Source organism: Musa acuminata, chromosome BXJ1-7 (genome assembly GCF_036884655.1).
Source record: "Musa acuminata AAA Group cultivar baxijiao chromosome BXJ1-7, Cavendish_Baxijiao_AAA, whole genome shotgun sequence".
NCBI lineage: Eukaryota > Viridiplantae > Streptophyta > Magnoliopsida > Zingiberales > Musaceae > Musa > Musa acuminata.
In genome coordinates, this window is record NC_088333.1 from 704880 (window position 1) to 843258 (window position 138379).

Genomic DNA, 138379 nt, shown 5'->3' on the forward strand with positions numbered 1-138379 from the left:
GCCTTCAATAGAACATTTGTGTGATGGTCAAGATGATCATTATATAGCTTCAACCCAAAATATTTACACCATAAATGCACCAAAACAAGTTGGTAACGGATCCATCCAACAGGGATGTTACTAGGAACCCTATAATTTTTACAAAAAGACAGAGAAGCAGAACTATGAAGCTTCAGCATACTTACTGGAACCCTTACCATATGAAGCCGACAATATAACTGAAATAGTCATCAAACAATGTGAGTAAATGATATGTTCTCTGTGTTGATGCTCAATTTCATGGGCATTGGTGGGCTGGTAGCTAAAATGTTTTTGCTAAAAAAGTAAGATGTTGGTCGTTTTGAAGCAAAAAACAAGCTGCAGATATGTTGCTATTATTTTGTCAAAGAAATATGCACATCCACTTGAAATGATGACCAAAAGGAAACCAGTTTTGCTGTCTTCATCCATAAATCCGCAAGTCTATTTGCAGGTCCATTCAAAAAAACAGAAACATATACTTACTAATAAGAAGCACAAGTGTGTTTTTAAAAATACTCTTCCATTAACATTTGGATCTCATCTGGACAACACGGTGTTGGGAATGTATGGCATTAAACAAAAATTGCATCAAAGCAGATGTAGAGCAATTTAAGGAAGCAAAACTAGTAAGAAACACCAGTCTACTAAGGTATATCTTTTACATTCCAACAAAAAAAAACCCTTTTGCCTTCACACACAAACATTATTCTGCAGCTTCATCTTCTATGTTCTTTACATCAATTTGGACATCAGGTAAGGTCGATAAATCGATACGTGCATCCCTTTCTTCATCAATGACCATTCTATGCGAAGAACCAGCTGAGTCTCCCTCAACTGCATCTCCATTTTCATTGACAGCAAGAGAAACAGTTGAGAGTTCCTCCAAGTTATCTTGCCCAATGTTTGTGTTGGACTTCTTAGGTTGTTCCTCCACCACACTTTTCAAGTTGGAGTTATCCTCTTCTGGACTTCCCAATCCAGTTGTTATATTTTGATCATCATTTGAGCTTCTTATAAGAGTTCCATTCTCGAGTAACAGAGTGTGAGTTTTTCCTTCAGCTGCATTGTCAGCAACGTCTATTGGTGAATCAGTTTGAAGCTTCACTTGATGGTAAGATGCACTTTCTATCGTAGAGTTGGCCTGCAGCCTTGTTTGATTGTCAGCAGAAGAAAGCTCTTGCACAATTCTTTCAGCAGCAGCAGCAGCACTATTTATGGTGAGGCTATTATTCTGAATGGTATCATTGCTTATGGCAACTACAAGAGCAACACTCATATTATTATGGTCGTTGAGACCATCATCCTTTCTGTTAGTAGTATGTATTGTCTCTACTTCTATTTCATCATTCTTCAGTTGCTCCTCGTCCACACTGTCATTTTTATCTTCTGTTCCAGTCACTTGGTTTTCTCGATGCACAGCACTGGAAGCATCATCTCTTTTATTACTTTCTTCATGAGCCTCCTGGGAAGAACCTTCCTCATGCTCTCGGCCATCCAGGAACTCTGCTTCATCAACTTGGTCTTCCTTGTTTTCTTCATTCATGGAATCTTCCCCATCCTCAGTTTCCTCATCTCCTCTCTCTTGATCATCCTGCTCATCGACTTGCTCATTATCTTCCTCATCGATCCCATCATCTCCAACCCCTTTTGCTTCTTCATCCTCCACTCGTTGAGCATCCCGATCTTCATCCTCTTCAATTTCATCATTTTCTTCTTCCTTGTTATGGATCTTATCCCCAGAGATCATCATCTTGTCGCGAGGGAGGTCCTTCCTACCAAGGTCTATAAAACCCGGCTGGCTGTCCTCTACATTGTTCAAAATCCTCGGATTCTGTTCATCCAGTGCCTTTTTCTTGTCATAAGAATGCTTAAGCTGATAAAGCAACCAGAAGCAGACAGCAGCCAAGAGGCAAATCTGAAGAACATTTGTCAATCTTAACCCTTTGTTCCTCTGGTTCCTACTAGATGCCTGCCTCATCATGATGACTATCTCCAAAGACAGCTCCTTGAAATCGTACAGGTTGTCCAATTTCAGGATTGCCCAAACCACAAAGAGATATATATACTATAGTACCTGAGGACACCCCACTGTATCAAGAAAATAAAAATCAACTAGGTCAATATTTCTGCAGCGTCTCGAGCTGATTAATATAGATGAGCATAAAAAATCGACGTCTCCGTGAACATGATGCGGGTAATTTTGGAAAACCCCTAACAAGAGCAAGAAAAATTACTCCTTTATTTCGCTTACAAAAGGAATACCCTAATCACTCAGAGAATGACCTGTGGTTCACTTCAAAAGGCAAATTAAAGGGAAAATAAACCAAGATTCCAGGAGACAAAAGAACAACAGAAGGGAAAATAAGTAGAAGCCCATCCCTCTTTCACGAGCATCCACCACCTCAAAATCCAATCCCAAACATAGTTTCATACATTAAGAAGAGGAGGGGGGAAAGGCTTCTTTTCCGTCTGCAAAAACAAATTTGCTCTCCCAAAATTCCAAGAAGAAGCTACCAAGAATGATGTGCGAACAAAGAGGAACAAATCAACAGAGGAAGCATCTCGATCAAGGCTGCAGTAAAATCTGAGAAGCAGATGAGATTGGAAGCTACCTTACCTGGAGGGGGATGCTCCTTTTCCCTTACTGTGGTTGCTTCGCGGATGCAGGGAGCGAGAGAGGCATGGTGAAGGGCGGAGGAGGGAGGAAGGAGGGCAGTCTTCTATCAGCACACACGGAGACAGAGAGAGGGAGAGAAGACATCGTCGGACTAAAACTATTCCGCGTTCAAACACATTGCCATCGAATCAGACCCGATCGCTACTTATAAAGAAGAGTGGGGGTCCACATGGGACCCTGTTTCAGCTTCCGGTTATAATATAGGAAGTTTCTAGATTTTGTATATGGAAAAGAAAATCTGATGCATATTATTTTAATACAAAATACAAATTAATAAATCTGATATGAGAGTAAAAAAAAAATCATGTATAAAGATCAAAATTTAAAAATAATAAATTTTATTTTAAGAATATATAAAAAAAAAAAAAATTAAATTATGTCTCATTATCAATTAATATTGATTAAAAATTATAAGAATTTTGCGTCCGGACTCGCTGTTGGCTTTAGACCAGATCATGCGTAGGTGACATTGCCACTCACAACATGAGTTGGGTGAATTGGCACTTGAAGAAATATAAATGGATGATGAGGTGATCCAAGTGGATTGGGTTAAAAGTGGAGACCATCAGCCAAACATTTTGTCAAGCTCTGTTACCAAAGCAGAGAGAGACTCTATTATATGGATTGCGTACCCCTAATTCCACAGCATAAAGCATTGCACCACTTCAGCACAGGCAAGAGAAGAAGAAAAAGAAAACACACAAGACTCGTCTCACCACTTCACTACTCTGTCATCACCATCACACAAGTTTGCTTTAGTTTCTGCAAGAAAAGGATCATCCCACCCAATGTATACAACTAGTGTATGAAATCATAGTTACCCACATCGCATCATAAACCAGAGAAAACATTAGAGGTAAGACTTCATCATCAACATCAAGAGACAGCAAGCAAACAAAGGAGCTCAAATGCAGGAGCACTTCAGTTTTATACTCGTTTGATCTTGCTTTTCCACAGCATTCACGCAAAGGGACATCACAACAGGTAACACAAGATCGTAGCGCAGGCTGCAGGTTACTCTCTCTCTCACTCTCACTCTCACTCTCTCTCTCTCTCTCTCTCTCTCTCTCTCTCTCTGATGTACTACTAGACTTCTAGCATTAAAAAAACACATCTAGAAGACTCAATAAATGTAAGCAGAGCCGCACCAGAAGATGAGAAACAAAACACAAGTGCTTGGGAAACACTTCCCGCTTGTACAAAGAGAGGAAGAAATAAGGAGATGATGGCTATGTTGGGGACCTGTCAACGCGACGAGTCTGGCGCGCTCAGCTCCTTCCGGAGATTGTGGGAGAAGAGGCGGCAGGCGTCCATGCTCAGGTCGACGGCGGCACCGAGCGCCACGAAGGCGGCGGCGTCCTCGCTGCATCCCACGTGCTGCACGCCTACCTCCACCGTCGGGCGTCCGCTCCGCCTCTCGCCGGAAACCGTCGAGGACATCACGAACCCGCGGTAGCTCGAGCAGGGCCACAGCGCGTAGCCCAAGTCGCCGCCAACCCTGGGGCTGCACCCCGGCGAGACCGACCGGCTGACGGGGGTGCCGGATACTTCGATTAGGTCGATGGTAAACTGGCCGCCCTTGGCTGCGCTGAGGGTGGACTCGGCGATGGTGACGCCGGCACCCATGGCGGCGTCGGGGAGGAGTTCGAAACGGTAACCGAGGCCATCACCGGAGCCGGCGCCGCCGCGCTCGCGCCAGGCCTCGAGGCGCCCCCACGGCTTCCATGTGCCTTCCCCGGGCCGGAGCACCAGCCATGCACCGGGATTGGAGCGGCTCACCCGGTCGGTACCAGAGGAGGGGACGAAGGGGGTCACCATGGAGGCAAGGGCCACCGGCGATCCGGAGAGATCATGGACCGTCACCGACCACCCCTTCCGCTCTTTCACCGGCCGCTCCCGCTCCGATCCGAACGATGTAAGCCAACTCCTCGAGTTCCCTGGCTCCGAAAGCACCGATCTGCAACAGACAAAAAAAAAGCTCAATTTTTTGTTCTCCGATCATATGGAATACGTTCCATCAATCGAACGAATACCCATCTTTCTCCTAAAATTACAAAGATTTGGTTCAAAATCATCAAGGATAGGAAGAATATAACAGATCAAATGCTACTTATCCTCCAAATGGTAATGCACCAAGAATAGAACTAAATTCCAGCGCTGACGAAGAAACACTGGGAAAAAGTCAAGGGGGTAAGAATAGAAGGGGGCTGAGGACAAACCTAGTGCTCAATTTGCCGTCGCCGGCAATGCGGCAGCTGAACTTGCAAGTGAATACTGGCTGTCTCATATTGCCCTGCACCTGGAACACCTGAGGGCTGCACTCCGGTTCACCGTCGAACTCGAACACGAACCGAGGATCCTGCTCTGCCTTCACCGTCAGATACAAGTGCGCCTCCGAGGACGATGGCGAGGAAGAGGTGCCTTTCGCAAGCCTGAATTTATTCTTGCCAAGGGAGACCCATCCGCTATGGAACGCCACAGGCTTGCCCGCTCCGCTCTCCGCCAAGGCCCCCTTCAGGTCCAGCGGCATCGAGACCTTACCCAGGAGCCGCCCAGAGATCACCCCACATGTGCGGCCCCTCCTGCCGGTGTAAACGGAAACCTTAAGCCTGGCGCAGCCGCCATGGGAGGCGAAGAAGGACGGCTTGCCCGCGATCCGGGCAAGGTCGTCCTTGGAAAGGTGGAACCGGGCGGCGACGGAGGCATCCGAGGTGGGGTTGGCGTGGGGTTCGTCGTGGGGGACGAGGGGGACGGCGAGGGTCTGGCTGGGAAACTTGTCGAGGCGGATCTTGGCGAAGCAAGGGGCGGCGGAAGGGTGGACGCCGGCCCCGGCGGGCGGCGCTGCCACAGCTACCTTCAACGCCAGGTTACCGACGACGACCCGAACGAACGGGCACGGATCCATCTGACACTAATCCAACCCGATCTTGATCCTCCTCTCGGTAATGTCGTCGTGTATGGGAGTGGAAAGACGAGGTTAAAGAGGAGGGGGAGAGGAGGGGTGGCGGTGATGAGGGGGGATGGACTCGGAAGCAGGAAAGCTTAAAAGGCAAGGTGTGAGAGAAAGAACAGACGACAGGCTGGCGAAATGGTTTCCATGGCAGATAGTACGGTACTGGGCAACAAAAAGAACTGATTTTTATCATAAAAATAGGATAATTGAAAAGAAAAAAATTATTATTATTATTATTAATGTTAATACCTTTTTCAGAAAAAGAAAAAAAAATTACCTTCTCACTTGTTAAAAGAGTTATTATTATTATTATTATTTTTTGGCGATAGATGGTGCGATGGACACTTGGGTGGAGAATAACTAGATTTTTTTATTTAAAAAAAAAAAAAAAAAATTGGAGGACAGCTGTGGACAGGTTGTCCTCGGAACTGAGACAATTTGGAATCCGAAGTCGACGCCGTCGTGGCCTCCCCCCTCACGCCGCTTGTGTACTAATTGGAGTAGTAGTTCTCATCCCCGCCACCTTGATTTAGACCTTAACAACAGCTTTAACAACGACACGTCTCTCACCCTCAGCGACCCGCGCCCGGGCTCCGATCTGCTGTCTCAGCTCGGTCAGGGTTCCCCAGGAGCCAGCACAAGTGTCGTGGGCCCCCACATGAATTCGAATCCTGCTGAGAGTGGACCCGCCTTGCAGATTGGATCTGCGAGCGAGTCGGATCGGGTCATCGGCGCGGGTCGAGGAGGCTCCGATTGGGTTAGTCGTGCGGTGTAGAACGTAGCGGATTCGGGTGGCGGGGCCAAATGGAGCCTACCCGATTCGATCCGCGTGGGAACAAGGCACGATGGGACCCACGGGTGGCCGGGCACATGCGCATTCGATGCGGATGCGGATGCGCTTTTTCGCGTACGGCCCCGTACATCGACAACAAATGACGCTGAGCACGAATCATAAAGCGTCGCAAGTCCATGATTGAACTCCGTTGATCGGTATAGTCGATAACTCCTCCTCCTTTATAACTACCGATTACTGTCTTCTTTAATGTAAATAGTAACAGTGCCATACTTATACAAACAGTCGAGCTTATTACTACTATTTATGGTATTTCAGTATAATAATCTAAACTGTTTCCATATAATAATAATATGTCGGTATACGTACACACATTCTCAGTTACAAACCAAGTGGGTTTATTATTATTATTATCTTTTTGCTTTCTTTTTTCGGTGGTGGTCAGTCCATAATGAGTCGGTCAATATTTTTGGACAAAAAACTTTCATTAAATCTCAAATTTTTCTTAAATTAAATCAATTCGTATCGATGAACTGATTTGCGTCAACACAAAGACGAGTAGAAGAAGGGTAGATGAACAATGATGAAAGAATAATATATGAGAATATGTAATAATAATAATAATAATAATAATAATAATAATAATAATAAAAGATAAAGGATGACGATAAAAGAAGAAAGAACACGAGAAGATCAAATCCAGTTTACTGTTTCAATTTGATAAAAAAAATCTAAAAGATTGATGTATTTGAAAATCAATTAGTGGAGATTTTTCTAGATACATTGCCCAAATATTTTCTTAATACTTTTATGCAAAAAAAAAAAAATTATTTTTTAGATAAAAAATTTATGAAAATATTTTATTAATAATTTATAAGGGTAGGTATTAGGGTACGCTAATCTTCTCAGACCATTATCTTTAAGCAACAAGCGTAATGAAACAAAATAGATCAACTCATGCATTTCATTTTGTTGTTATAATTGAGCCTGATTGGTAGGTGCCGTCAATCGGGCAGGAAATGGATCGATTTGGGCCTCTTTTGATTCAATATAATAAATGATCCATAAGGGATTAGTACCTTATAAAATTTTGATTTCTTTTTGTGGGGGTTGATTCGATGATCATTTTTGAGGTTTCAGTATTAATTCATACTCTGGATGTTGAATCGGAGCTAATCGATGTCCATCAACTAGTGAAAATGAGTTCGAGTTAGATATTCTATAAGATTGCGTTAGAGGCTTACTCAACAAAACCTGCTTAAGTTAATTTAGATACAGAGAATTCATCCGAGTGTCTAATATGTATAAACACAAATATGTTCATAGAGAATATACTCGGAGTATTTTATATTATAGTTTTGGATCGTCATACTCGAGGTCATGATTAAATGTCCCAAATATAACTACTTACTTCGTCTAACTATAAATGAGATCATGGGATTATGCGTTAAATCTGAGAATCATAAAGTAATTAAGTTATCAATGATTTATCTACGAGGGGTTGGCAATCCTTCGAGTGGCATCAACCCCATATCAATTGGCTTTCCGACACCAAATTAACTCTAATTTCTTAATCAATTAAATACATCTAATTAATAAATTAAGTCAACCAATTGCACATAGTTCGAGGTTATTACCATTTTACCAACCAACTTAGTCTAAATTAACCAAAGTTAACTGTTGATGAATTGATACGTCTTGATCGATGAGCCGCTTGGTCCACGGATCGATGTTGGAAGTTCACGATCGAGAAAGAGGAAGTGCCAAAACCGACTATATTAGGATGTCGGGATGCTGATGTCATCTAGGGGAAGGCATCTCTCGGTCAGGACCGAGCTAACACCGTCTTCTGGAGGTGGTCAAGCTCCTGCATAGAAGACCCTCATCGGGGGGTTTCCAACTTTGGCCCCTGGAAGATTAAGTTAGTAGTTGCCTTTTTTTTGCTCCCATGGCTAGATACTGATCAGGGGCTTTTATACTACCGCACGAGGATCGGTTGTACGTCGATTTAACACAAAGATCGATCCCCGAGTGGCGAGACGGTACCTTCGTACGATCGTCGTTTGGAACGGCGCTATACAATGCCGTCCTGAGCTTTTCGGGACTGGACTTGCCGAGGGGTGCTTTTGGTACGGACCTCGACTTGACATGGGAAAGTACTCCCTCGTGCTAATTTGGTAGGAGTGTGATGCGACACGGGTTATGATATCGTTGGAGTCCGAAATATGTTTTATCATTAACAAAAATTTATTTTCTTGATATGGATCTCATCAACAATCGTTTGAGACACGTGGGAGATCAAACGACTAGCCTTGCATTATATATATATATATATATATATATATATATATATATGTATATATATATATATATATATGTATATATATATATATATATATGTATATATATATATATATGTATATATATATATATATATATATATATTATTGTATGTGATGATTCCTTATAACATGGTAATAAATTAATATGGATATTAAAATTATTTTTGACCCTAAAGAGATTATTATGTAGATGAATGGACATTTGGAGGTACCATTTAACTTGTTTTGTCCATGTGTTCAACGAGATTATTATGCAATTTGCTCAATGGATAAATGGATAATTTATCAATCAGTATATTTTATTTTATGATATCGAGTGAAGTCCAATTGTTTTCTTTGAAAAAAAAAAGAAAAAAGAAAGTTGAGATGTCTCTCTACTACAGGCATTTATTAATTTGGCAGGAAGAAAGTCAATGGGAACAGTGTGAGTCACCAAAGTAGTCTGACAGTGAGACAAGGAAGAGGACACTTCACATGGCCTGTGTCCTGTTGCCATTGACAGCACCTCCGTTGTGGCATGTGCATGGGGTTGGATCAAACCGGGGATCTCGAGGGGTCGCAGTCGCAGCTCATCATCATCATCATTGCGGTGCCTGGCCAAAGCTGTAGACTCGGAGTAAAAGTTTGTTTCTCATTTACATTCAACTATAAATCGAGTATCAGAGCCAATCCATATGGACGGTGAAGTCAAGACAGTATAAACCTCATACCGGCATCAATGGAATCCATTGCCGCGGAGTTGAAACACTGGTTCATCAGGGTGTGATCATTAACCTGCATTGTTTTGACAACAGGTGTGGGTGACACTTGCATGCGTGGAGGTCGTCGGTCAACCCTGGGGCAGAAACGATGGCCTCTCCAGCCGGTGCACGGCTCCACAGATCGTGTCTCACTTGTGGACACGAGAGAAGAGATGATGAAGTGGTGGTGGGCTTTCTTTTCTGATGATGAACACAGGCTGACAGGAACTTGCTACCGCTCCATGAGTCAGTAACGCAAAGCTGCTGTCTGCTGTGACTATGGAGAAATCAAATCTACCCACTGATTACTGCTCTCATGGGAGGCAGCAGCTGCTGCCTCCTGCACATCATCATGGTCAAAATAAAGAGTTTTATTTACTGTCCGGTAGATGCAGGAAGAATCCAATGTCCACAAGTATCTGAGTTGTGATTGCTGCCAAACTATGGACACTTACTATAATATAATTCTATAGCGATGACAAGGCTCAACAGAGGTCAATTCACTTTTGCAGGCAACTCTCCTGTCCGAAACCTTCTGAAATCAAACTTTTATTTCTTTTCAACAAAAACAAGCTGCATATCCCAATTATTTGGGTTGGCATGTAATGGATCTTCCCTGCCAAATTTGTAGGACACAGAAATTAAGTTACAATTATGAGAGATTGTTTGGTTTCTATGTCTCAGTGAATCTCCATCATCCATTTCGGGTCAGCTATAAGAGGGCAGCACCTAATCCTTGAGATTGAGCTCAGAACAGAGGAGGAGGATCCCAATCCAAACCTGGAAAACATGACCAAGCATTTTGGCATCAACCAGACAGCCAGTACAAGGGTTTCGCTGTCCTTGTTTCAGCCTGTCAAATCAGATAGCAACAGGCGAGCCGATGATGGTATCTTTGGTTCCACTGGATTGCTTTTATGGCCCTGCAGAGAAGAGGACTCGAGCACATTTAATTCAAAATTTCATGTCCGGGGAATCTCTTCTCTCTCCAGTAACTGAACTTTTAAATCAAGGGAGTTGAGAGGCACTGCACTCTCTCCTTTGCTGACTACCTCATTCAAGTTTCACTGGTGGAGTTCAGACAGTGAGCGGCAAGCAGGAAAGTAACACGACAAGATTGGATCATATAGAAGGCAAAATAACTCACCAATTCAGCTGTACATGCATTGCAACAACCTAAATAACCTTTCTTATAGCTACAGATCAAGCAATTGAAAGCCAAGGAAACGAGACTCGTGAAGCAAACCTCAAACTTCTGGTGCATTACATGCTAAGGAGATCTGATGGGAGTGAATCTGAAGCTGGTTGCTGTTGCTGCTCTCTAGTTTCGTGGATGATACATCGCGGCGCCGACACATCACCTCTGGGAGTGGGAGTGTCTCCTCCCTGCTTTGGTGGTGGTTTTGGGAGCTCCGTTAGGATTTGAACAACTTCCCTCATCGTAGGCCGCTCGACGCTCTGCTCCTCCACGCAGAGCATTGCGACACAAAACACATGCATCACCTCGTGGAGGGGAACCGTCGGAAGCCTCGGGTCCAAGATCTTGGTCACCTCTCCCTTCTTCAAGCCTGTCACCTCTCTAACCCATTGAACAATGTCAACCCCATCGCCAAATTCACCAACGGGCTTCCTCCCCGTTACCAGTTCCAGAAGCACCACTCCGAAGCTGTAAACATCGCTCTTCTCATCCACCTTAAGGGTGTAAGCATACTCTGTGTGCCAAAGTGTGACATAAAGAATAATTACCATTTCTTCAATCAAATAGAGGACGAGAAACCAATAACGTAGATGTAGGAGACTGCAAATTGAGCTGAAATATCTCATTGTCAGCAACTCATTTCTCGGATGCCAACTCCGTTCTACTAAGACAACGGAGGCCAAGTAGCACAATAGAAGGAACTACGACAGGAAAAGGTGGTAGAAAAGAGAATTCATAGCAAGTTATTCCTTATGTTTAATATCTAAGCGGTTCCGTGAACTCTGTAGAAGTAGTCTTATGAGGCAGAGAGTTTGAAGCATGACAAAGCTTTAACCAGAAAACTACTGTAGGAAAGATTGGAAAGCCACAAACAAGTTCATCTGTTGTCAATTATATATCTCAATAAATTTTACCAGGAAAAGAAATCTTAGCTGGATAAAAAAAAATATAAAAGCAATCTATTGATCATTAGATCAGAGAAAGGAAGATCACCTGGAGCTATGTAACCATAAGAACCGGCAATAGCAGACATGCATTCGGAGGTGCCCGAGTCCTGCAAGAACCTGGCCAGTCCAAAATCAGCCACATGAGCTTCAAAGTTGGAATCCAAGAGAATATTGTTGGACTTGACATCCCGGTGGAGGATCAATGGCGAGCAATCATGATGGAGGTAGCAGAGACCCTTGGCTGCCTCCACCGCAATCTTATACCTTGTGTCCCAATGCAAATGCCCACCCTTCTTCCCATGGAGAACCTCCCCAAGGCTCCCATTAGGCATGTACTCATAGACCAGGAAATTGGTCTCGTGGTTCGAGCAAAAGCCCAGCAGCCTTACAATGTTCCGGTGGCGGATCCTCCCCAGAGTCTGTATCTCCGCATTGAACCCGTGGTCGTGCGACAATCCTCCTCGACTCATCACAGGGAGCCTCTTCACCGCAACCTGTTCACCATTTGGCATGACACCCTTGTAAACTATCCCAGCCCCTCCTTTGCCTATGATGTTTTCCTCCTTCAAACAGTTCAACACATCATCGCAAGTGAATTCAAGCCGCTGGAACGCGGTGAGCTTCCACGCACGAGCCTCGCTCGCTTTCTTCAAAGACCGGGCCTTGAAGAGGGCGGCGATGGCAAAAGCAGCAGAACAGAGAAGAAGGCCAATGACAAGCAGAAGCTTGGAGGAGGCTGAGAGGGAGCCTTTGGCGCCAGCCGAATGTCCTGCATTGGAGATGCCAGGTCGGCATAGCCCGAGATAAGCGCCACAGAGGTCCGGGTTGCCGACGAAGGAAGTGGCGTTGAAGTAGCTAAACTGGCCGGTGCCTGGGACGACGCCGGAGAGGTTGTTGTAAGAGAAGTCCACCTGCGTCAGGCTCTGCATTGTGGAGATGGCCGCCGGGATTTGGCCCTCGAGATGATTCCTCGACAGATTGAGGTAATTCAAGATGCGCATCGCCGCAATCTCTTCGGGAATGTCGCCAGACAGTTCGTTCCTGCTAAGATCGACAAAAGTCAGCAGCTTGCACTTGCTGATCTCGGGAGTGATTGGGCCGGCAAACCGGTTGCCACTGAAGTCCAGCTTCGAGAGCTGCTGCAACCTCCCGACCTCCGGTGGGATACCGCCGGTGAACGAGTTCTGGTTCAGCAGCAGCTTCTGAAGGCCGAAAAAGTTGGCGATGGACGGCGGCAGAGGGCCGGTGAGCCGGTTGTTGGACAGACAAATCTGCCCAAGATTTGGAGATATTGGGGAACGCCCAGTATCCGGGAAGCCGCCGGTGAGGAGATTGTCCTGGAGCTCAACCTGAGACAGATTGGGCAAGCTAAAGAGGCCTCTCGGAATGCTTCCGTTGAGGTAGTTCTCCGCCATTCTGATGCGGCTCAAGGATTTGCAGCGGCCAAGGGACTCCGGTATCGGGCCGAAGAGGAAGTTCCCCAGCGCGATCAAAGTTTGGAGCTTGTTGCCGTAGCAGAGATCCGGGGGGAGCGATCCGGTGAGCTTGTTCGACGAAAGGTCTAGGGACTGAAGGCGGCCGTTCTTGCCGAGCCGGCGAGGGACACTCCCGGTGAAGTTGTTCTCCCATAGCTGGAGCACCTCGAGCTCGGGGAGATCGCCGACGAACTCCGGGATGGCGCCGAAGAGCTTGTTGCGGAAGAGGTTGAGAAGGGTGAGGTTTCCGAGGTCAGCAAAGCTCGGCGGGATCTCTCCGGTGAGGGCATTGTTAGAGAGGTCCATCGACTTGAGGCTCCTGAGGCGGCCGAGCTCCAGCGGGATCTCGCCGACGAGGCCGTTCACCTGGAGGAAGAGGGAGTCGAGGATCCGGAGGTTTCCGATCTCGGGCGGGATGCGGCCGGAGAGGCCGCAGTTGGCGACGTCCAGGCGCAGCAGGGTGGACAGGTTGCCGATCTCCGGCGGAAGACCGCCCTCGTAGCTGTTGTAGTAGCCGATGTACAACTCACGGAGCGAGGAGAGGTTGCCGATCTCCGGCGGGATCGGTCCGCCGAGCTCGTTGCCGGAGACGGCGAGGTACTCGAGGAACTGCCAGCGGCCGTACTCCGAGGGGATGGAGCCGGAGAAGAAGTTGCCACCGAGGTGAAGGTGGCGGAGCTGGTGAAGCGCCGCCACCTCGCGGGGGAGGGGCCCGGTGAGATTGTTGTTGTAGAGGTCGAGGACACGGAGATCAGCGAGGCCGGCGAGGGCGGGGGGGAAGGAGCCATCGAAGAGGTTGTTGGAGAGGTTGAGGTGGCGGAGGACGGTGAGGAGGGCCAGAGCCGGGGGGATGGGGCCGGAGAGGGAGTTTTCGGCGGCCGAGAGGCGGAGGAGGGAGCGGAGGCTGCCGAAGGCGGGGGAGAGGGGACCGGAGAGGTTGCGCCCGGAGAGGTCGAGCTCCACGACGGCGGCGCGGTCGCAGGTGACGCCGGGCCAGGCGCAGTGGTCGGTGGCGGGGTCCCAGGCGGTGAGGGCGGCGCCGGGGTCGGAGAGTTGGGACTTGATGGAGAGTAGGGCATGGTGCTCCTCGGCGTAGACGGCGCTGGCGGCCGCCCCCGCCGCGGATGGGCGGAAGAGGAAGACGAAGAGGAGGTGGGAGAGCAGTAATAGCATCACTGTGTGGTCGTGAAACTACTACAGCTCACTCTCTGAGTGGCGCGTGAACTAATTTGGCTCTTCTTCCTCCTCTCACACTCGAACACTCACTGTGTCTTCGAGAGAGAGAGAAGAGACGATGCGGTCGTACACCACCAACCTTCACATTTACACACACACATGCGTTGAGTTTGAAATATCAAAATCGACGCATAGTACTGTCGATGCCAGCCGATTTCATTTATGAAACGTCTATTTTTCTAAAAGAAAAGTCCAAATTTTTAACTATTTATATTAAAAAAAATCAGCCAGACAGAATTTTAAATCCTCGATCTTTAATAAATAAATTTATTATATCATTAATATTTTCAGATAAAAAAATTATGAAATAAAAATTCAAATCCTAAGCTTTAACAAGTAAATTTATCAAATTAGATCTTGAATCATCGATCTTCCTCAAATGACTATATATATATATATATATATATAGTATATTATATTTTTATAAAAATATTTTTTAATTTTTCTCAAAAGGTATCCTCATTTTTATTTTTATCAAATAATGTCTTTCAATTTAACAAATACCCCAACATTCCCTAAAAAAAATATTCCATGTCACATTGTTCTCATCATCTCATTACTTTTGCTATTCATCGTGCCTTGCCCATCATCTAAATTGACGAGGGAGGAGAAAAAAAAAATATGAAAGAGTATACGATAAGGAGGAAGGAGGACGGTGGATTTAGAGGAATACTATAATACCACAAAGGTAAATCTATCGATCACGAAGAAATACGAGACGGTGAATAGTATGGTCATGGAGATAGCGGTACCATGATATTATAGATGTGAAACTTTCATGGAGTCATTGATCTCTTGCTCTCATAGATGGGTGGCACATAGTCATGAAAGGAGTTGAAGAGGTGGAGAGCATAGAGACAAATTCCAAGCATCGAGATAAAGTTGAATGGTAGAGACCAAGGAACTTTGCAAAACTGATGTCGATGAGCTTCTCATTAAGATAGTGAAAAATGAGAAACTTTAGGTTGATGCAGGAGTGCTTAACCAAGGAACATTGTAAGAAATATGTGGTGCTATTCCTTTTCTACTTATAGGAGTTGTGACGAAAATGATATAGAAGATTGTATAATCCCATATGTGACCAAAACTATCAAATAGTTGCTCAAGGTTGAGGTGAAATTTTGCTTTCTTCAAGTAAAACTTCTTGTATTCTAGAAGTTTAATGGCAAAAATGAGCTGAATTGTAGTATCTAATTCAATGCAATGAGTACAAACACTTCGAGTACTTCATAAATATGAGCAAAGAGTAAGCAAAGACTAATAATCAACTTGATGTATGAAGTAAAACCCTCGAGGAGGCGGGCGAAGTCAAGTAACATTTGCTTTCTCAACCCTTAAGAGAATGAATGAAATTGAGCATTCCTCGGTTCTCTTATTTATCCAATGGAGAAGTTTTAAACATGTTCAAAAACTTTTCGAAGAAACTTAGTAGAAAATAATAGTTGTTACATCCTTACAAATGGTTATTGATTCTACCGAGAGTAGATTATCTATTTTATTTTCTAACTTAATATCAATCAAAAGTAGAAGTAATACAAACCTACTTGAAGTAGACAATTAAGTAAAAGAGAAATCGATTAGCAAATTTTTCATAAAAAAGATCTCAAAACTTCAAAGTCTATGAGATGATGCATATTAAACTCTAATGGGTATCCACTCAGTTCAAGCAGCGCAAGACATTTGAGAGATTGACATACAACGATGGTCTTTTTCTTCGTAAGGGATTTGTAAAAACCAACAAAGATCAACACAACTTGATCGACCCCACACTAGATTCAAAGTTATTGGTGAGTTAAAGTAGCATTGGTGAATCAAAGTTTGACTATTCAACTATTACGACGGAGAGCAATTGAGAGCTAAGAAGCATATTGCAACTGGAGAGCAATTGAGAGCTAAGAAGCATATTGCAACTGGAGTAGAAGATTAAATATTTAACAAAGGTGAGAAGATATAGCATCCGTAAAGGCTTCGACTAAGATGTTGAAAGAATAAGTGGGGGTGAATGTCATAGATAAATATGTACAAAGAGTATTCGACGTAATGTTTATGTATATTTGTGTCTTTCAGTTTTGCTCATTCCTTGCACAATATGTAGAGAACTTGTAGTATGCTTGGTAATCCTGTTTTGGTTAGATTTTGTGACCGTCATAGTCTTGTAAATATATTATATACGATCATTGCGTAGAGATAAAACTGCCCAAAAATAGGCCATCTTGGCAACCATTTGAGAGATTTTTTAGTGCCACAAAGTAGTGTCGGGTGTCAACCAACATAACATTCATGAGCTACCCAAATGACATATGATTGCATGAGACTTTTGGATAATGTCTAGGGTTGGTTTACTATCTTATTCTACGACAGTATTTATGTGAGCACTTGTGGAGAATTTTTGTTGTGGTAGATCACTTTGGACCTTTATTAACGTGATAATTCAGAACTTACAAAGTTTATGTTTGTAATTTACATTATCTATCAAATATTTGCTAAAATATCTACTATCCCGAGTTAAATGATTTCTCTAACCTGTCTTATCTTTTGTAAGTTCTTAAGATATTATAAAAGGTTTCAGAGAAACTGACCTTTTCCGAACGAATATACAAGGGTATTGCACTGAGTTAAACAAAACTAAAAAAGTTCATGACACCTTCGTAAAATATAAACCAGATGGGGTTTATATTTTAAGTAAACTGGGATAAAAATCTCTAATAATAAAACCCAATTATTAGAGATTTTTTTTGTTTTTGAGTAAACTGGGATAAAATTATTATCTCTTACTATAAAAAATTGCACAACTAAAACTGATCAAATTTATGATTAGAGACGAGATGTCTGAAGAAGAAGAAGAAAGCTGACAGAAAGGAATAGAAAATGTGATCCGCAAACATACAAATTCCTACAGGTTTGGATTCCATCAAATCAGGCACCAAACACTACCATTTGCCATACACAACCAGTAGAGACAGCAAAGTTCTCGTGGAAGAATCTTACAAAAGTCATCTTTTGCTAAATGGGAGAAAGGATGAGGGATGGCCTAAAGCTCTTCATGTTATATATATATATATATATATATATACAAAGCCACCCATGGATAGGGATAGTGTAAAGGGAGAGCATCATTACAAACTGCTGAGATACAATATTGTCTATATAATAAGCCCATTAGTTTCTTCACGCATGAACAAGCTAGCTCAAAGCAGATCCCAGCTTCCTCACAAGATCCTTCACCGTCATTGAGAATTCCTCTTCTATCTGTGCAAGAAGAACAGAAAATTGCATTCATTCTCTTTCACATTGAGGTCAGCGATATTAGATCGAACATGAGTTCACAAGCTCATATACATGAGAAAACCAGGAAAGTAAGGTCTTACCTGTGCTATCACTGTTACGTTGATAGAGGAGCCAAGAAATGGCATGACATTGGTATTGATTATGGTGAGATTGATGCTCTCGATCTCGGATAGGATCTTCACGATAACCCCTTTGCGGTTCTCGCAGTGAATTCTCATCAGCACCGTCTTCCCGGAAACCTTGGCTTCGATCTCAGGAAAAGGCTTCTGTGATGGTTGTGCATCAAAGTTCTCATCGGAGGAGGAACCATCATCATCAGCATCAGCATCAGCAGCAGAGGGCTGGGACTTCTTGACGAGGACCACGGATTCCACAGTCCTCTTCACGTTCTGGTCTTCCAGGGTCTTCACCCTTGCCTCCAGTTCTTTCACGTATCGCACTGCATCTCCAAGAACAGAAGCCTTGTCCGCCTAGCAAATTGATATATATATGCATACAAATCGAGGCAAGTTATATGCAATTTCTCATCCATAATTCCCATCCATCTCTCTCTCTCTCTCTCTCTCTCTCTCTCTCTCTCTATCTATCTATCTATCACCGTGTAACATAATCATACGTTTGTCATCCTATTATTTCATGTAATCTCGCATCAGAAAACAGAACGAAAACATATATTTCTCCAAGTCTTCTCAGGATTCTGAGAGTGTTCAGAAACCATATATTTGTGTCCAGTCTTTGATTGGTCTGTTTCCTACCAATGTTAATACCGCTAAAACCGTGGAAAATATTCATGAGATAAAAAAGTGATGGACAGAGAGAATAGTCTAATATTACTAAAGATTAATGTTTGACTTATAATCAAGTTTTTGAATTGAATTGACTCCAAGTCGTCAATATCTGATTTCTAACAAGCCGTAAGGAAGAGAGACATGTCTCCCATACCAAGCAACCGAAGCTACCTTTTTAAGCCCAGGGATTATCGCCGAAAGTGCAATGAACTTCTGGTTGAGCTTCTCCCGCCGGTTTCTCTCGGCGATGATGTGCTCTTGAGCTTGAGCGTTGACAGTCGTCGCTCCCCGGTGAAGAACAGCTTCATGCTTGCCACCAGAAGCCGGAACCCTCATCTCTTCCTTTGGCTTCGTAGATACCCCGGGAACATGTAGAAGAGGTGCTGGGAATGAGGCATCGGGATCCATGTCTTCGTTGGCCAGGAAATTCCAGCTGATGATCCCTCGAGTAGTCAGTCTTGATCCCGCAACGAGGCCTGCCGGAACCGGACGAGAGGTTTGGCTCTCGGAAGAGAGGGACTGCCGGAAGCCTCTCCCGGGCGCCGGTGCAACCGGTGGTGTGTCTTCATGGGTTGATGTTATTTCCCACCGGTGGAGAAGGTTAGACTCATCGATTCCCTGCAGATTAGGCATGGATAGAAAACTACCACAAAGATGTTTCTCTCGAAGAACAAGGTCTGTGGAAGAGTCTGACATCTTTTGTTTCCGAGATTAAACCCTAAAAGCTCATGTAGTTCCAAGCAGCTTTGATGCATGGCGTACACTTACACTTTGTGCAAACCAGTCGTTCCAGGGTGCCTCCATGTCCTTCTATGATCCACTTCCCTGAACAAAGAGATCCTGGCATAAACCACTAAGAAATATTGTGGAATCCAGTTCACGGAATAACATGTTGTCTCGATCGAACATGAAGCAGTGGAAATCCCGACATAAACCACCAAGAAACATCGTGGAATCCAGTTCATGGAATAACATGTTGTCCTGATCGAACATGAAGCAGTGGAATTCAAGGACCAAGGAGACTCGGAACAGAACAGCCTGTTTATATTATTTATTACACCCAAACAGGAAAGGAAAAGGAAAAGAGATTTGGATCAAATAGCTCAGAAGACGAGCTTCTGAGCACACACAGGAGAGCTCTTGATTCGTATCAAAACTTCCAGCATGCTTCTTAGCGAGGACGAGTTCATACTTCGTTCCATATATACAAGAAAATTAAAGAATATCACAAGGCACTCAGCTTTCATGCATGCACTTCCTATTTAGACAAGTACTCGCTGAAGATATCAAAGAACACTTACCTAGCTAAAAACATCAAGGAAGAAGAAGAAGACTCATGTTCGGCATCAACTTCTTCTCTCCTAGTTGAAAGCAGAACTGCTCTATCATCCCTCGAGTTCCCGGAGAGTCGTCTCCTTTGTGTGAACTCTCCCTGGTCCTCTTGATTTCATGTTTTCCCACATGTTATATTGGGACAAGTCTTCTACAAGCTTGATCAAGGAAAATAATGCCTACAATTACAAAACTATATGACATAATCTAACAGAAAAGATTTGTTTTGATAAGAAAGAGAGCCACAACAAAAGGCATTCAGAAAATGTGGTCAAACAAAAGGAAAAGCATATGAGAATATCTTCACAATATCATAGTCGAGGAGATCTTTTAGTATCTTATTCATGTCTATAATAATCATGTCTGGTGGTAGTGAGAGAGACCGAATAGAAGTGATTGCAGCAGTGGGCCCAAGCAGCACCCCTCAATTATATGTGGACATATGAACAGATGAAATGGCTTCTGTGAATTGTTTTTGAGCAGATTGATGTGAGATCTAGAAAGAGTATCTTGCGGTGTCTTAGTGATTACCCGTTTCCCACTTTCTCGGAGTACTGAACATTCTTATCCACCTTCATGAAATTACAACAGCATGCGAGAGAAACTGGCAGCCAAACACAGTCATGAATCCATTTCAAGTGATGAAACGAGTACACAGGGTATATAAAATCAGAAGAAGAAGAAGAAGAAGAAGAAGACGATGATGGAAGCTACAAGACATTTCAAAGGCCAGTGTTGCATCAGTTGATATAACTCCTTTATCTGAGATTTCATTATCAGTGATTTCATTAAAAGAATCATACTTACTGATTAAGACAGATCACCAGTGTAATCCGTGGCAGATCTCTTATTTAATCCACATCGCACACAAACCTTTGAAAACTAATCCATAGCTTAGTAACTCATTTTATGCTTCTTACGTGCCTTCCACCAACAAGGACAGATTGCATTGATATTTAAAACTAAGAATTCATATGGTCATCGGATCATTATAGATTACTTGTCACGGTATCAGAGAAGATTGCCCGCAGGCCATTAGCAGAGGGATCCATGGACCAATGAAAGTGGGAGTAGCTAGAGAAGGAGAAAGACACTTAGCTACGATACCAGCCAACATAAGATCCTGTCAATATCTTTCTATGGATGATGATTAACAGAGCGGCAACAGTGCCAAGAAAACTAATGAACAATCATCAGCAGTAGGCTAATCCACATCTAACCTGTTAGGGTCATTTATTGTCTATAATTTGAATCTGTGTTTTTTGTTTTGTCTTTTTTCTCTCTAATTTTTTGGAGCTTAAAATTTGAAGAAAAATCGGAGTAACTTTGTACCTCTATTCTTGTCCTCAAGCTATAGGAATCCCTATGATTCAGATAAACACAAAAAGGAACTCTTTAAATTTAATTCTTTAGCTAGCATGTGTTAATTAGTGAAAGAGGAAGAAAATGAATGTTGATAATAATATCTGATCATGACCCACATTCAACTCCTATTGCCTCTACGATTGAGGTTATGAGAGCTTGAGCAACTCGAGAATATTTTTCGATTCGTCATCGTGGTCAACATCATCATACTCGATCTCGTATCTTCTTACGATGGTTGGCAATTATCATCAACTCAGAGGTTTTATTTTTCTTTCCTAATTCCTAAGTCAACATGTACTCGATTTCTTTTTTCTCCCACCTTTTTTTTTTTTTCTTCTCTCCCGAGCACATAATATAATTATATGATATATATCAACATTTAAATATCTTTTAAATATGCCAATATTCAACGAAAGCGCCTGTAGCTCAGTGGATAGAGCGTCTGTTTCCTAAGCAGAAAGTCGTAGGTTCGACCCCTACCTGGCGCGGTTTTTACAGTTGTTTATATGAGCTCTTTTTCGAATTGCTTAATATAATCCTTTACTATTGAATTGAATGCTTCAGTAGCAGTCAGCTTTCAGCAAAACGACAGTAGAAGAAACGATAGAGCAATTGCAATAGATCAAATCTGTTCAGCTCTCCAAACTTATTGATTGGATCTTTGGACCAGCAGTTCTTAGATCAATTGAAGAAGAAAATACTACTTTCTATTAATATTTTTTTTTGCATGCATTGCGTTGTTGTGGGCATATACTCAACCACCATCCACTTTATGAACTCGATCTTATCATCACACACATGCCTGCTCTGTTGGTGGGACATTTAATGTGGGTTGGGACCATCCGAACGATCAGTAGATCGATCATCTACGGTTGCAGTAGGCGAAAAAGATGCAATTGTTCTTTTCTTTCTGCCTCTGTCAAATTTTGAAGTCTTATGTTACATACGTAATTTCATGCAGGATTGGTCTATAACATTACAAGAATAAGAATGTGAGGATGGTTGACCATCATCATCCACTCTATCTATTGTGTCGTTGACTTGTCGGGGAACAAGGACAGGCAACGGACTCTCTCACCAACTGCATGATCTCAGTAAACCGCATACACACACATATCTCAGAATCATGTTGCACGAGTTTTGATCACACAAACACAACTGTGACTACGAGATGAGTGAGAGCAGGAGAAGCATCAGAGGCACAGAGATTATTCCAAGGAGATTAAAGGATATCAGTAGATGACTGAGAGACGAAGAGAAGAGTGGATGGGTTCAACTACTCTTGCGAGGCTGTTGGCTTTTTCTCCTTGTTCTGCTCTTTGGTTTCTCTTCTTCTTGTTGTTGTTGGATTGCTTCCACTGCCTCGACTTGTTCGTTCTCAGCAGCAGCAGCAGCAGCAGCAGCGGCAGACTTTTGTTCCTCCTCTTCATTCCTTTCCACCGCCACCTCCACCACTTTGCGTGGCCGGCCTCTCTTCCTCTTCGCCTGCTGTGCAGCCACAGCCTGTTCCGATAACGCGTCAGTGCTGGTCGGCGAAGACGATCTCCTCTTCATCTTGGTTGTCGTCTTCTTCTCCATCTGCGTGTGCTGATCAAAGTTCAGATGATTCCCCAACCCGACGAGATTAAGCAAAAACAATGTATCTATGTCAGCATCTGCAATTTCCTATCCCCGTCGATCATATATGCCTGTCATGAAAACACAATATATGTATGTCAACATCTGCAATTTCCTATCCCTGTCGATCATATATGCCGGTCAAGAAAACACTAACCACAAAAGAAATCTCCTCCCAACAGTCAAAAAAAGGTTCATAGAACAGCTCACATCTTAAGAGTCTCTTTCCAAACAAAGTGGGTGGGAGAGAAGATGGACGAAGAGCGCTGCAGTAGGAGTCCGCGATGATAGCATAGCAGAGCAACCTAACCCAGAGAAGGGGCACTTGCGGCTCTCTCTCTCTCTCTCTCTGTTACAGTGGTGGATGGATATATGAGAAACAAATCAGCCATGGGGATCCCTGTTAGGTGCAACCCTCATTACTCTCAGTGCTCGGCCACTGGGGACGCTTCACGTCAGCATCAACATGGATCATGTCATCACAAATTCATCCGCAAAGTTGGCTTGCCGGAGGGGTGGGGAATAGTTAGTTCATAAATGCCTGCATGGAGAGTGAATCTTTTCAACGTAATAATACCTACCGCTCGTGTACAGCATAATCCTGAATTATTAAGAGAGAAACTCCGGGGGGGGGGGGGGGGGTTTAAACTTTAAACGATAGCAGACTACCATAACTGATATGTTTCTACCACTTTACTAACATTAAGGGCAGTTATGCGACTCATACAAAGATGGGATAGAAAATTACATAATGAAAGCAACGACTAGGAGATGAGTTCAGTTGAGAAAATTAAAATAAAAAATAAAAATAAAAAGAAATGCTGATCACAGATCATAAGTTATCAGCATCTCTCTCTGACATAAATTACATGGACATTATTTCAGTTTTTTCACTGACAGATAAACGAGTTCTTCTCATAGAATGCTGATGTTCCATTATTTTAACCTTAAAAACATCTCCAGTCAGATAATGCTCCAAAAACAACCCAGGCAAGAAAGCAGGCATTAGTAAACCCGTGCTTTCGGTGGGAATGACTCCACTTCATCATCCAAAGTGTTCATATGGACAGGCCTATAGGTTAGCTCGACTTTCCCATTCTCCCAATACCTGCGGCAAAAGCAAATAAACTTCACATTATGAAGACTCGATCAATTACAAATACAACTATAAATATTGGTCGCCCGTGTTTTGTCGGTAAGAAGTGGAGCATCTGATGGAGGGAACAGAAACAAATTCAACCATGCAGAGAATTATACTAGCTCTGAATCAGATAATAAGAGCATAGATTTAATCATGAATGTGGATAGCTAGCTCTATGAGAACTTCTATCAAGGTTGTCTGTTAAAGATATCTATCTCCTCGAGCTTCTAATCCAATTTATGCTCGAGGTTATGAGCATGTCAAGTATCACATGCTCAGATGTTCATATGCTCATGCTCCTGAAGACTTTGAAACAACCCAATTCTCAATGTCTTCAGTTTTAACCAAAATCAAGTTCCATTTGGTAGATGTTATTAAGGAACACTGTTCGAAAATGTTTTCGAGGCTTGGACCCTTGTAGTTCATATCCACGTATCATCACATACAAAAATTCAAGAAAATATGTACAATCTCAAAATTTATAAAAAAATTTCTCTTTTCTAATGAGTAATTTTCTAACCAGCAATATTTTTTGCAAATCCAACTGATACATCCGAAAGCCAAAACTAAGAAAGTTTTGGTACTAAACCTAACAGTTTAAGTATTTTATAAAATTGTATCTAAAGCTCCACCATCAATGGTAATTCATACATATCCATTTTCTAACGCTAACATACAACAGAATGACCCTGGTTTTCTTCACAATCTTTAATGTCCATAGTCCCTACCACTGATGTCCTTTCTACCAAAGAAACTAATAAACAGAAACTGGGATTTTGTATTACATCTACTTGAACACTTGCTACACGCAGAAACATGCAATGGAACTACATTAATATGATTGAGATTTTCTTTCCAGATGTTGAAATTGTTAGATGGTATTCTAGATAAAAAGAGTTTTTAATATACTAACCCTAGTGTGTGTTTCAGCCACTTCTCATCATCTCTTTTCTGCAACAAAAAAGAGGTGATGTTATACTAAGAAATCAGCACAAAAAGGAAATAACATATTCAGCAGAAAGTGAATCTGACCGTAAAGTCTTCGCGAGCATGAGCTCCTCGACTTTCCTTTCTTGCCTCAGCTGAGTGCATTGTTATACATGCATTTATTAAAAGATTTTCTAGCTCAACAGTCTCTATTAAGTCCGAGTTCCTGCAAGCATAATGAGAAATCAGATGACTGAAATAGATATAAAGTAGATGTCATCATCGAGGCCATTAAGTAAAGGGCACAACCATATCAGACTCCGATCATGGATTTTGACATCATGAAAGCTCTCCCATGCTTTGTCTATCAACTGACAACCTAAAATAAATTCATGCAACAGAACAGTAAGAGCTATATAAAATCCACCAGATCACGTTTTCTACAAATTGACACTAATGAGTTGTAGCCAGAAAGAACCTTCTTCTAGTGTTTCTTGTGTTCGAAACACGGCAGCATTATTTTGCATCACCCGTTGCATGTTTAGACGAATTTTTGAAGTTGGCAGTGAACCATTTGAGTTCCTTAACTTATCCAGCCAAGCAATGGTCTTTTCTCCAGCATCTTTCTCAAGTGGTTTCTGCTTCTCCCCTGTAAATTAAATAAAGATGCTTGGTTATTTACGATAGACCTTTCGTAAGTTTTAGCTTCCACAGAGATAAAGTAAAAGCATACCTGGCTTGCAGATTTCCGCGACTCTGTTTGCACAGGCTCTGCCAAAAACAACAATATCAAGAAGTGAGTTTGCGCCAAGCCTATTTGCTCCATGGACAGATGCACAAGCTGCCTCTCCAGCAGCCATCAAACCAGGAACCACTGCATCTGGATCATCACCCTTTATATGAACTACCTGAGGAACCAATCATAGGTGCAAAAAAGCAGAATCAGCAACAGATATCAAAAACAGCAAGTGATACTCTAAAAATCAGTTCTACGACTACTACCACTTGAGTTTACCTCGCCATGGTAGTTTGTCGGTATTCCACCCATATTATAGTGCACGGTAGGCAGAACAGGGATGGGTTCCTTAGTGACATCAACACCAGCAAAAATAGCAGCAGTCTCAGATATCCCAGGAAGTCTTTCCTTGAGAACATCCGGAGGCAAATGATTCAGATGAAGATAAATGTGATCCTTAAGTGGCCCTACGATATTCAAAAGAACCAGATATCAACGATAAGCACTTAATTGCACTCATAAAATCAGCATGAACTAGCAAGTGATCCTTCGGCTCATACCTACACCACGACCTTCTCTTATTTCCATTGTCATAGATCTAGAAACCACATCGCGTGATGCAAGATCCTTTGCCGTAGGAGCATATCGTTCCATGAAACGTTCACCTTCACTGTTCCTAAGAATACCACCCTCGCCCCGAGATCCTAAAAGTTAGTTTTTGAAACAAAAGGATAAGTGAACAAAACCATGCATAAAAAATATCAATATGTACAGAGGCTAAAACTTCAAAGACTTTGATATCGGTTAAGACTATGTAGTAAAAGAACACAACCAACATTGGAAACTATTTTATCAGTTAGAGCACTTGAAAACAAGCGATAACCACAACAAACCTTCAGTGATCAGGCATCCAGCACCATATATGCCTGTAGGGTGAAATTGAACGAACTCAAGGTCCTGCAGGAAGGATAACCAACTAAGCACAAAAAGAATAGGAAATGCCTGGAAATTAAAACCTCTTGATAGGGCAAAATTCATTATATAAACCTCGAGAGGTAACCCAGCTCGTGCGACCATAGCATTGCCATCTCCAGTACATGTATGAGCTGAGGTTGCAGAGAAGTAAGCTCTACCATAGCCCTGAGTCAAACAAATTCAATTGTAGACAACTGATCGAAGAAATGACATTTTGAATTCCCTATAAACTATCAATACCCCAGTAGCTAAAATTGTGTTGGCTGCATGGAAACGATGAAGGGTCCCATCCTCCATATTCAGTGCAATCACACCTTGGCAAGTCCCTGAGTGTTGCCAAAAGACAGATATTAGCACATAGATGGACGGCATAAACATACATACGAACATAAACCTCAATATATATGTCCATCAAGCAGAAAGGAATAGATAGAAAATATCATGGAAGAAAGTTGCAACGACTGCAAGAAGCTGGTGAACCAAATGCGAGAATAAATGCATGATATAGTCAAAACAGAATTCCACTGTTTCTCTAACAAGGCTACCACATGATTAGTATGTCACAATTTCATTGTTTACAGATAAACAAGTCCACCACAAGTATAGTTTGTAGGCTAAGACATTATCAAGCAACCAAATCATTTTTACACAGAATAAGATGTTATCCTGCATAATTAAATACAAGGAACAACAAACAAAGAAGTGATGCAGTAAAGGAACCAAGTATCTGGATCAAACCATACAGCAAAATAATCATAATTTGAAACTTAAGGATTACACAGTCAATGCTCCTATATCCTCAAAACACTTTGAACCTTATCGTCAAGAAAGTAATTTTAATCATTGACCCATCATCATAATTTTATGGACTACAGGGCACAAGAAAGCATCAAATCGAGTTGCACAAGAAAGTTGCAACTGATATCTTCATTCATGGACCGTGATTTTACCAGAATTAGAAACTTTTTAAGTGAGATCATTTTTTTAGGCATTGAATACTTCACTCTGTCAATCCTTTTAAATTTCAAAAATATCCAGTTTGTTAAATTTTCATAAAACCAGTAGAACTTTTTTTGAGGTTGTCCTCAAACTTGCACGGAAAGCTCTAGTTTTAATGACCATGAAATAATCTTAAATATTCAAGAATCAAAACATTGTGAGTCACAAAATTTCATGGAATTCCATACATAAATTTTGTTAAACATAAAGAAAGATTTGATGGTTCATTTTTAAAACTTAAAAATCTCATCCCTGCTCCCTTCTCTTTTACTGTAAATATGTATTTAAACTAGACACAGCAATAAAATACAAAATAAATATGTAGGAAGAACCTTTCACCAGAGTACACACCTAAAATGAAACCTGAACCCACACTCCTAAGCAGGGATTGCTGTGCCGCCCGAAACAGTATGGTTTTGGTGGTACATACCGATCCAAGCATGGACTGATACACGGACCACCCCGTTTCGGGCGGTCTGCATTAAAACAATAAAAAAAAATCAAAAAGTGGTGGGCCTCTGTCTATTTCAGCGTAAAAAAAAACATATTAGGGCTCTTCTCGCATATGAAGCCACAGCACTGCCTCTTCGCTGATGCAATGCTGCAGCGGTGCTGCCTCTTCACAGCTTCACCGCTGCAGCGACGCTATCTCTTCGCTGATTCACCACTGCGATGCTACAGCGGCATTGCCTTTTCATCACTTTGCCACTGCGATGCGGCAGCAGCACTAACTCGTTGCCGCTTCACCACTGCGATGCTGCAGCGACGCTGCCTCATCACTGCTTCGCCATTGCGATGCTGTAGTGGCACCGCCTCTTCGTTGCTGTGATGCTACTGCTTCCTTTCAACGCTGTAGCTGCTTCCCAGGTATCACTGCATTTCTTCTCCTCCTCATTCTCTTTTTTCTTTTTCTTCCTTCTTTCTTTCTCCTTCCTCCTCTATTCCTCCACTAAACCTTCCTCTTCAACCTTTTTTTCTTCCTCGTCATAACATCGGTACACATCGACGTACCATGTGTTGGTACATCGGTATGGAGCGGCACGTGCCATGCCGTCAACTGGGCGACACACCGGCTCGGACCAGTAAGTCAAACCTTGCTACTAGGTTTTTTCCTTCATATTTTTTTATTTTTCCAAGAAGGATTTGAAGATATGAAACTTGTTTCTATCAAAAAGTAAGACTTCAACTAAGATCCACATAGCCAATTGGAAAGGCAATTTTAGATCTATCAGTGAACAATATGTGAAGTGCATATATGAAATTGATAGTTCCTCGTTAAATACAGGAATCTACCAATTATAAACAGCCAGTGCCAATCTAAGTTCTTGGATAAAGGGAAGAGAATGAGATATCTAGATATTGACAGTAGCTAGAGTTTAAAAAAGTGAAATTATCAAGATCAATGAACTCTAAGAAAAGTTCATTATTGATTAAGTGAAACACATTAGGATTGATGACATGTGATGCTGCTTACCTTTGCTATCCATGAGAAGATCCAAAGCAAAGTATTCAACAAAAAACTGAGTATTATGCTTCATCGCTTGCCCATAAAGTGTGTGCAGCAAGGCATGGCCAGTTCGATCAGCAGCACAAGCACAACGATATGCCTGGCCACCTAAAGATGTGAACCAATGTGAGAGGAACATTTAAACACTTCAAAGCTGGAGAAACCCCAATGACCAGAAAAATAATCAAAAGGCAAAGCATCTACCTTTTCCAAAATCCAAACTTTGACCTCCAAAAGCCCGTTGATATATTTTGCCATCTTCAGTCCTGGAAAAAGGTAATCCGTAGTTTTCCAGTTCAATGACTGCTTTTGGTGCTTCTCTGCACATATACTGAATGGAATCCTGATCACCTGATATAATTCAACGAGGGTTGCATGTCAGTAACACAGATGGAAGCAATAAGAGTACAGAAACTCAGTCAACCGAAAGACAGCATCTTTAGAATCTGTCAAAAAATAGAAAATCTTGCATTTATGCAGAAGAATCCTAGAGAATGAAGCATTTAGCATTATTTGTTCTTGAGAAACACAGTCAAAAACAAGCAATCTATGATTCCCCTAGCAACAAAGAGCTGATGTTCTACGTTTAACTTTGCCACCGCAAAATCAAGTGTTCAGGAAGATCAACTTCAAATAGTTGTATGAAGATATAAGTACAAAGTAAACAGAACAAAAATTATTTGCAAATTAGTTACCTAGCCAGTCACTTCCTTTAACAGTATCATACATGTGCCACCTCCAGTCATCTTCGCTCATATTACCAAGAGCAGCATTTATACCACCCTGCATGTAGTGTCCCATCACACTTCAGCAAAAAAATATTCAAACAGACAGCAATTAAAAGATAATTAACGACCTTTAAAAAGTCTGGACATCCAATCCTATGAGAGGCACAGAACAACCCACAGGGATTTGAAAAAGATAATTGGCTATTTAAACAAATAATCTTGCATTCTCATCCAGAATTTGTTCTGTATAATGATATAGGAAGTAAATGAGTTTTACTAAACAACAGTCAAGATAATGGCTCCTAGAAGTTCCTTAATTTGTAAAAAATCAACAAAATAAATTAAAAATGATCTTTCACATTAATAAGAAAAAGGATTGACTTCCATCTGAGGGTGCTTATCTTATTAGATTATCTAAGAATGTCAGGTGAAGTAGTAGGGGTTGCATTGCAATGCGTTATTGTGGGAATTCCAGGGATATGGAAGTTATCACTTATCACCACTACCAGAAATGCCCAAAAGGCTTCACAGCCACAGAGTTGTTACTTTAATTCATTAATTGTACATTTCAAGAAACCTCATGTGATTATAAGTATTATTCACCAAGAAGCTCATTTCTAACTAATCTTGCTATTCTTATTGTTCTAAAAGAAAAGACCTTTCCAAAATTCTTTGCAGTTAGTCATCTCAGTGGTGCTTAAATGTCATAATTCTAGCTTTAAACTTCTCCAAGCAGATTAGTCATCATACAGTTTTTATGGTAGGTCTTACTCTGGACCTGACTTCAACATATTTTGTGCTTTTATTTTTGTTTCCTTCTACATAATTTGTGCTCTTCTTTTTTTCTCCGTGTCCTTTTCCATCTTTTCAGAGCATCATATTTGATCTGCCTCCAAGAACATGAAGACCTACCAAACCAATTATCTTGCAGTTTGCAGAAAGCTATTTAACAAGGATTTTCATATTCAATGCAAATAGGTATCAATATCTTTACATATATTATCATCTGAGGTTGAACCTAGTGTCATAAATTCTAGTCTGATTTTTAAAAACCAAAAAAAGCCCAAGTTGTCGTACTAGATTTCAGCACCTGTGCAGCAACAGTGTGAGAGCGAGTAGGAAAGAGCTTGGTAATGCAAGCAGTATTAAAGCCATGCTCTGACAGACCAATGGCTGCTCTTAGCCCTGCACCTCCAGCGCCTACAACCACTGCATCATATGTGTGATCAACGATAGTATATGAAGAGCGCCCAACCTTCATCACAAGCAACAAAAGTCAGATACTAAGTTTGCCATTGAAGATGAGATGAGCTGCTGTCATTATAATCAACTGGCTACAAATTACAAAAGATTGCAACAAATGCCAACTAACAGAAATTATTCGACATGCAAGAATTTAATGATGGACAAAAGAGGGAGAATAAAGAAAATCAATGAAAACTATGTACATGGGCAAAATAAACTTGAAAATCCTCTCAGAACCAGAATTGCAATCAAGAACATGCGAATGAGGAAATGTAATTTCATACAGAATCACATAGAACAAATATCAAATTCCATGAAACATAGGACCTAATTGGCAACTCATAAGTGGCAAATAGTGTTCCTTTGAATCATCATTGCGAAGGAAATGTTGAAACGGAAAACCAAATGAAACTATTTAAAAATATATAGTGGAAAAGTGGTAACCCAAAAGCTATAATATAAAACAACTAGATGACAAATGAATGAAGAGGCAAAGCAGAAGACCGGGAAAAAGACACTCGAAAGTTGATAGCGAAATGCAACGATCATCCGACTAAGAACAACTAACCAAACAAAAATGAAGATTTAGCTTGAACGAAACAAACCCTCGTTAAAACAAATCTAAAGAAATTAGAGGGTTTTGAGGTTTTGATCCTCTGACCCGCTGTCGATCAACGTGCAGAGGACGCACGTGATGCGAGTGGTCTGGAAAGCAAGGCGCGTTTCCAAGCTGAGATCGGCACTAAAGAACTAGAACGACATCAAACGGATCGCAGATCAAATGGAATACCGAGTCAGTGGAGAAGGATCTAGGCGCCGTCCACGGCGACTGACGGATCGGCTCGCTCCCGATCGGCAACGCCTTCCTCGAGAAGCGGAAGTTCCGCGGCAAGCAGCGGCGCCACATCGCCTCCAAGCCTCTCGCCGATCTCCTTTATCTCACACAAAGAGGAACCTGGAGGAAGACGGCAGCGAACGGAGCCAAGGCGACACCCACCGTCTCTGGTTCGCTTAAAAAGGCGTGTGGTCTGTCGATTCTACAAGTTTATATTCCCTGCAATGCTTTTTAATTACAAGTTTGCCATTTTAACCCGTCACGGGTGAAAACCAGGGTAAGATTGTTCCCATTAGAAGGTTGCTGCTGCTGCGTATTGATCCCCCCCCAAATCCGATACAAGTCTCGGTCGGTCTCCTCTCTCTTTTATTTATTTATTTATTTATTTATTTATTTTATTTATTTTGATAAAAATTATTATTTTACGATCTAAAAAATTAAAATTTTAGTTACAAAAACAATTTTTTAAAAATATTTAAAGATAAAACTATCAAGCGTCTGATGCACTCTTTTTTTTTGAAGGGGCAACAAAAATATGAGCCCCTTCCCACCCACTCTAATCACAATCGTCTTTTATTCGATTATAATATCAATGAATAATCTCTTGAGATAATATCAATCAAGAAGAAAACGAGACCAACCTAAGAATCTCTTAATATAAATTAATATTAAAAATTATTGCCAAGTATAAAAAATAAAATTATGTGTAATTGTAAATGATGGAGAAAAGATTTGTCAAATACATCACCACAACCAAACACAATGCCTCATAATTAAATTGACAAATTCCACTTCATGCTAGTTGATGCAAATGACTCAGATCAAGTTATCAAACACTAGACGAACTTATGACACATATGTAAATTATAGCTCATAATAATAATAATTATCACTAGTGTTTTGGCCAAGGTGCTTCATGGCACGTCAGTGATGTAACGATACAAAAGTAGGGGCAATTTGCTAAGCTTTGACCTGAAAGGGTTAACGATGGGGAGAGTTAGATTACCGGTCCAAGTGTATCTCCTTTTGCAGCCACTGGCGAGACCGATAGCCACGACGATGGACGTCCCGCTGGCCGCACCAAGCGAGACGCGGCACCACCAACACCAGGCTCCACACCTTGCCCTCACCTGTAGAAGCTTCTTCCACACGACATGCTTCACCAAATGGAAATGTCCTCAACAAAATTCACCTCTGAAGAAAGAATACATCGTTTATTTTCCCATTACATATCTGGATGATTCCCTTAACAGTTTGAATTGCATTGGTACATAACACATCTGATAACTTTGCACATGATGCATGCTAATGGAATTTTGATATGGAACAACAACCTGTTGTCAGTACATCCATGAAAAGGTTACTCTTACACCAAGGTATACTTGCATAAAAAAAACATGAAATAATGATGGAAGACAATATCTGAGAAATAATTGCATGAAGTATTTTCCCACGACAAATTCAGAGATTTTCATGTTGTAAGATTAGCAGAAACTGATAACAAGTGACATACTGAATGGAAGACGCAGAAAGACGACATACCAGTGGCAACCACCGGCAACCGAACCAACCTCAGCTGCTGGATTTTATGCAGCTTCCCCTGCCATGCTTCGACTCACTACCATATCCAGCTTCTTTGTCATGTGAATAACCATGGTCCCTTTCATAGCCAGCTTGATCATAGTCTCTCTCATGCACCTGGTCCCTTTCAGGTTGACTATCATGTTCACGGTCAGTGTCACGACCACGTTCTCTTTCCTTATCTCTGCCATGACCCCGATCACGACCACGTTCTCTCTCCCTTTCTCTGCCACACTCATTTCCCCTCTCTATCCCTTTCTCTGTTTCTATCTCGGTCCCAATGGTGGTACTGTCTGTCATCCCTTCACTCCCATGACCTATCATGGGAACGTTCACGGGGCCTCTCCCATTCTCGCTCTCGATCCCGTCCCCTTTCTCGAGACTTCTCCATGTCCACCCATTGAAAAATGAATAACTGATAGATGCTAGAAACATGATGTAAACTACTGATGTCACCAGAATCCTAAATTTATACTTGTACCTTCACTAGAAAATGGAAAATGAAGAGGTCATCATACCTGTCCACCTGACGATCATCTTCTGCTCTTGACTCCTCTGATCTAGAATGTCCTGATGCACATTGCTGCTGCTCCCTGGGAAGAAGAAAAATTCGTGTACAAAAAGAAAATACTCATAAATATTGATGCTCCAAACACATCAAGGGCAGTGTCATCCACAAAATGAAGATACAAATTAAAATGCAATTATTATGCAAGAAAATCCCAAGTTCCCTGCAACAAGTAGTACAACTACATTAATAGTTACTACTTGCAAGAACGTTTATCTACTAGTCACCAATTTTAAGGCTCTAATGTAGGTACAAAACATAAGCATGTATACACTGGACTTACTATTCACTAACATCTTTCCTCTATCTCCCACAAAGACTACATGTACACAAGTAAGTTCAAACAATTTTAACCACAAATTCCTCTTAGAAAATAGAATCACATAGTACCAATATGATACAAAATGAATTTTGCATCAGAGCAAGTATCAAAACCTGTTGAATATTAAATAAAAAAAGCCTCCTGTGAGGCTCAACTGGTTCAAAACTAGGAAGAATTTTTTACTGGAAATTTTAGCACAGTAAGTAATTGCAAAATGATAATGTTCTGAAACTGCCTTGAAGGCTCAATCAAGTTCACAATAATAATTGACATTTTACTACAGAAGGAAAGCTCATATGAAAAACAACACCACTGTGTATTTATGCTATATTGACAAACAACAAAGAAGGCAGCTGTTATTACATAATCACAACCCGAGCAAACTATTTACAAACTTAGACAAAAATAATCAACTTTGATTTATCTAAAATTTGAAACATAACAATCCAGAATATGGTACTACTTGAACCTAGTCTACAGAGGTACAAGCATATTGAAGGTCAAATTTTCGCTCAATTACCTGCCAGAATGCTTCTGATTAACTTCTTCCCCTCCGGTCCTGGTTGTTCCAAGTCCACCACCCAACCTTTGAGGTCGCCAATTTGGCACTGATCTTCCTTGCTCAACATGAACAAGTACTCTTTTATTGTCTATCTTCCGACCATCAGCTTGCTTATATGCAGCTGCATGATGCAAAAAAAACCCAACTATTGTAACAATTATGAGTACAGGTTGTTTATGAATACTACAAGATAACTTTCAGCCACACTTTTCATGTCTCATGTATGCATGTATTCAATGAAAGCATATCCTCTAGGGTCTTTTGTCTCTTTGTCTGTGATTAACCATACCTGAGAATCACAGAAGAAAAATAAATTTATAGAGTGAAACCGGTGAGCATGAATGGCATGACAAATAGGCACCACAGCTCACTAGCGGTGCTCGCATTCATAGGTGTAAGGCTTCACAATGCGAGATGAATCATCAGCATACAAATTGAGTTGGCACAAAACCGGTGTATGTCCCATTACCGGAAGAATCAAATAGTTTTACCGCCCCCTTACCAGGGAATTTTACGAGTAACTAAAAAAAGACATTATAAATAGATTATACCAGAAAAATTCTAAATATACCAGAAACCTTCTGGATGATGAAAAGATTTTCATTTGGCCTTTAAAACCAGAAAAACATTTCAGTAGCAATAAAATCACAATATAATTGAACTCAAAATATTGAAGATCCTGCTTACTGCAGAGGGAATCTGAGGGGAAATTAGAGGTTTTCACTGCCTTCGTGAAGCAACCATGATTTACTACCCTGATCACCCTTATGTAACCAAGTTGACTGATGGTTGCACTTGCATTGACCACAAACAAACACTGAGAATGAAATTACATGAATTCAGAGATGAGAGAGACAGGACCTCTTCTTACCAGCAGTGTTTCTTCTTATAATAGAAACCACTTGCAAGTAGCTAATAGCTAGGATGTGATCTAAATTTCCATATAATGTCCACTGACCACAACTCAAATGAAGGAATTAAGAAAACCTACATACAACTTTGGAATTTACTTGTGCTACACCCATTTTCTTCATGATGTAACAATCATCTGGCTTCTCAAGTATTGCCACCAACTAAAATGATAAAAAAAACACTTTTATATATATATATATATATATATATATATATATATATATATATATATATATATATATATATATATATATATGAATGATATTCATCTTGCTATATATGGTTAATATACCTGTGATTATCCCCTATTCCTACTTTCTAGTTTATCAAAGATAATCATGGGCTTACAGAGCAAATAAAAGATTTAAAGAAACAGAGAAAATAGAACATTTTTCAGAGGTTGAATTAAAAAAACTGATTTATGGGAGAAACCTTTTCTCATACTTTGTGCTGATCAGAATTATATAACCTTACTTATGTTCAGAGCAATAGCATGTGCCCCCAACAACAAAAACACACTTACCCGCTTGATTGGTCCATAAGTTTCAAATCCCTTTTAATCCAATGTTCAGTGGTCTCATAATTCTGCACAAGCATAATGATAAATGAAGCAGTACATCAATTACAAGGATAAAATAAAGTCGACCAGTGCAGAAAACATGCAAGTCTGGCAACAAAAAGTGTCTTATATGGATGAAAGGTTACATTTGGATCTTTAGATGGATCATCTGAAAGAAAACAAAGATGTTTGACGCTAGGGAGGCTAAAAACTTTTTAGCACATAAGTATTTATAGAACAATTACATTTCTCCAACTCTTCAGCAGCCTTCCTTGCACCCTCCTCAAGCCATAATTTTCGAATCCTAGCTCTTCTTTGTGTCTGTAACCAAATAAGAAACATAATATACCCAAGGAAGTGCCTAGGACATGTATCTCTTGACAAGTGGAACAAGTTGTCTATATACAGTCACAAAAGAGAGAGGTAGTCTGGATAATACAGATCTCAACATATAAGACAATAAAAGGGATTGTAGATCATGGCATTTTGAACAATACTGGATAACATCATAACCAGATATGCAGTTAAATGCACAGGGTTCACTTGTCCCTTCATGACAGGCATTCACAGGAGAAGTAATTTCTCTACAACTACTCATACACACCTCCCACTGTCTACTTGAGCACCAAAATATTATAGCTGCTATACCACTAGGATTAAGAAACTGATGTAAAAGACAGGCAAGCACCATAAAGAATGAGCACTTCCATAAGCTATGTGACAAACTTATAAAAATGAGATTAAAAAAGAAGTCTATCAACCATATGAAGGTTGAAAATTCAATCAACAATGTTCAGCATCTTGAAGCTAAACAACAGTTGAATGCATTTACAAAAACAGCCAGCTATGATTTTGCTCAACTCTGCTTGCAAACTCTGTCTAGCAGGTATACATCAAGATAACATTTCGCAAAGACTGCACTCAGGTTTCAACAATTCAAAGCATATAGCAGGTATTGAAACAGCATACACTGTTTTAGCCAACTTAGATCCTAACATCAGCAAAGATACATATGCATCTTTTAGTCATAGAAAGATTTAAAAAGAAAATAGCATCATTGAGTTCCTACGTATCCTGAGGATGAATTATGACAAATTACATGCATTTGTGCCATTTGTTCAGCTATAATTAGGACAAGATAAATTACATGAATTATTGAAATGGTTCGCATACATCCCCTTAGCAATAGGTTGCTGTAAATCAGCATGATCAAGACGTAAAATACAAAGCCTTGACAAGTTATTAAGCAGAAAACACATCTCACCGGAGTTTCACCCTCAACAACAGGTGGAGCATATTCAGCATCGCCTGGTTCAGCAAACCGACTAACAAATTGCACCATCCCTTGAGAGCACATAAAAATTTAGATTGCAATGAACTCTCTTAATCAAACCTAACATAATAATAACTTGTGAAAGAAACACTACCTGTATAGGGAGGACATTTCCTTTTCTCAGGAGGTGGTCTATACTCCAAAGGAGGCTGGGGCTCAAAAAGCTTCAAAAGATTAGCAGTAAGCCCAGTTGAGTAACTCTGCCCAATCTAGTTTAAGCAAAACCATCACACAAGCGTCATAAACTGAAACATCACACTATCTATGACTATAAGCGAACTATATTCTGTAAAAATAAAGCAGATCAATAGCCATGCTAAGAATCAGATACAAAATTTTTGTTTAAATCACAGGAAAGTTTTGGCATAAAAGACCATGAAACATACAAGCGCACAGATACGAGCAAAGAAAGAACAAAAGCAAATCTTGATAAACGAGCACATATTCCATGCAGCTATTAAAACAGCCATTTTAAGTTACCACAAACAAACTAAGCCGATGAAGCAAAAACCATCATAAAGTATCCAATAGGAACCCCAAACAAGCAAAAGAAAAAAATATTTATCATCACCAGCAAACCGAACAGCAACAAGAAGATCGCAAACAGATAAGTATTCAACGATGAAAACTTCTTCCTATAGAATCCAATAAATGCTAACTTTGTGGAAACTGTGATCAAATGAATGAGATAATAGATTATCGAACCCTAGAAGAGGGGGACCAGATAAAGAGGCCGTGAACCTAAGCCGGACGGTGTCCGAGTTAGGGCAACAATGGATCAAAGAGGTAAATAGAAGGAGCAAAAGAGGCTTATCGAGATTACATGTTTGAGCTGGAGGACATTGGCTCATGATTCTGGGCTTTGGTGCGGGCCTGGACGGCGGCGTTGTTGCGATTGAAGGCATCGTTGTAATCCCCCATCCTCCACGACTCGAAGGGCGGCTAGAACGAGAGGGGATCAATCGCCCCCCACCGGAGGGAGGTGGAAGAAGGCGCGCGAGCGAGCGGCCCGTCCCAAACAGATGAATGAGATCGCAGGGGTTCGGTTTCCCTCCGTGCGATTTTTAATACCGCATTTCCCAGTGATAATATTCCCATTGTTAATCCAAGCCATAAATGCCACGTCGCCGTGGATGGTTGTGTCTCAAGTCGCGACATGATGCACACGCGTTCTAACAGGTGTTTTCCGCGTTGGCTTTCGGATGACGTTAGCATTTGATGAATCAAATGTATCATCACCCAATAAACATTTTTTTATATGATATTTAAAAGATGAGGTTTCGAATAGACGAATGAGATACAAAATCCATTAGCTAAACGAGAACAATTGGATAAAGCACAACATCATCCTCGAATCCTTTTTTCCCTCTACACATTTTTCCCTGTAAATGACAAATAAATGTGCTCGAGTAGTGTACATCATCAACCATTGAAGTCACAGAAGATCTTCTTCGCCGGACATTGTGTCGATCTTAAAGACCAGATACCGGGAAGCATGATGCTCAAGGAGCTGGGCCTCGTGTTGGCCTCCTCAAAAATGCCTTTGTTTTCCGATAGGATTCAAGTCGCCGGAGAATCCTCCGCTGCTGGATGCAGAATGGCAATGCTCGAATTCTGTGATCGGTCCGTCGTACCCATCACTGTATTCAGGGCTTGCGATCATAACCTTTCTGAGACGGTTCATGCTGGAGGTGTACGAGTTCGATTCATAGTCGGAGCCTGAGCTGAAGAGCATGCTCTGCCCGGGCCTCATCCCCTCGTTCAAGTCTTCCAGCGATACGTCGCCTTCCAATGCTCTCACAATCTGATGTTTTCATAAGTTTAAACACACAGGTCATGGATTTGAGGCGAACACAGCAACGGTGAAGTTTGCAGTGATCAAACCTGGCTCATCTTCGGTCGTCTTCTCGCAGAGTGGCGAACGCTGGCAGCGGCACAAGCCACCATGCGTGCCATCTCCATGGGATCGTAGTTGCCATCTAAGCGTGGATCAGCTATCTCATCGTAGTCTCCGTCAGCCAAAGCACGCGACAACACAGGCCTTGCCTGTTGAGATCAAGCCAATGAGTCAGTCGGTTTTGGCAGCTGAAACCATAGCACGCATGGCGGAAGAACACTTACCCAGTCCACCAAGCTATCTTCCATGAATGTGTGTGTATCGACCGGTCGTCGTCCTGTTATCAGCTCCAGAAGCATCACTCCATAGGAAAAGACGTCAGATTTCTCTGTCAGCTTCCCGCTCGATGCGTACTCAGGAGCCAAATACCTGGTCACCAAAGGAGAGGGGGGGGGGGGGGGGGGGGGGGGGGGGGACAACAGACGATGATGTCTTAGAAACAGTGACGATAGAGGCTGGAATTTGCTGTAGTGAGAAGCTGGCAATTCATCAAACATCTTGCTCACCCGAACGTTCCCATAACACGTGTGGAAACATGAGTGTGGTTGTCGGACGACAGTTTGGCCAACCCGAAATCTGCCACCTACATACATGTTTTTACATAAACTAAAGATTTTAGGATACATTGCGCATGTAATATGCAAAAGTTCATCGACTGACATTTGCATTTCTCTCCAATTTTTTGTTTTTTCTTTGCAATCTGAAGCACTTCGTACTGCAACAACAAAACGAACTGTCTTACCATGGCTTCGAATTTTAAATCCAGGAGGATGTTGGCAGACTTGATATCACGGTGAATGATTCGAGGGTGACCTTCGAGGAGATGATTTCAATCAAATAAGCTAGGGATCATAACACAGATTCCTCGAGAAGATGTGCAATTTACTCACAGTCCTCATGCAGGTAAGCGAGTCCTCTGGCTGATCCTAACGCAATTTTGAGTCTGGTCGACCAATCCATCGCCGAGAGTCCTTTTCCTGCAGCAGATGGCAGAAAAGATTGAGATTGGTTCGACAAGCATCTTCGATGCAGCCTGCGGAAACAATGGAGTCAAGTGCTGACCATGGAGGTGGTACTCGAGCGTCTTGTTGGGGACGAACTCGTACACCAGCATCCTCTGTGAACCAGAGATGCAGTATCCGACGAGCGACACGAGGTGGCGATGGTGAACGCGGCTAATGATGTCGACCTCAGCCTGGAACTCCCGCTCTCCCTGTCCGCTCCCCGACTTGAGTTGCTTTACTGCGATCTCCTTCCCATTGGGGAGAACTCCTTTGTGCACGTACCCAAATCCTCCCTGCCCCAACAGGTTAGCATGCGAGAACCCGTTGGTCGCAGTCGCGAGCTCTTCGTAGCAGAAGGTGCTCTTGTTGAAGGCGAGGGCGATGACAGGGGAGGGGGGTGGCAGTGGAGGACCATGAGGCGCTGAGTAGGCTGAGGTTGCGTCTTCGCTGTTCATCATGGGCGGAGGATGGTGAGCATGCCACCCTCCTCCGTGCAAGGGTCCCGGAGGTGGTGGCACCTTCACGTCATGGTCTTCGTTGTGCCACTTTTGGGGCGGTCCACCGCCGTAATAGTCGCTGTCTACAATCACAGACAAGTTGTCGGTTGCACTACTTCTTGGTTAAGTAATCTGCACTTGAGACTCGCAGTTTTGTCGGTAAGATTTAAGCCAAGAGATTGCTTCGTGTACCTTTGTATCCCGAAGGATCGGAATAGTACTGCATAGCGTTGTGGCACTTGTCCTTCTCCTTCTTCTTCTTCTTCGTGGAGCAACAGACGCATGCAATTACCATGAGGACAAAGAATAGCCCTAAGCCTGCCGCCACTCCGATGACAAGCGGCAAGTTCATATCAGAATGGTGAACTTCGCTTGACTTGGAGAATGAGTCTGCCGGTGTTGATCCCCCTGAATCCTGCGTGGAATCAGCATGCACCAACGACTTGGAGTAGGGAGTGACCGGCGACGATGATGTCCGAGAGGGCCGCAGCAGCGAGGTGGGCAGTGGAGATGGCGAGGGAACTGAAGAAGAGCCATCGTCTGACTCCAGCGATGGCGAGGCGTCTTTCGAGGATGAAGGAGGCGAGGGTGGTGATTTATCGGGCGGTGTTGGGCTAGCGGTCGGAGGTGGGGAAGCGTCCGGCGACTTCAATGGAGGAGGAGATACTGACGACGACGAAAACGAAGACGAAGACGAAGAATTGATTGAGGTTGATGAGGAAACACCCGGCGGCCGAGCGGAAGTCATATTCCGGACTCGCCGCCCTCCCTCTCAACTGTTGTTTCGGACAATGCCGTGGTAGTATACTAAGAACCCCTACAAAGAGCTCCATGATCAGAAGCCATCAAACAAACGCCATGAAAACATGAATCTTCAATTCCTACAAATACCTTTTCTGCTATCTTCTCATGACCCAAGGGGAGGGACGAGGATGGTACTCAGAGAAGGGCGAGGGAGGAGATGGTGCGTGAAGGCGCAGCGTCGTCCTTCTCCAAACACCAGCACTCCGATCCTTGGAGTGATATATAGATTTGCTATTTCTATGTGGGCATGCCATCAGAGGAGCCATCAAGCAGGCTGGAATTAAGGGGAGAAAAGGATGGGAGTAACAAGAAACAGAAGAGAAAGAGGAAGGAAGAGAAGACGTTCCGTCGTCCTCCATTCTTAGCCAACCTGCTGCCTATTCTTGGGCTGGCGGTTGACTGCTTCCCGCGCCACCGCTCGATATTACTTGTCCTTGGCACGCGTGCGAAAGCGGCCACAACCGGGTTTCGCACGCAGGGGTTGGTCCTGACGACACAGTGTGGTGTTGCACCTTTGAACTGTGCATGCATACGTCGAAGAGAACTGAGAAGAAGATAGCTTTCTTTCTGTAGATGAAGTCCTTTAAACCTGCTTGTTCTTCATGGAACTCGAAGACTAGAAGATCAAAAGAATGTGTTCTGTACAGGAACAGAATGTAAAACAGATGTCAATTCTCAGCAAAACCAATTCAATACAAGCTATGCTGCTGCGGATGCATGTTGATGAAGGCAAAGACCGTATTTGTTCATATGAAGCCTATCGAGGACAGCAAAGTCAATCAAATATTGGAATTGGATTTCATTAAAAGCTAGATCAGATACTGAACAAATCGACATGATGTGATAGATATCGGACCAGAAAAATCGAATCATTAGGTACTCGTGTGGAACTGTTTGCCTATCGAATCAGGTCTTTTGCGGTTATTATCCAAATCTTGATGATTTAGATAAGAAGGTATCCTGTCAGTATCGATGGGAAACAGACATAGAACATATCCTGTCTTCGTAGCATAGTTTTCCGTATAATATAGCATATATGTGTGTTCCTATTCTCCACGTATATGTACTCTCAATTATACATGTCGAAGACATAAAACGAATACTAGTTATATTCTTAATCGTTGTATCATCACAACAATCAATTCTTAGTTCTGCCAGTCTAATAATAATAATAATAATAATAATAATAACAAATAGGGAAAAGAAATGGAGGAGATGAGAGAGGGGCGAGATAAGGGGAGGGATGTGAGCACAAGACAGCGAGTGCCGCCATTACTCTCGCGGAGTTGGTTTCCGAAACCCTAAGCAACAGCCTGGCTTCTGGTCTTCCACCACAACTTACACCACCCCCTTCTCCTTAATCTTTGCAATTTCGAACTTCAAACCGACCGCTCCATCTCATCCTCGTCAGCTCTATCACCACCGATCTCGGCCCTCCCCTTCCTGTATATATCTCCCCACGACAGAAGCAGCTGCCGAAGAAGAAGAAGAAGAAGAAGAAGAAGAAAGGTCAAAGGCGGATCAAGATGAACAGCAAGAGTACTGTGGAGAACTCCTTGTGCAGATCCGACGATCTCAACGTCGAACTCACCCTCGGAGTCTCTCCGTCACGTCACGTGTCGAACCCTCCCTCCTCCTCCTCTTCTTTGCTGCCGCCGCCGCCGCCTACACTGCAGCAACAGCCGCACCAGTATTCGCAGACTAACTTGCCGCCGCCTTTCCCTCCCGTCTTGCATGTTCCTCGTCGTTACACGGTCATCCCTCCTCCCACCAATCCTGCCGCTGCTGTTGCTTCTTCATCTTCTGCTTCGGCTTCGCCTCGGTCGGGCGGGGGACGCACACGGCGCAACCCCACCCAGGGGCCGAGGAGCGGCAAGAGCGACTCCATCAAACCAATCTTTCCTTGGTCCACCGATCGTCGGGCCACCGTCCACAGCCTGAGTTACTTGCTCTCCCATTACCTCAAGGAGGTATACGGGGATGCGCAGTGCAAGCGGTGCGAGGCGCGGAGGATAATCAGGTACGACCTGGAGTCCAAGTTCCGGGAGGTGGCGTGTCGCATCGCGGCGACGAGGCACCTCATGCACGACCGGGCGCCGGCGGAGTGGATGAACCCGACGTTCCCGGACTGCGACGCCTGCGGGCAGCCCAACTGCATGCGGCCGGTGGTGGACGGGAAGAAACGCAACATCAACTGGCTGTTCATGCTGCTGGGGCAGACGTTGGGATACTGCACGCTGGAACAGCTCAAGTATTTCTGCAAGCATACCAAGAACCACCGCACCGGCGCCAAGGACCGAGTGCTGTACCTGACTTACCTCGGCCTTTGCAAGCAGCTGGATCCGAACGGCCCATTCGATCTCTGACAGCTCGCTCTTCACAGAAGCCTCACGAGGCTGCTTCAGAGCGAGTAGGGAAAAGGTATGAAGAAATAAATGAAGTTGGTGGAATCGTGATCGTATTTTATGTTATGTGGTTTGTGCTTTTCTTGTTCCTCATCTATCTATGTAAATTTTGTTTTACTTTTTGTTTTATTTTCTTTGACGTAGAATGTAATATGTTGTATTTTCTTGTTTGTTTAAGTTATGGTATGATTTATGAATTATGTCTATTTATTTAAGAATATGATTATTTTGGTTTTATTCTGTGTCTTAAATATTAATAATGTTAAATATAATCCGTATAAGATTGTTTATGATAATGATTAAGATCAATTGCTAATAATAATTAAAAATATCATAGTTGCTATGGATAGACATATCAATCAAAATATAATATAAGATATGTTTGTATATATTGGATATAAAATATTTCTATTTTTTCTAATCGTATTAATATATATGAAATAATATTCTATTCAGTAAAATAAATAAATGTGTATATATAATATATATATATATATATATATATATATATATATATATTAATAATAGCGGTAGTGTTCTGTTTGAGGATTGGGCACTGCAATGCACACACAATAAAGGGTGCGGCCTAAGGTCTGTAGATGGAGAGGAAGATGCGACCCCCATTTCTACTCCCCTGGTTTGGGGGGAAGATGATCGTCGAAAGACCAAGTAGAATGGCCTACCTCACTTGAAGAGAAGAGATTGGGTGGATCAAGGGAAGGAACTACAAACCCTCCAATAAATTCAATTTGGTTGAAAGAACAGACCAGAAGGACTCTAAAGTATCTATCAGATGCATATAGTGCTCTGTTGTTGTTGAATTCAAGACATGTTTATGCACACACTACCACTCTTGCTGCATTGGCAGACGGGGCATGCGTCCACGGCCGTGCCGCACGCCGCGCAGAGGCACAAATGCCGGCACGGTAGCAGCAGCACCGACGGTTCGCCGTCGTGGCAGCTCCGGCAAGCTCTCCTCCACTCCCTCCTCACGCCGGCCTCCTCCTCCCCGTCGCCTACGCAGCAGCAGGATTCGGCGTCGTCGGCGGTCGCTGCCTCCTCCTCTGCCCTCGCCTGCGCCGCGAGGAACTGTTCGAGGTTGGCCCTCAGCGCGTTGGCCGTTGCCTCGTTGCTCCGCGCCATGTCGCGCCACATCTGGTTCTCCACGCACAGGCTCTTGATGCGCTCCTCCAATGCCCAGTTCATCTTCCCTAACCTTGCGATCTCTTCTTGGCTCGCCCTAAGCCGCTTCGACATGCCTTCCTCCAGCGCAGCGAGGATCTGCCTCGTGAACCGCTTCCGCCGCTCCGTCAGCTCCGCCCGCGCCCTCTCCGCCTGCCATTTCCAATGCCAAGCCTCAGAAACCGTTAATTCCTTCGATCCAGAGAAGCCACCCAACTACGGAACCCGGAGAATTACGTGTTGCAGGATGAGGCGATCGATGTCGAGCACCTGCTGCTGCAGGTGGGAGGACATGTCATCGCCAAGAAGCGAGACCTGGCGCAACCGCTTCCTTGGCGCTAGCACTGCGGCGGAGGCGACGTTGTTGAAGCCGAGCCCACTGCCGGGGGCGGCAGCAGCACCGGATACCGGCGAGAGGAATCCCATTTGCATGGTGTGCAAGCTTGGTTGATTCCCTGTACAGCACAGTAAGAAGCAGCAATACAGTTCGAGAGCCACGACTGCCACTACAATAAGAGAAGACATGAGCATGCATGCATGGAGAAGAAACAAATGGTGATGAGAAGTTGGAACCTGCTTCTTAGGAGGGGTTGAGAGGAGAAGAGGTGAAGGTTGTGGGCTTCTACTGCCATGAGAAAGGGGTGTTTCATGATGCTGTATATATATGGGGAGAGAGAGAGAGAGAGAGAGAGAGCGAGGGTGCATTGGAAGGGATTTAGTTAAGTCTTGGTTCACAAAGAGAGGAGAAAGAAGAAAGTTAAAAGAAAGCAAGCTAACAAGTAGAGGATCAAGAAAGAAAGAGAGATTTGGTCCTTTGTTTTGTCCCTTAAATTTAGATCAAACTCTCAATTCCACAGCCAAAGAAAGGGGACTCTAAACTTCAAACTTTGGCTGAAATGCTCCATATGATATCATCCTTATAGTGATAATTTCTAATCTACACTAAGATAAAGCAAAGATAGTATAATCCAAAATTATCTCATATATTTACCTTCCAAACATTATTGCTTACCTTTTATCTGATTAATCCCAGAAGAACTTTTTCCTCTAGAATAGAATTAAAAGATGAACTTTAATAAAGGAATGCCAGATTTGGATATATAGCAACAACATAAAAGGAGAATCATGATGCATTGAACAATTCTTTTATGTTCTAGATAAAGAGGTTGCTCATGTATTTGATTTGTGGTCCTCAAATAAAGTGTTTTGAGTATTATAATTTAGCTCAGACTAGATAGCCACAGTTACTGGTGGATATGTTCAGCTACTAAAAAGCAGTGCTCATAGTTATTGATGCACTTTTGTCCATAAACAGTGATATCCTCTCTCTCTCTCTCTCTCTCTCTCTCTTTCTTGCCTCATGACTGCTGCCAGGGATGATGAAGAATGGGGAAAGAGAACGCCCATCAAATGGCATGTGATCTCTCTCCATCAACTCTCCCAAGACTCCATTATTGTTTCCATCACCCCGATCACATCAATCCCCACATTGCTTCAAGTATTAGAGACCTTAAAAAGGTGAAGACCAGAAAAAGTGGGACACATAAATCCTACATATCACTCCTAAAATTGCAAGGACTTGCCTCAACTCTCACTTTTTCTACCCAACTTAAAAGGTGAATCCTCAAGAAAACACAGCTGCCCTACCCTTTGCTCTATCTACCCCTATTCCGTGAGAATCTCTCTGACCACTCTTCTTCTTCTTCGTTCCCTACCTTCCTTTCCTCTTTGTTTTCTGATCTTTCTTTGCTTCTTTGCATGTGGTGGTTGCTCCCCGCGTTAGCTTTGATATATTCAAAGCAAAGGTTGTCCCCATATCCTGAACAAGAGGCACAAGAAAGTTCAGTTCCAAGGCAACTTCCCTGCCGCCACCAGTATACTGTCATTTGGATGTTTGGTCTCCCACTTTTGCTTGGAATGCATGACCTACAGTGACCTTTGGCCACCAAACAAATGGATGCTACAGTCCCATCGAAGGTGCTGTAGGTGTCACATGTGGATCACAGACCAGGTCTGAAGTCTCCATCATGGTGGTACCAATGACTTGGGAACAACATTCATGGAGGGCAAGCAAATCTGGGGTGGATAAGAAAGAAAATTCCAAAGAACCTATCTATGATGTTAGACATCAAAAGTTAGGCAAACCAATAAAAACAAGTTTTTGTATGGTTGCCCAATGAAAAGAGCTACAGAATCTTTGCATAATCCATTCTCCATGGATTCACCTTGTGGCCATTATCATTCAACTTAATATTCAGTAGCACCATGACCCAATGAAGGGTGAAAGTGAAGGATTTGGGAACATGTAGTCTCAGATGTAATAAACTAAACAGTATTTTAATAGCATGGGTGGAGTCAATGGATCCATGCATGCATCAGATTTGTGTCAGGGTGTACAACACTAGCCCTGAAAGGCACATCTTTAATTTGATCTCCTCCTCCACTTGTGAAAAAGGAAACAACCAAGCTTACAAAGAACAGTTTTGCTTGCTCAGCTTAACAAGACAGCTTCTGGGTAGCTTTGGTAGATGCAAGAGAAGGAATTTAAGGTCTCTTTACATTTGATTCAATGTTAATCATTTTAATTATTCTGGCTTCTGTTTTGATATGTCACATTTTTTATACTTCTATTTTTATATATGATATATGATATATGATATATGATATATGATATATATATATATATATATATATATATATATATATATATATATATATATATAGCCTTCAAAAATCATCCTAACCATGTTATTATATTAACAAGTGTATAATTTGAAATGTTTATGAAGCTTGTTTCATGTTTTTTTTCTAACAATTCCTTGAAATCATAACAAATTTGGTGCCATAAAGAGGCTAAAAATATTATGGCAAAAGATGATCCACTCATAATTGAGTGTATACTCTCTATACACAAGATTGCTAAACACATTAGAATAGATGATCAACCTCAATTATAATGGATTATATTTCATAATAAAATTCTAAAAATGTCACATGAATGATTGAATCTTTTTCCTTGAAATCATGACAACTTTGATGCTATAAAGAGGCTAACAATATATGGCAAAGATAATCCACTCATAATTGAGTGTATACTATCTAGTCAACCTCAATTATGATGAGTTGTATTTCGTAAGAAAATTCTAAGAAAGCTACATGAATGATTGTATCATTTCCTTACTTAGATACCTTATTTCAATTATTTCCTTGACTATTGTTAGAATAAATTTCTTGCGGATCATCATTTGAATTGAATCGAATTGATTTGATTTGATTCCTTAAGAGCTTCATGTCGAGAGCTGTTAGAGGGTTTTCATCGAACACGTCGTGTGCATCACCCGCTTCTCCTGCCTTGCGTTGGAATAGATCCTTCCCCACCTCGTGCCCTTCGCGCCCACCCTCGATGAGGAACGCGGTACTTCACGCGCTACGGAACACCTTGGCGTGTGTCTCGTCCCAAGATGGCACACGCCACACCGGAATGCCCAAAGATATCCCGTCGCCGTTCGTTCCTCGTGCTCCCAAGTGGCGTGCCATGTCGCTAACTCGTCATTTCACCTTCTGATATCGAGGAAAAGGTCAACTGGATGGAAGCAGCATAAACTCACCTTGCACTTAGCGATCTCTCGCGGGTGCCACCTCTGTTTCAGCGCTATAATTACGCCTCCATGCTTCGAACTGCGATGACAACGCCAAACAATCACCAACCTTGGAGAACAATGGCTTCCCGTTTCCACAACACCGGCGTCCTCCTCCTTCTCTTCCTCCTCTGCAACGCTGTGGCTGCGGCCAACGAGACGGAATCCTCGGCGCCGTCGGAGTGCGACACCAAGTTCCCCGGGGATTGCCACAACAAGGCGGCGGCCCTGCAGCTGAAGATCATCGCCATCGCTGCCATCCTCGTCGCCAGCATGCTCGGCGTCTGCCTCCCCCTCTTCTCCCGCTCGGTGCCCGCGCTCGGGCCCGACCGCGACCTCTTCGTGGTCGTCAAGGCCTTCGCCTCCGGTGTGATCCTCGCCACCGGGTACATGCATGTCCTGCCGGACTCCTTCGACGACCTCGGCTCGCCTTGCCTGCCCGAAGACCCATGGTCCAAGTTCCCGTTCACCACCTTCGTCGCCATGCTGTCGGCCATCGGCACGCTGATGTTGGACTCCATGATGCTCACCTCTTACAATAAGAGGAGGCCGAAGGTCAGCAGCGCCACGGTCACCGGCCACGGCCATTGCGCCGTGCCGCAGCTCGATGCGGACGGCAAAGATGGGCGAGAAACTGTGGTGCTCCGAAACCGCATTATAGCACAGGTAAGCCTCCTCGATCGTTCAACCGATCATGATGCGACCGCAACAGTATTTGCTTCAATGGTAAACCATGCAGGTGCTGGAAATGGGCATCATAGTTCACTCTGTGGTGATAGGGCTGTCCATGGGAGCCTCTGAGAACGTCTGCACCATCCGGCCTCTGGTGGCTGCCCTTTGTTTCCACCAACTCTTCGAAGGAATGGGCCTCGGTGGCTGCATTCTTCAGGTACGGATAATAAACTCTCTCCTCGTCCAAAAGAATCAGCCATCTGTCTATCTCTTCGTGATAGCCTCAAACACATCCATGAGCTGGGCTGCTGCAGGCGGAGTACGGGATGAAGATGAGAGGCATCCTGGCCTTCTTCTTCGCGGTGACCACCCCGTTCGGAGTCGTCCTCGGCATCGGGCTGTCCAACACCTACAGAGACAACAGCCCGACGGCGCTCATCGTGGTGTGGCTGCTGAACGCCGCCTCCGCGGGGCTGCTCAACTACACGGCCATGGTGGATCTCCTGGCCAACGACTTCATGGGGCCAAAGCTACAAGGCAGCTTCAAGCTTCAACTCTGGGCTTACGTAGCGGTGCTGTTGGGCGCCGGCGGCATGTCTCTCATGGCCAAATGGGCCTGAAGCGTGCATGTCTCCTCACCTCAGCAATCCATGCATGCGTGCTTCTCTCTTTAGGAATATTAAATAGATTACATAAATCTCTATGTATTCTTTTTCTCTCATTTTTCTTCTCTGTAATGTCGTCGTATTAAATTAAAGTAGATTGCTCAATTCTTAGAGAAAAAAGCGCCTGATATGGTATTTTTCCTCACATTTTATCTTTTGTTAGTTTCAATGTGGAAGTATGGAATAAATATACCTTATTCTAATTTATGTTTGTAATATATACATATAGTCACATCTAAGTTTTGGATCCACTAATGCTATTACATAGCAAAAAAACTCACAAAATTTAAGTCCATATAGGTAGGGTGAAGCAAATTATTTTGCTATTATACCTCCAATTTATCCAAGTATATATTTGGATCTTTAAAACAAAATTTTTTGAGACCATAAACACAAATATTTTTTACCGTAAAAGAATAACCAAAATGATGTTATTTGTGTATATATTACAAACATAAATTAGATTATTTATTTTTGAATAAAAAATAAAGAATTAAATCTCTCTTTGAAATTAAAGGAATCTTTTATACACTTTTCCTACATTTATACCAAAATAACATTTTTTTTTCTCCATGCATTCTCATATCAAACTTTGAAACGTTTAGGGTATGTATAGAGTAATAAATCCTTAATGTTCGAGGATTTCTTTTGATAACTGGATTTCTTATCCTCCAAGAAATTTGATTCCTCAAACATTTTTAATGTCATATAGAATTGCTGTTGATGAATTAGAAGTTCAGTGGACCTTCGGAAAGCTCTCGCACGGTCTGTAGGAAATAAATTGGAGATCGAAAGCGAGGCATAAATAGCTGATGTTAGAATATGTGTGATGACATAAAACAATTCAAGTAGAGAAGGCCAAAACACCGGTCCTCCTTTTGGAGCACAGGCAGGCGGTAAACAAAGTAAATGTGGTCCGAAAGGGTTGCTGCGGTCGATCATGACATGCCAATCATGCATACCTTCGATGAAACAGCAGCCCAAGTCAAAGAGTCCCACAACCAACCTCCTCATCCTATTGCTGCTCTCTTCAAAGTCCGTAGAGTGTGACTTGATCGCGCACAAGAAGATCTACGGCACTTGTATTTCCTGGACTGCACTGCAGCTACGAAGCATCAATCTATGTGTTGGATCAGTAGCTGCATCGGTTTCCTTCTTGTATGTATCAGCAAGACTTCATATGAATGAAGTCATCAACAGTGGTGTTGGTCCAGGGCTGCTGATGGCCACCCTGCTACCAGTCATCACGTATCGGTTCTTCTCATCCTTGCAGTTTTCCTCGTGTTGACCAAACATTTGATGCACATTTATTGCTTGTTAATGAGGCATTTATTTCGACCAGAGGAATGAGTTGCAGGTTTCTTCGAGAGTGGAACACTACTTCTTTTTACTGCTCTCCCTCATCGCTTATTCACTCACCATTATAGAGAAACGAGAAGTATGTTTCTCAAAAGAACAGTAGACAAACGATGAAGGCTTCATGTTTCATTTAGTCGGCCATCAGAAAAAGACAGCATGAATAAACAACGTCTTTATATGGTCAGAAAGAGAGGATCGCTTATTCAACCAAGAGACTATTCGTCCTGATCAAACAAAGCACACGATTCCATGCCTATCTGAGTGAGTGCATGGCTGGCTGCCCAATTCAATGAGTCGAAGCTGATTTATGATCGGTTAAAAGAATATTTTTGTCATCCGGCAACAAGTCCATGAGAATCTTTTGCCATCCAGCAAGTCAAAGTCATATTCTACATCGGCTACCATTTCTCCTGAGAAATCAGAAAGATAAGCAGCCACAGCACATGTTCAGATCCATGCTGATGGAACACAAGTTGAATTACAAATTTGCACTATGAATTATTGTTCTTAGGTACATGCTCGATAGCCACATTCAACATTTCCTACTTTGACAGATATCATTTGTGGACATTAATTTATTGGAATTCTTCCCTATTTTCTGGACCAAGTCTGATAGAAGCTGCATGAGACGTCATGAACACAAAAGCAGGTATCAGAATAAAACCATTTCATTAGGTTATAATGTGGATTGTCTGGGGAGTCACTTGCTGTGCCTTTGACTATGGATTACTTGAAGCAAACTCTTCAAACTTTGCTTTCCTTGTTTAATGGAGAAACACAAATAAGATGGCAGAATGAGGTTTGAATATTACGGCATGACTAGGTAGATATGGTTTTGATTTAGTTGGTACGAGTTTCTCTTATGATTGATGTGAGGTATTAGCAATCTCGATCATGTGCAGGTGATAATTCTTCTAATATCCGGACTTAATTTGTGATTCAACTCATGAAATAAACACCAGATGTGAAATCGAGAGAGAGAGAGAGAGAGAGAGAGAGAGAGAGAGAGAGAGAGAGAGAGAGAGAGAGAGATACAATATTCGAGCTCATCACCGAATATGACATAATGAATTTGATTGGATTATTAAAGGGACCCGCTTGTATTAATGCTGCTGATGAAGTGGCATAAAACAATGACACAAACAGTCAAACCAGTTGACTTTTTTAGTTGTTGTTGTGTCTACTGTCTCGTTTGACGGAGTTATTCTTTCGATGCCGACAAATTTAGTGAACTTACCCGAATCCTAATTAATTTTGATCCATCGGAGAGCTCAGTTCGGAAATTAATATTCTGCCGCCGTCGAAACAGCAGAATTCAACCATCTCATACCGTTCCTTCTTGTTCTAATTTCCAAGGCATGTGGAACGCGACTTGGGCTAAATACAATTAAAATACTAGTAGAGCACATGCTCGATCGATCTCATCCCACCAAACGAAACGATGGGCTCTCTTCGTTCTTGCTTATGAGGGTTTGACTGAGTTGGTGTGGAATCTCCTGCATCTAAAACTTTGTTTGCGTTCGAAACGTAGAATCTTTTGCGATGTTAGCGCAAGGGATGACGATAACATTTTTTAAATAAGGAAAATCCAATGATAGGTTGATGAATCGTCTTATTCTCATTCATGCATCAAAAAATTAATCATGTATTTATTCATTTTAATCTAAATCTTTATTTTTTTATTATATCTAATCATAATTATTTGAATTAATTTTATCCCATCATTTTAATTTAAAATAATTGTAACTTGAAATTATCTTAAATATATATATTTTTTCATCAAAGCTTTTATTAAAATGTTAACAAATTGATCTTACGTAAGTCTATTTAAATTCTTTCTTTATCAATCAGTTCATAAATAACTGACGTCAATATGTTTAGTGTCCCCGTGCAAGATAGTTTGCATAAACCCATAAATATATCTATATGCATAATTTTCAAGCGTTCTTTTGTCTCTCCGAGAATAACCTATCTAAAAGGAATTTTTGTGTTATTTTTTAAAAGCCTAAGATTTATATATAGTATCTTAATTCTTAATTTTAGGCAAACCAATTATCATATTCTTCTAATTTAATAGTTCTAGTTTATTATAATTCAGATGACCATATTTTTTATATCATAATTCATCAATAACAATAGTAGTGAATGTAAGAAAAGATAAATCTAAAAAATAATGAAGAAAATATTTTATTTTTTTTGTCATCCTCATAATTCCTAATAATTTTTTAATCATAAATCAAATATTTATATCATAAAAAATATTTTTTTTTCTCATCAATTATCTTATACTAATAAGATTTTACTTTAAACTAAAAATAAATATTATATTATCAATAAATTATTTACTATAATTGGTATTCATAGCAAATGTTCTTTTCCTTTCCACTTGAGTTTTATTGTCATTCCCATTTTGCACCATAAATTTGATTAAAATATCTAGCATTTGAAACAACTTTTGTCTTTTGTTATATGAATACTGCATCCACTATTCAAAGACCAAAATATTCTTCATCAAATGTCATAAAGAAAATTATTTTCTGTATCTTGGTTTTACTAATTTCTTTATGATAATTTATTTGATTTTTGTTTTAATAAATTTTTCAATATGCCCAACTTTTTTATAATAAAACGATTGACGAGTTTCTTTATTACCTACATTAGAGTTCCTTCGACTCTCATTTGATCGACCTTGTCTCCTATCTTGAGCGTCAAATCATCCACAACCTCTACAAATCATCCACAACCTCTACCATGCTGACCGCTCCCTTGAGATTTGATTTTAAATTTTTTTCTTTTAATCATTCTTCTTCTGATCTATATTCATTTAAAGAGCATGTTCTCAAGTTTCATTTAAAAATCTATTTGCTTTTTGTTCATAAACTAAAAGCGATTTCATTAATTTATCAATAGATAATATACTTATATCTTTAGTTTCTTATATCAAATTTTAGAGATAAACTTAATAAAACTTATTTTTACTATTGTTTGATCTTTTAGGTTTTCACCATAAAACCTTATTTATTTTATAATAGAAGAGACTTTTAATAAAAATAAATAATAGATTCAAAATCTTTCATCATAAGAATTTCAAATTCAAAGCATTCAACTTTTTATATTGTTATACTTCTAAATATACTTTTTAATATTTTTTAAGTTTCTATTGATATTGATGTTGATATTGATATGATAGCAGAAAATAGAGACTCATCTATTGTTTGTGATAGCATATAGAGAGTTCTTGTATCATGTTTTTATTTATTTGATCCTTTTGATCTTTAATAATATTATTGAGATCTTACCGATCATACTTAACAAAACAATTTTAAGCAAATCTCACAATCCTTATGAAACAAAAAAGAGTTATCATTTTAATAGTTTAAAATTGATAATTTTCATTTTTAAAGATAGAAAGAAGTTGATTAACAACACTTCTCATCTTTTTTGTTTTTTCACCTTCTGGATCTATTGACCTCTCCTTTTTTAATCAATAACACTTCAACTTCTAGTGCTCTTCTTTAAACCAAGCTCTAATACCACATATAATATCTATATTAATTAAAAAGATAAATATAAAATTTTAAATAAGTAAGAAATCAATCATAGCCCAATAAATCTTTTCATCCTCATCCATGCACTAAAAAATAATTATATATCTATTTTATTTTAATCTAAATTTTATTTTTTTAATTACATTTAATTTTAATTATTTAAATTAATTTTACCTAAAATCAGATAGAATTTTCTTTTGATGATGAAGGAAATCTATTATAGTCAGTGATGTTCCTACAATATTAAAATTTTTAGGGATAATTACATATTACCCCTTATGTTTAACAATGATTAGCATTCCAGTCTTTATGCTTTAAAAAGTAACATTATGATCCCTATACTTATAAAGGTGAAACATTAACACCAATTCTTCTTACATCATTAATTTTATCATTGAAAAAATTATACGAATAAAAAAAATACTAATGAAAATAATAAAAAAACATAATTTTATTTTTTTAAAAATTATTAAATTTATATTCCCTAATTGATTTCTCTTCCTCTCCTCTTTCTTACCTGCATGCCCGTCACTCGCCCACCACACTCGCTCGACCTGCACTGCTCAATCATCGCTCCTACATTGCTTGACCACCGTCACTGCATTGCTCAACCGCCACCTCTCTTGTATCTCTCACCATCGCCACACTAGACTCAACTCAATCGTCGCACTTGCTCATCCATTGCTCACCTGTCACATAATTGGGCATGTTCACTATGGGGATAGAGCATATGAATTGTTGCAAACAAAGATAGGAGAGGACTTTGCCGCATACTTTCTACTAGCAAATGTTATCATGAATCCTCCACTATTGATATGAAAAGCAAAGAAGTAATAGTTTGGTTGATGATGCATTTGTTTAACAATATAAGAACAGATTTAATGTAATATTGGAAGTGAAATTAAGCATATTTTTTAGCTCGGTTGAGATATTTGATTCATATGTATATTAGAATAGAGGAGATAAAAAAGTGAGATAGATCGTACGACGGGGTTGGTGGTGGTGTTAACGGTGAGGAGGGAGATCTCGTCGACCTTAGGGTGGAAGACGACGAGTTGAGCATTGCGAGAGGAGAGGGAGAGACGACTATTGCGAGGGGACAATTGTAATTTCTAGTTGAGGACGAACGAGTCCCAGCCAGAGAAGGTGATCCCGAAGGTGAGGCTGTCCCACTACTAGACCTTGGCGTCAACGTATAGCTGGAACACTGAGTTATTGTCAGATCGATTCTAAAGCGGAGACACACATGTAGCAACCTTCTCTGACGACAATGAAACCGTCGTCAGCCAAGGTGGGTATGACAGGACAGTGGGCGAGTTGGATCCGATGCGACGATGGCAAGCGGTGCAAGTGCGGCAGTCGAGTGGGTCTGGTATAGTGGTGACAAGGGTGTAGGAGTGACGATGGTCAAGCGGGTTCGGTGCGATGGGGTCAAGCGATGCAGGAGAGGCAATGGTCAAGTGATGTAGGAGCGACGACAACGACGAGTAGTATAGGTGCAGTAGTGGCGAGCATTGCAAGTGCGACAAAGGTCAAGCAGTGCAGGTCGAGCAAGTGTGGTGTGTGAGTAGTAGATATAAATTTAATAATTAAAAAAATAAAATTATATTTTTATTATTTTCATTTGCACTTAACGAAGTTAATGATGTAAGAAAAATTATGGTTAAATATTTTACCTTTATAAGTTTAGGGACTCTCAGGATATTAACCATAGAAGGTAATATATAATTATTTCAAATTTTTAGGAGATAGAGCATTTAACCATTTGATCAAGTCCCAAGCAAAGGATGTATGAGGTGAAGACTGAGCTCTCAGCTTCCCAAGTCCAATATATTATGCTTTTATTACAATAATGTCTGCATCATATCAGCTGATAGTTGTGCACCAAGAAACTGTACATCCCCCAGCAAGCCGTCACCAAATTAGTGTTAGTGTCATGTGTCTGCTTGTTAGGAAGAAGTCATTTGAGGTGGAGGATACATAAGGAGGGAGAAGGTGGGAGGAAGCTTCAGATGTTGTGACTTGACCGAGCCCACGGCCACGGCCACCACTTTTTATAGCTAGCTCTCACTCACGAAGGAGAGTAGCAGGGGTAAAGAGAGAGAGAGAGAGAGAGAGAGAGAGAGAGAGAGAGAGAGAGAGAGATCATGGAGGAGAGGATGGGCAAGAGGGGAGAACAGGGAGCCGTGGAGGACGAAGACGATGTTCTTCTTCCGGGATTCCGGTTCCGTCCCACCGACGAAGAGCTCGTGGGGTTTTATCTCCGGCGGAAGGTGGCCAAGAAGCGTCTCAGCATGGAGATCATCAAAGAGATAGATATCTACAAATATGATCCGTGGGATCTACCAAGTAAGTAGGATCTACGTGATGGAAACATCGCGTTGGACTCAGCTCGATCGTGCTCATTTGTTGCTGGATATATTTGCAGAAGCGAGCACTGGTGGCGACGAGGAGTACTTCTTCTGCCTCAGAGGGAGGAAGTACAGAAACAGCATCAGGCCAAATAGGGTGACCGGGTCAGGTTTCTGGAAGGCGACCGGCATCGACAGGCCCATATACTCCGCAGGCAACTCCGGCGACTGCATCGGCCTCAAGAAATCCCTGGTTTACTACCGAGGGAGTGCAGGAAAGGGTACCAAAACGGAATGGATGATGCATGAGTTCCGCCTTCCCAACATCACCGACAGCAATTCTCCGTGCAAGCGTGAAGCTGTGAGATTACGTGCTGAACGAATCCTTCGTTTGCAGTATCCTCGAATGCTGATCAAACTCTGTTGCATCGCTTTGTGTAGGAAATCTGGACGATCTGCCGAATCTTCAAGAAGAGTGCCTCCCACAGGAAGACACCAAATGCGCCAACCGAGTCAAGCACTGCAGGGAACGACTGCTGGTGCATAGCCTCCTCGGGCTATTCCAATGGAGAGAACGGCCAAGTATGCCCAGGCCACTGGGAGTTGATGAAGCAAGCTCCCTTGGCCTTGTGTCCCGACATGGTTCAGAGTCCAGGCATGGATGATTTCTTCAGCGGAGATGGTAAATGGGATGAACTCGGAAGGATTATGGACTTCATAACAGATTGAAGCAGTTGCCTCCGAGGGAAAAAAGAAGAGTCCTGCTACCAAACTTCCCTCCCGAGAATCTATCATGTTTGGGTTGAAGAGATGGTGATCGGGAACTTTTTGGGACACAGGGCAGCAGTTCACTTCCCGGAAAGATAATTTATGCTGCAAGAGCTTCACGGTGCAGTCTCCTGACATAGTCATCACGCTGACATTAGCTACAATAATGCAGCAAACTGAGCTGCTGTCTGTGGAGTTTTTACATGCATAGAATAGAGAGAATAGAGGCGTTGCTCATTACTTACAGCTCAATCCTAAATGTAAACCTACGCTATTAAGATTCTAATAAATAGTAGAAGATGTCACAATTACAAATACATACAGAAAGACCTTCTCAAAAGGAGTTCTGTTTCTCGTTGGATGAGACTCTCAGGATAGATAAGAGGTCGTCGTCATAGAGATAAGATACTCGATTCAAACATGACACGTGCCTGGTTTGAACTCTTGTCGAATCCCTGATTTGAATATAATGATCGGTGTCTCGTCTCTGTCGTTTCGATCTGATGCGGTGGACTTTGATCTACCGTAGTAAGTGCTTGTTTCGTGAACCGGAAATCCACCGGGGCCCATCGGTATGGGATGTCCTGTTTCTTCCGAGGCATGGTTCAGGAGCTTCTATTTCTTCTGCGTTTCCCCAAATCTGGGCCCCTCCTGTGGCGTCATATCAAACCCTGAATCCTGCCTCTGACCTTACAGTTGAGCCCTAAATGGACACTGTTCCGATGACCGCAGGCCCCTCCTCCACCTTCTTCACAGGGAAATCCCCGATGATGAAGAGAGGCGCGGCGGGCCGTGGGCGGCTCCTAAGGTCCGAGCGTCCACTCCTCCGGCGCCGGCCTCGGTTGGTGCTTCCCGGGGCTCGGACATCAACCCGCCGGGCCGCGCCCGGTGCTGCAGTCCTTCGCCTTCGGGCTCATGGTCCGCCTCGGCTGCCTTCAGTTTTCTCCTCGCCATATTCGACCGCACCTGGGTCTCTTGGGACCCTAATCGCTCTCAATTGATCGTGAGCTCCCTTGTACCCCCAAAAAGATCGTTCTTTTCCTTTTGTCTTCGGCCTTTCTCTTGTCAAACAATATTTGCGTTAGCATCGTTGATCGGTAGACGGCGGAAATTCTAATCTATGAACTGGTCTACGATCGAAGAACATCTGAGAAGAAAGATTCCAGTGCCATCAGAAAACAAGACGCTAGTGTTGAAAGATATGCATATTTTTTCTTGGATGGATAGTCTTTTCTGGATCATTGACTGCTTACTGTAGACGCAGGATATCTTGACCTTGGTTGTTATTTTTTTCTATGCAAGTATATTAATGGATTAGTCAATGATACAAAGGACCCTGAAATCAATTATGATCAATGTGATGTGTAGTGATGTCAACTTCTTTTTAGGGGAACATTGTGATTTCAACTTGGACAACAGATGAATCAGATGAACAAAATTCAGGAAATATGTCTTGTGTGTTTTATGTCAATGATAATTTATCATAGTACATCATGTGAAAGTGTGATTGGCTTTATGATTTCCTCTTTCTACCCTGCCTGCCAAATTTGTCAAAAATCTAACATCAAATCCTATTCACATTTGTACCCATCTTGATATTTGCTTTGTAGGTTTATGCTCTTTGGATGATTGCTTTACTAAAGATCCATTTTTCTGGTATCATCTTCGTGAGATTTCGATGTCCTTCACCAAAAGTTCTGAATTTTTACAATTTTTTTGCTGGCTTTGTTCCAGATATCCAGAGGATATATATTTCCATTTCCTTTTAACTTAAATTGAAGACAAAAAGTTTATCATATTATGATCTGAAAATTCTTTTGTCTATTTCAAACCTATAAATCGTAAGGCAAATGATATTGTTGTACTCATGCTTAATTTTGTGTAGGCTGAATGGAGTACAGGAGAAATAAACATTGCCTATAACCGAGGATCATTCATTCGATCCATGATATCTTACCTTTTGACATCCCAAGTATCAGCTTATGGATGGAATTGCTCTATATGTTACACCAGATACTATCATGAAGGTACTTCTTTCATGTCTTCATTAACATGGTTCTTTTTAAATGTTAAATATCATAGATTTTGAGTCAAAAATCCAACCATCTAAAATTTGGCCTGATGATTGTCCTTTTTTCCTAAAACAAGAGTCAAGTTCAATATGGTAACATTTCACCTGCTAATTCATTCTGTTCTCCTAAAGAAGGTCCACTCTGTACAGCATCGTGCTAGCCTCTGTCGATCAGATAAGATCAAGAAAAAGAAAAAGATTTCCATGGATATTGGTTTTAGGACTTTCTCAATTCTACACCTGCTGCAGCTCTGTTTGCCCTTTTTCCACATCTTATAATTAAAACAAAGGAAAGTGCACCAGTATTCCACTGACAACTCCTAACACATATTTATTAATACATATAACTCGAGTGCCCTTGCATGAGGCCATAAAGTATGCTGCATGTGACAAAAAAAAAATACCTCTTTGACTTTTCAATGGCTATAAAGAATATACAATACTTCACTCAGTTTCATCCTTCTGAGGCTTTAAACTTGTATATGGCTTGTCTTATTAAAAATTTTGTCATCTTTAGCTTCTCTATTAATGCTTGCACATGATCCTGGACTCTAGTGCTGAGTCACCATATTTGCTAGTGTTTCATGGTAGATGGCCCATGAATGCTCGGGCAATATATCTCATATATTTTACCCTGCTCATTTAGCCTTGTCAACTTATAAAAGTTGAGTTTTAGGATCCCTGGTGGCAAAATGGAAGGGGAAAATAGAAGAAAAGAGGCTTTTGGTCCAAACCACAGGTAAAGTAATTGGGTTGAAATCTGTTGTACTGATGGAAGAATTTGAAGTCCTAAAGGTAAACAGATATTTCTTGAAACAATTTGAATTTGCTTTCTTGAGAAACTTCAATGTGATAACATCTGAAACAGTCATAAGGATCATATTGGCTTTGCTTTCTTCAGATACTTAATAGCGTTAACATCTGAAAGTTACCGTCCTGCAAGCCTAAGGTAACTTTCTGGCAAATGGTAGTGGAACCACTGAAACATCAAACTTAGTTTCACCACCAAACATCTATGTTATTTGGCCTTAAATTTCAAGAACTAAGACATGGCTTACATGACATTTGACAATCTTGTCAATGGTCACAAAAGATCAATCATTAGACAGGTAGGCTTGGATTCGTGGATGCGTAAGATGAACATACGCTCATGCCAAATGTTCATCTTACTAGTTAGATTAATAATAGTTGAAAAGATTGACCTTGACTTGCATCCTATACTGGAGAGCCAAGTTTGGCTTTTTCCAAGAATCGATACGCTGGCTATATGAGAATTTCAAAGTATACAGCAAATACAACGACTTCAAGAAGTTTAGCTACCGTTCATTTGTCAAAGGATTCTTTATTGTGGATGGTAAGTCTTAGTAGATGTGAGGTTGGACAGAATGGTATTCTGTTGTATCTTCAATCACATATTCAAAACCGCAAGTTTTCATGGGATATCTGCTGTCTTGTTGTTGGTAAAAAGATCACTACGACCTGTCTTACTGATCTTAAGCAATCCACAGTTTTTGTGTCAAGAAATTTGAAGCTTAAAAGATCACCAGAGCATGTTTCGGAGGTAAGTAACTGCTGCTATCATCATCAGGGAAGTGTTGCTGGGCTCTTTGATGTTTACTATGGGTCTTAAGCTGCTGAAGACGGTAGCAGAAGACTGGGAGATCATATCAATATTGATGCTTTAAATGCAATCCAAAGCAGAGCCGCAAAGAGTTGGGTATCTGATAAACCTTATAACAAAGATAATTGCTTATCTGAGATCAGTAAGCTTTTAGTTGATTCCAGAAGCTTGAGATTAATCAACATGATGCCATTTTCATGGTGGATTAGTTGAACATCTTGGAACCGGAAGGGATTTTCATCGCTGCATACTTTACTATTTTTTGTTTACCCGTATGATACATTGTCGCGAGTATATCTGCAAAATTAATTTCAATTTAATTTTTTAGCTGCGATATATATTTGCAGGATAAATCAGATTGATCCAGCAATTGTATTGGCGAACCATGAGAGGCCTCCATTTTACTGTTTTCTCGAAGCTCCATGGTTCAACTTCACCAGAGACAGGGATTAGATTACCAGTTACAACATATGTATCCCTCAAAATTACAGGCATGTAAACATCATCAATAACAATATAAACTCATTGAGCTATCGGCAATTCTCCAGGCTTCTTCGACACATTATATCCAGTTCTATTTCCAGAAAATTTCATCCTACAAATGAGATGGCAGACTGTGGCTGACAGACCTCAGATTATTTTAAGTTCATGCAACTTGATGATGGAGCCCGGAGACAGTTTGTAAAGGTTAGTACTAATCCTTAATCATAATCTAGTCATTTGCCACTAAATCTTAATCTATCATCGAATTATGAGATTTGTGGGAATACAATTGTCTTGTAATAAAGGAAGTTTCTCGGTGGTTTGAGACTTAACAAGTCTAATCATTTTGTTCGTTTGACATGCATGCAGGCCATCATTTTCTACTATTTCAGAGATACATGTTATGATTCAACTCCCCACGCATCTCTTCCTTCTTGCAATCGGCATCAACCATGGCGAACTCTTAACAGAGATTTGGAGGAAGAAGATGGCGAGAACTTCAGACTTAAGCTTGGATTAGGAGGCAGCCCCGAGGGAACAAACAAAGGAATCTCTAATTATATGTGTTCATGCTGGAAGAGCTGCTTCCGAGTCTCGATTACTTCTACTTCAGCCCCATCACTGCGCATGCTTCACCCCCCTCACGCAAGCTCTGCTTTTCCATGGCAAAAGTAGCAGCACCTTTTGCTGCACAGCTTGTTGTCCATTGAGGTACTTTTTCTCATCCCATCAATCTCTTTTCTACTGCCATTTTTATTGCCTCCATCAGCAAGTTTTTTTGTTTTCCTTATCATCCTAAAAATGAACTTGTACAGAGCTTTTTACCTGACAAGAAGACCTGATAAGACTGGTTTTATTCACTCCATGCTCGAGTTCTCCCCATCTCTGAGACAGCCTGCAACAGGAAAATCATTGTCGTCCATGGATGACACACTCACGCATAGCCTTCTGAGAGTAAAGAAACAACTTAGATCGAGTTGAACCATCAGTTACAAGTTCTGAAATATCATGGGGAAAACCCTTCTTTCTTGCTAGCCATTGTCCTTCTACACTGCAACTTACTCCATTGGCATATCAGAGTTCAGACAACTTGTAGTCGTTCAGTCATATGGGGAATGCATCCAATGACAAGAGGAAGAAGAACAGACTGTTATTGTTCAGTCCTAGGGAGTACTCTGATGTGATCCTTTTCTGCTTGCCTATTTACACAAGACACATGAGAGCCTGACAATTTTACCCAAAGCCGCCTGCCTCTGCTTGGCTTCAGTCCACTGAAAGCTTTTTTGCACCTTATGACAGCCATTCTGCTGTTGTTTGATCACGTGTCAGTCGTAGGGTAATGCCAGGCAGGGACAGTGGAGAGGGCCCCATGTGGATGAGAATCTAATTAAGCTTCTCATGTTAATTAAGACCATTGATGCATGATGGTCTTCCAAACAAATTAACTCACCTTTGAAAAAGAAGATTCTTCAAAACCCAGATAGCTCAAGCAAGTCAAAGGAGGATTGTTGCAGTGGAGGTCTCACTCGATGGATCTCTCTTCCAGTGTGCTCCTCCAAAATCTACATCATCATTCCTGTCTTATACTGAAAGAACTGGGAGGGAAAGAGTAACAGTAAATAGCATGGGTATATATGAACAGGAAGTAGATGTATGAGAGAGACTCTGCGGAAATTGCCTGGCTTGGCTCTTCTCTCGTGCCCCATCATCTCAAGATGTCACTAAATAGTTTGATGTGCCTCTGTCGCTGTTCAAAGTGTGACCTTTTCTTCACAGTGTTGGCATGAGAAGTCACTGTTTTCTACGGCAGGAATGAGGTTAAAGTATGCATGGTTTTGGTAGTGTTAGGGCATGCAGAACTAAGCATGATGGTGATGACGAGGCCATCGCTCGCTTTGCTACATTTGAATCCCGAGATAGCCACACGGAGTACAAGGCTCCATGGCGGCCACTCTCTCTCTCTCTACGCGTACTAATCTGCAACTGTGACCTCGAAAGCCCAGACAAGGGCACGAGAAGCGACAAGGAAACATGGTCGAAGATAAGATCCAAGAGTTAAAATCTCTTCTTCACCATGGACGCACACACACACACATTGACTGTGGATACCGTAAACAAACATCTTGTCAACCGAGATGTTCTTGCCTTGCCAAATCTGCACGACTTCGCCCCCCAGTGGGGCCTCTCTGAGAATATCCTCACGCTTCAAATACCCACACCGTCTCCGCCTCCGTCACACTCACCATTCCCCTCTACCTTTACTGTCTCCTTGTTCGTCCTCCTCCTCATCGCTCGCCTTTTCTCTTCCCCCAAAGGATTGCGACATGGGCGCTAAAAGTTAGGCTGCTGGGCTTGTGGAGAGGAGGCCGAAGGTCGCCCAACTCAGCTCGGAAAGCGGTGTGCGCAAGGATGAAGGAGGTGGCTAGGAAGCACAACACGGTTTCGCCATGCGCAGCATGCAAGCTCCTCAGGCGGCGGTGCACGCAGGATTGCATCTTTGCTCCTCACTTCCCTGCCGACGAGCCCCACAAGTTCGCCAACGTGCACAAGGTGTTCGGCGCCAGCAACGTTAGCAAGCTCTTGCAGGTCTCTCTCTCTCTCTCTCTCTCTCTTTCTCTCTCTGGGTGTGGGTGTGGGTGTCGGTCTGTGTGTGTGTGTAAAATGTGCTTGTAAGATTGCGATCACCACAAGACATTACATGAAAAGAATGGCTTCATAACTCACCATGCGACTCAAATTGTTTGTGTGATCAAAGGAGATAGCAGTGCAGCACCGAGGAGACGCAGTGAGCAGCCTGGTGTACGAGGCCAACGCCCGGGTGCGCGACCCAGTGTACGGGTGCGTCGCCGCCATCTCCACCCTCCATCGCCAAATCCAGGCACTCCAGGCGCAGCTGGCGATGGCACAAGCACAAATGGTGCACTTGCGGATGAGCCACGCCGCCTCCCTCGCCCACGCTGGCCTTGGCCACAGCCCCATGGGCGCAGGGAGCACCAGCACGGGCTCTTCCTCCATGTCCCCCACTCACAACCAGCTGATGGAGCCTGACACCGTCAATGCCAAGCCAGTCTTCGCCCTGGACATGGTGGTGCTGGACCAGACTAACCTGGGATCAGAACCACCAATTTGGTCATTTTAGCACCATCAGCCAGTGCTGTTCTCGTGTCTTATAAAGATAGCTTTTGATATCTAGATGGCAATATTGCAGCTCTTTTTCTTTTGGATACAGACTCTGCATGTGATGCAGACATCGTCTTATAACAAGAATTGAAGTGCTTGTGTGTAGAACTGTACTGTTGTTGTCATTTACTCCTAACATAATGTCTATAATTATTCTGCTATCACTACACTGTTCATTCTGTAATTAGCATCATTGATAAGTAAGCAGAGGCTCAGCACCACAGCAATAAAAGATAAGATGCGAGTGAGCTAAGCATTAAGCCAAGCAGAAGAATAACATTTGAAGTATATTAAATTGTAACACGACAGAAGGAAATACCAATATGTGAGATTTGCTACAAGTTCCACAAAGCAGCAGAATCCATCACTCACGGCTCTTAGTTCCCCCATTATATATAACTGTAAAGTGGGTAACAGGAACGTGTCAGCGCCACCAGATCGCCGAGATCGCTGGCGGTGGAGGAGGAGGAGAAGGTGGTCTGTAACCAGAAGCTCGTGTTCTGTGAGTACCGGGGCTCAAGAGGTTCCTTCTTGCGATTGGAACTGCGATCATCTTCTGTAAATGAGATCTTGGACTAGAAAGGAAGAAACTTTTACCGAGATCAGAGTCTCTTGTGGTGTTTGGATCAGAAATCATCACAAATCTTTTCAATTTTATGGATCAAAAGTTACACCGAATCAAAACACAAACATGAATCCACACGTAGAGAAGGCTGCCGAGCACAATATGGGCCTTCCTAACTCTGCTGCAAGCCGACGCGGGCGCGCGCGTCCTGCCGCCCCTTCAGCCTCCCCAGGTAGTAGCAGCTGAAGCCCAGCAGCATCGAAAAGAGAAGCAGAGGGAGGGAGATGGCCATGACAAAATCCATCACAGCTGCTGATTGCATCGTCAAATTCTGATGGATGAGACGTTGTTATAGAGAGTATAGATGGAACAAAAAGATCAAATGTTCCCGTCAGACCCAACTGGAGTGAAAGATACTCCAGAACTAAAAGCCCAAGCGTAAGATTCAATCAGACATGGGAGCTTCTGCTTTTGTGCAGCGCAGAAGATGTCCGGTGGTGCTCTAAGTCGCACATAAAAGAATTTAAGATCAGGAAGAATGGATCAGCTGAGCTCAAATTTTCTAGTAGTTAAAACATGATTAAAGAGTTCTTTTTTTTTATTTAGGACAAATTATTCTGTTAAGACAGATTAAGGCGATTATTTGTGATACCTACTGCGTTGACATTTCGTCGTCATATATCATGAGAGAATCCAAACTTCCTTTTCGTACGATGTGTGCTTTTAACGCTAATCATCTTTTTCGTCTTGCATTATATATATATATATATATATATATATATATATATATATAAGCAATAATGAAGATGTTAATTTTTTTTGTCGGCCCAATTTTTTTTTCAAGCAATAAATGACGTTTGGGAAATACTTTTTAATGGGGTAAATTCTTATATAAGCAATTATTCTCATTTAAGGGCAAAAAAAAAAGACAAAGAGAATAATTAATTGTTCATATTAAGCATAATACACTCGTATTTACAATCGATATAGTGCATACACTCGATGATTAGAAACACAAAATTCCACAACTACCCTTCTCCTTTGAGCGCACCGGGCGGTTCATCTGCGGTAGGATTGCAAGGGCAAAACCGGGAATCGAGAAACCGTGGGGGCGCGAGAGGACGAGCGATTCGAAACGCCGGGTCAACTCCGGTCGGAGGAACCGAGGAGCAACTCGGGGAAGGATCGCAGGAGCTCCTTCTCCTTCTCCTTCTTCTCCTCCTCCTCCTCCGTGGAGGAAGCGGCGGCGAGGAGGCGGCGGAAGAACGGGACGGGGCAGGGGATGCGTAGGACGCCGCGCTGCTCGTAGCCGTACTCGTCGGCGGAGAGGCGCAGCAACCGGACGAAGGCCGGGCGGCCGAGGAGCTCTGTTCGGACCTCGAACCGCTCCATCTCCTCCCCCACGTACACCGGGAAGTGCCCCTGCGCCGGCTCCCCGTGCCGCCTCCCCTTGCCGGACCAACGCAGCGACTCGTACTGGGCGCAGTCGACCACCCTCGACAGCCGCCGGATCATTCTCTGTTGCCGTGGGAGGATGGCGAACGAGGAGAGCCGAGGTGGCCTCCGCCGCTGTGGGTGGGTACGTATTTATAGTGGAAAATGGTGGACTTTTAAATCCATTATTTATATCTATGTAAACCAATTTAGCTGTTCTTCGTACAACAGCGAGCGGCTCTTTCAACGCGTGGGGGCCGTTTTAGCGTCACGAGTTGCGTAGCGATCCACACACAACGCGGTTCTTGATGTGTGCCGCGCTGGCGATTCCTGTCTTAAATTCGGCGGTAGAATTGCGGCACGCATAGGATCCAAATCAACGTGGCGTCAACGCAAAAGCCAACGAGGAAACCAATGTATTATCAGTCCACACCACCAGAGAAAGCTTTAATAAACAAATAAATCTTAATAACCATTAATACTTGTGAAGATATATAATATGGAAGTGGAGTAGGTAAAGTGGATGATATGGTTTCCGTAGTCCATTTGGTACGGTGACCGTGACACACTGTTCCATGATACCATAGTTAGAGAGTATAAAACCCACCACCTTGTGCACCACAACACCCATTTCAATTAATTAAGCTGCACTTAACCTCGATAAATCTCCACCCCCCACACACAAATGGCCTCCATCGCTAGCATAAATCACTGCAATGCTCGAGGTAGGAGTACTGGATATGGACTTACATGAAATTTATATGTGGAATTATTTCAAGAATACGATTGCTTAGGAAGACTAGAACATATATTCTAATTCAACTTGTAGGATGATGCCCGATTTTTGTTCGGTGATTCATCCAAGTTCAAGTCAGTCGCCTTTTCCTCGCTCTAAATGCCTATAATAGGAAGTGGCTTTCCTCGACATTGGATTGGGAGCCACTTCTCCGCTACCTTTGTAACAACGACGACGACAATGGTAATAACTAATAGGAAGTGGCTTTCCTCGACAAATCCCATCACGCGCATTCACGACGATGATCGTCGATTCCGCATATCCACGTAGATCGGACGGTACTGATGCATCTGTTGGGTTTAGAAAACTACCGAGTGCGCCCATGACGTACACCGTACATTACTGATCACGGCCGGACCTTTGGTGAGTCGATCATGCGTTCTTTAAGCATTTATGGTAACTTAGTTTAATGTATCCTAAAGCCAAAAAGCTGCACGAAGACGAGACTTCCCCTCGTGCTTCTGCCCAATCCCCATGCAAGTCACGTAAACTATCCACCTTCAGTTGGGTGTTTGGCGAGTGATGACGACGATGATGCTTTTGTGTTTGGGAGTTCCTACACCCATTAACGAATGAAGGTGTTTTATATTTTATTCTTCTGAATATTTGGGGAGGTCATGATGATGTCCAATTTGGCATGGCATGCATGAATTTACAATTGCATGTCAGGAAAAGAATTTTCTTTTACATCTACGATTCCATGAACCTACGATTTACTATCCTTGCGAGCTTGAAATTAGTATATTTGCTTTCCATATGTTATTGTCAATCCGACGCCTACCTACGTTGATGATCAATCAGCCATATACGTCGACATCGAGCGGAGAGTAATTTCCTCCTACTAAGTATAATAATAATTACCAAGAATTGTTTGGAGACTCTCCACATTGTCGACAAAACTACTCATCCATAAGTAATTACATAGTAAACATGACAATCACAAAGAATTATCTATGAAGAGACCAAGTATGTTCATCGGACCAATCGACATTGTCCATTAGCATCTACTCTAGCGAGATTGTTTGCGATTATGCCAAAAAAAATCATTACCAGGGACCATTTAATCAAGGGTGATGATCAATCTAATGATTATAAATTGCATATTCAAAAAAAGTATGAAGCTGGTTATCCAATTATGTGTGCTTAATGATCAATAAGAACAGGTTATTGAGAATATATTTATCTTGGGGAGAAAGAAAGATTGTTGCAACACTGAATTGGTGTCATTGGATTGCTTCTCTTGATTGCTATCCTATTATTAAAGAAACAAAGTTTCTTAACTCATTTCTCATAATTATACATAAAATGAAATCCCTCGATCAATAAAATGACAAGAAATGAGCAAGATTTGGTACATGCACAAAAATTTAATTCACAAGTCCATTGTGTCTAGCAATTGTTGCTCTATCTGTCATTTGTATGCACCCAATTATTTCCGTAGGAATATTTGCACATTCACCAAGGTGATTATATATATATAAACTAACCATGATTGGGGTTGATTAGGGGCTCGTTAACCTTGGAATTGATTTGAGAATTGAAGTGAAAAATTAGGCCTCACACAAAGATAAAAAGTTGAAACAAAGGGTAGGTGTGGATAAGTTTGGTATCATTCCTTCTTATTGGCCCATTGATGTGCCAATTTGCAGAGTCATAAGGACATGCTATGATTCATATCTACTCAAACTATGACAAAGCCAAGGGATGAATGTGGTACCTGATCTAGTATGGTTAGGTACCATCTAGTATAGTTAGGTACCATCTCTTGTCCCATACGAAATGTTTTTGTGATATGTGCCGACTAAACTCTCGATTAATTTCACTATATCACTATAGCCTAAATATAGAGTTCATCATATTAAATTTGGATGTTGGATTTTATAAGAGATTTGGGTTTTATGTTTTATATTTTTCACCTAAAGATATAGAATAAATATCACTTGCTTTGTGTTAAGATAGATTTTAATTGTCGAACTTATGAGCTATATTCGGAGTTAATCGTGATCTAATTCTTAGCCCATCTTATATTGATGTGTCGGAAAGTTAAGAAAGATCATGCAAAAATTATGCCAAAGATATACGCTATGAAACTTAATTAGTATAGATTTGTTTATATAATATTAATGAGTATTTGGAGGGATTTTTATGTGATGAGGAACTGTTAGGTTTAGACGATGGTAAATGATATGAATGATTACACGCATTATTTGATCATTGATGGACTATGAGATCATGCATTGAATCATTAGGTTACAATTATGAAGTAACAACTTGGTTGAGTTAGCTTTCTAACAATGTTGCATTATCAACCTTATGGGACTAATTTAACATTTTTACTTGTGCCACGTCGTTAATCTCATATGATCAAATCTCATTCTCGGTCAAACAAGTATAATGTATCGATGACTACCTATACATATGCTTCAAAAGAAAAAAAAAAGTCATACATTACTATTTGATAAGAGAAGAAGTTGTTGATATCTTAATCAGCCCAATATAGCCGGACCCATTTGCATAGGGTTATTCGAGGTGCCTCCAAGATGGAAATATCGAGCTCCTGAGATGCCACCTGTATAAAAACTGAGGTAAGGAGAGGTTTCTCGACCTAGTCCTAGGTCCCTCTAACGCCCAAGTTAATAACATAAGATTATGAGTGTTGGAGATGAGCTTTTAATACTTGGTTGTAAAGGGATAAACTATTCTAGGTGTCGCCTAGGTGAAAAACATCGACCTCCTGAGGTACCACCTACATGAAGATCGAGATCGGAAGAGGTTTCTTGATTTGATCATTCCAATACCCAAGTTAGTAATCCGAATTATATGAGTGCAGATATGGGTGACCAAAAAAAGTAAGTCTCTTTTTTCATTATGTTGGAGACGAGTCTTTATACTAAAGGATCAGAACATTATATGAGATATTCTATGAAGAAGTAGCTTCTAACTATCTCCAATAGTCTCTCTTTGATATCTTATTCACATGCGTGACAACGAGGATAGCACATAATCATCTATCTTGAATCATTGTCCATATAAATAGATAAGTAAAGAATGACTTTCATCTTTTCTTTTTCTAGACATGATTACCTATCGAATTAATTGATGAGGACATGTCATTGTCTTACTCTTTGCGGTTCTTCTTATCACTTCCCCGAGAGATAAAATCCAAGAACATATAATCACATATGATACATCGTAGTAGCATCAGCAACTTTGTTTGACCCAATTTCCACTATTGACCAACAAATACGATGCAATTTGATGACGAATGTCCACATCACATGCTCCATAGTTTTCACATTAGGCTCCAAGCGTTCGATGTCGGCACTCGACATTGATGTCTGTGCATGATGACTTCTTTAGCTTTATCCGTTTCCTCTTCTGCCTTGTTGACTTTAACGTCGGAGGAATCAAACGAAATAAAATGGTTGAATTCTTAGACAAGCTTGAAGTCTTATAGGAATCAATCATTAACTAACTCTATCGTGGATAAGATCAATATGGATTAAATTAGTAATTTTTTTTTTGGGACAATCAAACCGATTTAATCGATCTAATTATGAGACATGATAATATATTTATTATGTTATGATTGAAATGAGATAATTAATTTATCAATTTAATCGATCAAAATTACTATCCTAAAAATAATAATCTTTTTTTCTATTTGATCATTTTGATGCCATTTGTGATGATCAATCTGATGTGATAATAAACTTGGCCAGATATTGGATGCGTCTCTATATATTCTAAATATATTGGCCCAAAAATTTCCATCAAAAACCAGCAGCATTTGAGAACATGAAAGATTCTGTTCTCGTTTTCCACGCTCTTAAAAGGGGCTTCACATGGCCAGATCAGCTCCAATTCAACGAAGACCACCATACCATCTCCATCGCCCACCGTTTCAATCCGAGGAACTCACATGTCGTTTTGAGTACCGTCCTGAAACTCTCATCTCACCGTCACACACGCATCGATGTCATGGTGGGACATCTTCTTTTCTTGTGCTGACTCCCATCTTCCATGGAGGAATGAGCAACCGAGAGAGCTGAATGCTACTGTGAGTATGAGCTTAAAGCGGTGAAAAGAGTCCGCAGGCTTCACCTGCATGCATGCATGTAACAATCATAGGAAAACACCCAGAAGAAAGATGGTTTTTGTGAGATCTGAAGCCGTGTTTTTCTTCATCAACAATGCAAGTCAAACAAATATTCCCATCCTCCATCCAAGACATGCATTTGAAGGTTCCATGGAGCCCCTAAGCAGACAAGAACAGTCCCCCATTCTCCCGGTTTCACACCTCCCTTTCTTCATGTTACGTTCATCGAGTGTAGACCAGACAAAGAAGTACTATAAGCTATCTAACTGCATGCCAGTGGCTTGAAAAGCTTCCGTACAACGTGACGTTCGAGTCAAACATGCCAAGCTTTCCTCTCCGGGACTCGATATGTATATATATATATACACATATTAGAGGGAGAGAGATGTGCAGCTCGATCACTCGATCGGAAGGAGAATGGGGAAGCCAGCCGAGGAACGCGGAGTAGATCGAGCGCCTAAAGGGCATGTTCCGGTGATGGTGGGCACAGGGAAGGAGTTGCAGAGGTTCGTGGTGAGCGTGAAGGCCTTCGACCATCCATGCTTTGTGAGCTTGCTGGAGTTGGCAGCTCAGGAGTTTGGCTACCGGCAGAAGGGCGTCCTTAGAATACCATGTGATGCACAGCATTTTGAGCAAGTGTTGAAGATGACAGCCAAGTGATGCACAGCACGAAGAGGACTCCTCCGTTTCTTCCCCGAAGAGAAGAAGCTCTCTGTTGTTGATACTTAGGTCTCATGTTACTTACTGCACCACATTTTTCTGAAGCTAAATTTGGTGCTTTTTCGGTTTGTATTGCTTTTTCTTCTTTTGCCTTTTGTTCAAGAAAAAGAAAAAGCATCTTTCATATGATCAAAGATCTGATCAAACGAATGTGGCATTTGATTTGTGAAGTTTCAATTCTCATGTGCACCGACTGCATACAGAAATGCAATTATGTTTCATATCTGTCCATCCAAAGAAAGAAATAATTTTCTTAATTATTTTGAAATTTCAGAAGGATAGATATGTAGAAGGTTGCTTAGCAGTTAATCAAATCATATTGTATTTATTATGTGCAGATCATTAATGCTCTAATGGAATGTAAACCGAAAAAAGGAAAATAGATAGATAGGTTGGTCGTATCTAATGCGTAACAAAGTACTCAAGCCATCAACTTGTGGTCGAGGATGACTCTGCTGGACTTGTAGTCCTTGATGTGGGTGGGTGGGATATGATATGATTTCCCGGAGAGAAAAATGCAATACAAGTCACCGGCACTGAATGCCCAGTACTTGGACAAGACAAAGCTGATGAGCTATGTTAACGCGGATGTGATCTGGCGGCTTCCTTTCCAGGAAGACAACAACGACCAAGACTTTTGACTTTGGCCCTTTCATATTTTGATATAAAATACCCCTTCAAAATATGTCATTGCGAGTAATATCTCTTGGGAAACTAACTTCATCTTAACCACTTTTAACCATAATAAAAAAATTATTTTAATTGACCCTGAATGAAACAATAGAATAAAAAATTAAAGCTCCTCATAAACAAATTAGTTTCAGTTGATTTACATGAGTAGCAAGTCTATTTCTATTTCCTTGTCGTCTTTCTATTTCATGAGTAGCAAGTATTTCTATTTCCTCATAAACAAAGGTCTTTCTATTTCCTTGTCTTTCACTAACATGAATTCAATTCATTGTCTGGGATCCAAGACAAATGCAGATTGGCTCTTTGTAGCCATATACCAACTGGGGCTAAGCCATTGGGATATTTCTCTGCAGCATCTATTCCACCTTTTGAGACGGCATTGGAGAAACCCAAAACAGATGGCATCTTTAGCTGCCGTGTTTTCCTTCTGCTTAAAGATCTTTTTTTGTTTGAGCTCATTCAGCAACTCGAATAGAGAAAGAAATATCTGGACAAGGAAACCTTGGAAAAGACATGTAGTTTACTTGATGCATGCATCGATGTGTTCTTGTTCTTTTACGGCTACAAGTGGTATATATAGTATTTCCTCAAATTCAAAATAAAAAAGGAAAAAAAGTATGTTTACTAAAGATGTTTTACAGGTCACCTTTCTTTTTCATTCCATCTAATTCAGTATGTGAGAATTTTAGTTTAAACACAAGCAAGAACCAGAAATTATAAATGAAGATGAAGAACTTGATTTAGAAGAATTATACCAAGGCCTAATACTGTTTTCAACTTTGTATGGGCAAGAGCTGAGTTCCACTTTTGATCACAATCTTGCAATCAGTGTGATATTTAATAGCAAAATGTAAAGCTGACATCTCAGGACCAAGGAGTCATATGAAATCTTTAGATTAGAATTCCTTTCTTCCATCTCGCCACCCATTCAATTCAAGAGAATCATTTTGTTTTTCGCTTTCCTTGGAGCTCGAAGTCCATGTTCATAATCGATACATTTGCTGAGAATTATTCTGCAGACCTCTAACATACTTGGTCATGGAATTTGATATGTTTCTGCCAATCATGCATTTGCTCTCTTCTATTATACACATTTTTATCGACCCTGAATGAACACTATATTTTCTGGTCTACGATTCCAATGTCTCAATCAGCCTTGAATAGTTCCACACACAAAAGATAAGGTGACAAATCCAATTAAAGCAATCCCTTTCAGCAAAACCAGTTACTTGTTGACTTAAAACTAAGCATACAGCTGTATCTCAAGCACAATGACAGTGAAACAAACCAGCAATGCTGTCTAAGAACAGGAAATTATTACATAGATAGACTACAGTAGAAACCCTATGAAGCATACTCGGCGAAGATAGTAATGTTGACAAATCTACCAGTTTTATTTTCATCTTTCGATCTCATTGCTGCTTTGACCCTTCTTTGTTGGTGCTTGGGACATCTGATGAAGCCAAACACCCACCTTAGATAAACATTAGGTAGGAATAGTCCTGTCATCCTAAAGTTTCAGCAATTCTGGTTTGGATTCTGCAATACAAACACCAACTTCCGAAATAACATTCCTATACAGGATGTGGAAGCAACCTTCATCTCCATGGGCACTGGGATGCGCACCAATGTTCTTTCTCATGCGTCCATGTTTCCTAGTGTTGCTTGAACTGGCAGCACTAGATTTTGGTTGCTGTCAGCAAGGGATGCTTAGAATTAATTCCATGTGATGTTCAACATTTTCTGTGTAGTCAACATGATCATAAGGACAAAGCTGAAGAACTCCATGTTTTGTTCTCTTCTTCCTGCTACGATTGCTATAATTTGGAAATGTCCAATGCGGCCATTACTGTTTGATACAAGTGCATGAGTTACACCTGTTTATATCATAGGATTGTTTAGCACTCAGATTAACTTATATGGTACAATCAAAGCATTTATTTGGTCACTCCGCAAAGTTAATGATTCTTGAAAATGTCTTCTTCCATCATGATTTCGCTGGAGTTGAATTCGGAATAATAATTTAATTTATCAAAAGGCATTCCTATTCCTATACTCTTTTGATGATGATGCCTTTTGGATCTGGATTCCTTATGCATTAGGGGTTGCCACAGCTAGTTGGATTCAAGGAATTTAATTTCGAATGTAACCGGTTGGATTCATATCATAATCTCTAGCTTACCAAAGCTGGAAACAATTTTGTAGCCAGAAAGTGGACAAACAGCAGCAGACCTCATGCATACCACCTTGTTCCCGTTAATCTTACGATCGAAGGCGATCTCTCCGTAGAGTGACCAAGGTAGCTACTCTGCTGTTGATCATGACCAGAACCTTGCAATCGAGGTCATTGAATTACCCAAGACTGTCGACATGTTGAATGTATGCATCCACCATAATGGATTAGTTGTGTTAGGTGGAATTTAGGATATGGAGTGAGGCAATCGGGACAGAGAAGTTGAATGTATTTTCTTCTACTTCCTCTGGGATACTTAATCCTTCCTTCTCCCATGTCAGAGTTTGCTGTTCGACGACTCTCTCTCTCTATCCATAGATATAATCCTCGAAAGAAACCAACCTCCATCCTGGAAAACAGAGAGAGAAAGTAATCGAGTCAAGGATAGATAGATAGTCATGAATTCTTGGAGGTCAATTTGTGTTTCAAGCATTCATTCACCGAGAGAGATGCTTTGTTATTTATTTAAATCAAACCCTGAAATTTTTGTTGTCCCAATAAAAGCTCGAAAGAGAGAAGGAAAGTGATGTTATTAAATGATGGGGAATGGAGGCATAAGAACCCAATAATAAATGGTGTGAATGGTTTGTCATGTTGACTCTTCCGACCGTCTGCTGTTGCCATCGCATTCATCAGCAGCAGCGGCATTAATGGCGGGCGCGGACGAGGCTCCCATCACGCGCGCGGTGGCAACGATACAATGGAGATGCAGGCAGCGGTGGTGGCGATGCGTGGAGTGAGTGCATGAGGACGAAACCCGTTATGACTCGTTTCTTCTTCCCGTACGTCATGTCTCACGGTCACTGATTGAATCTGATAAATAGTGGATCCAAGTCGGACCTTAGATCTCTTTAGAAAATATAAATTATATATTTACATTTTTTATTATTATTTTTAATAATAAAAAATATTTTAATAATAATAATAATAATAATAATAATAATAATAATAATAATAATAATAATAATAATAATATCTTGTTAAACCATCTTAACCTTGATTCCCAGGCTCATGACAAGCTCTTGGATTAATTTGAAACATCTTACACGTCGGACAATTATAATTTACGATAACAAATATTTTGGATCAAAATATTCTAAAAATAAGTATAAATACATAAAAAAATATCGTATTGTCAATCATCATCGATCAAAAGCGATCCGATTAGAAATCAAGAGCTCAACTATTGATAATTAATTTAAGTATGGTTGCAGAAAATGAATGAAATGTGTACAACCGATGAACCACTCGTATCTTCTTTGGGTGCAACTGATGCAGCTAAACCGACGAACGAAATGGACAAGAAAGAAGAAATTGTGGAAGAAGGGGATTCGGAGAGAGAAGAGGGGATGGTCATGTTTGTCTCTGTAGTCGGGATGAGACATGACAGATCGATCAGTATGAGCACATTAATTTGGAGCCTCTCTCTCTCTCTCTCTCTCCCTCCCTGTTAGAAACAACAAGTCGAGCTTTCCTTCCAACACACCGCCCCTGCTGCATCCTTTTCATGCACATTAACGACGAAAGCGAGTCGCCAACTCATTTTGTCGAAGCTGACTTGCGGAGTGCTGCAACCCCCATCGCCTCCTCCATTGAATGAGTATATGGAATTGTATGAGAAGAACAAGTTGGACTGGGCTACTTTACTTGTGGTGTAGCTGTGTGCATCAAAATATTAGGAAAAAAAAATCTATTCAATCAAAAACCTTAGGTGAATTAAAACTAAATTATATGATGATGATTGATAAGCGGTGCACCTTATTATCGAAGGTATAATGTGTCACTAGATTATTATTTTTGATACCATAACAATAGAGAGAAAAATAATATTAGATTAGATGTACGATGATCAACAGCTTAACGCATAGCCTCTCCAACACTTACAACTATAAATAAATTTGATGATTTAATCTACCAGGGAATGGGATAAAGCAGTAAAGAGATAAAAATGATATGAATTCCACAAGCATCAAAACAATAATAATAATAATAATAATAATAATAATAATAATAATAATAATAATAATAATAATAATAATAATAATAATAATAATAATAATAATAATAATAATAATAATAATAATAATAATAATAATAATAATAATAATAATAATAATAATAATAATAAAATGATGGCGAGGACTTGGAAATTAATAATACTGTTTTATACTGCTCTTGCCTGTATATTTTTATATACATATATAATTAAGTAATTTTACAGGGGGAAAAGCGCAAAATTGAGGTCGATGCGGGGCCGCTTCTGCGGAGGCGGAGGAGCCGCCGCCGCCGCCGCCGCCGCCGCCAAGGGCGGTGCCACCTGCGAGTCGCAGCGTGGGCACCGCGGGTTCATCCTCGATATCAGCACATAGGAAAGGCAGCTAGGGCAGCCCGCCGCCACCAGGCTGCCGCCTGCGGAGTCGCAGCCGGCGCACCCCTCCTCCCCGTCACCCCGCCGCTTGATCGACGCCGTCGTGATGGACGACGAAGAGGAGGGCGAGGGTGAGGGTGAGGGCGAGGGCGAGGGCGAGGGGGAGGAGCAGCCGTCCGATGCCTCATGACTCCTCCTCCTCCTCCTCCTCCTCTCCATCCCCATCCTCCGCCGCCGCCGCCGCTGCCGCTGCTGCTCCTCCTCGTCCATCTCCCTGCCGCGCGACTCGCGCTCCGCCCGCTCCAGCGCCCACTTCACTTTCTCGATGGTGCACACGCTCTGGCTCCCGGCGAGCGCCGCGGCTACCGGCTTCGGGCCGTCGTCCGGCAGCCGGTTAAGGTCCTGCGAGTACGAGGAAACATCAACGTGAGCCCAAGACGAGGCGAAGGCGAGAACCACCCACGAAGAACGGGAACCGAGTGCGAACCAGCGGACGGAGGTCGCCACGACAGCCAATGGACGGCTTCGAGCCAGCATCAACGTCTTTGGGTGCCACCGACGTGCAGCCGCCGAGGAGGTCGAGGGTTATCGGATCCCGCTTCCCCTCCCTCGAGCTCACCTCAACCAACATCGTTCGACAGCAAGAACTCCGGTACTTGGAGACGTAAGAGAAGGGGAGGAGGTGCCAAGAAGAAGGAAGCGGAGTAGATGAAGGATGCGATTGATTGATGTGCTAGAGGAGCGAGGTAGTTAATGAGAGCTGGTGGCAGGGCACTGTCAGACAAGGTTAGGGAGCATTAATGGAGGGTTGGAAGGACATGCACGGGAGAGAGGGAGGGGGAAGAGACGGCATTAAATGCTGGGGTTTGGCGGCAAGCAGCGGAGGTATCTGCTGCGCCCCATTTGGTCTCCCACTTGAGGTGGCGATGGATGCCAACACTCTCCTCCTCCATGAGTTATGTGCAGGCGGTGTCTGCAAACGCTTGGATTCACTTCCCACTGCCATCTTCTTCCTTCTGTCTATCTATCTATCTATCTATCTATCTATCTATCTATCTATCATCATCATCTTCATCCTGTGGTCCTCATCTCCTCCACCCCCATTCACAATTACTCCTCCACTTCAAATTAAATTACAATAAAAATGATTGCTTATAAGTTGCTTCAAAAGAATTACTTCTCATCCATAATAAGAATAGAGACAAAAAAATTAATTAATTATTATTCATAAATATTATGTGTGTGAGATGAAAAAAAAAAAATGAAGGATTCGAAATATGTGTTTTTTTTAATAATTAAAAAATAAATATTATATTAAATAAAGTATAAGATGTTCACATATAAACTCAAACCTATAATTTATTACTTGTATTAATAATACAATAACTAATTAGATACTATAAGAGTTTAATGATATACAATTGATTTGACACAATTTAATAGCATAAGATTTTATGCTGTAGTAATATCTCATCTTCATAGACGACTCAAATTTTTGAAAGTTTCATTATGGTATTCAAATCAGGTGAATAAATTTTAGATGAACCATATCATATCATAATTGATAGTGAGAGATAAGTGAATCATTTAATAACACGTTAATTGATATTTAATATGTACAATGTATGTATGTATGTACATATATAGTAGCCCTAACTCACTGCAAAATGCCAACAGTTATAGATGTCACATCAACACCACATAAATGTATGTCCAACATGCATGTTCACGTAAAAATATAATAAAATCATTTAGTGCTTTATAAACTTCCACGTTGTAAAATAAAATAGCCATCAGCATGAGTTTTCACTTTATATATATATATATATATATATATTATATGTTCATTTTTTTCGCCGATTTGGTCATGTGAATGACAATGCATTAATGAATCAAATGTTAGGTGTCTCTTTGGGGCCCGTGATGGTGCATGTCCTTGTCTTTGCAATTTAAGGCCAAGTAACGTAGTAAAAGGGCCATATGAGAGAGAAAGAGAAAGAGGCCATCCCAAGACTTAATAATAATAATAATTATTATTAACTAGTTCAACTCCAATAACTACATGATATATCCATACAACTCTCTCTCTCTCTCTCTCTCTCTCTCTCAATAAATTGAATTCACTCTCAACTTTATGTGAGCCGTGATGATAGCCTTGACTCGAGGAGAGTATTCCGTTGGATTTGTCCTCCCCCCCCTTCTCTCTCTCTCTCTCTCTCTCTCTCTCTCTCTCTCACTAATAGAGATCCTTGGTTCAAGGCAAATGTGACTTGGGGAATGAATGCAAAGGGTTGCCATCATTGAATGCATGAGAGAACTTGGAAGATGGGACTTCCATGTCCACTACATCCCATTCACTCTCAATAAGAAAAAAATAAAAAAATCTTCTTCTTTCCTTGTTCCTATTTCTTGCTAATTTATTATTTTCTTTTTGTCATTTTAACACTTAAAATAACGATTCTTTTCTTACAACTGATAAATGATAAATCATCTAAATCTTTACTAGCTAATTACTGTCCTTAAAAACTTATCGAAAATAATTTTTTTGTAATATTTAACTTAATAATCAGACAAGGTAGACATAAGATTTAATTCTCAAATTTTCCGGGTGGGACCAACCAATTTAGTCTACCATCCACCTACTACTTGGCCACACGAAATGACATGAGCTCGTGGCAGTAGAACTAACTCCATGATTCGTGATCTATTGATGAGCAGCTCCCATCTGCATTAACGTTCGGTCCCACAATGTTTAGACCAAGAGAAGAAGCTCCATCGCTTATGAGATCCAATCCATTTACCTGACTGCTTAATGACCCTTAAAACTCGATCCATTATGTTAACGCATACGGATTCTCAAGATTAGATCCGCTAAGTAGAGAATCTTAAGCCGTCTCGATTGGTACTCGGTCTAAATCCATGTTCTATCTGAATCCGACCCGATAACCGCACATTAATGTTTCGGTGTGGACGTATGTCTCGACAGTCAAACAAATGTCGATGATGCGAAGCCATAACATTGTACCACATAACTGCTATATTAATTGGCCACCACCAACATCGAGGTGTTCCATGGAGACCAAAAATGATGGAATAAATATTACCACAAATAAATCTTATTACGACCGAGATCATAACCCACGTGCGGATCTTAATGCGCGAATCTGATCGTCCCACGCATTTTGAACTTACGTGATGGACATAAATCAAAGATAGTAAGTAATATTTAGAGTCTCTTTTTTACTATTTATAATTTTTAAAAATCAATAAAAAAATAATAATTTACTATTCACAATCGCAGCCTCCTCTCGCTATTGACTCTCTTTACCACTCGCACACCCTATCCCCCCATTGTTACTATCGTCAGACTCTCCTCATCGTTGTTTGCTACCGATCATTGCCCATGACTACCACCGTTGTAGCCACCAATTCTCCCATCGCTCGTTGTCATTGTTCATCGTCGAAGCCTGACCCCTCCACTCCTTGTTGCTACGCATGCTTATGCCGCAGACTCTCCCCATTACCCATTGCCATCGATCATCGACCCCAACCTACCTACCTCTGCACTTGGCAGACTCTGCCCACCGCTTGCCATCTCCTACCACTAATGCTTCCCTTTCCATTGTCGTCGACACCCTCGCCCCGTCATTCAAATTCTCTCGAAAGGATTGATTCCAAGAGAAAGACATGACCCATATGCATCTTATGAACATCTTGTTTGATACTCGAATCACTCATATTCCAAACATCATCAAGACCACCTAGAATGTGCATCCTCGAAGGGTTCTTAATATAAAATGAGAGAATGAAGAATGAAATTGTAAAGGTACAGAGAAAAGCACATTCCAATTAGTATCACATGAAGTCTATTTATACATGGTGAAAGAGAAGATTTTTTTAATTGAGCAGAGAGATTTCCTCGTGCAATTGAGGAAATCTCATCTGCTATGTAGTTGGGGAAATCTCTTTGTTATCATGCCCCTGCAAGATCGAGCTCCTGTCAAGGATATCGATCTTGAACTGATACAACAAAAATAATTTGTGGGCTAGAGGCTTCGTAAGTGAGTCTGCTAATTGATTAGCCGTATGGACATGAGAGACACGAAGTTGATGTCTGACAACTTGATCTTGCACGAAGTGAAAGTCGATGGCAATATGTTTCATTTGTGAGTGGAACACTGGATTGACACATAAGTAGATGGCTCCAACATTGTCACGATATATTGTAGGAGTATGGGTAGAGCTGACTTTAAGTTCCTTGAGTAGATTTATGACCCAATTGAGTTCAGTAGCAGCGGTAGCAATAGCACGATATTCAGTTTCAGTTATAGATCGGGCCACTGTCTTTGATTAGACCCAAGAAAGATGATATACCCTGATGTGGAGGTTCTATCATCAAAGTTTCCTGCCCAATCAACATCAGCAAAGGCATGGAGATGAAGTGGAGTGGTTTTGCGAAGAAAGAGACCATGATTAAGGGTCCCTTTAAGATACTATAAAATTCGTTTAATCGTAGACCAATGCATAGTAGAAGGCTGGTGCTGAGATAATTTATTGACTATAAATGAGATATCTGGACGGGTGAGAGCCAAGTACTATAAGGAGCCAAGTACTTGTCGGTATTGAGTTGAGTCCATGGTAGGGCTGCCATTACATAATTTGAGTGATTCACTAGTAGAGAGAGGAGTAGCAACTTCTTTTGCATCCTGCATATTTGTCTTTGATAATAAGTCTTGAATATACTTTCTCTGTGAGAGGAGGAGACTTGAGGATGTAAATGTTACTTCCATTCCCAGAAAATAGCACAAGGGCCTTAAATCTTTGAGAGAGAATCGATCAGTCAATTGCTTTAAAAATGTCTGAATCTCTAAGGGATCATTGCCTGTAACAATAATATCATCTACATATACTAGAAGATATATTATATTTTCATGTTGTTATCATAGGAATAAAGAGGTATCATACTTGTAATTGATGAAGCTAGTTAATATAAGAAACGATCCAAGTTTAGTATACCAAGCTCTTGGAGCTTGACGGAGTCCATAAATGGCTTTTTATAATTTATAGACATGTCTCGAATACTAGTGATGAACAAAGCCAGGGGGTTGCTGCTGTTGGGAAATCATTGAGGGGGCGACATCATATGCGCAGCGGAAGAACAAGAAAAACAAAATCCCAGATTCCCAAAAAGATGTTCGTCGTCGTGCGAAGATTGGTGCGCAAAATCCGCAAAACACAAAACTGCGTATAGAGATTGTGTTACCTAGGGAAATCGTATATCCCTGTTTCCTTGCAGATCCTTAGGAGAGGGTGAAGGAGGTCAAGCGTCCTCCTCTCTAGCGGTGATCCACACAGCAGGGTTGCGACGACGCTCCTCAAAACTCCAGGCCTACTCTGAGGTGGAGAGGGAGAGGAGAATAGGAAGGGCAAGCAAAGACTCTAGCCTATGAGGCTGTGAATCCCTCCTATTTATAGAGATCCCGTGTCAAAACCCTAATGGGTCCTTTCCCTAGTGGGTATTGGATCTGCATCCAATAAGACAAGGGCTCCGTCGGATATCTCATATCCGAACCTCTACTCATCGCAATGCCTACCATATGTGTGTGACCCTCTAGGCCCAATATCGAGCTGGCCGTGAGTCATACCTGTCAGAACTCCTTCTAACTTAGTGAATTATTATCTCTGTAATAATTCACTCGACTCATCGACTACGGAAGTACTAGGCCACTACGCCGTAGTCCCCAGACGATACAGGGGAATCCAATCCATTGGACCTGTCTGTCCTCAGTTACCATGTACCTATAGTCCCTCATCCATCTAATATCCCAGAGACCGTATATCGAGCATGGTGCTGTCAGACCCATACGGTTTCTACTCGAGTCTCGCTCTAATCGGATTCTCCCGGAGAACTCTTTCTCTCTCAACCCGAATGACCCTGGCCAGGGATTTGTCTGAGCAAGAACACATAGGATATTCCTCTCATGACGCCGAGAGTGGATGATCCTCTATTGACACTCAATAGCCCTCGTAAGGTCGACTACCACTCCCAATGACCAGCTGTACTAGATCTGGGAACAGCCAAACCTATAAGTCTGGTATCAAAGAGTGGAGCACTCATACAGGACATCCTTGGTGTCTCAAGTCTAAGGACCAGATACACCACTAGGACTACGGAATCGCTGTCTGACAATAAGGCATCATCAACCATCCAGCATTCCGTAAGCGGATCAATCAGTGAACTCATTCTCCAATGAGCACCTGTACTGTATCCCTAGTGTCCCTACACGAGCAGCTATGAGACCAGCTGCATCCATCATATGGACGGGTATACAGCACACCAGTCTATCCGGTTATCACGATGTCCCTCTCGAGTAACCTATGACCGGGATTATTTAGGATATGTATTTAAAGGTGAATCGATCTCATTATCGTGATCTCATCACGATCCGATTCCCATTGCACAAATCCAAGGACATCACAATATATATGCATTTATGCAATAGTTATAAAGTGATATACGCCATAATATAATAAGCAAAAAGATTCTGTATCAAGTCACACGTGCCATCACTCACGTGATTGGCTTGCTGGGCACCTATGACTAGCAATCTCCCACTTGACCTAAAGCCAATCACCTATGTGTCTGATCCCCATCAGACCCCTGTGACGCTCAAAGACAATCTGAGACAACGGCTTTGTCAGTGGATCTGCAATGTTATCTTCGGATGGAACTCTTTCCACTGCTACATCTCCTCGGGTCACGATCTCTCTTATAAGCTGGAACCTCCTCAGAACACTTCTGATAAGACCCGGGTTCCCTTATTTGAGTAATCACCCCATAGTTGTCGCAATATAAGGAAGTCGACTTGTCGCTATCTGTATCGACTCCCAAATCTGTGATGAACTTCTTCACCCAGACTCCCTCCTTTGCTGCATCTGATGCAGCAATGTACTCCGCCTCTGTGGTCGAGTCAGCAGTGGTATCTTGCTTGGAACTCTTCCAGCACACTGCTCCTCCATTCAAGGTGTACACATACCCTGAATTCGACTTGCTATCATCGACATCAGACTGAAAACTTGAGTCAGTGTAGCCTTCAACCTTAAGGCTATTACCTCCATATACTAGTAAAAGATCCTTAGTCCTTCTCAAGTACTTAAGGATACACTTTACTGCTTTCCAGTGCTCCAAGCCTGGATCCGCCTGATACCTGCTCGTGACACTCAGAGCATGCGCTATATCAGGCCTAGTACATAGCATGGCATACATGATAGACCCTATTGCTGAAGCATAAGGTATCATATTCATGTTTGCCCTTTGGAATTTTCCATGCCAAACCTTTTGACAATGGTTACTATGTACCTGGACTGGGACAAGCCAAGCATCCTCTTGGATCTATCTCTATAGATTCTAATCCCCAAGATATAAGATGCTTCTCCTAAGTCCTTCATGGAGAAGTGTCTAGATAACCAAGCCTTTACTGTGGATAGCATTCCTATGTCATTCCCAATGATGAGGATGTCATCCACATATAACACCAAAAAGCTAATAGCGCTCCCTCTTACCTTTCTGTATACACAAGGCTCATCTTCGTTCTTAACGAAGTCATAAGATCTGATTGCCTCATCAAATCTTATGTTCCAACTTCGGGAAGCTTGCTTTAGTCCATAAATGGATCTAAGCAACCTACACACCTTATCTGGGCAGTTCTTGGACACGAATCCCTCAGGTTGCATCATATACACCTCCTCCTCCAGGTTCCCGTTGAGGAATGCGGTTTTCACATCCATCTGCCAGATCTCATAATCATAGTGTGCTGCAATAGCCAATAGAATTCTGATGGATTTTAGCATTGCTACGGGTGAGAAAGTTTCGTCGTAGTCAACACCTTGCCTTTGACGATACCCCTTAGCCACTAGCCTTGCTTTATAGGTCTCTACCTTTCCATCTACTCCGATCTTTTTCTTAAAGATCCACTTGCAACCGATGGGTACAATACCTTCGGGTGCATCAACTAGGTTCCAAACCTTATTGGAGTACATAGAATCCATCTCAGAATTCATGGCTTCTTTCCACTTCCCGGAGTCTATACTCATAATAGCCTCCTCGTAGGTCTGAGGATCAATATCCTCTACATCCTCTGCTCTAATATGTCCCACATATCTCTCAGGAGGATGGGATACTCTATCAGACCTGCGTAAAGTTGATACTTGTGTATTAGGTACCTGAACAGACTCGGGCTGTAGAGTGGTGCTTGAGCTTGGTTCCCTAACTTCGCTCAACTCTATCATTCTCCCACTGTCTCCGCCAAGAATGTGTTCCTTCTCAAGGAACACTGCTCTCTTAGCTACAAAGACCTTTTGGTCCTCGAGATGATAGAAATAATACCCACAAGTTTCCTTGGGGTATCCCACAAATTTGCATCGCTCTGTCCTTGATTCTAACTTATCGGGGTTGTGTCTTTTAACATGGGCAGAACAGCCCCAAATCTTAACAACCTTAAGATCAGGCTTCTTCCCTTTCCATATCTCATATGGTGTAGACACTACCGACTTAGTTGGAACTCTGTTCAGAAGGTAAGCTGCGGTTTCTAGGGCATATCCCCAGAATGAGATGGGTAGGTCAGCGAAACTCATCATGGACCGTACCATATCTAATAATGTACGATTTCTCCTTTCAGAGACACCATTGAGCTGAGGTGTATAAGGAGGTGTCCATTGGGATAATATCCCATGGTCCTTGAGGAAGTGAGTAAACTCTGTACTTAAGTACTCACCTCCTCGATCTGATCGAAGAGTTTTGATACTCTTTCCAGTCTGGTTCTCCACCTCATTCTTATACTCTCTGAATTTCTCAAAGGCCTCGGACTTGTACTTCATTAAGTACACATATCCATACCTTGAGAAATCATCAGTAAATGTAATGAAGTAGGAGTAACCTCCAATGGCATGAGTTGACATGGGTCCACATACATCACTATGTATGAGTTCCAACAACTCAGTGGCTCTCTCTCCAGTTCCACTAAATGGAGAGTTGGTCAGTTTTCCACGAATGCAAGGCTCACAAGTTGCATATGACACATAGTCGAATGGATCTAAATATCCATCATTTAGCAACTTTTGAATCCTTCTTCCATGGATGTGACCTAGCCTACAATGCCACAGGTATGCATTGTTCACCTCATCTCGTTTCCTCTTAGACACATTTACATTCATGATATGTGGAGTGGTGTCTAACATAAATAAACCATTATGCACTGTTCCTTTCGTGATGATCTTATCATCTAATAATATCGAACAACCATTGTTCTCAAAAACAAATTTATATCCACTAACTGTTAAACATGAAATGGAAATAATGTTTTTGATAATAGAAGGAACAAAATAACATGCATCTAATGCAATAAAAGCTCCACTAGGCAGATGTAGAGCGACCTCGCCAACAGCTAATACAGCAACTTTTGCTCCATTACCCATCTTTAGGTCCATCTCGCCTCTCTCTAGTCTCCTAGGCCTTGCCAGAACCTGCAACGAATTGCATATATGATAAGCACTACCGGTATCTAATACCCATGTGTTATCATAAGAGTCTGACAAATGGAGACTGATCATGAATGTACCTGAAGCTTCATCAAGCTTTTGTTTCGCCCTTTCTGCAAGGTACTCTTTGCAGTTTCTCTTCCAGTGCCCATCTTTACCACAGTGGAAGCACTGGCCTTTGTCCTTTGTTGGGTCTTTCTTAGCAACCTTTGCTTTACCTTGTTTGCCCTTGCCCTTTCCCTTCTTAAGGGACCTTTCTGCTTTCCTTTTCTTTCTGGTCTCACCAGTGTAGAGAACTGGCTTCTCTTTCTTAATAGTACTCTCTGCCTCCCTCAACATATTGAGAAGCTCTGGGAGAGTCACCTCAAGCTTGTTCATATTAAAATTCATTATGAACTGTGAAAAGGAATCTGGTAGGGACTGAAGCACAATGTCCACACACAAGTTATCCTCTAGGACCATTCCTAGACCTGTGAGTTTCTCTATCCACTCAATCATCTTTAGGACATGGTTCTGAACCGGTGTCCCCTCAGTCATCCTAGCGCGGAAAAGGCTCTTGGATATCTCATATCGTTGAGTCCTTCCCTGTTCCTCAAACAATTTACGGACATGTAGGAGAATGGATCTGGCATCCATCTTTTCATGTTGTCTTTGTAACTCTGGAGTCATAGAGCCCAACATATAGCACTGAGCAAGAGTGGAGTCATCAATGTACTTCACGTAGCGAGCGATCTCATCCTCGCTTGCCCCTTCTTCGGGCGTAGGCATCACTGTATCAAGGACGTACACGATTTTCTCCGCTGTGAGAACAATTCTCAAGTTACGGAGCCAATCCGTATAATTTGGACCAGTGAGGCGGTTGACATCAAGTATGCCACGTAAGGGATTTGAAAGCGACATTTTCTGAAAATAAAGATGTAGCAAAATGAATAACATGCAGATTTTGCAAGAAATAAACTATCAAGATATGGACTTCTATCTTAATATGCTCCCACTATTTTACTAACGAGTCACGCGACACCCTCAGCACGTGAAACGGAAGTCTCCGGCAGACTTCTAGTGGGGATCAGGATCCAATCAGCGTCTTAGTGTAACCTCGAGGGACTCGACCAATCACACTAAGCCTAAAAGGTAGGCAACTCTTACCGATCACAACTCCTTGTGATTCCCGTCCTGTTCGGCCTCCGAATCACCATGGCCTCGAGGGACTCGACCAACCATGATGCTCGGTTAAGTCAACACCTTCGTTACAAGATGAGTCTGATTTGATGATATACCCTCGAGGGACTCGACCAAGCATACCATGTCCTCAGGTCACCGGTGACATCTCTATGTCGTAAGCAAGATAGCGAATCGCGATATAGGTGAGTCTCGAGGGACTCGACCAACTCAACCTACACCGGGATTCGGTTCCTACTCATAACGATGGAAGGCCACGTGGGTCAATTTAATTTCCTCACGTTTACCGACTTAATATTATCGAGAGATGTTTCTATAATTTGGTCTCCTAATATGACATGTCACACATATACATATTTAATATATATCTACATCGCATGCAAATATATATACATATCTAGTATGTGTATAATCAATCACATCAGATGATCATGGACCACAACCTAATATGATTAGGCCCGAGCCAGTAGGCCTAATCACTCACATCAAGATCTATGTGTGCAACGGTGCATCTCCATGCCCTGTGATCGTCCATCTCGTCCTCGTCGGTTTCGTCGACATCTTGATGCATCTCCATGCATCAGGATCGTTCGTCTCGTGGGTCCTGCTGTCGCATCCACGCTCCCGCTGCGCCTCCTCATGTGATTACAACTTAATCATAGGCACGCAGGCCCGACAATAAACGAGAAATATAATGGAGGTTCGCAGACCTCAATAATAATAATCACAAGTACACACATCACACGGTCCATGATCATCCGTCCACACATCATACATCACATGTATAAATAATCATCATCATGTAGGACTACTAGATAATAATAAAAAATAATAATCAACTAAATCTTTTAATTAATTAATATTTTTCTGAAATCAGGGACATATAGGGAATTTCTCAATTCCTAAGGGTATTTTCGTAATTTGGACAAAAGACAGAAACTGGAATTTCTCAAATTCCGAGGGGCAAAACTGTCTTTTGCCCAGAAAACCCTAATACCCTTTGCCCTTTTTGCTGCTGCCGCCGCCGCCACCCTGCCGGCGGCGGCCTGTGCGGCGGGGCGAGGGCACTGCCCTCGCCTGCAGGCGGCACGCCCGCTGGCGGCGCTGCCGCTGCGGGTGGGCGCCCCCTTCGGGCGCCGCTGCCTCCGCGGGCAGTTCTGCCGGCGAGGCAGCGCCCGCAAGCGGTGCTGCCTCGCTGGCGGCCGCCCCATGTGGGGGGTTTCGCCCGCGGGAGCAGCGGCGGCAGGCGCCGCTTCCTTTCGGCGGCAGGCGCCGCTGCCCTGCGGCGCCGCTGCCCTGCGGCGCCTCTGCCCGTGGGTTGCCAGCCCCGCCAGCAGCAAGCCTGCACCGCCGGCCGGCTGCTATAGGCACAGCGCTTGCGCATGCGCCGGCGCTGTGCTGCCTGGCTGCGGCTGCCGCTGCAGATGGCTGCAGGTATGCAGATCGAGGGCAGCAACTGTTGCTGCCCTTCCTCGCTTTTGCGTCAATGATTTTGACGTCAAAATTCTTCCTAAACACAATACACGCAGTTCAAAAACCAATCATTCGCACGAACAACCTGGCTCTGATACCACTGTTGGGAAATCATTGAGGGGGCGACATCATATGCGCAGCGGAAGAACAAGAAAAACAAAATCCCAGATTCCCAAAAAGATGTTCGTCGTCGTGCGAAGATTGGTGCGCAAAATCCGCAAAACACAAAACTGCGTATAGAGATTGTGTTACCTAGGGAAATCGTATATCCCTGTTTCCTTGCAGATCCTTAGGAGAGGGTGAAGGAGGTCAAGCGTCCTCCTCTCTAGCGGTGATCCACACAGCAGGGTTGCGACGACGCTCCTCAAAACTCCAGGCCTACTCTGAGGTGGAGAGGGAGAGGAGAATAGGAAGGGCAAGCAAAGACTCTAGCCATAGGCTGTGAATCCCTCCTATTTATAGAGATCCCGTGTCAAAACCCTAATGGGTCCTTTCCCTAGTGGGTATTGGATCTGCATCCAATAAGACAAGGGCTCCGTCGGATATCTCATATCCGAACCTCTACTCATCGCAATGCCTACCATATGTGTGTGACCCTCTAGGCCCAATATCGAGCTGGCCGTGAGTCATACCTGTCAGAACTCCTTCTAACTTAGTGAATTATTATCTCTGTAATAATTCACTCGACTCATCGACTACGGAAGTACTAGGCCACTACGCCGTAGTCCCCAGACGATACAGGGGAATCCAATCCATTGGACCTGTCTGTCCTCAGTTACCATGTACCTATAGTCCCTCATCCATCTAATATCCCAGAGACCGTATATCGAGCATGGTGCTGTCAGACCCATACGGTTTCTACTCGAGTCTCGCTCTAATCGGATTCTCCCGGAGAACTCTTTCTCTCTCAACCCGAATGACCCTGGCCAGGGATTTGTCTGAGCAAGAACACATAGGATATTCCTCTCATGACGCCGAGAGTGGATGATCCTCTATTGACACTCAATAGCCCTCGTAAGGTCGACTACCACTCCCAATGACCAGCTGTACTAGATCTGGGAACAGCCAAACCTATAAGTCTGGTATCAAAGAGTGGAGCACTCATACAGGACATCCTTGGTGTCTCAAGTCTAAGGACCAGATACACCACTAGGACTACGGAATCGCTGTCTGACAATAAGGCATCATCAACCATCCAGCATTCCGTAAGCGGATCAATCAGTGAACTCATTCTCCAATGAGCACCTGTACTGTATCCCTAGTGTCCCTACACGAGCAGCTATGAGACCAGCTGCATCCATCATATGGACGGGTATACAGCACACCAGTCTATCCGGTTATCACGATGTCCCTCTCGAGTAACCTATGACCGGGATTATTTAGGATATGTATTTAAAGGTGAATCGATCTCATTATCGTGATCTCATCACGATCCGATTCCCATTGCACAAATCCAAGGACATCACAATATATATGCATTTATGCAATAGTTATAAAGTGATATACGCCATAATATAATAAGCAAAAAGATTCTGTATCAAGTCACACGTGCCATCACTCACGTGATTGGCTTGCTGGGCACCTATGACTAGCAGCTGCATAAAGACATCTTCAGTTAGAGTCCCATATAAAAAGGCATTGTTAACGTCCAATTATCGTAAGTGCCAGCCTCTGGAGATGGCCAAGCTTAGAATAAGCCGAATTATTGTGGGTTTAACTACAGGACTAAAAGTCTTTGTGAAGTCAACTCTAGGTCATTGATGAAACCCTTTGGCTATTAATCGTGCTTTATATCGAGCAACGGACCCGTCGGGGTTCCGCTTAATTCGGAAGACCCATTTACACCCGATGATGTTTTGTGTAGGATGAAAAGATACAAGAGTCCATGTGGAGTTATGGAATAGAGCATTATATTCTTCACACATGACTTTACGCTAGTGAGGAGATTTTTGGTGGGTTCACTGGTCTCGGAAAAGGATTTGGTGATAGCGTGCAGGTTGAAAACCTGACATGGTTTAAAGATACCATTTTTTGAGCGTGTTGTCATTGGATGTTTAGGAACTAGAAGTTATGTTATTAGTATGGGTGGTGGAGAGGCATCGACAGGGGTCGGGATAGGCTAAGATATATCAGTGGCACTAGATAAAGAAGATTGTTGTATTTCTACGGATATTACTTTAGTAGTAGGGGAGGCTTATGAAGAAGGAAGAGGAGAAGGAATGGAGGGAGTGGGGAGCTGTTGATCGAGGAGAACAAAAGAGTGTGGATCTTGAAGAAAAGGACTGGATGGTGTGGGAAAAGGTTCGTTTCACGGGATCGATGAAATACTCCAATGATATATATTTGTTGGAGTAGCCTACATGAAAGAAGACTCATGGTTTTGAAATGGAAAGATAGACTCCAAAAAAATAATATGACGTGTTAAAGACTTTTTGAGTTTTTGGTTCGTAGCACCGAAAGACATTATGTTCAAGAGAATATCATATAAAGATGCAAGGTTTAGATCTTGGTGCTCTTTTGTGTGGGGCATAGGGACATAGCCATGGATAACATAAACAACCAAATATTCTAAGTTTTTGAAGGTTTGAGGATTTAGAAAATAATTTTTTAAATGGAGACTAGTATTGGAGAATTGGAGTGAATGGACGATTAATAAGGTAGACGACAGCTTAAAAGGCGACAGACCAAAAGGTTGCTGGCATGTGATGTAGAAGTGTGAGACCAGTTTCTACGATATGTCGATGTTTACGTTCAACAGAGCCAACTAGTTGAGGAGTGTGTGGAGGTGACTTAAGGTGTTGGATGCCATAGGTAGAGAGATAGAGAGATAGGATGTGAGGGCTTGATATTCACCTCCACCATTAGAGTAGAGTAGACTGTTTTAATTGTAGACTGAAAGAATTTAGAACCAACTTTTTAAGGTATGTGAAGATTATTGAAACTTATGATTTATGACGAAAATGATATATTCACGTGTACTTAGTAAAATACTTAAAAAATGACATAAAATTTAAATTTATCAAAAGATGTGAACGGGGCGATAATAGAGATATTTCCTCTGATAACAAAGAGATTTCCTCAACTGCATAGCAGATCATGAGGAAATCTCTCTGTTTAGTTAAAGAAATATTCTCTTTCACCATGTATAAATAGATTTATACTAATTGGAATGTGTTTTTCTCTTTACCTTTACAATTTCATTCTTGACGGTCAACCTATGACCATCATCACATTGATGCATTAATGATGTACGATGTATCTATGCATTATATCGTTGGATCAATTTCAAGATTGACTCCGACAAATATATTATATTGATATATAGACACATAAAATCGAGGCCCCGATCCATCACTCGTGGAGACCCATCATTCATTTTGGTGGTAGAATCAAGTATATCTACATATATGATTATTTAATTTATTTAAATATTAAAAAAATTAAATTATATATAAAATAATCTAATAATTTAAATAATTTTTTGTAGATAATTTAATATTAACAGAGAGACGATCCGAAACAAACCGAAATTATGAACCTTGCACAACACTACTCAAAGCCCGAAAAAGATACAATACTATTTTTACCTAATTTACATTAGTTTTGCTAAAACTATACTAAAGGTATATTTATTTTTAAAATATTTATTTCTAACTTAAAAACTCTATCTTAATTTTTTTTATTTTTAAATATTTTTAAAAAAATTTATGCCTATTTTAAGCATACTGCTTGATACATATGACGTACCGTCGATACGCCTCTGTACTTACTATACCGAGCAAGACTTGATATCCGAAATTACGAACCTTGATCAATATAACTTTTTAAAATGTAAAGATTGAAATGATAAACATAACTAACTACATGGGATAATCTATAATTTGCCAACATTTTTTGCATCTTTTTTATTAGTATCTAATTGACAAAGCTAAAAAAATGTCTAAGAGCTATGGAGAGAAAGTTATGACTGAAAATAAAGTTCACAAGTGAATGAACTGATTACAAGTATATTACTCTCGAGGGTAAGGAACATCTGTAGAACATGCTTAATTGTGAACCGCACAAAGATTTTACAGGAAACCAAATTGACAAACACAAATAAGTAGAACATGAACATAAACACCCACAATAGTAATCATACAATCATGCCTTCAGAGGTTGTATCAGTTTACAAGCCTTCTATATTGTCCATGTACAAGTGTCCAATGATACTTGATTAATACAATCAAGCAGCATAATCTGAAGATTACACAACCATGAGCATTTGGCAGAGAGCACGATGTCAAGCAGGCCTTTGATGAGGCTCCCATGACCCTAAGCCTTCACTCTAATGTGCCCGCTCCCTAAGATTATCAAGGTCCAGCTCTGACGGGTCGGTAGCCTGAATCTCATAGTGAACACCATCCAGCTCCCTCCTGAATCGATCCTTAGAAGCTGCGTACAGCATCTTAGCTCGGATTCGGGAAATGGAAGGGGACCTGTCATGAAGAAGAAAGAAATGAATTTTCATCAGTACTCCCAAGGCATGTGATGCAAGAAACTGAACAATGAAAGAACAACATCACAGCATGAGCAAAGGTTACAGATGAGTTGGGTACTCAGTAGGAATACCGATGAATAGAAGTACAGTGTTAAACTTGAAACTTTGAACACTGGAGCTGACACCGGTAAAGCTGTCTAAACCAAAATTGAAATTTTGCAAATCGATTCAAATGATCATCATTAAAGGCTGCAAATAACTTAACTATATACGTCAATCTGTCATAAGTGATTAATATGTCGATGAAATACCAAAGCACAAATAAAATTGTACATTTTCCTAGGCAAGTTTATTCACTTATTTGTCATGAACATCCTTTCAATTTAAAGTTGATTCAGTCCCTTATGCAACTCTGAGAAATGTAAGTCAGATTCTGAAAGAAACTTTACACTAGCGAATGAGGTAAGGTTAAGTTGGGAGCTCTAAAAACTATTCCAAAAGCTGAAAACAATCTCTTCTTGACAGATTTTCAAAGCAAACCATGCTTGATCCAACTTTAATTCAGAATTAAATTAATGCATAAATCTTGGTCTCTGCCTTCAGAGTTACAAACACATCAGTTCTATAAGTTATGCAACATTTGCCAACCAACTACAACAGAAATTAACAGCGTCACTTGTGCAAGTTATGTTGATTCTATCACAGCCCAATAGAAAAAACTACAAATATATGAACTGACCTTTTCTTACAAGAAAGGGTCAGAATGAACTATGAAGGTAAAAAAGCTGTGCAGAGAAAGCCTACCAGGCAATGAAGAAAATCTTGCTTTTCTGACAGTTTTCTTCAGTAACAAAGTCAAAATCATAGACAGCATAACGGCAATCATTTTCAGGCAAAGAAGCCACGAAATCATCATAGCTCTCGGTTGCACCTCCAATCTTTTCAACAATAACCTCCTTTTGCTTCTCATTGATTTTGAAAATCACATATCTGTGTGTCTTCTTCCTCTGAAGCTCTAAGAATATATCCTTGCAATCATCAGCAACACCCATTCCAGAGGAAGCATTTGACTGAAATCAGTGAATGTATGTATATCAGTTAATAATACAGAAGAACCCGTAAATAAAACAGGTAATATGTTCTTAAAGTGCCTTAGAATATATCAATATAACTTCAACAAGATGTTAGAGAATGGAAATCATTCACACAGTATCAGGATTGACATGAATGTGTCACAAATATCCATCAATCACATATAAACAAAGAGCTTACCCTTGGTAAGATATGCAGTAGTAAGTACAACAACAACAAAACCATAAGTCTCAACTATTTGAGATCGGTTGCATAGATCTTTTATCGCCATTGAGATCTGTAAAAAACCATATGTTTAGTCAAGGTATGCAAAACCATACCGTACCACCCGGTACGGTGGTACGTACCGATCCGCCAACACCGACATGCAGACCGCCCGCTACCGGGCGATATCAGGCTTTGGGCCCCGTATCGGACGATACGGGGCTGTGCTAGGCATGTAACGGTCGAAATTTCGACCGTTACCGACCTGTACCGACTGAAACCGATCGTTACCGAATGGTAACAGTGCTCCAACAGTCAATTTAACCATTGGAGCACTCCTCAAGGATTTTTAAACCATTTTCTCCCTCTAATTTCAATCCATTTCACTCTCACACTCTCTTATACTCTCTCAAACTCATTTTTTCTCATATTCTCTCTCTTATTCTCACATTTGTGGATTGAATCAAATTTAGGAGACTAATTTGAGAGGATTAGGAGGAAGAACTTTTTAATAAAAAGATATGTATTCTCTTTCTAGATTTTTATTGATTTATGAGATGATTAAACCTATTCTATGTGATGTATGACTTAATGTTTGTTTGATATGATTTTGATGATAGAATAGTATTAAAAGGCTAAATGTTTATATTTGACCTAAAAGGTCCAATGTTTATATTTCATACATATTAAGTATTGGATCATGTGTTTGTGATGGTAAAATAGATTTAATTATGTTTTAATAAAATTATTTAATGATGCGATTAGTGATTTTAATGATGATTTAATCGAAATTTGATCGATATTGGGTCAATTCAATGTATTTAATACTTAGGGTATTTGACATATTTATAGTGTTGAAAAAGAAGTAATTAGTGGGTTATTAACTATATTAATAGTGTGATTAGTGTATCTAATAATGATTTCATCAAAATTTGACGTAATGGATCAAAATAACGTATTTAATGCTTCTTTTATGTGTTTAACATATTTATGATGGTAAAATAGGTTTAATTATGTTTTAACAAAATTATTTAATACTGCGATTAGTGATTTTAATAATGATTTAATCAAAATTTGATCGATATCAAGTCAATTCAATATCTTTAATACATATTAGGGTGTTTGATATGATGTTTATAGTGTTGAAAGAGAAATAATTAGTGAGTAATTAAGTATGTTAATAGTGTGATTAATGCATCTAATAGTGATTTCATAATAATTTAATATCAAAATAATGTATTTAATGATTCTTTTATGTGCTTAACATGTTTATGATGATAAAATAGGTTTAATCAAGCTTTAATCAAGTTATTTAATTATGTTTTAGTAGGTTTCATTTGATCGATATTTGATCAATTCAATATATTTAATACCTATTACGCTGTTTGACATGTTTATAGTGTTGAAAGAAAAATTATTAGTGGGTAATTAATTATGTTAATAGTATAATTAGTGTATCTAATGATGATTTTATCGTAATTTGACTTGGATCAAAATTACGTATTTAATGTATATTTTATGTGTTAACATGTTTATGATGATAAAATAAATTTAATTAGGTTTTAATAAAGTTATTTAATGCTGTGATTAGTGATTTTAATAATGATTTAATCAAAATTTGATAGATATTGGATCAATTCAATGTCTTTAATACCTGGTGCTTTATATGTTTATAGCTTATTTGATTTAAATTTGACAGGAACATAAACAGTCATATGATGAAGCATAGACTCATGCCTAGATAAAAACTATCATAATTGACAATGTATTTATTGTGATTACATTGACAGGAGTGGAGGAATCACTGAAGATGCATTTGGCCGGTGGGTATCTCGATATTGTAAAATGTAAGGAAATTCTGACGGAGGTCCGTAAATCATTTCAAACAAATTACAACAAGCAAGAGAAGATACAATAAAAAAGAAGACAAGAGTTGAGGAAGAATACTATAAGGCTATGCGGGAACCAATTTATGACAAGTATGAGGGTCGTAGCAATGAAGTCGACGTGGATCTCACAGTTGGTATTGGTGCATTAGTATATATACGATAAAGCAATGAGGCATCGATGACTTGACTCACAAAGGGAGCATGACAGTGTCAGTGAAATCCAAAGATCGACCAGCATTTGATAGCCAACTGCCCCTCATAAGTTAGGATGAACTAGTAGCATGAGCCATGATGGACTCCGTGGTTTTATGAGAGATTTTGGTAGGAGATCCGCATTATATATTGTTGATATCAATTCACAAGCCCATCCTTCACAAACAACGAAACATACACAAATTGACGATGCATATACAAAAGAAAAGAAACGGGATATTGGAAAGACAATTTCAAAATGGTTCAACTTCCACATGTTTCGAGCAAACACAGCCTGTATGTTGAACCATTGACACCAATAAGCATTCTGTGGTATGTAACATACAATCACCTCGAAGTAGCAGGCAAGTAAATCAAATCAACGATTCTTAATTTCATCCCAACCTGTATGTTCTGGTGGTATAGGCAGAACCAGCACGTAGACCAGGCTTTTTGCTAGCTCTAGGCATGGTAACTTGCAGCAACTAGGTGATTTCATCCACCTGCCCGATACTTCTTCTCTTCTTCCTCCTCCTACTCCGCCCCTCTCTCTCTTGCATCTCTCTTATCTTCTTCTTCTCTCCCTCCTCATCCCCCATTCCCTGTTCTCAGTGCGGACCAGCATGGTGACATACAGTAGGTCAGTATGCCACCGTATCTGATCCATACTGGTCCACCCAGCCCAGGGAACCAAAATTTTGAACCATGATCAAATCATTTAGATACCTTATATCTATCCATCTGCTCAAGATTCCCAGACCCTAAATTGCTGAGGCTTCATCGAAACCCCAAACACAATCCAGTCTACCACAACATCTAATCGGAGACCGACAACCAAGAAGCACAAGACAGATCTGATCAAACTAAACAAAAACAAAAGAATCCACAGAATCAAGGAACATCAAAGAAATTGACCGTGGAGTATCAGAATGGACCGATCCAAGACGACAGACGCAAACAAAAAAGCACTCGATTTTAGCATAAAAACTCATGCGATCAAACGAAATGAGGAGCACTCACGTGGGATCGGAGGAACGCCATACTAGTAGCCAAGGGGGCCACTCCACTGTTCACGATCCCTATTAGACGCTTTAGAGCGAGAATGGAACGGAAGAGAAAGATGTGGTGGCGAAAGAAGTTGGACTGCACACCAAAGAATATATATATACGTAAGAGAAAGATGTGGCGGCGAAAGAAGTTGGACTGCACACCAAAGCATATATATATATATATATATATATATATATATATATATATATATAAAGTTTGGTAAACCTATTATTTAATGTGAAAATATAGTAAAGATTATTTTTTTAGCAAAGAAAAAGATTAATACACCATGAACCTAAATATTAATGCTTAATCTGACTAATAATGTTACTTTAAATAGAATTATTTATTGCTATTATTGTTGTGGTCCAAAATTTGATAAAATCTAAACATGCATCCGTAAAAATATGCATATTAGTTCACGATAGAAAAAATATGCGATCCAACAAGTCTTATTCTATGTTTTTATATAGTTCACAATTAATTTAATATGCTATATAGTTCACAAATTAGCTTGAATAATTTACGAATGAATTCATGGACTATTCATAGGTTGGCCATGGAAAAGTCAACCATTTTACAATTATTGTTATAGTTGAAGACAAGGACAGAATAAGCATAATATTATTCCATTTGGTGCCAGGAACAGAAACAATGATGCCAAGCATCCATCCATGCTTCGAGATTAAGCATCCATCCTTCTGCATGACAGTTTGATAGTGGTTTGTCATTGTCATGTGTCATTTGTGTTAAAACATCTAAGAAATTTTCTGAAACATTCATACTTTGTGATCTAACCGGTTAGTATATTACTTCTACGGCAAGAAATTGTTAATAATAATATTTAAAAAAAAAACAGAAAATGTGCTGATATGAGATACATGAAGAAGACATGCTAAACACTCTAATATTGGGCGTTCCAATTTATTCTAGTATGACTACTTCTTTTTGTGATCTCAGATTGATTACACACACATGTATAATATCAATGATGCATTATTGTTGCCAGACTCATTGACGATCTGACACTTGCAATACTTAAAATGCTTCAAATTTAGTTTACCTTCATTCACAATGTGCCATGCAACTCTAAGAAGGGCAAGTACACAAAAGCTTTATGATTATAAAAGAAGGGTTTGTTAGGCCCAAACATATCCTCCACTAATTTTTGCTGCAACAGTGGTCCTCTTGCACCTTCTCAGTTGAAGGTGTCATAGGCCATGAATTGCCTCAACTCCTTGAGTTGCTCCCTTCAGGGCATGCAAGTTTTAAACCTGTGCAAACACCTCAATTATTTGGTTGTCAATCAACTTTTATGTGGTATTTAAGAATACTATGGCATTCAAAAGACCAAACAAATGAAAACAGTGCACGTGACACATGCTCAATGCACATAGTTACCAACAATATTCGAGGTGATAATGGCATGTAACAATTTACTAGGAGAAAATATAGATCATGGAATGACTGGACATGACAATCCAGCCAACATCCTTTTTCTCATATCAGGGGCGAAGTGAAATCTTGAAGCCAATGAAAGACTTTCGCACCAAATGCTAATGAAGCACTTTTTACCATGGAATCATAGATTCTGATCACTGGCTTTTCCTCATTGTCCAGAAGGCTGTGCAGTATCGATTCTGCATTTTAAACACAAAAGTGAGATGTCTGTTTGCTTCACTGTAGCACTACAGAATTTAACCACAAAATCTAACTTTATCCTTTAAATGCTCAAGAAGATGCAATGACTGTAAAAGCACGAGGGAAATTTGTCTTTATCCAGGTATATCGAATGTGTTAAGTTAAAAAAACTCCTTTTAAAATGAGAACCACATGTGAGTGTGCTGCTGATCCAAAGATATCTTGAATAATGGATTTCAGGGATGCAAGTTTTCCTTCAGCATTTTAAAACATAAATAAACCTGAGAAATGAACTAAAAGATTGCAAGCTTACTTGCATCATGGAGCGAGGATTTGCAGTGTATGTTGTCTCAATTACTTTCTCCTTCTGTGATCATCAAACAAGGTCATTAAAGCACAAGAATAACTGAACTTTTGCAAAGTCATAGAGACGTAGACTAGAAAATTAGTGTTTACCTCCATTACAAATCCAAAATGAAAAGCAATCTTTTTCACATCTTCCAAACTAAGTTCAATGGACATCTCCTGAATATAAGAATGTAACAATTGACATCTTCGAGAAAAGGGAATAAATTAAAAAGAACATTCAGATTGGCTCTTATGGAAAAAGATAGCGAAACAGTACACATACATCTTCAGGTCCATACGAGTCTGCAAAATGATATAGTAGAGGGCCCAAGTTTATCCACACCTGTAATTTTAGTGTGGCACATGATCAAATTAAATAAATAAATAATATTTAGTGTAACAAGTTTCAGAACAGAATTCATTAATCAAATCAGATCAAGAAACCATTGGCCCAACAATAATATTCGGGAATGTCCTAAAAAGAACAGTGTAGATCGTAATCGAATGGTAAAAAGTATAAAACTCATTCCAGAAGACATACTCCTCCAGTTTTCAGAAGTTTTGATATAGTTTCAATATATTCAACAATGTTATGTGCCGTATCCAGGAAAAAGCAAGTGACAACAGCATCCCAGTAAGCTGCAAGATAGATTCAATAATGCAATCAGAATGTGCAAAAATTAAGCACAACTCGAATCCCACAATTAAAGCATTAATAGATCTGACAGAGATCTTGTCTCAAGCACTCGAGCAAAAGAAATATAAGGTAACCCCTAGTTATATACTCATTGACAGATAAAAGGCCTAAGCAAACTTATCAAATTATACAATATGCCTTCTTAACTTATAAACCTTTATATTGTAGGAGGTTTGCCTTGGAAACTAATGAAATGATAGCAAAGAAAAGGTGTTGTGGCTTTTGAAGTAACAAGGAAAGAAAAGGTATTCCTTGCTTAGTGTTTTTAGCAACCAAAAAACCGACTACAGAACTTTGTCAAAACGCATCATTGATGAAGCTGCAACAAATCCATGAAATGCATAAATAAAAAAATCCCTTAATTGTTGTGTTACATGTACAATGTTCTAATTTCTTATCTAAATCAGGAAGTGAACACTCATAAATATCACCATACAGATTACGAGAAACATTTTTTATATGGGCTAGCCACCTTAAATGGACTCTTGGTTATTACTCTTTTCATCATTTCCAGAACTTTAAAGAGTTACATATGGTTTTATTATGAACATCCTAACTAGTCATAAAATCTTATAGCCCAATGGATGACCACCTAAACCTTGTATTTCATTAGAAATGCTCTTAATTGAATCAGTAGTTCACTTCAATTTTGATACTGAAAGTAAAACTTTTAACCAACAAAATGAAATATCAGAATTCATGTGAACTAGGAAGTCAACCATGGTCACAAGACTCGACTAATGAACTATGCACTGAGATTGATATTCCAAAAAGAATAATAGTTCACTAAGACAATTAATGAGTTACCAAAATCATTCACTGTTTGGCTTAACCAAGTAGACTGTCACTTAACAAGTCATCCATGTCAATGTAAGTGAAATCTCAAAAATAAGTAAGCCTAAGAAAAATACCCAAATTCTCATCCAGCTATCTGAACACAAGCTACAATAAGGAATTTCACTATAGCTTCACAATTTGTTTGTTTATACACTGCTAAAGATATGGCAACAACTAACATAGTGTATTTCTTCTAGCAAGATTTGTTTTATCAATGTCATTTTTAAGGGCAAGAAAAAATAGATAGATATTTAATTACTCAGGAATGCAAACCCTACATGATGTGCCAATTATATTTTGAAAACCAGAGCATGCATAGCTACTTTTTCATGCATGAAGACCTGCTGTGTAAACCATAAACTATGATGCCCATAATAAAATATCCTATTTGGGTCCAAATACAATTTTCTAAACCACACACTATTGGCCACGACATTTTATGAAGTACTTAAGTTTATAAGTTTGAATTGTTAACAAACTCAAACAGAAAAGTTGAATTAACATAAGTTATCCCTAACCAATCTTAAATCAAAACATGCATGATTTCTTCATCAATAATGGACAATACTAGCAAACCATTGTTTCAACAATTCAAGCTCAGAATAAAGTCCAAAAGATCCCCATATCAGATCCCTGAAAAATGAATGGTCTGCATAAGTGCATAGCATGATTGATGTCACCAGATGTACAATCTCACATAGCTAGAAGTGGCTGGTTGCCTGCTTAGTTTGAATGTCTCACAAAGAATCATTTTTAATGTACCTTCTTGGCTTTCATCATTATAGACCTCAACAAAATCACCAGCGCACATAGAAAAACCCTCAGTAATTCCTGCACTGTTTACAAGAGAGAGACACAACAAAAGATTAATATGGCATGTCATAAAAATCACCAAGAAGAACAGCCAAGGAAAGTCCACCTTTATAGGAAACAACATTTGTCATAAATGAAACAAAAATTTTGTAAACTTGGAACCTAACCAAACCCCAAAAAGTAATTACTGAGAAACATCTTAATGTAATTCAACAAAACATAACTTGGATTTTACCTAAATCAATAAGGAACAAATCTTGAAGTTAATGGGTTGAGTAGACAATAACAATGAAATGCATCTTTGAAAGTCTTTACATTGTTAAAGATCAATGGTTAGAAAAAATAATATTCACCACAATATTAAAAAGCTGTCTTCTGCCACCTGGTACAACAACAACAATAACAACAACACAGCCATGAGTCACACCTGTCTTCTACCACCTGGTATCACAAAAAATATTTAAAAAAAAAGGAACAAAAGTGGTATACCAAGTGATGAGGGCAAGTGTTGGAACAACAATTCTTTTTTTTGGTAAATTTAGGTGACCAGGGTTTATTTACAACAACAAGCATTAGCGCGAGGCCGTTAGCCTCATGCACTAGAAATGCCCTTTTAGTTTAGTTGTATACCAAGTAAAACCAACAGATTGGACTGACATAAACCAATCAACATGTACAACTACGATCAGTACTTCAGACATCGCTGTATAGTATATTGATCGAATCATGAACAATCATCAATGGATGTTCCAGTTTCAGTAACATGCATTTTGGAGGAGTTCACCAATGTCAAGTAAACATCTTGTGTGGCATGTTTTCTGAAATTCATTGGCATAGATTGCTGTTTTAAAATTCACAGGACATCAGCCTATTTTCAGGTGCTTTCATTTACATATAAGGCATTTTGGAGGCTGTATCATGGGTTTTTCAATTTATGATATATCCTGATCTTAAAAAGAATTGGTAAGTGATTCATTCTTCAAATCTTATTTACCCTTTGTTCAATGCCTAAGACCCTGTGGCATGTCTACCTGCTAGCTACTTCTCACCATCTTTCATCACCAGAATCTAGATGAAAAAATCTTCCCACCGACCAGACACATCAGGTAAGCATGTTGTTTATCTACCTTTTTTATCTTCCATTTTTATCTTCCATAGTGTTTCCATTTTTTGTCCTCCAACACTTGTTGCCAACACACTCAACTGTGCCAAGTGTCCACATTAAATGGAAGAACAATACATACAATGCCAGATGTCCGTACCACAAGGGGTGCAAATGAAACTTATAGCCTTGCAAAAAATAGATCATCAAAAATCAATACAGTTAATTATGACAAGCACATTTTTATAAACATGCATAATAATAGATGTTAAAATGCAACCAACATAAATATATCAAATAGAGGCATAAACATGATGTCAAATAAAACCCCATTTGAGTTTCTGCAAATTTTAAATAACATAGACAGTGTTTTAAGTTTAGAAAAATGATCTACAATTTTGGACAGAAATCAAACAATCCACATTGTGACTGATAGCCAACCAGCTGTACACATATATAAACATAACTTAGATATTTTAGATTGCCCCAAAACATAAATACAAATAAATCATGTATATTTCCTTTTAATATACAACTCATGGCTAAATTGTTGATCCCAGCACTGGTAGGGAAAAGTGAATTTAAGATAAGACCTATATACCTTGATGGATGAATATCTGGAAATGAAACAGACCGAAGTTGGTCACTATCTGAAAGAGAATTACAATTGCTGTGGATCCAAGGATAAATCGTCCATTCACCAGCCACTTGAGTACTAGCAAAAGGTAAATTCAGCTATTAGTTAATTGAATGAATAAGAAAAAAAATCAGTAAGTTTTGGTTCATGATATCTTATAAAATAAAAGAGATGAACCAGACTAGAAGTCGAGATTGAAATTTATATGGCTAACATACTAGTTAAGGATAAAGCTAGAGCATATCATCATATAGTACGAAAACTCATTTCCTTGGCTTACAAAACCTGTTCAATAAAGATAAAATGGTGAGCATCAGCACCAAATAAAATAATGATTACAGAACGTCATTAGATATACTCTGCATACCAAGACAAGAAATCTCCAAAGCTAGTCTCCCAAGTCCAGCACCAGGTACTAAACAATAAGGAGGCCTGCAAATTTTATTTAGAAAACAATTTATTAACTACACAAATATCAAAGGGAGAAAGTAACCTTTAGAATATGATGTACACACGTGCCAGAACTTGAAAGAAAAATCAATTGGTTACTGAAGATAAGATGAAAAAATTTGGGACATAATAATAATTATAATAACTGCAAGGAACTCTACATACAACCAAACTTTTTAATGAAATTAGACTCATGGAAAAACTATGATAGATATAACAAGACCTTGATTAGAAAACTACCACATTCTTCCATAACTTCCATTCACAGAATATTTTTCCTTCATATTGTATAATATAATAATGTAGAGATCAAATATAGAAAGTTAAAACCCACCATCAATAAGATAAAAAATTAGGTCTTCTTCTCAGATATCACAGATAAGGAAATAGTTCTTTCCAATCATATAAGCAAAATCCTTCAAATTATAAAAGACCCTCTTGTATTGAGTGAGTTTTTACTCAGCTGCAATATCTACACAATAGTACACATGCACTCGGTGACTAAATTCCAGTTGCTCACCATCATGTTAAGAGCATATTACAATATGCATCCTCTTCTATACATGTTCTTCGCATAACAATGTACATGACATACATACAGAATCCATAAATTCTTACTTTGATTTCTACATGAACTTTTGCCAAACTTCCAAAATTAAATTAAAATCTGATATTAACCTTGTTCAGTATAGTTCACAACAGCAGATCCAGGACCATGCCCCAAATTAATAATAGGTAATAGGAGACGTACCTTTTTTGGGAACGATGTGGAAATAAGCAATTAAGCTCCTCAAGAATAGGTTTATAACATTCGTCACGTTCCTTTTGACCCTGCATATATCAATAATATAAACCAGTAAAGAGGTAGATATGTCGTCATAAAACCATATACAGATAGATTAAGTACCTCAGCTGCCCAGTCTCTCACTATGTTCCTTATGATACATCTTACCTGACAGGAGAATTGGAAACGATGAAAGCAATGTAACTGCTAACAGGTCAATCACTAAGTTTTCTACCATCTAGAATTCTGTAATAGATGAGCTCGCTGGAAGTTCCAATACACATTAATTAATGAGAGCAGTGAAGCTCAAAACATTGTAAAATTCAAACAACCCTATTAAAAATCTTACCATGTAACAAGATGGATCGTGTGATGCAGCATAAATATCTTTTAACATTGCTACAAGTCACAGAAGACACATTCACAACAGTCCTTCCACACCAAGAAAATGTTAAAACATACAGATACATATAGGGTCGTAATCATGGTCTTGATTCCATAATGACTCAGAAATAGGGACAATTTCAATATAGGCTGATGACGAAGACATTCACTAGTATCACAAAAGAACACGATCCATCAAAACTCGAAAGCACAATCCTCCACCGCTAAACCCTGATATGTTTAGAAAGTATACCATATGTGAACGAATAAAGAGCTCAAGATAAGTTGAAATCATGTCACAAAAGTTATGGATCCTAGCACTTTGAAGATTAATACATTGGCTGTTTTTATGCTACACAACTTGTAGCTCAGAAATAAAAACATTTAAAGTTTTCCCAATAATATATTAATGTTATAAACATTAAAAAAAATTCCATCCTTATAGAATGAAGTTTCACAAATAAAACTTACCTTGTCAACATCAACAAGAGGAACATTTAACTGCACTGATGGATCCATCCAGGTGTGTGCAAGATGTGTTGCCTGAAATATATATAATAGAAAACGAGATACATTATGTCTAATCAATATGCCATTACCTAGAAGCTATTTAAATCATGTAATAAGATAGAAACTTGATCTACTAAAGGAACAATGATAACAAAAGGGCATTTCGGGAATCATAAAAGATAACCAAACAACAATGACAACACAATGAAGCGCAACAAGGACCAACACCCCTAAACACAAGATATCTCAGTGCATATCAGAGCAGTATAAATTTTTCTTTGGCAGGAGAATATATAAAAACTAGCAAAGAGATCTTATGCAAATCATAGATAGTTATTTAATCTCAGTGTGTATCAGAGCAGTATAAATTTTTCCTTGGCAGGAGAATATATAAAAACTAGCAAAGAGATCTTATGCAAATCATAGATAGTTATTTAATCAGAGAAAATCCACTTCACACATAATTTCAACAAGGATTGCTAGTTGCTACAATGAGATAATTGCATAAAAGAAGAGCATGATATTTGATAGTTAGACCTAACACTGATCTGTGGAATATGGAAATTGAGATGCTAGAAAGTGGTCAAAAACAAGCTTACTCTTATGCTAGCATCAGGGTTGGAGCAACAAGCTGCTGGATCAGTAACAACCTTCACATCATTTATATTACCATTGCACGATCGTTTTTGTATCTCGGAGCTTACAAACTTTTCCACATGGGACGCGTGGGAAACTTCCATATGTATCTCCTGTTGTTATCTACAGAAGTCAAACTTCTAAATGAAAAAGATGTAGAAGATTCCAAATAATGTGCCATGTCCAACAGTATTTTGAGAAGCCATGGAACAAAAGAACCTATTTTGAAATTTCAAGTATAGGACCTCTTCTTTAGTAGTTGCTTCCAAGGACTCGTCAGTCAGATTGTTTTCTTCTCCAGAATTGATTGGCTCAGAGACATATGCATCACTTCCACCAATTGGCAGAGGTTGCTCTGAGAAAACATTTTTTTCTACAGAGCATTTAGAGCCTTCAGCTTGATGACTTTCAGATACATTTTGTAAATCCTCATGATCATCAATATCTATATCCTGGCTCATGTCAAGTGGAGGATCAAATGCCTGGCAGCATTACAAACAAAGAAAGCTTTTAAGTTAACCTTCATGAAATTGAAGTGTCTACCGAAGGTACATATGTACTGAAGGAATAAGAGCATTTACCTGAAGCATGCTCATTATAAAGTATGTGTTCACAGAGACACACCTGCAAACAACTACATGTTCAGGAATCCATGATGACATCTATTACATGTCCATGACAAAGAAACAACTGCAAAAACTTAATTGCTCAAATCCTGTACTTTATTGCTCCTTTGATCATACACAAAATATATTTACATAAGGTATAAGCACTATAACCATAAATCCGTTTAGGCATCATAGGAACTATGAGTACAGACACAAGAATCAAACTCGAACTCATATCTAAAGCTGTATTCCTTGTGCACAAAAGGAGGAACGAAAATTTAAGGAAACATTGTTTAGTTTGCTCGTACACTAAACTGATTTTCAGATATTTCAAAGTTGCACATTATTAGAACCAATTATGGGACATTATCCGACATGGAGTTAACAAGGTTGGTAGGAGGTTTGCTGACTTATAGATAACAAGCATATTAACACTAAAGCTAATATCAAACATGAATTTGTCTAAAGGATATTAGAACCACTTATGTATCCAAACAACAATCATCCCAGACCACTCCATAATTCCCACGAGCATCAAGGGACAAAGAACTAACAGGAAGTGAGCTACAATGTGCATGGGAGCACAGAGCATATTTAAGGCCTAGCTCCAAGCAAGAAAACAGATAGCATAAAAATGGAGATCAACATGTGTAAATGTTTCAGTATAACATATCACAGTTTAGTTTTAAGTACTCTATGCCAGATTCAGTATGTACACAAGATCTCCACACTATAACCCAATAAAGTAGGAATAAGTTAAAGAAGCTTCCTATTGATTTTATCAGCCAATTAGAGATAGAATTGTTTTATGGCCAGTATCCACACTTTGAATCAACTTTAACATACATTTGAGTCATGCACAGCGTCATAAATTAATGAAACAAAATAAAACCCTATTTCCCATCAAGTAGAAGTTTTGGTTAATATTCAAGGAGTCAAGTTTGAAAAATCAATTACCGTCTGAGTGTTTTGTACTTCAATGGAAGATGAGAGAGAAGTGCCTGCAGAAGGAGGATGAAGCGTGATAATAGTTCTCATTGAAAATCATTGTTATAAGCAATAAACGAAAGCTTCACAAACGAAAATAAACTGATGACACCACATACCACATCCAATAATGCCCAAGCAAGGAAAGCAAAATCCACACAATGTCATTCTTTAGGTAAACGAAAAAAATTCTTGAGCGAAATATGTAACTCTATGCAGACTACCGATAGACAGACAGCAACCTTATGGGAAGGCGGAAGCTTTCTGAAGGATCTCTCGTATCTTACGATATCTTCCTCTGCAGCATCCGGGTAGCTGAAGTAATATTTCGTTAGCAAACAGAAAATAGACCAAAAAATTGGATGCCTCAAGCTACTGGAAACGAATTAGGAAGACGCGAACGAATTAGCAGAAGACTCAAAACGACCACATCATCAAACTACAAAGGCCAATCTTGATGAATATAAATCATCTTTAATATCGGAAACGTTGATCAGATTCTTTGATTCCGTTTATCATCATCGAGCCCTTTCCTTGGAAATCGGAACATAGGGAAAGGACTAAGAGGGGTAACGAAAACAATCTGCTTTCGTTGCACGCAAGGGGATCGATAGAAAGAGGAGGAAATTGTGGTGGGGAGTACTTGAGGTAGGCGCTGATGATCCGGCGGAGGGATTTGATCTCGAGGGCTTCTTCGAGCTTGCTGTAACGTCGCTGCCCCGTCGTCGCTGCTGCTGCTTCATCTACTTGTACCTCTTCTTCGTGTTGTCTCCGATCCATTCCTTCTTCCTCCACTTCGGTGGAATCGACCGCTCGGAGGAACGACGAGATCACAATATCTTATAAACCCTGGAAATTGCTAATTCTTGTACCACCGCCCCTGACCAGGTGTTTCGCACGTGATAGGCCAAGTATATAACGGAATACAAAACCCTTGTGAGAGATATCCACGCCGTAAAAAATTCAACAAATATATATCATTAAGAAAACGAATATTAAATTTGCGAAAAAAATATATTTTTTAGATTTTTCTCCGAAAGTTACTCTCATTTTTAGAATTCTAAAAGAAATAAATATATAAACCATATATGTTTTTCTTCTTCTTTTTTTTCTTATGGAAAATATAACTCTATGTAAAATCATTAGAAAATATGATTTAAATCAAATCAAATTAAGTCTATGTAAAATCACTAGATGTAATAAATACTAAAACAAAATTGATCTATTAATTTGACTTTGACTTTGAACTAAATAATAACAAAAGGTGACAAGAGAGCTCGACACTTTCCAGCTCCATCTACTGCATGACGCAGTCACCAAATTGCATGCGTTCATGCAATTTTATTTTGTTTCTCTCTCTCTCTCAATCCAAAATCCACAGGACAAGAGGTCTCTCGCTCTCTCTCTTTTCTTCTTGGTCACCGCTGCGTACTTTGAAGGCTTCTTCCATTGCTTCCTCCAGAGAAGCTTCGCAGCTTATATACATTCCAAAGACGATCTCCTTCGACACCATCTTCCGCTCCTCCATCCAAAACATCAGGTTCCTGTCGCCGGAAACCACCAAGCCTTCCTTCATCGTCGTCCCCGCCGGGGCCGCCCACGTCCAGGCCGCCGTCGCTTGCGGCAAGGCCCACGACCCGTGCGTAGCGGCGGCCACGACCACGAGGGCGAGTCCTACGTCTCCTCCGGCGAATCCTTCGTCCTGCTCGACCTCGCCGCCCTGAGGTCGGTTGCTGTCGATTCTGCCTCCGGGACGGCGTGGGTCATGGAGACGGCCACCACCGGGAAAATCCGGGCCACGTTCGAATGCCTTGTTCCTCGGAGTCCAGACCGACCTCCTCCCCCTCCTCGAGACAAGCTTCCCTGAGCTGGGAGTGGAGGCCAAGGACTGCGCCTGCACAGCTTTATGACTCCTCGTGTTTCCAAGAGGCCAAGAGCTGCTTTCATCAACTACACAGGGATATAGACTTGGGTTGGAACGGAGGAAGAGGGAGTTACCTCGACGCCAGTGGTTGGGGCAGGAGTTACTTCTTGACCAACTTTGAAAGGTCGGCACAAGTCAAAGCTAAAGCATCCTTCCATTCCCTGCCAAATGGACTGCTCATGGATTGGAATGAATGCAATACAGTTTTAGCTGTATATCTATATTTTTAATATAAGTATATAAATCATATGTCACAAGTCTACAGTACCGAACTGTACCGCTCGATACGAGCAATACATACTGGTTCGATAGGTTACCGATACGCGGACCACCTGTTACCGGTTCGAGTGCACTATAACACTGTATTAAAAATATAGTGTACCGTTACAGTACTCGACACACTTGAGTATACCGCTAAGTACACCTGAGTGTACTGCTACAGTACTCGGCACACCTGAGTATACCGCTCGGTATACCTGAGTGTACCGCTCGGTATATCGTACAGTACCAATACCGAGCCCAGGTCGAAACACCGATACGGTACGGTATTACAAACCTTGGTTGAAAACAACTATTTCATCACAAGAAAGAAACAAAAGGATGCACAGCTACAACTCATATCAGCAGATTATTATTCATACAATAAAACATTGTGTCAATTAGAAGAGATTCATTCACAGAGCTTTGAGAGGACCAAAGTCCAACTATTTTCATTACAAGAAACAAAAGGATCCACAGCTACAAGTCATATAACAGCAAGAAATCTGTTGAAAGCAATTTTCATAGCAGATTGTTCATATAATAAAACATTGTGTCAAATTTCCACACAACATTTTCCAGCAAAAAACATAGTCAACATATGGACGATAGCAATTCAGCTTCATACTCCAATATCTACCGACAAAAAAAAAATACATCTCAAGAATAATTGTATTTGCTTGACATGTACCCTGCTTAGCTTTTCTTCTTGGTATATTTCTAAACCTCTTTTTTTTTTCTCATTTTTTGTGCTCACAATCACCTTGTTTTGAAGATCACTGACGGGGCTATCCAAAAAATTCCTTTAAAAAATAAAATTTACTCGAGCACCAATCATGTTATCAGACATTAAACCTGAAAAGCATAACATCTCCTTCCTTGACAATGTAGTCTTTTCCTTCCAATCTCAGCTGCATCAACAACAAACAACAGACCACTCAAGTGTAAGATCTAAAATGGGAACTTTATATACATAAACATATCTTGCAAAGTTTACAAATTTAGTCTTTGAATTAGTCCTTTTAAATTAAGTTTTCAATTGCAATACTTGAAGGGTATCGTACGTCTTTTAAGTTTCATACTTTCTCTTAAAAAAATCATCGGTAACCATGGTTATCAATATGCTCACCGGTGTAACATATGTGAATAATTTTAACATTTAAAGGGATAAATGCAAGGTCTAAATATTCAAAATATATATACATACACTGATATTATATTTTGGAGGGAACAAGTATGCTATTTTCAAACTTCAATATGACATGCTTTCAAATGTTGAAGTTCTGTATATATCATTGTTCTTAACATTCTTTTAGATTTATTATTCCTAATCATGGTTAACATTAATTTGATTGAGTTAAAGAAGCATATACAATATAAATTATATAAAATACTCCTAATATTTTTAATATCATTATTTTATAAGTATCAATGCAAATTAGAATTCCGACTAACAGTTGACTACGAAGAAAACAACTGACATTAATTAGATATATATAAATGTGTGTGTGTGTGCAAGTTTTTAAGTTTTGGAGTTATATATGCTAAATTTAAATTTGATAAATGCAAAATCACTAACTTTGTGGGATACGTGCAACTTTGCATTTAAAATTTTAACATGCTTATTATGAAGTTGAGCATTAATTTTATGAACATTCTCACAGAGGAACAGTGAATTGAACTTACGAGTCCTTTCTCTCTTGCAGCCGCTAAAGAGCCAGCTGCAACAAAATCATCATAAGAGACCTGCCAAATCAACCCCATCATCTGTCAGCAGTGGATTTAAAAGGGAATTTGACAATGGAGATAAAAATATACAGTGAAAAAACGTTAAAATATACAGTGAAATGAAGCTTAAAAAGACATGATTATTGATAAGAAGATATCTGTACCCTACTTAAATCGGTGAATGATTGTGGAGATAGCTTTTGTCCATGTTCTCATAATTTACTATTTCCCAGTAAAATTAGTAAAATTGTCGCATTTTCAAATAAGGATAAATTTTCATGAAAAAGTGAGTCTACCCTAAGAGCCCAAGTTCCCCAGTAAGTCTCATGTAGAATGTTTGAATCACTTAATTGGTAGAAAAAATAAAGAGAACTCACAGTCTCTGCTCTAATGAATCCTTTCTCAAAGTCTGAATGTATCACCCCAGCAGCTTGAGGTGCTGTCATGCCTGTTCGATTAAAACTATGGTTATATTATGAGGGATCATTCATGACAAGAAAATAAACCAAGTCCAAGGTACTTTTCACAACTAAACAAAACCAACCTGCTAATATTGTCCATGCTTTTGTTTCCTGTGAGAAAAGCCGAGGGCACATCAAGATAAATGGGCAACAAAAGGTAAAATCAAGAATATATAATCAAAACAAAAGCAAATGCTTACCTTTTCTCCTGAGGTAAAGTAAGTCCGCAACCCCAAAAGTTTATATGTTGCTCTTATCAGATTCCCGAGACCACTTTCACTAACACCAAGTGACTTCAGAAACTCAATTCTCTCTTCTTGTGCAAGCTCAGTAAGCTCAGCTTCTACCTAAAATCAGATTTATGCATCAGTTCAATTCAATTGTGGTTGACTCCATGGAAACAACACAATTAAAATGGACAGTGGTAGAGAATCAGCTGTTGAAGAAAATGTACATGAGAAAGATGAAATCAGATTTGGATGAGCATCTTAATATCTAATTCAACAAGGCGACAGTTACAATAGGTAACACATATATAAATTGTTGTAATACTCGATAGTTAATGATACAATAATGTGAATATTTTAAGATAAGAGTTAAAATGAAACCCTGAAAGCCAAAAAGAACATAATTCTAGTGTTGGTATCTAAAATAATAATTGAAGTTTTTGATTAGTGTCTAGTTCATGGCTTCAAAATTGCCATGCAGATACATATAGGTCATAATCTTTTGGAATGGATGCGAAAGACTATGGAAAGCCTACATCAGAGAACAATTCCAGTTGAATTTGAAGAAAACTTGTAAACATACTGTGGTCGTATCATTCTTCATTGCTAAAGAGAAAGAGCATCCTTATTTAACGAAAATATGATTGAATTTTAAGCAATTCCAGAAGTAAAAGTTCACACTTCCAATATGTGCATGCAAAAGCAATTATGTGCATTTAAAGTATACACACCAGGAATTAACTCTTCAATCATCAAGAAAGGAAATATGTTGAAAAGGAAAAAAGAATGAGAGGAGATGAATGATAAACTCAAGTTATGCAGAGGAAGAAGATGTACAATAAAACAAATTTCCATTCAAGGCTTATAATTTTAGATGGTGATGGATACCCCATGTGTCGATACCAAACCTGTGCTGATACAGTTACTATGCCAGATTGCAACTCTGAGGCAAGGTTCATCACTTCTTTGACATGAGGATTGTTATCTGGTTCAGCAAGATCAGATTCTGCTACATTAGCTACATATATGACAGGTTTCATGGTCAGCAAACAGAGATGATGTATAGATTCTTTCTCCAAGTCTGATAAAGAAACAGAGCGTGCAGGTCTTCCATCCATAAGTGTCTTTTGAATCTTTTCCAATGCTGATTTCTCTGCCTCTTCCTGGTAACATAATGGCATTGATGAATGTTATAAAATATAAACATATTACATTATTAGAACAAACATTTTTTAATGCATTCAACCTAATTGTTAAAAATAATAATTACGATTTTCATTCAACATACTGGGTATATTTGTGCTTTACCTTCATCTTGGATTGTGAATCTTTTGCTTTGCCCTTTTTAAGTTTATCTAGCCTTTTCTCAATCTGCAATTCTTACAAGGACAAACCTCAGTCCAGTCAGTTATTAAAGCATCTTGTCAACATATCCACAAGTAGGTAATTATTAAACTTGCATACCTGTTCAAGATCTGAGAAAACTAGCTCTAAGTTGATCACATCAATATCTGATTTTGGATCAACTTTCCCATTCACATGAATGACATCATTATCCTCAAAGCAGCGTACTACCTGAGAAGCAATTCACTCTATATAACTCAAATGCCAAATATAGTGAAAATTGTGATGTTAAGGTTGCCAACCAAGCCCTACCAAGTAGTTGGTTCCCCTCTTCGGCTTGAGGAGATTCTAGTTTGTGATCATTGTGAAGATTTTACCACAAGTACTTGTCCTAGATGATAATCTAAATGTGGGATCATTTCCTCAGTTAACTTATTTATATATAAAGAAAGAAACAGAATGTGTTTGTTCGAGTGTCAGGAATACAACCATGTAAAAAACTCTAAATTTGGGAGTCTACCCCAACCAGTACAGGAGCCATTACTAAAATTTGGGAATTTCTTTGGCCATGTCAACTTGAAATTGAAATTTTTCACATTTATAAGGAATAAATTCAAATACAGAGCCCTATCATCAATGTTCTTAAATGTATGGTATACAATACATGAGAAAGAAATCAGGAAGAGGATAAGGGAGAGGGAATCAATTGATAAAAATGACTCACTAGAGAACTATAAAATCATGTCAATAAAACGATATGCTGTTTTTCTTCCTTATTTATTAACTAAAGCTGTAACATCATGATAACAAAAATTAGTGTTGCTTCTCTTTCTCATAACTAATTCTTCCCATGAAACTTTGCACCAAATCACAAAGATTAAATGTCTGATTAATAGTCAACCAAGACAAACGGTTTATGTCTTTTGATTGATTCATCTAACCATGGAACCATATTTGATGTACCTAAATATGGAACCATATCAAGGGAGTGAAAACTGTATTTGCTCAAAGATACAAAAAAAATGAAATCAAATACAAATAGGAACAGAAAAACAAAATTGAATCAGGTCTAGGATACAAATAAATTTAGACATTTAACACTTGTAAAAACTAAAAACTAATTCAGTTATTAACATAAAATATTCCATTTTTGTATGTATTACACAAGTAGTTATAATATATTCTAGACTGGCAACAAATTACAAAAGTTAGTTTTGCTGAAAAGACAGTTGTGAATTCCCAATATGTCTTTTCTTTGAAATTACACGTGGATGTAAGTGTTTAGATTCATATATCTGTATCCAAACAAAAAACAAAAGAAAATCCAAATCCAATTTATTTACAGAATTTTTAACCTAAATTCAGCTGCGATGAATAAATCCAGATTCAATCAGTCCTGATCATATGCACTCGTACTTAAGCTACAAATTTCAACCTCACATACAAAGACAACAAACAAAAGGATTGTTCTTGCTTTCTTTTTCTTGGAAAACAATTTGGTGATCACAACTTAGATTTGCTTAAAAAACAAAAGGGCCCCAAAAGTTGGATGGGCTTTTAGCTTATCTTTCTTTTTATTGAGGTTGTCATGAAAGAGATGAAAGCTATAGGCAGAAAGTTAGAATAGAAAACCAGTGATTTAAAAAGGCGCTCGGGCGAGGCGAGGCGAGGCCCGAATGCCTCGCTTCACTTCCAGGCGGCGCGCTTCAAAGAGGGCCGCCTGGGCGCTCGCCCGAGCCCAGGCGCTGGGCCCTTCGGTCGAGCGCCTGGGTTAAAGTAGGCGACCGAACCAGGATTTTAGGTCTGGTTCGGTCTCCGGTGGTTAGTTGGTTCAATCGAACCAACTAAAACCGATATGAGTTGTTGCTGCCCAACCCTAACCCTGCTCGTTGCCGCTGCGGCTCCCGCTCCCGTTGCTTGCCACTGTCGCTGCTCGCCACTCCCGCTGCTTGCCGCTCTTGCTCCCGCTCCCGCTGCCGCCGCCGTTGCCGCTACCGCTGTCGCTGCTCGCTGTTGCTACCGCTGTCGCTGCTCCCGCTGCCTCCTTACACTCCCGCTGCTGCTGCCATTGCCGTTGCCGTTGCCGCTTCCTCTTTTCTCAGTCAGCACCCCCCTTACACTTCTCTTCCTTCTTCTCCTTCTGTATACTGTTAATAGTATACAGTATACTGTTAACAATATACTAATAATAGTATTTGTATTTATTAGATTAATAATATATTATTTTAATTTTAATATTGTTAATTTTTATTTATTTGAAATTATTAATTATATTATATATTTTTATATTTTAGCGTCTCGCTTCGCTCGAGTGAGCACCTAGCGCCTCGGGCATTTTTGGACCTTAGCGTCTTTGGCGCCTAGCGCTTTTTGAATCACTATAGAAAACAATACAAAGTTAAGGGTATAACCACAACATAATAAGAAATACTAGATTCTTAATTCCACGAATACAAATTTCTAGCTAGCAAATGAGCTATAACCAACTTTTAGCATCAACATTCATTAATCTAACCTATACAAACAATTAGGCATTGCATATTCCTAGTCCTTTTTTCTGTTGAAGTTAAGTATTTATAAGACGAATGCAAGATATAATGACAAGAACGATATTCTCAACTAAGTTTAAGATGAAGTAAAATTGAAATAGGTATCAGGTGTTTTCTCATCAGAAGATGAAATGATGTCACGGGATAGTGGCATAAATTTTACAGCTTAAAATTGGTCTCTGATGATGAATCTAAAAGTTCATTGTACAAGCTAAACAAATATATATAGTTGCAAATATCATATGCGAAAATAAATAACTAAGAAAAAATCATGATGGAGCAAAAAGAATCTGATAAATCAATCCTTAATATGTAATAAGAGCTTAATTACTAACAAAAAGAACACAACTACAATAGCAAGTCTTGGCATAAGGATTATTAATAACAAGCACAATAATCTAGCAGCCCTTTCAAACATTTGTTTTTAATATCAAAACTAATGCATCTATTTAGCAAGACAATTTGCAGTTGGTACTTAAGTGTTTCCTAGTTTTGACATAATTTTCTTGACATCATCACTATCTCATTGATAAAAAAAAAGCAAGAACAAACAAGCAATGAACAGATATATATATATATATATATATATATATATATATATTAATACTAAACATGAGGGGAAACATTAACCTGAAGTATGGAATCCACTTCACGAATGTGCGAAAGGAATTTATTTCCCAAACCCTGCAAATGACAAAAACAAACGAGAAAATGACTATGGCCTAAATCAAGATCAACATGGTATGTAACAATTATCTAAACATAAGTATATACAATAACTACACAACCAGAAAGTGCTCCACTTATTCCATTTCCTCACTATTAATGTCAAACATGAATTTCATAGTCAAGAATGATAGAAGCGGATGACCAATCGACTTAGTAGCGATCACCCAAGCAAAGAAGATGATGAACACATGCCGAAAGTTTTACTCCTGCTCATCCGACCGATCATAAAGGAGACACGAACATTAGCCTTGGCTTCGGCACACAAAACCATAGAAGATAAAGGCCTACAGCAGCTCATCAACAAGTATCCGAAGCTTTTTCAAGAACACAACGATCTTCCCCCACGATGCATGGTGGAGCACAAAATCCAGGTTATCTCCAATGACCCTTCATTAAATCTTAGCATGTACTAGAGTTCGGTTGTGGAGAACGAAGAAATCCGTAGACAAGTTGTTGAGCTTATTGAGAGCAGTACCATTTAACTGAGTAGTTCCCCTTGTGGATCACTAGTGATGATGGTGCTAAAGCAAGACAAAGGTTGGCGCATGTACATCGACTATCGCACCTTAAACAAGACCATGGTAAAGATTCGATACCTGTTGCCCCGGATCGATGATTTGCTGGACCAACTACAACATGTCATGATCTTCTCAAAGCTAGATCTCAAATCAAGATATCATCAAGTTTGAATCCAAAAAGAAGACATGAAAAACATCCTTCAAAATAAGATAAGCATTGTTCAAATGGTTGGTAACGCCTTTTGGCCTATGCAATGCACTGACCACCTTCATGCGACTCCTGAACGATACGCTACACTTATATTGAAGATTTCATCATCGTCTACCTCGACGACATTCTCATCTACAAGTTGCGAGACATGTTGAGCACGTGCGAAAGGTGTTTGAGCTCCTAATGAAACACCAACTATGGCTCAACTCAAAAAAATATGAATTCAACAAAAGAGACCTCATCTTCCTTGGCTTCATCATTGGTGAAGAAGAATTCAAATCGACTTGGACACGGTCAAGGCAATCCGAGAGTGGCCGAAACCGAGGATGGTCACAGAAGTTCGAAGCTTTTTAGGTGCATGTCAATACCTATGTAAGTTTATCTGAAACTTCTCTATTCTTGCGACTCCTTTATATTCCCTCACCAAGGCAAATTAAAGATCCGAGTGGACAAAAAAGCATGATGATACGTTCGACTAGTTGAAGAGGAAAATCAGTGAGGCGCTCATGCTAGCCTTACCAAATTTAAAGCAATCGTTCAAGTTAGAGGTAGACACATCGAGATACGTAATGGGAGTTGTTTTGATGCAAGATGGCCGACCCACAACATACCACTCAAAGATTTTCCAAGCAACTCAGTAGAATTATCCAACACATGATAAAGAATTACTCTTGCTACATCCAGCAACCAAGCATTGGCATGTGTATCTCATAGGGAAGGACACAATCATCTACATCGACCATCAACCACTTTGATACCTTCAAACATAATCCAAATTACAGCAAGCACGACACATGAAGTGAATGACATATCTGTAGTAATTCATCCTTGGTGATCAAGTATGAAATGGGCATACAAAATAATCTAACTGACATGTTATTGCAACCCCCGATCACGAGTCATTGTTTGTCTATGCATATGCATGTCATATCTAGTTTTCACGAAGATTATGTGGATATGTGCATAGGAGACCCAAATTCAAAGGCATCATAGAGAAAGTCAAAGCAAGAACCAACATGGAATTCACGCTCTAAGGAGGACTGCTCTACAAAGGTGCTCAGCTTTGTGTACTAAAAGAAGTAGGTTGTGTTAATTGGATGTGAGAAGCACACTCGTCGAAAGTCGCAACAAATTTTGACGTGAACAAAACTTTGATGAACCTGAAACGACATATAAACTGGCCCCAAATGCAACAAGATGTGGCTCATTTCGTGTGAGGTTGTGTCCTTTGCAACACTTCAAAGTCGACCAACCAGAAATTAGGATTGTACACTCTATTGCTTGTTCCGTCATGACCGTGGGAGAGCATCTTTATAGATTTCTTGGGAGATCTACCTATGACGAGACGAGGACACGACTACCTCTTTGTAGTGATTGATAGGTCGATAGGTTCTCAAAGATGATGGTGCTCATGCCTTGCAAGAAGACAATCACCGAAGGAGTAGCGTAATTATTCTTCCAACACGTGTCGACACACTTCAGCTTTTTGAGTTCCATTATGTCCGATCATGATGGATGTTTCCTGGGCAACTTTTGAAGTTTTCTCTGGACCATGATAGACACCAATTTGACAAAGAGCATAGCCTTCTATCGGCAAACTGATGGCCAAACCAAAATAGTAAACCACACCATGGTTCATCTCATTAAATGATACAACTCCCAACATCCAAAGACATAGGATGAAAGCCTAAAATAACTTCAATTTGCTTTCAACCAGATGATGTACAGTTCTACCAACAAAACACTGTCTAAGGTATGCTTGGGTTATTTACCTCACAGTCCTTTTGATTTGCAATTTACAATTGATTTGGAATCATCTATCTCCAACAAAAGAAATGCAACACAACAAGCCCAAATATTTCTAGAGCATATCCGCAAGGTGCATGAAAAGATTGATAAGTAACTTCAACGAAGACAACACCAATAGAAGTAAAAAGAACGATGCGAATGACACCGTGTCAAAGTATAATTCTATGAAGGAGACCTTGCTTAGCTACGTCTTGGGCAAAAGCAACTCAAAGGAAAAGCAAGGAAGTTAAAACTCATGAGGTATGGGCCATTCAAAATCTTAAAGTGAATTGGAGACAATGCATACGAACTCAATTTACCATCCTACAAGGAGATGTACTTAGATGTGAACATTGAGAACTTGAAGCCATTTGAGCCTTCGATGCTAAACGACGAGCTAAAGCCACTAAAAAAAATGTTGTCATCTATTAAAGACTTGGTGACTAACTAAGAAAAGCCCCATGATGAAGACACTATCATCGAGAAGAAATCCACTACTACCCGACTAAGCATCAAAGTTGTCTTCCAAATTGGACACAAAGGGCAAAGACTAAGTGTAACAAGATGATTACTCGAAAAAGCTATTGAAGCATAATTTCCCCAACTTCAAAGCAAGATTCAAAGGGACGTAAATCACCTAATTGGGAGAGTTGTGATCAAGAATGATCTCAACAACACTTAATCAGTCTGGTCGACCCTTATCCAAGGGCCTCTTGAAGTCTCAAAACCCTATTCGGCCAAGCAAAGCCCATATCACAGGCAATCTCACCAAAATAGGGGTAGCCACCAAGCAAGGGAGGTGCCACTCCTACTAGGAATAGGAGAAGGCTATGCGACAACCCTATAAGGAAAGTCATAACCTAGCTACAACTCTACCCCTACCTCAGCCATAAAAGAGGAAGAAGAGCCCCATCTAAAACATCTCAAAGCAATAGCAAGGAGCCCCAGTCTGTCACGAACTTAGCTGGTTTTGCCTAAGTCGTACAACACCCTCGCATGTTCGTCTGCAAATATTAACCTCCCCGAAACCTCCTATAGCCCCTTAGGACCTAAAAAAGAGAAAACGGGTTAGAAAAAGTGTTTCACTCAAGATCCATAAGTATCGATTTCAACAAACACTTTATAGCCAATGCAAATTACAAACATAGACTTCGTAAGCTCTAAACAGTCGCACAACAAAGGAGCCAAAATGATCAACTACAGACTGAAATGCTCACATGACACAACCTTCGTTTACAAGCCTAAAGCGGCCACTAAAGCCAACCAAAATGAAGCTGCTAAGCCTACTGTCAGCCCTCTACATGCTGTGTAAAGCATGAACAAAACCAAAAGACACCGACATACATAAGTATTACATCAAACACTTCGTTTATAATTTTGTCTGTGACAAGTCGACCTTAGCTTTCCAACCTCCGCTGAGAGCAAGAGAAGAGAGAGAAAGAATTCTACAAGGTGTTGTACACCTCCAGCCGTAGCCCCTTCCTCCTCAAGTTCCTACAATCGAAGTTCTTCATCAAGACTTCGTCCAATTATTGTGAGAAGTTCCAAAGCCCAACTACTTGCTATCCATACCTCAAGAGGAGGTTCCAGCAATAAGAGAGGAGGAGACTGAGACCAACAACGATACTCAATCTGTCGAGAGCACCCAAGTGCTATTCGAAGACAACATACGTTCTTATACACCTTTAAGTCTTTTATCGTGCTTTTATTCCACTGTTTTAGCCTTTATAATTAGCACTTTAACTTTACAAGCAATAGAAGTTGTTTTTGTTTAGGTTTCATGCTTGTTTCTTAGCGATATTTCTCTCCTCTGCCAAAACTTCCATCTGAGAGAGAGGTGATATCGGATCGATAGATCGTCGAACTTGAACCCTGTACGGATCACTGGCAACTATAAATCAAGCATATACATCCAACTACGATGAAGTAGTTTCAATTAAATAATCTTAGAAAACATGTCACAACTGTAAGTTTGTTCCTCCAGCAAAATTTCAAAAAAGAGTAACTTTGAAAAGAACAAAAGATTGATCTATGAAATGGATTATGCTTCTGCAGCAACTTTAACATCAAAAAGACACAATCATGAACAGGAACATGCTAAATGACTTCTCTTTTGAATATGAGGATATAAATGATATCAAACATTTTACCTCTCCTTGACTTGCTCCTTTCACTAGGCCAGCAATATCAACAAACTCTATAGACGCTGGGACTGTCCGCTGAGATTTGCTGAGCCCCCCAAGAACATTGAGTCGTGGATCAGGGACCGCGACTATGCCGACATTTGGCTCTATGGTACAAAAAGGAAAATTCGCTGCCTGAGCTTTACCATTCTCAACCTGAAAACAAGAATCAAGTCATAAGACAAAACACTAAAAAGATCACCAAGTTATGAAAAAAAGGCCAAACAACTGCAAATTCCACAGCAGAAACCACAACCAATCCTTGTGTCATAACACCGAACACGCCCTCGCAAATCCCATTCATAATTCCTGACAACTGACAGAGACATCTACACCGGGAAAGTCGCAACCTTTCTCAGCGCTTGCCGATCAAGATGTCAGCTTCGTTTTCTCTCTATTCCTCGATACACTTGAGGAAGAGAATCGGAAGCAGGAAGCGTAGTGTTGTGCCCACAAGAATGTGAGAAAGGAGCTTACTACGGCATTGAATAGGGTGGACTTGCCGACGTTCGGGAGACCGACGATGCCGGCTTTGAGGCTCATGCTGAGCCTCGAGCCCGAAGACGAGAAGAGCCGCCGCCACTGCCAGCGGAGGAGAAGCGACGAGGAGCCCGAGCAATACGACGACGCGGAGGACGGCTGCCAGCTCAGCCCTATCAGAGCGGATCCCAAAACCCTCGCCGCCGCCATCGCCCGCCGCTTCGCGCTGCGCTCTGTCGCAGCACAACAGGAGAAGCGGACGAGGGAAACACGAGCGCTGCACCACTCTATAAGATAAGCGACACGTGTAAAACACGTGACTATACGTTGTGGTGACCAACAAAATTTCTCATCCGATGAAATTTCTCCCAATTTGAAAAGAAAAAAAAAGAGAGAGAAATTGTTTTTTTCACTAATCAATATCTGTTTAACCATTGATTGTTAATATTAAAAAAATTCATTTTTTAATTCTTTTATGGTGCTTAAAACTTACAAATTATGACATCTTTATTTGGAAAATTTTATTTCATTAGGCAACACACACACACAAAGCAAAATTGAAATGGTGGCATTTGATGGATCATTTGCTTCAACAGAGACATCTACTAAGAATAGACTGATAAAGAGCACACTGACTATAGCTAATGAGCCAAACAAGAAACCTAAATAACGACACCTCACATAGAAATGATTTTTATTATGCAATGAATGAATGTATCTATCGCCCTCCATAAGTTGCTATTTGCACAATCTGAAAATTAATACAAAAAAGCATGTGATATTGCACAAATGAGAAAAAGAGTAACCATCTGTTCTCGATAGTTAATTCACATTACAAAGCTATATCTCATGTCAGCTTAAATCCATCGTTACAAAAATTAAAAAATCTGAAAGCTAACCTTTATGAAATTGGAACCACAAATTTACAAGTAACCAAGCCAACATCTGTATGGCACCACTTCTTATACAGGATGATCGAAGATGATAACTGAAGGTCTTGGTATATGTAGACAAAAGGAAGTTGCAAAAATTAGTTGTTTTGGATATTAACAAGTAGCTTGCAGAGCTCTTAGCATTATCGATTTCGAGATTGAGGTTGATCCAGTGAAGAACTGCTGGAGTGAGGGGATGATTCTTGGCTTTCGGGCATCTCCATCTGCGTAGGCAATAGTTTGAGAAAACTTCCTTGGATAGGCTGACTTGCCGGAGCTATATCCATGTCTGCATGACCAGATGAGCAGAGTAATGATTGTGATGATATAACCGAACTTAAATTAGAAAAGGTAAGAAAGGTCATTACCAAACAATGATTTGATGGTTGGCCTCTTTGGCTTGTTACTCTTTTTCTTCAGTTCAGCTGTATATAAATGATGCATAATAAAACTGTAAGAGAATTGACAAGACAGTAACTCAAGAAAGTTGAAGAGAGAGAACAACCAATCCCTGGAACTTCATGGTCGTTTACAATTTCAAAATTTTTGTATGTATAGCCCACAAAGTTTACATCCTTAGATGGAAGCATCTGTAATATGAAAAAGGAAAACAATTAACATTTAAACATACATAATTGCAATTAAAATATATAATCTGACTTAAATTTTAAATTAATTTTTTTGATATTCTGAGCAAGATTACCAATTGCAGCCAAGTCAAGAGCAATAACTTCTGTTCAAACAAAGAGCTAAAGCATTACAGGGAAACAGCTTTAGGAGTGTTGAGCTACATTAATTATTGGGTATTCAATATATTATGAAAGATCTTTACCTTACAACTGACAAGACCATGTACATTTTCCACATCAAAGGCTAGATTGTTCATTTCAAGATTTTTTTACTTTCCCATCTTTCTATCTGCACATAGGTCCTAATACAAATAATGCACTGCATCATAAACCAAACTGACCAAAGATTCTATCGTTAATAAAGGCAAAACCTTTACAGTCAAAAGTGAAACCAATAAATCCTGAATTCATATGGTAATTGATAGATTTCTTTTAGACAAGTCAATCACAAGACTCTGATTGTTTAGTAGCTACAAGAATAACTGCATACAAATGCCAAGAGACAAAACCATGTATGTAAGAGAACACTAAGTGTCAATCATGAATCATAATGATTCCAGTGGAGATCCATATCAACACTAATGAATTCCATAATCAGCAAAACTTCAACTTGAACAGGTACATAACCATATGGAATCAACTTAAAAATTATACCTCACACAATAACATATAAGAGCAAGACACTTAACAATCTCCTGGAAAGCATAATCATTATCACATCAGAAAATATATATTTTATAGGAGACAACAAAGCAAAACATACCTTCCTCCATGGGCCAGACTTTGAAGAAGTCTCGACTGCTGCAGAGGTCTGCATCATAATGCAAGTCAATTGAAGTTTCGAGAAAGAATAGGCATGAAAATATACTTCGAAAATTGATGATAATATTTTCCCTTTGTTATGAAAGTAATCTTCAAAAATCCATTTAAGTCAACAAGTGCTTCCTAATACAAATAGAAAAATCACACAAAGAGTCTTGTATCCAATACATTCTAAGAAAATCCATCTGCTGAAAAACATATACATTGTCATGCACAGAAATCATCTCCTTCATTACCATCTTACACAACTTACAACATCCAATTATACAGAACATAGAAAAGAATAAAACGGTAAAGTTCAAAAATATACTTTATTTACATGTTAATACTGTGGCACAAGTTTCATGTAGGTTCTACATGGTAAGTAGGACTAGAGTAGTGACAGAGCAAAGAGACAACAACACAAATGCAGTCCCAAGTCAAACAGGAACAAGAAGAGATGCGACAGATTGCACCACACATCAATAAAACAGGTGAAGCCATTAAAACATAACTGGTTTCAATGTATGTTTATTCACAAAATAACATTTCTCGTTGCTAACAAATTAACACTGTAGAGATCCAAGAATTCTCAAATCGGTATACCTCCTCAAATTTCTCAAAGTTTTGAGTATCCAACTCATCGTTGACCTCTGGTTTGAAAGCAGCATCCATCTCGTATAGACTTTCCCACTGGATACCTCTAAACCATACATGCGCCTGAAATGGACCACAATGGCAATAATAAATTAATAATAACTTTGGACAGAATCCGTATAAACCGGCCATCAAAGATACCTTCAAAAGTACAGACCTTTATTTCATGGGCACCTTTTGTCCCAAGTCTATGCTCTACATTGCATAGAAGTCTGCTAATAAGATCTTTAGCTTCAGATGAAAGCTTAGCCTCTTCAGGGAACTTTAAGTGGTTTCTCCAGTTTACAATCTGCAAAATAGGAGAAAAGCAAATCAATGTTAACATATTAAAACAGTACTAACACTTTAGCCAGTTATTGAAACTTTGAAAGTCCTTCTAGATCAAGACTAAATTCCCATATGCAGTTTGCCAAAAGAAAAGCTCTAGGTCTGTTAAATCAGAGCAAGGATTGTTGTGGCACAAACTGGCACATGCCTATCAGTGCTGAAACCTGTCGAGCTACAGTGAGCCATGCCAACAATGCTGAGACATGGCCATGCCAATTTTTGGCATGTCTTGACCCACACAGGGGGCAGGCCAACAGGCCTAGCATGACACATACTGTGCCAAAACAGTCCATGCCACAAAATGGGAATTCCTGCTGTAAAATTTCCAAGTATCTTATGTAATTGCTGGTAAGGTGCAAAAGCCATTGCCCTAAACGTCTTTGACCAACCAAAGGATTAAGCAAGCATAGCAGTTCCAATGTTCTTGTTACAGGATCAAATTTCACCAAATTTAATGTTCAAATTTAATAGAGGTGGTGACAGCCCAAAAGATCTCTTAAGGTATCACAATGTAGACACCATTCTGATCAGATCTAATCTTGTATATAATTAACATAAATGTGAGGACTAGAGCAAATTGCACTTAACAGGGTTGGTTGCTTGAGCAAAGTTTGCAGGAACTATAGTTGATATGAGTTTTTAATGATATGGTAGAAGGAGAAAGACAAATTTGTTAATGTCAGCGACTCCATATCAAGGATGAAGCCAAAAGAATTGGACTCCTGGCCCCTGCATGATGAATTAGGATGGCACCGTGAAGATAATATCTTGCTCTCTGCATGATAAATGGAAGCACATATCGATAAGTTAATTGCAACAACATTCTAGTCATATGCAGGTAAGACAGGACAGGAATCTATAGCAGGGCTAATTACATATTACCCTCTGTAGTTAGCTACCTTTAGCATCTCGATCCTTATACTTTCAAAAGTTATATTGAGATCCCTATACTTACGAAAGTGAAATATTTAACCCGTTGCTCCAACAAAGCCCTTCTCTCTTTCTTGATTTTTAACTTTGTATAGAGATCTCAAAATTTCACTTTCGTAAGTATAGGAAACTAAATATAATTTTTAAAAATATTAGGACCGGAATGCTAAACATAGCTAATTACAAGGGATAATATGTAATTAGCCCTCTATAGCAATAGTGAAGGCGCACTAAAGGTAATTTATTACTATTGGCCGAGGTTCGTCGTATCGAGATGCACCACTTAGTATGGGCGGTACGTACTAGTCCAATAGGGGACCAATATGGGTGGTACATTGGTACATCCCACCATACCACGTCGGTACAGGTCGGAATGCCTGGGTACGTACGATACTGATAGCTGGTCGGTACACCAATACAAACCAGTAAGATGAACCAAGCTATTGACCCAGTACAATGGAAGCAAAGAACTGAAATACATATTAAATTCAAGAACCTAGATGACAGCTCGTTACTACAAGTGATTCAAATTATTTGAAAAGAAAAACAATAGCCATTTCAACAAGTAATTCAGGTCCATAACAGTGATTTAAAAAGGCGCTCGGGTGCTCGCCTAGGCGCTCGGGCGAGGCGAGGCGAGGCCCGAGCGCCTCGCTAATCTCCCAGGCGGCGCGCTTCAAACAGGCGCCGCTTGGGCGCTCGCCCGAGCCCAGGCGCTCGGCGCTTCGGGCAAGCGCCTGGGTTAACCAAGGCAACCGAACCAGGATTTTAGGTCTGGTTCGGTCTCTGATGGTTAGTTGGTTCGATTCGCCAGGCCCGAGCGCCTCGCTAATCTCCCAGGCGGCGCGCTTCAAACAGGCGCTGGGCGCTTCGGGCGAGCGCCTGGGTTAACCAAGGCGACCGAACCAGGATTTTAGGTCTGGTTCGGTCCTGGTTCGGTCTCTGATGGTTAGTTGGTTCAATCGAACCAACTAAAATCGATATAAGTGAGAACCCAACCCTAACCCTCGCCGCTGCCGCTCCCAATCCCGATCTCGCTGCTCGCAAACGCTGCCTCTGTCGCCGCTCGCGCCTCCCGCTGCTCGCCGCTCCCGCTCCTGCTGCCGCTGTCGCTGCTCACAAACGTTGTCGCCGCTCGCCGCTCCTGCTCCCGCTCCCGCTGCTCGCCGCTACCGCTGTCGTCGCTGCCTCCTTACACTCCGCTGCCGCTTCCTCTTTTCTCAGTCAGCAGGCTCAGCACTCCCTTACACTTCCTTCTTCTCCTTCTGTTAACAGTATACTGTTAACAGTATACTGTATACTGTTAACAGTATACTGTATACTGTTAATATTGTTATGTTTATTTAAAATTATTAATTTTCAATACTGTTAATAGATTTTCTTAATTTAATAACATATTTTAATTTAAAATTTTAAATAATTATATTTATTAATTATATTATATATTTTTATATTTTAGCGCCTCGCTTCGCTCAGGCGAGCGCCTAGCGCCTCGGGCGTTTTTGGACCTTGGCGTCTTTTAGCACCTAGCGCTTTTTAAATCACCGGTCCATAAGACCCACCAAGGCTGATTTCAAAGGGTGAATTGAGGATGTTTTAAGTATGCTCTAACAGCAATCCTGGGCAACTTAGAAAGATCTGTGTTATAATGACAAATGATATATCATGGTGGCGTGAGTATAATATTGAAGTACAAGCTGGATTCAGAAAAAGAAATTATAGATGCCCATCTCAGAATAAAAGCTCAAGTCAGAGAGACTGTATTTTGCTTATTGTTCTTCTTTTTTTCCTCTAAATCTAACTTAACTAAGTAAAGTTCAAGGGGCATCACGACGAGAGTCATAATCTATCAGACAAAAAGCGAGTTAACCACTTATCCAGAATCAAATCCTCGATTTCAAATTGGGAAAAAAAAGTGAAAATGTTTGTGACAAAACAACAGACCTTTCTACATGTCGACATTGGATCTTCAGAATAGAATGGCGGGTAACCTACAAGCATTTCATACATAATTGCTCCAAGCGACCACCTAAAAATAACATGCTGTCAGGACATTTACATATATTTTCCAAACAGAAAATAGGAGAACCAACCAGTCACATTCCACTCCATATCCTTTCTTTAACAGAACTTCTGGAGCAATGTAATCAGGTGTGCCAACAGTTGAGTAAGCCTGTATTCAGAAAAGATCATACAACAAAATGAGAACATGCTAGCATAAAAAAAGATGCTAAAATATCTCCTCTAAGCATGGAAACATAAATTGCCATGGATTTTGGATGAGAAACATAAAGTGGCAATTTAGTAACTAGCTATAAAGAAGTAAGAGGTTAAGTTCTAAACTTCAAATTATGAGGTAGAAATAAAATGAAAATAGAGTATTCATGCAGGACTAATAACTTCATGTTGGTGAGGCAAGTATTTGTACTAGTGGCATGACATACCTCTAATTTTAGTCATCAACTATTATCACCATAAAATATTCAAGCTAACCCAAAAAGGAATAGGGCTTTCTTGTTTATGCTTAATGAACATTCACAGGACCGTCTGTGCAGTAATTTGCTTTCTCAGAATGCATATTATAATTGTTCAAGTAAATAAAGAAGTCATATAATCTCAAATTGAATAGTTAAAAGGTCCATCTAAAAGCATTAAGTAAAATTCTACAGTGAACAACAATCACAAATTCTAAAGTCAAATGCAACCAGCCAATCTAAAGTAAAAATAATTTTGAATTTTACCAGCATCCGTCTGTTCTTTTGCCAGTGTTGTAATTGTTCCTGTTGAGTACGCCTAGGAGCAGGAGCGACATTAAATCGCTTATCATCCAGAGTAGGCCTGATATTTCTTCCCATTGCATGTTCAGGCTCATTGAGATTTGGAAAACTACTACTATCCAGAGGTTTGCACAAGCCAAAATCTGAGAGCTTCATGTGACCATGTCGGTCTAACAATAAATTGTCTGGTTTAATGTCCCTGGAAAGATACTACCAAGGTTAATTAAACCAGTGTTGTTCAAGAAGAGAGAAAAGTATAAGCATTGGAAGAGGCATACCTGTGAATGTAATTATGTTTATGAATGGATTCAATTGCTAATACTGTTTCTGCAACATAAAATCTGGCCTCATCCTCTGTCAATGTATCCTTACGCATAAGTAAAGTCATCATGTCACCGCCAGGAAGATACTCCATGATGAGATATAAATACTCTTCGTCTTGAAAAGAAAAATAGAGTTTGACTATGTAGGCACTATCCACCTCTGCAAGTAGGTTTCTTTCAGCTTTCACATGCTCCACCTACAAAGCATGCAGAAGTAGGTCGATGGATTGTAAAAATTTATGTAAGTTATGGGCAAATGACAATAGAAGTATAAAACTATACCTGACCCCTGCGAAGCATTTCAGATTTTTTAAGCTTTTTCATTGCATAGACATGCCCAGTAGTTTTCTCTTTACAAATCCTCACCTGCATAAATATGATGAAGCCAGATCAATCGTCCAGTTGAGCAGTCAGTGGTAGCTAAGTTTTGATCATCAAGCCAAAAGCATAATAAAAGTATGCTAGGTAGTGGCATGAATATATTCCATTTCATTGACAATCTTAAAACATTGGCTGGTTGACAGTAGGTCAAATAATCTTTTGATGCCAAGAAACAGAGTTAAGCAAGAATAAGACCTGACATGATGATACTGTGTTCAGGTCTGATGTCATCAAATAAGCAAATTACATCAAATCCTTATGTCAAATAAAGGTATCTCAAAAAAGGCCAAATTCTTGTATAGTGGAATATGTATCCAACAATCCAATTAAAACTCACAAGGAACATCCAAATAAGAAATTTGAAGGCTAGTTCCAAGAGAAAGGAGAAAGGAAAAACAACAGCATTAGGAAAATTGACCTTGCATCCAAAAATAAAAGCAAGCTCTTCAAAGATCAGAAGCTTGCACTAAATGGCAAACATACAGCCACTTTACAATTAAAAACCATGTAGATTAAGTCAGTTTAGAAGGAAGGGCAGACCAAACAAACTCTTCTAGCAGACTGAACAACCTTTGCAGCAGATTAAGGCGTAAAATATTAGCAACAATCTTTTCCAGTTCCCTAAAATTTTGATTTAGATATTAGTCGTAATCAGTAATTCAGTATATCTATATATTATGCAATAGAAAACGGACAAGTGTATCATGATGTCGAAGATAAAATTTTCGCCCCAACAAATTCAATGACACTATGTAACTGAGAATGCGGGAAGAACTTAAGCATAAAATAACCTCTCCGAAGGCCCCCCTTCCAATGATGGTCAGAAGTTCAAAGTCATCCACTCCCATTTTATGCCTTTGACGACGCATGTATTCTGTCTCTTTCTTTTCTAAATTCTTCAGAATATTGTTCTGCTCTTCCTCAGAAACTTCTGCATCAGCAAGCTTCCTCTCCAACATCCAGCGCCTGAAATTAGCATCCATTGAAACAAAAACAAATGTTTAAGTGAAAAGTGTTTACTCCACCAATCCATTAAAAAAACTAAGCATTTAGAAATGAAAACCAGTCTTAGAATAAGAGGCACAAATAACAATGTCATAGTGTCAAATGCAATCCAAAAATCATTGCAAGGAAGAATTTAAGGCACTGGTCATACGTGAGAAATAAGAACGGTAATGATCAATAATGAGAAGCAATAAAAGCAATTGGCTACCAATTGAACCTCACTTGATCTTCCAAAAAAAGGTCATGAAAGATAATTACAACGAACTGAAAAAACAGGTAAAATTATGAAGGGAAAGGTATATGAACTAGAACATTGCAAAAGTACTTTGCAGGCCATTCTTTCAATATTTGGCAAGTCAAAGAATTTAGACAATCTAATGGTTATCAATATGTAGTTTGAGCCCACATATTGACATGACCAATATATAAATAAAGGCGGTGAGGTGAGGAATATAGGCCAAGGAAAAGAGCAACAATATCAAGGGTAATTTTTTTCTTACATATTAAAATAGATGTGTATAGTCAGGAAAAAAAATACTGATGCCAATATTTAGTTGAAGACTACATATTAAGAGGCTAGAAGGCAATACTCAGATAGAAGTCTGTCTAAACCTGAAACTGTTTGTGACATGTATAAAGAACTCTTGAAACCAAAGTACTTGAGCAAAATAAACAAATGAACTTAATGCAGATGTGCCTTAGGTATATATCAACCAAAAGATATCTCTTTACTTCAAAACTATATTTCTGATATTCCAAGGAGACAGTATTGCATGTAATGCTTATCATGCATATGATTTAGTACTAATAAATAATACAACGTCAAAGGAGACCTGTAGAGCACCAACTGAACGGGGTGAGTCAATAGTACTAGAAGACTAGTACAGGACAAAGAAAACCTTATTAGAAACAATAGAAAGAGAAAAAATATGACTCTGAATTTGTCTAGTGTTGCTCTCAACAAGACCAATGGTTGGAGAATATCCATGTCACTAACCCAAATACTCACAACCTTACAGCTTGTGAAAAAAGAAATTCAAGTCAGAAAAGCAAGGTAAAGGGAAAGACACAAAAGTATTGTCAGAAGGTGTAAGTAGAAATGAGGAAACAATTATGACACAATTGACAGAGAAGAGTCAATAACACAATGAAGGCAATGAGGCAAATGAAAGCATTACCAATTGATTTGTACTGGAAATATATCTAATTTTATAGACTTAAGTGAAAACAATATCTGTGCCATCAAAAGAAAAACTTTCCTTGATGCTACCAGGGTGATAGTTCTTTCCAGCTGATGAATAACACATTTGATAGACATGAAGATGCAAGCTAGATGGTTGAAAGCCAACTACTAGTCAACAGCAAATTTGACAGACCATATGGATTGTGAAAAGTGACAAATAGCTTCAGTTTATATGTGGTTTCAAGATCAACTCTTATCCGATGAATGGTGCATGTAAACAAGGAAAGGTTTCTACTAGTGGAGTTCTCTGAGACGTCCAAGAGAATGAATGGTTCACATCATACAATTCGCTGAAACAAGTGCATTAACAAAATTATGCATCGACTCTAACGGGTTCCACAAAGAGGCAACATAGCAGTTTAGTCAAACACAGAGATCAGTGGTTTCAGCCTTCATCTTTTCTTAGAATAAAGATTTCCGATGCCATAACCCAAAACCTAGAAAGTAGAAACCCTTCAGAAGAAGGTCAAAAAGAGAAGTATACATCAGAAAGAATCACCTCTCTTTTCGATCTTGTAATGACTTCATCTGGGCCTTGTAATGGTTTTCGATGTACTGCTTCGCGGCGGCAACCTTCTGCTTCGTGATGTTCGAAGGTGCCTCATCAATTGGTGGCTTCTGCATATCCTTCACGCTTCCTGCTTCCTTCTTCGCCGGTCCAGGCTTGACTTTCTCCCCTCGAGGTTGCAATTTATGAAACCAGCTTCTCGCGGAATCCATCTTCGATCACAACCAGAACATTTCCAAAGATCAAAATCATAAACCAGAGATACAGTGATTCTAATCTAGACATCCCAATCTACACCAAACAGGACATAGTATGGGCACCAAATACGGCAATTCCTTGAACGGAACAAAGAACCTCAGAGCACCGAACATCCGCTCTAAAATTCCCAATAAAGACGATATTTGTTCGCATCGAAACCTATACGCACACCTGATTTCAAACAAGAAACAGCAAAATCTCACTCAAAACCCACTCAAAATCTTACCACTTGAAGATTCCTCTTCCGGGAGACCAATTTGAGCCTATAAAATGCCAAGATCCGTAGAACTGGTGGAGTTACTGCAGCAGTTGACCGTGCTCGACCAAGAAAACACCAAATCGGAGCGTTCCAGTGGGGGAACAACTCCCTACCTGGATCTCAAGATCGTCGATAGACTGAATTCTTCCCTTTCCTTTCGCAGCGCGCTGATTCGATCGGCACCGGCGTCGCTTTGGCACTCCGCGACCACCACCACTACCACTACCCTCGAGGCTTCGCCCGCTTGCCCTGCACCTTCCTCCCACCACGCGATCAAATCAAGAATAAGCCCATTAAAATGGCAACGGTAAAAAAACAAAAAATGGAAAAAGACGATATGTCATGGCTCTTTTTGCACATACACCCCTTCCATGTATTTATTTTCATGGTTACTCTATAAAATCAAACATTTAATTATAATCACATATAAATTATGTTAAAAAAAATTCTCTCATGTCATCCATCCACTATTATAGCATATTTTTTTTTTCGTGGTTTTGTGCTTCGATTAACTATTGAATTCATTTAATAGATAAACAAAATATTATTACTATAAAAATTATGTGTCTGCAGAGGGATGTATGTGCAAAAGAGCCCATTTTAACTTCTCACTCACGGGGATACCCTCACGGCCAAGCAACGCGTTTCGCGTTGGAGACCAAAACCGCCGGACCCAAAAGAGTACCCATCGGTACGACACGCGCTTTCGGCTGACAGGTTGTCCCCACGCGGCTCGTTTCGGAGGAGCGACTGCCTTTCAAACGAATACCCTAAAACACACCCCGATCAGCTCGAGCATTGGCGGCCACGAGGGGGTGTTGTGTCCGCATCATAGTCATTGAGATCGATGAGTTAACGGACGAGATCATCCGGGTGCCTTTGTGGGCTTTTCTTATGGTCTGGTCTTATGAGCTGCGTTAACTTTCATAAGAAATTAGTTTAAAATTATATTTATATTCATTCAATAAAGTATATTTTGAACTTATTTTTTCACTTACTTTAAATTTAACTCTTATATGCAACTTTATCTATATATTTTTAATATGATCTGTTATTAAGTCAACCTAATTTTTTTGATGAGTATAAATAAATAAAAGGAATATATAACATAAGAAATTAAATATATATATATATATATATATATATATATAAATGTAAGGACAAAATGGTATGTGCTGATGTGATAGCATTTCTTGTCTCTGTCAATTTCCGAATAAAGCCGGATCGGAAGCAAACACGCAACAAAGACTGTCGAAAGAAAGAAAGAGAGAGTGAGAGAAAAAGAGTTTGCAATGCTCCTAAATTTCATGTGAAGTTGATCCAATAATTCCAGTCATATTAGAACTGACTTGAGAGGAGGATTGGAATCTTGACAGATTGGATGGAGTCTTATCTATAATGCCTCCTTGAGCTGTCTCATGTGGTTTTGATTTTTGATATTTATTTTCATGCTGGAAACCATGAGTTGCATGTTCTTCAGGTCTGATGATGCTTCACGTCTTTGTCTCACAAAGGGGTTTTCTTGTGTGGGAAGGAGAAGAAGGACTGGATTATTAAATGAAAGGATGTGCCGATGCCTCGTCGATCTGCAAGTCTCTTCATCATGGTTGGAGAAACCCAATGCTATTCATGGAGTTGCAGCAAAGTCAATCCCATGCTGATGGATGGATGCAAATTCAATTCGAGTGCTCTTGTCTTGGATGACAAACATCGTGTTTATTATTCTGTCACTTATGAACTGCAAAAACAGATTGATTTTATCTCATGATGATCATGACAACAGTCGAGAGCACAATGTGACAATGCAAGATCAAAGGTAGGTTACAAAACATTTGTAGGTAGGTTTATCCTGCACGCCGGCTGCGAGTCCTGGATCGATCTGTCATGGATGGGATATCTCAGAATTTGGCAGAACTTGGGGTGCTCAGAGACCTTCCCCTCGCTTGCAGAGACAGGTCAGAGATCGTCCTCCCCGTCTTCGATTCAGTCTCAGTGTTCAGCAGATTCTCATGCATGGCATCACACAGCTGATCATGGGTGGTTGCATGGCCGAGCACCTGCAACGATCATTTACATGTAAGGAGAGAAGGAACAACAAGAAGTAAGCACAATCTACGCTGTCTCACTGCTTTCCTTCGTTAAAGACAGCTGGTCGGCAGACCATCGCCCAACTGTGGCAATAGTGTTCCAAGTTCTTGCTGACTCTAGCAATCATCAAAATGCACTTGTATTGCCCAATTGTATTACCACATTGCGACGAAACGAACGAACGAACTCACGAACGAACTCTTCCAATACAAACATGAAACCTCAAGGAAGTGCAGCATAAGCAAGAACACGACTTGCGGAAAAAAAAAACGAAAACCTGTTGTGGGTTCACGTTCTGAGTGGTTGCTTCCCGGATGAGCTGAGCTTGTCCAAATTCTGCATCGTCTTGTCCTCTTACTGCTTGGGCCATCGTCTCTTGGATGTTGTGATGGATATGAAGCGAGGGAGAGGGTGAGGAGGGATCAAAGGAAGGAGTAGTGGAGAATCTTACATTCATACGATCTATATTTATATGTAGAGAGAGAGATGAGCTCAAATCACAGATCCTGGAAACCATGTGGTGGTAGCAAGTGGTTGGTCGTGAGGGAAAACATGGAAAGATTTGACCGAGAAAACTGG

General features: G+C 40.3%; 18 protein-coding genes, 1 long non-coding RNA gene and 1 other non-coding gene across 34 annotated transcripts in view; 5 read left to right on the forward strand and 15 right to left on the reverse strand.

Annotated features, from left to right (window-relative positions):
* Positions 1–520: 520 nt before the first annotated feature.
* Positions 521–2800, reverse strand: LOC135678077 (uncharacterized). 2 transcript variants are annotated; one of them, XM_065190426.1, is made up of 2 exons: positions 2639–2800; positions 521–2109 (listed from the first exon to the last, which is right to left on the reverse strand). In XM_065190426.1, the coding sequence occupies exon 2, from the start codon at positions 2000–2002 to the stop codon at positions 725–727; it is 1278 nt and encodes a 425-aa protein (XP_065046498.1). In that variant the 5' UTR covers positions 2003–2109; positions 2639–2800; the 3' UTR covers positions 521–724. The 2 variants fall into 2 exon arrangements, with proteins under 2 accessions (XP_065046498.1, XP_065046499.1); XM_065190427.1 differs by having other exon boundaries at positions 2634–2800.
* A 789-nt stretch (positions 2801–3589) lies between these two features.
* On the reverse strand, positions 3590–5780 carry LOC135678078 (uncharacterized). Its single transcript, XM_065190428.1, has 2 exons — positions 4918–5780; positions 3590–4655 (listed from the first exon to the last, which is right to left on the reverse strand). The coding sequence occupies exons 1-2, from the start codon at positions 5601–5603 to the stop codon at positions 3944–3946; spliced, it is 1398 nt and encodes a 465-aa protein (XP_065046500.1). The 5' UTR covers positions 5604–5780; the 3' UTR covers positions 3590–3943.
* Positions 5781–10651: 4871 nt separating this feature from the next.
* On the reverse strand, positions 10652–14463 carry LOC103990980 (leucine-rich repeat receptor-like serine/threonine-protein kinase BAM1). Its single transcript, XM_009410306.3, has 2 exons — positions 11718–14463; positions 10652–11238 (listed from the first exon to the last, which is right to left on the reverse strand). Exons 1-2 carry the CDS (start codon positions 14317–14319, stop codon positions 10790–10792), a joined length of 3051 nt encoding a protein of 1016 aa, XP_009408581.2. The 5' UTR covers positions 14320–14463; the 3' UTR covers positions 10652–10789.
* A 2874-nt stretch (positions 14464–17337) lies between these two features.
* LOC135678079 (transcription factor bHLH18-like) lies at positions 17338–19953 on the reverse strand. 2 transcript variants are annotated; one of them, XM_065190430.1, is made up of 5 exons: positions 19760–19953; positions 19227–19283; positions 18630–19076; positions 17751–18140; positions 17338–17631 (listed from the first exon to the last, which is right to left on the reverse strand). In XM_065190430.1, exons 2-5 carry the CDS (start codon positions 19260–19262, stop codon positions 17566–17568), a joined length of 939 nt encoding a protein of 312 aa, XP_065046502.1. In that variant the 5' UTR covers positions 19263–19283; positions 19760–19953; the 3' UTR covers positions 17338–17565. The 2 variants fall into 2 exon arrangements, with proteins under 2 accessions (XP_065046502.1, XP_065046501.1); XM_065190429.1 differs by lacking the exon at positions 19760–19953 and having other exon boundaries at positions 18630–19279.
* A 1617-nt stretch (positions 19954–21570) lies between these two features.
* On the forward strand, positions 21571–21643 carry TRNAR-CCU (transfer RNA arginine (anticodon CCU)). The gene has a single exon. It is a non-coding gene; the product is annotated as a tRNA-Arg (tRNA).
* A 1795-nt stretch (positions 21644–23438) lies between these two features.
* On the reverse strand, positions 23439–32047 carry LOC135678080 (succinate dehydrogenase [ubiquinone] flavoprotein subunit, mitochondrial-like). The gene is made up of 16 exons (XM_065190431.1): positions 31821–32047; positions 30876–31040; positions 29753–29840; positions 29262–29408; positions 29025–29165; positions 26792–26877; positions 26624–26716; positions 26470–26533; positions 26137–26280; positions 25856–26043; positions 25574–25748; positions 25319–25489; positions 25150–25219; positions 24946–25066; positions 24827–24864; positions 23439–23880 (listed from the first exon to the last, which is right to left on the reverse strand). The coding sequence occupies exons 1-16, from the start codon at positions 31935–31937 to the stop codon at positions 23778–23780; spliced, it is 1911 nt and encodes a 636-aa protein (XP_065046503.1). The 5' UTR covers positions 31938–32047; the 3' UTR covers positions 23439–23777.
* A 588-nt stretch (positions 32048–32635) lies between these two features.
* On the reverse strand, positions 32636–38770 carry LOC135586167 (U1 small nuclear ribonucleoprotein 70 kDa-like). 10 transcript variants are annotated; one of them, XR_010514803.1, is made up of 8 exons: positions 38526–38770; positions 37797–37866; positions 37634–37713; positions 36615–36690; positions 36334–36395; positions 34857–35019; positions 33965–34039; positions 32636–33059 (listed from the first exon to the last, which is right to left on the reverse strand). XR_010514803.1 is itself a non-coding variant. In XM_065190437.1 (8 exons), exons 6-8 carry the CDS (start codon positions 34963–34965, stop codon positions 33438–33440), a joined length of 618 nt encoding a protein of 205 aa, XP_065046509.1. In that variant the 5' UTR covers positions 34966–35019; positions 36334–36395; positions 36615–36690; positions 37634–37713; positions 37797–37866; positions 38526–38770; the 3' UTR covers positions 33289–33437. The 10 variants fall into 10 exon arrangements, 8 of the variants coding, with proteins under 8 accessions (XP_065046505.1, XP_065046509.1, XP_065046507.1 ...); XM_065190437.1 differs by lacking the exon at positions 32636–33059 and adding an exon at positions 33289–33871; XR_010514802.1 differs by lacking the exon at positions 32636–33059 and having other exon boundaries at positions 33289–34039.
* Positions 38771–39211: 441 nt separating this feature from the next.
* On the reverse strand, positions 39212–41874 carry LOC103991159 (proline-rich receptor-like protein kinase PERK4). The gene is made up of 8 exons (XM_009410518.3): positions 41293–41874; positions 40662–41183; positions 40490–40576; positions 40342–40412; positions 40106–40182; positions 39824–39968; positions 39587–39748; positions 39212–39506 (listed from the first exon to the last, which is right to left on the reverse strand). Exons 1-8 carry the CDS (start codon positions 41846–41848, stop codon positions 39234–39236), a joined length of 1893 nt encoding a protein of 630 aa, XP_009408793.2. The 5' UTR covers positions 41849–41874; the 3' UTR covers positions 39212–39233.
* Positions 41875–43430: 1556 nt separating this feature from the next.
* On the forward strand, positions 43431–44270 carry LOC135680081 (uncharacterized). The gene has a single exon (XM_065194072.1). It carries the CDS (start codon positions 43431–43433, stop codon positions 44268–44270), a length of 840 nt encoding a protein of 279 aa, XP_065050144.1.
* A 751-nt stretch (positions 44271–45021) lies between these two features.
* On the reverse strand, positions 45022–46123 carry LOC103990975 (probable BOI-related E3 ubiquitin-protein ligase 3). 2 transcript variants are annotated; one of them, XM_009410296.3, is made up of 3 exons: positions 46042–46123; positions 45729–45946; positions 45022–45644 (listed from the first exon to the last, which is right to left on the reverse strand). In XM_009410296.3, the coding sequence occupies exons 1-3, from the start codon at positions 46121–46123 to the stop codon at positions 45132–45134; spliced, it is 813 nt and encodes a 270-aa protein (XP_009408571.3). In that variant the 3' UTR covers positions 45022–45131. The 2 variants fall into 2 exon arrangements, with proteins under 2 accessions (XP_009408571.3, XP_065049864.1); XM_065193792.1 differs by having other exon boundaries at positions 46065–46107.
* Positions 46124–49130: 3007 nt separating this feature from the next.
* Positions 49131–50553, forward strand: LOC103975180 (fe(2+) transport protein 1-like). Its single transcript, XM_009390089.3, has 3 exons — positions 49131–49795; positions 49869–50018; positions 50116–50553. The coding sequence occupies exons 1-3, from the start codon at positions 49160–49162 to the stop codon at positions 50419–50421; spliced, it is 1092 nt and encodes a 363-aa protein (XP_009388364.3). The 5' UTR covers positions 49131–49159; the 3' UTR covers positions 50422–50553.
* A 6783-nt stretch (positions 50554–57336) lies between these two features.
* LOC135678081 (transcription factor JUNGBRUNNEN 1-like) lies at positions 57337–58915 on the forward strand. The gene is made up of 3 exons (XM_065190441.1): positions 57337–57722; positions 57802–58085; positions 58166–58915. The coding sequence occupies exons 1-3, from the start codon at positions 57521–57523 to the stop codon at positions 58451–58453; spliced, it is 774 nt and encodes a 257-aa protein (XP_065046513.1). The 5' UTR covers positions 57337–57520; the 3' UTR covers positions 58454–58915.
* A 122-nt stretch (positions 58916–59037) lies between these two features.
* On the forward strand, positions 59038–65994 carry LOC135678082 (LOB domain-containing protein 4-like). Of its 2 annotated transcripts, none has more exons than XM_065190444.1 (6): positions 59038–59495; positions 60378–60519; positions 62152–62871; positions 63037–63378; positions 63483–65253; positions 65423–65994. In XM_065190444.1, the coding sequence occupies exons 5-6, from the start codon at positions 65077–65079 to the stop codon at positions 65804–65806; spliced, it is 561 nt and encodes a 186-aa protein (XP_065046516.1). In that variant the 5' UTR covers positions 59038–59495; positions 60378–60519; positions 62152–62871; positions 63037–63378; positions 63483–65076; the 3' UTR covers positions 65807–65994. The 2 variants fall into 2 exon arrangements, with proteins under 2 accessions (XP_065046516.1, XP_065046514.1); XM_065190442.1 differs by having other exon boundaries at positions 62532–62871.
* A 1353-nt stretch (positions 65995–67347) lies between these two features.
* Positions 67348–67976, reverse strand: LOC135679808 (auxin-responsive protein SAUR71-like). The gene has a single exon (XM_065193793.1). It carries the CDS (start codon positions 67925–67927, stop codon positions 67556–67558), a length of 372 nt encoding a protein of 123 aa, XP_065049865.1. The 5' UTR covers positions 67928–67976; the 3' UTR covers positions 67348–67555.
* Positions 67977–78527: 10551 nt separating this feature from the next.
* On the reverse strand, positions 78528–79767 carry LOC135679809 (uncharacterized). The gene is made up of 2 exons (XM_065193794.1): positions 79240–79767; positions 78528–79154 (listed from the first exon to the last, which is right to left on the reverse strand). Exons 1-2 carry the CDS (start codon positions 79381–79383, stop codon positions 78600–78602), a joined length of 699 nt encoding a protein of 232 aa, XP_065049866.1. The 5' UTR covers positions 79384–79767; the 3' UTR covers positions 78528–78599.
* A 15284-nt stretch (positions 79768–95051) lies between these two features.
* Positions 95052–99975, reverse strand: LOC135678083 (actin-depolymerizing factor 11-like). Its single transcript, XM_065190445.1, has 3 exons — positions 99819–99975; positions 96226–96491; positions 95052–95419 (listed from the first exon to the last, which is right to left on the reverse strand). The coding sequence occupies exons 1-3, from the start codon at positions 99837–99839 to the stop codon at positions 95269–95271; spliced, it is 438 nt and encodes a 145-aa protein (XP_065046517.1). The 5' UTR covers positions 99840–99975; the 3' UTR covers positions 95052–95268.
* Positions 99976–100758: 783 nt separating this feature from the next.
* Positions 100759–111157, reverse strand: LOC103990970 (uncharacterized). Of its 2 annotated transcripts, XM_065190447.1 has the most exons (19): positions 110926–111157; positions 110525–110597; positions 110253–110296; positions 109269–109311; positions 108933–109169; positions 108651–108800; positions 108013–108084; positions 107281–107325; positions 107125–107204; positions 106291–106355; positions 106142–106208; positions 105888–106001; positions 104134–104207; positions 102379–102476; positions 102121–102180; positions 101946–102014; positions 101803–101856; positions 101424–101488; positions 100759–101122 (listed from the first exon to the last, which is right to left on the reverse strand). In XM_065190447.1, the coding sequence occupies exons 1-18, from the start codon at positions 111060–111062 to the stop codon at positions 101444–101446; spliced, it is 1527 nt and encodes a 508-aa protein (XP_065046519.1). In that variant the 5' UTR covers positions 111063–111157; the 3' UTR covers positions 100759–101122; positions 101424–101443. The 2 variants fall into 2 exon arrangements, with proteins under 2 accessions (XP_065046519.1, XP_065046518.1); XM_065190446.1 differs by lacking the exon at positions 100759–101122 and having other exon boundaries at positions 101206–101488; positions 110926–111156.
* A 1814-nt stretch (positions 111158–112971) lies between these two features.
* On the reverse strand, positions 112972–124943 carry LOC135678084 (uncharacterized). The gene is made up of 11 exons (XM_065190448.1): positions 124680–124943; positions 124170–124358; positions 119404–119457; positions 116345–116455; positions 116189–116251; positions 115789–116043; positions 114854–115000; positions 114737–114764; positions 114570–114640; positions 114151–114210; positions 112972–113375 (listed from the first exon to the last, which is right to left on the reverse strand). The coding sequence occupies exons 1-11, from the start codon at positions 124890–124892 to the stop codon at positions 113307–113309; spliced, it is 1260 nt and encodes a 419-aa protein (XP_065046520.1). The 5' UTR covers positions 124893–124943; the 3' UTR covers positions 112972–113306.
* Positions 124944–125472: 529 nt separating this feature from the next.
* Positions 125473–135999, reverse strand: LOC135678085 (uncharacterized). The gene is made up of 14 exons (XM_065190449.1): positions 135680–135999; positions 135187–135407; positions 133231–133405; positions 132341–132424; positions 132014–132255; positions 131700–131934; positions 131052–131131; positions 130903–130987; positions 127859–127990; positions 127651–127764; positions 127007–127054; positions 126120–126204; positions 125983–126039; positions 125473–125903 (listed from the first exon to the last, which is right to left on the reverse strand). Exons 2-14 carry the CDS (start codon positions 135405–135407, stop codon positions 125758–125760), a joined length of 1704 nt encoding a protein of 567 aa, XP_065046521.1. The 5' UTR covers positions 135680–135999; the 3' UTR covers positions 125473–125757.
* A 1452-nt stretch (positions 136000–137451) lies between these two features.
* The window catches only part of LOC135679810 (uncharacterized), a 1036-nt gene continuing 108 nt past the window's right edge, over positions 137452–138379 (reverse strand). The window contains exons 1-2 of the long non-coding RNA XR_010515338.1: positions 138078–138379; positions 137452–137769 (exon numbers count right to left, since the gene is read on the reverse strand). The exon at positions 138078–138379 is cut by the window's right edge and continues 108 nt beyond it. This is a non-coding gene — a long non-coding RNA (uncharacterized LOC135679810). The remainder of the gene's footprint in view (positions 137770–138077) is intronic.

What these genes read in the sequence shown, in the direction of transcription:
- LOC103975180 (XM_009390089.3), top strand. Translation starts at nt 49,160, where the DNA reads ATGCTTCGAACTGCGATGACAACGCCAAACAATCACCAACCTTGGAGA. An exon ending in GAAACCGCATTATAGCACAG is followed by an intron (nt 49,796 to 49,868) that starts GTAAGCCTCCTC and finishes TAAACCATGCAG; the next exon opens with GTGCTGGAAATGGGCATCAT. An exon ending in TCGGTGGCTGCATTCTTCAG is followed by an intron (nt 50,019 to 50,115) that starts GTACGGATAATA and finishes GGGCTGCTGCAG; the next exon opens with GCGGAGTACGGGATGAAGAT.
- LOC135678083 (XM_065190445.1), bottom strand. Translation starts at nt 99,839, where the DNA reads ATGGCGTTCCTCCGATCCCAC. An exon ending in TGGCGTTCCTCCGATCCCAC is followed by an intron (nt 96,492 to 99,818) that starts GTGAGTGCTCCT and finishes CACTGATTTCAG; the next exon opens with TCAAATGCTTCCTCTGGAAT. An exon ending in AAGATTTTCTTCATTGCCTG is followed by an intron (nt 95,420 to 96,225) that starts GTAGGCTTTCTC and finishes TCTTCATGACAG; the next exon opens with GTCCCCTTCCATTTCCCGAA.
- LOC135678084 (XM_065190448.1), bottom strand. Translation starts at nt 124,892, where the DNA reads ATGGCGGCGGCGAGGGTTTTGGGATCCGCTCTGATAGGGCTGAGCTGG. An exon ending in ATTCACAATCCAAGATGAAG is followed by an intron (nt 116,044 to 116,188) that starts GTAAAGCACAAA and finishes TTATGTTACCAG; the next exon opens with GAAGAGGCAGAGAAATCAGC. An exon ending in TAGTAACTGTATCAGCACAG is followed by an intron (nt 115,001 to 115,788) that starts GTTTGGTATCGA and finishes ATCTGATTTTAG; the next exon opens with GTAGAAGCTGAGCTTACTGA.
- LOC135678078 (XM_065190428.1), bottom strand. Translation starts at nt 5,603, where the DNA reads ATGGATCCGTGCCCGTTCGTTCGGGTCGTCGTCGGTAACCTGGCGTTG. An exon ending in GACGGCAAATTGAGCACTAG is followed by an intron (nt 4,656 to 4,917) that starts GTTTGTCCTCAG and finishes TGTCTGTTGCAG; the next exon opens with ATCGGTGCTTTCGGAGCCAG.
- LOC103990975 (XM_009410296.3), bottom strand. Translation starts at nt 46,123, where the DNA reads ATGGCAGTAGAAGCCCACAACCTTCACCTCTTCTCCTCTCAACCCCTC. An exon ending in CCAACTTCTCATCACCATTT is followed by an intron (nt 45,947 to 46,041) that starts GTTTCTTCTCCA and finishes TGTGCTGTACAG; the next exon opens with GGAATCAACCAAGCTTGCAC. An exon ending in ATCGCCTCATCCTGCAACAC is followed by an intron (nt 45,645 to 45,728) that starts GTAATTCTCCGG and finishes TGGAAATGGCAG; the next exon opens with GCGGAGAGGGCGCGGGCGGA.
- LOC103990980 (XM_009410306.3), bottom strand. Translation starts at nt 14,319, where the DNA reads ATGCTATTACTGCTCTCCCACCTCCTCTTCGTCTTCCTCTTCCGCCCA. An exon ending in TTATGGTTACATAGCTCCAG is followed by an intron (nt 11,239 to 11,717) that starts GTGATCTTCCTT and finishes TTTGGCACACAG; the next exon opens with AGTATGCTTACACCCTTAAG.
- LOC135678082 (XM_065190444.1), top strand. Translation starts at nt 65,077, where the DNA reads ATGAAGGAGGTGGCTAGGAAGCACAACACGGTTTCGCCATGCGCAGCA. An exon ending in ACGTTAGCAAGCTCTTGCAG is followed by an intron (nt 65,254 to 65,422) that starts GTCTCTCTCTCT and finishes GTGTGATCAAAG; the next exon opens with GAGATAGCAGTGCAGCACCG.
- LOC103991159 (XM_009410518.3), bottom strand. Translation starts at nt 41,848, where the DNA reads ATGACTTCCGCTCGGCCGCCGGGTGTTTCCTCATCAACCTCAATCAAT. An exon ending in ATTTAAAATTCGAAGCCATG is followed by an intron (nt 40,183 to 40,341) that starts GTAAGACAGTTC and finishes ACATGTATGTAG; the next exon opens with GTGGCAGATTTCGGGTTGGC. An exon ending in GACGACCGAAGATGAGCCAG is followed by an intron (nt 39,507 to 39,586) that starts GTTTGATCACTG and finishes TGAAAACATCAG; the next exon opens with ATTGTGAGAGCATTGGAAGG.
- LOC135586167 (XM_065190433.1), bottom strand. Translation starts at nt 38,607, where the DNA reads ATGCCTTCAATCGCAACAACGCCGCCGTCCAGGCCCGCACCAAAGCCC. An exon ending in ATGTCCTCCAGCTCAAACAT is followed by an intron (nt 35,020 to 38,525) that starts GTAATCTCGATA and finishes TGCATCATGCAG; the next exon opens with CTGCATATAAGCAAGCTGAT. An exon ending in AATCAGAAGCATTCTGGCAG is followed by an intron (nt 34,040 to 34,856) that starts GTAATTGAGCGA and finishes TCTTCTTCCCAG; the next exon opens with GGAGCAGCAGCAATGTGCAT.
- LOC103990970 (XM_065190447.1), bottom strand. Translation starts at nt 111,062, where the DNA reads ATGGATCGGAGACAACACGAAGAAGAGGTACAAGTAGATGAAGCAGCA. An exon ending in AAGCAACTACTAAAGAAGAG is followed by an intron (nt 108,801 to 108,932) that starts GTCCTATACTTG and finishes AGATAACAACAG; the next exon opens with GAGATACATATGGAAGTTTC. An exon ending in TCTAGCTTTATCCTTAACTA is followed by an intron (nt 106,002 to 106,141) that starts GTATGTTAGCCA and finishes ACCTTTTGCTAG; the next exon opens with TACTCAAGTGGCTGGTGAAT.
- LOC135678079 (XM_065190429.1), bottom strand. Translation starts at nt 19,154, where the DNA reads ATGTCAGACTCTTCCACAGACCTTGTTCTTCGAGAGAAACATCTTTGT. An exon ending in TAATCCCTGGGCTTAAAAAG is followed by an intron (nt 18,141 to 18,629) that starts GTAGCTTCGGTT and finishes TCAATTTGCTAG; the next exon opens with GCGGACAAGGCTTCTGTTCT. An exon ending in ACGTAACAGTGATAGCACAG is followed by an intron (nt 17,632 to 17,750) that starts GTAAGACCTTAC and finishes CTTCTTGCACAG; the next exon opens with ATAGAAGAGGAATTCTCAAT.
- LOC135678085 (XM_065190449.1), bottom strand. Translation starts at nt 135,407, where the DNA reads ATGGATTCCGCGAGAAGCTGGTTTCATAAATTGCAACCTCGAGGGGAG. An exon ending in TTACAAGATCGAAAAGAGAG is followed by an intron (nt 133,406 to 135,186) that starts GTGATTCTTTCT and finishes TGCTAATTTCAG; the next exon opens with GCGCTGGATGTTGGAGAGGA. An exon ending in GAAGGGGGGCCTTCGGAGAG is followed by an intron (nt 132,425 to 133,230) that starts GTTATTTTATGC and finishes ATATTTATGCAG; the next exon opens with GTGAGGATTTGTAAAGAGAA.
- LOC135678080 (XM_065190431.1), bottom strand. Translation starts at nt 31,937, where the DNA reads ATGTGGCGCCGCTGCTTGCCGCGGAACTTCCGCTTCTCGAGGAAGGCG. An exon ending in TAAAGGAAGTGACTGGCTAG is followed by an intron (nt 29,409 to 29,752) that starts GTAACTAATTTG and finishes GAATTATATCAG; the next exon opens with GTGATCAGGATTCCATTCAG. An exon ending in CGCGGAAATCTGCAAGCCAG is followed by an intron (nt 25,490 to 25,573) that starts GTATGCTTTTAC and finishes TTTAATTTACAG; the next exon opens with GGGAGAAGCAGAAACCACTT.
- LOC135678077 (XM_065190426.1), bottom strand. Translation starts at nt 2,002, where the DNA reads ATGATGAGGCAGGCATCTAGTAGGAACCAGAGGAACAAAGGGTTAAGA.
- LOC135679808 (XM_065193793.1), bottom strand. Translation starts at nt 67,927, where the DNA reads ATGATCCGGCGGCTGTCGAGGGTGGTCGACTGCGCCCAGTACGAGTCG.
- LOC135680081 (XM_065194072.1), top strand. Translation starts at nt 43,431, where the DNA reads ATGAACAGCAAGAGTACTGTGGAGAACTCCTTGTGCAGATCCGACGAT.
- LOC135679809 (XM_065193794.1), bottom strand. Translation starts at nt 79,383, where the DNA reads ATGTTGGTTGAGGTGAGCTCGAGGGAGGGGAAGCGGGATCCGATAACC. An exon ending in GTGGCGACCTCCGTCCGCTG is followed by an intron (nt 79,155 to 79,239) that starts GTTCGCACTCGG and finishes TCGTACTCGCAG; the next exon opens with GACCTTAACCGGCTGCCGGA.
- LOC135678081 (XM_065190441.1), top strand. Translation starts at nt 57,521, where the DNA reads ATGGAGGAGAGGATGGGCAAGAGGGGAGAACAGGGAGCCGTGGAGGAC. An exon ending in TGATCCGTGGGATCTACCAA is followed by an intron (nt 57,723 to 57,801) that starts GTAAGTAGGATC and finishes ATATATTTGCAG; the next exon opens with AAGCGAGCACTGGTGGCGAC. An exon ending in CTCCGTGCAAGCGTGAAGCT is followed by an intron (nt 58,086 to 58,165) that starts GTGAGATTACGT and finishes CGCTTTGTGTAG; the next exon opens with GAAATCTGGACGATCTGCCG.